The 144,179-nt window shown below is 36.0% G+C and overlaps 1 protein-coding gene across 1 annotated transcript; it reads left to right on the top strand.

Moving 5' to 3' along the window:
* The first annotated feature begins 45,759 nt into the window (after window positions 1-45,759).
* Window positions 45,760-125,605, top strand: LOC134839783 (uncharacterized). Its single transcript, XM_063855405.1, has 4 exons — window positions 45,760-46,753; window positions 55,144-55,280; window positions 124,617-124,770; window positions 125,546-125,605. Exons 1-4 carry the CDS (start codon window positions 46,604-46,606, stop codon window positions 125,603-125,605), a joined length of 501 nt encoding a protein of 166 aa, XP_063711475.1. The 5' UTR covers window positions 45,760-46,603.
* Window positions 125,606-144,179: the final 18,574 nt, after the last annotated feature.

Genomic DNA, 144,179 nt, shown 5'->3' with positions numbered 1-144,179 from the left:
TAAAATATTTCGGATGAAATTTTATCAATCTAGCGTATATATTTGCTACTTGAACTGTGGTACATGTGTCTTCGGGAAACCAAACAATAGTTGCTTCTGTTCGTGTAGTAGGATCGCAATATCCTTGGTCGTCTTTGAAAGTTAATCGGATTCCTTGATAAATTATGGTGTCATCTTTTAAACCTCGTGTTAACTGTACTTTTTCAAGTTGTATTTTTCAATCAAAAAACATTTTTTCTTGATATCTTTTGTTTTTCGTGTCGACTTTACAATTTGAGGGGTTGTTCATACCTATAAGAGGTATCGAATTTTTATCATGGAGATCGTAAGTTGAACTTCCATGTGCGCCGCCGAATAGAAATTTATGTTCTAATTTTATATGTTCTTGGTATCTTTCAAGTTCAGCTTGATGTGCAGAGTCTGGAAAAACTTGAAAACTTACCAATTTTCTATTTGTGCCTTTTTTAATGTGATTAATCGGTCCATGAAATTATCTTCAAAAAGTGAAAATATTAATGAATTTAAAGTGGTTTTTGAAAATCATCTTTCTTTAATATTTTAGATTGTGGGATGAATGTTTTGTAATCTTTTTGTGGCTGATTACGAAGTCGCGATGATCGTCTATGTAGAGATTTTTCTTCTTGATCTTGTGCTATAATTATTTCTTCTAAATTTCAATTTTTTCTTTCTGGTTGAGGTATTCTTTGGTTGTCTTCTTTTTTGATATTTGTTTGGAAAATTCTTTGTCCTTTTTATCTAATTGTTTTGGATGGGTTGCATTTCAGTGCTTTGATTTTGATTTTGTTGTGAACTATTTTGATTAACTTTAAGTCCTGTAAATGAGTATAATTGAGTAAGCTCTTTTGGGTGGAATGCGTACTCTTTTGGGTAAAAAGGTAAAAAAATTGTTTTGATGTTGAACGATTTCTTTTTTGTTTAAGTCTGTAAGTTTGTATGATACATCAGTGGGTCTATCAATTATTTGATACAGTCCTTTAATGCGTGGTTGTAATTTTTTAGAAATTCCTTTTTGTGTTGTGGAGTTTGGAATTAAAACCTATGTTTTGATTTTTAAGTTTGTAGCTGGGGTTAATCGGGAATTTGTTTGGGATTTAATATTTTGTCTTTGTAACAATTTTTTTGTTACTTTCTGGTAAATTTTGTTGTGTTTTTTGTCTCTGTTTAAAATCCATTCGGTGTGTACCGGAAGCTAATTTTAAAATTTGTGGATGATGAAATTGATCTTCATCGTGGGTATTTAGTGGGAGATTGTAACCTGTTGATTCATTAGGGGGTTGACAGCAACCTTGTGCATTTTTTGAAGAGTTTGCTGTGAACATAATTGGTTTCCGTTGCTTTTGGTTGAAAACCATTTCATAGGGTGATAGTCCTAGGATTGCTGTAATCTGTGATTTATAAGATAGTGGGAATAATTTTACATCTGTTGACCATTCAGTATATCGTGTGCCATTCCCGTTAATTATACATCTAAGATATTCTTGTAGTCAACGGTTAATGCCTTTGACTAAACCATTAGTCCAATGTGCGTGATATGTACGTGGTTTGTGTTTAAGGTTATATAAGTGGTATAGTGTAATAATTTCGTTTTTTATAAGTTCAGCCATTGTCTGTAACAAGGATTTCAGGTAAACCGAATTTTGCTATCCAGAGTTCATCAAGTGTTGTATATGCACAATAAGCATTACAAGGAGGTTCTGGGTTAAGTGCTACGTAGTGTGTGAATGCATCTACTTTTACCCTTATTTATGAGTTTCCTTCTGAGGGTGGTGATATTGGTCCTTTTGTATCGAAAGAGATTCTGTGATTGAAATATAAAACTTGTGCTTTAAAATCTTGTTTTTCTGCGATTTGTTTTTGATTTGGGTATGGTTTGTTTAACTGACATTTTATGCAATCATTGCATAATACTTTTATCCACATTATTTCAATTGGGGCATTTAGGAAAAAAATTTGTGTAAAATTTGAGTACGTTTTTTCTGCTCCTGAGTGTCTTTTAGTGTGTAAAGACTGAGAGGTATGAAAAGCTATAAGCATCATACTTAACGGTAAGCAGGGTAATTTGATATCAGGTGTTTGCTATTCTAGGATAACTGTGTTTTCATTGATAGAGGTGTTGTTAAATTTTCTGAAATATCTAAGAAGGGTTTTGTTTCCTAGAATGGTTGTATTGGCTTTAAGTGGCTTGGTTTTATATTTGTGCCAAGATTTCAATTGTCTAATGATTGGGCCAAGGTTTTGATGTTTTTGTAACAGTTCGAGTGTTTTTTTTGTTATTGGTAGAAAAATGTTTTCAATTTCCAATTTTGATAGAGGTATTGTATCTAGTGGGTCATGGAGGCTAAAAACATGGTTATATGTATATTTTGAATCAGTATTTGGTGGGCTTGATAAATTTACATTATCAGTGAGATTTTACTTTTCTATTAAAGGGAATAGATCTTTTTTGTATAATTGTTGTTTGACTGGTTTTTGCTGTGTGTTGTTTTTGATCCATGAAGAAAATGGTATCGGTTTGAATATAGATGTTCCTAGTAAATCTACTTCGTAATGATTGTTTTGGCAATCTAGATGTAGTGGAAAATGTTGTAGATTATTTATTTGTGATTGGTCTACATCAATTTTTACTGCATATTTGCATTGTAATTTTGGTGATGTTTTATCTTTTGCTTGGAAAAGTTTTATATTTTGTGGTATTTCAACTGTTGTTTTTCGTGTTAATAATTCAGGTGGTGTACTTTTACTGAGAGTGTCGGGTAGTGCAAGGTTTTTCCTGCTGTACAAACTATATGTAAATTGGAAATTTCATTAATTTGTTGAAATCTGTAAACTCTATGGTTTGGGTTTGATTTTTGTGTGAAGAGAAAAAATATTGGTTTTTGTTCTGCAAATATAACTGTTGGATGTTTAGATCCAAGTATTAAAAATTCATATTCTGTAAGTGTGTATATTATGGCTGCGCATTCTCTCATAAGGGTAGAGAGTCTAAGTGCAGCCTGTGTGAAGAGCCTAGAGTTTGCTGAAATGAGGTTCTTTTTATTTGTTTGATTTTGAGATTTTAATAATGCTGCACCAATACCGAAATTGGAGGCGTCGCACGTGGCATAAAATGGTTGATCGGGATCTGGCAAAGTGTTTGATAATTGTTCAGTGAGGAGATTTTTTTTTCTTCAAATCATTTCTGATGTTCCGTTGTCCATTCAAAATTATTCTGCTGTCTAAGGATGTTGTAGAATGGTCTTAAGTATAGCTGACTTTTGTATACGTATTCATTTAAGAAATTTAACCTTCCAAGAAGTTCTTGTATTTTTTTTATTGGTTGAAGGTGGTTGGAGTTTTTAAATTGCATCTATGCGAGATTTTAAAAGAGTTCTAGTGTTTTTTTCTAAAATATGTCGAAAGAATTTTACTCGTGTTAGGAAAAAGTGTGATTTATCTGGGTCTGTTTTCATGATTTCTTTTATTAATATTTGATGATATTTTTCTAATACAGTTATTATTTCGTCTTTTGTATGTGATTGCATAAAAACATCGTCTAAATATTTGATTGCGTTTTTATTGATTATTTGTGGTCTGAAAATTTTACTCATAAATGCTGAAAATGGCAATGGTCCTATGGAATTACCATAGAAAAAACTGTTGAATTCGTATTGTTGATTTCAAAACGAATTGTGTTAATCGTCGTGATTGTTCATCTTGCGGTATTTGATTATATGCATCATTCATATCTGCTGTTGTAAGGTAATTACCATTTATTTTTGTGAGAATTACTTGAATTGGTTCAATAGGCCAATTACATTTTGATTCATCAATTAGTGAATTGAGATATCCTATATCTAGAACGAATTTTAATGATTATCCTTTTGCTAAAATGATAACGGGGTTTATGAATGTGTTACCTTTTGGCTGTACTTCTATATTTACTGGCGAAATGATTTCATATTGTTCTAGTATTTCAAGTAATTGGTTAACTTTATCTTGCAAGTGAATTGGGACTTTACTTGCTCGTTGTTTTTTGAAAACTGCGTCAGGTTTTAGGGGTAAATGTAATGGTGATTTTATTTTTCCAACATCAAATTTTGTTGATGTTGCGTAAACTTTTGGGTATTTTAATAGTAAGTCAGCTAGTTGTTCGAATTCTTTTTGTGTTATCTGAGAGTGTTGAAAATTAAACATTGTTAAAAATTTTTGTTGTTCTTACCTGTATTTTGAAATTTGAAATGTTGGTTTGAAATAGGGTGTCTTTGTGAAATAATCTGTATTTCGTTTTTCATTTCTTAAAATATTATTAATTGACAATTCTTTGTCAAGAATTGTTGATTTACAAATTTCTAATAGTTTTAAAATATAATTAACTCTATACGCTATTTCTTTTGTAGGAAAAATTGTTGCGTTAGTTTCACAAAATCGTAAGAGTTCTAGAAGTAATGATATTTTATATGAAGAATTGTTAAATATGTCTAGAGAAATCCTATCAGAGTTTGAGTTTTTTATGTATATGATGGACAAAATGAAGAGATTTTGTTTGTTTTGTTCTTTTTTTTATTGGTGAACTTGTTTGATCGAAAAGTTATACATATTTCACGATAGTGGTTACAGGTGTTTTCGTTCCCGATTGTATATTGGGTAAAATTTAGAGAAAAATGTTGTTGGTTTGCTCATGAGTTTGTTTTGTTCCATTGTTCGAGTGGGAAGAATGTTAAAGCGGTGGTTTGCTCTTTACTATCTAATAAATTAATAGTTGGTATATACTTTGTGATGAATGGAGTTCCAATAATATTCTGTTTTATATCTGTGATATAGAATATTTGTTTAAATGGTTTTTTGAAAAGCTTATTTTGTTCCATTGTTTTTGTGGGAACAAGGAAGAGTTGGATTATTCCATAGTTTGTTAAGGTTGATCCTTATGCTGTTGCTAGTCTATTTGTTGTTTTGAAGGGTATTAATTATGGGTGTAGAATTTTGATTTCATTCCAATTGGGAATGTTTATAATATTTGATTCTGCTTCAGAATCTTTCAAAAAATCTATTTCAAGGTCTGGTGTTTGCAAATGTTTGGTTTTTGGACTTTCTAAAAGAAGTGGGATTGTCCATATTTTTTCTTTTTGTAATTGTGGTTCTTTAGGTATGTTTTGGTAAATGTTATTTGTAATTGAGCATTCTGTGGGTTTTTCTTCTGTTACTTTTTCTACTATTTATTGTCTCTCTTCCTTTGTTGTATTATTAGATATAGGTCTTGTATAATAATTCAAAAGAAATTGATCATGATTTTGTGCCATTCTGCCAGATAGGCACAGCGCAACCTTCCGGCGACACGAAAGAAAACGAATAAAGGCCTTAGTTACGAAAAATTATTGCGAAGGAGGGTAGGAATATTCTAGAATTTTTATTTTTAAAATTTCGATTGAAGAGTGAATATTTCTGAAAAATAGAAAAAGACGGCCATTTTGACTGAAAAGGACGAAAAAACAGAACAACGACAATTATTGTGGAAAACGGTCGCACAAGAGACGAGAAATACGAAGCTTCTTATCTTGGCAACAAGACACGATAAGACTCTTAGCACTGGATATTAGTGGAGAAGGAAGCTACAGTGGGGAAGGAGTATTCCACGGAACCCTCCCGTGCCACAAATTGGGAGAGATAACAGCGTTATCTCGGGAAGATTACGGGAGCGGAGGCTTGGTCCCACAGAGACTGTTGTATGTGAAGGGACTATATAGAACTGACTTTGTAGCTACTTGGATGTCGTGAAACTCTGAATTAACACCGATTTTTTTTTGATATTTTAGAATATGAGTAGCTAGAAAGAGGAAATCTCCAATGGATTTAATATAGAACTGTCACACAAAAACATATTAAAATAGGTTGTTCGAGCCGTGTTTTTAATAGCAATCACGTAGTCTGAGGATCCGAAACTCAGCTATGTGGTTGTGTTCGCATGTAAACGAAAGCTGATCAAAAGTCGTTTGACTGATGGCCTAAAAGTTGTAACTTTTTACTTAGCCCTAAACAGACCAGAAAATCAACTGGCAAGGTCGAGACGGTGAAAAACGAGTAGGATTAAGGTAACTGACGCCTGCCAGTCGTTAATAGGTACTTTTTCTACGCTCCGTCGCTGTGTAGTATTTGGGCGAATGTTACATAGACGTTTTTATGGCGCTCCTGGGTGGGCCTGTCAAAGGCGTAAGACCATCATGATCAGCAAGGGTTTCAGCGACGAACACTCCGCTCCGGGCGTACGCCTGAGTTAGAGGCCTTAATGACCGTTATTGTACTAGGTGGAAGGTGCGTACCCCCCGTCTAGTACTATTTAGCTTTTTAACTTAGCTGACACCAAAAATTCCGGGGGCCGGAGGGTTAGGTGGGAATTCTAGAGCCCGCTTGTCCCAAGGTCCCGGGACTAAAAACAAGTAAAGAGAAATTGTAAAACCAAACAAAAATAGTGCATAACCAAGAAAAAGCCAAAAATAATTTTATTTGAAAACAAAAAAGTACAAAAAACAGTAAAAAATCCAAAAAAGACCAAAAACAGTAAAAAAAACATAAAGTGACAGTTTATATGTTATTTCCGGACGAGATGTGATCTGACCTTCCTATTTGTTGTTGTTTCAGATTGATTTATATCGTTTCTGATAGAAAGATTGTGTGTTTTGGTGAAGGGTTGGATACCCTCCCTTGAGTGTAATTTGAGTATTCAAGCACGTTAATGGTGAATTTGCCGGTGGCCGGAGGGTAGAGTGGCAAGCTGACCGACGTGTTCCACACTCAACAAGGACATCGGGGACAACATCCACAACGACTGTTGGGTATCGTTGAAACAATTTTGGTATCATTCGGGTACCATTTCATCAAAACTTAAGTGGTGGGGGGCACGATTGGCGCGGTCCGATTGTACCCTCCATCGATTACAAATTTCCGAGTTAAGGATCTTAATTCGGGTATTTTGGTGCAAAGGAGGGTATAGTACTTTTCATTTACGACTACTAATAGATTATTATCCTTATTACATATTACTTATCTCCTAACTAGACCCATGAAACACCCAAATTTTGTCCAAAATTATCGATTTTCGACCAAACTGTAGACCCCCTAATTTTTGGATATCCGAGCTTTTCCGAACAGCAAAAAGCTCTTATATAGGGAGTAGCTATGTAGTTCGATCCCCCTAACTAAAGAAACCGCGTGAGAAAAGACTCAGTAAAAGTTGGAAAAAACCAAAGTTTTTCGATCAAAATTTCGATAATTTTCTGAAATTTGTCAATATGTTTTGGGGATCGAGTTTTTGAGTTTTTAGATTTAGAGCAATTCAATTTTTTGTGTTAGGAGCGTGCTAGCATAACGTGCTCGGCTGCCAGAAAAATTCTTGAGTAACCCTCCGATTAGCTCCGTAGATAGAGCTAACGACTTAAGAATTGGAAAAGGAAGGAATCGGAGGGTCCAAATTTGATAGTAATTGGCCAAATTTTTGTCTCCAAACCAATTTTGGTCCGGTTTTTTTGCATAATTCCAGTGCCGTACAGAGCTACTACGCTCGTTTCAATTTTTTTTAGGCACTTTCAATAGGAATTGCGGAAAAAGTTTCTCAGAACCTATATAGGTGGTAAAAAAGGGCCATTTGGACAAACACGTTTTTGGCAATTTCTCAAAGACTAGCCAACCGATCGGGATAATTTTGCTACCATAAGTCGACGTTTTGGATCAGTTTTCTGGACCGCAACCGTTTTTGGGTTGAAAATCTCGGAAAAGAAATTTTTTTTTAGAATTTGTTGGTTCGGAGGGTCCAAATTATAGGTAACCCTCCGGGCGGCAGAAAATTTCATCAAAACAACTTTTATCCTGCTGGGAAGGTTGACCGTGTCAACCAACCTAGTTTTAAGCAAGTTGCACCGCATTCAGAGGCTTTATTGCGCTGAATTGACCTTTTTTTTCTGATTTTTGCGGAACCCTCCGGAGTAACCCTCCGGACTGACTTAAGCCCTTTAGCAACACTCCTTAGTGGAGATTTCCCACGAGACCCTCCAAAGAAGTTAAAAACAACACCCCGTAGTGAATTTAGCTTGTTTTGCCGCTTTCTCAAGCTAGTTGAAGACCCTTCTAAGTGAGGTTAAAAAATTGAAAATTTTGGAAGAACCCTCCGAGGTAACCCTCCGGAGCATATTAAGCCTCTTGCTGACCCTACTTAGTGAGTTAAGGGGGACCCTCCGAAGTCTCTTGGGTGACTAAGGTGCCCTCCGAAGTGACCCTCCGGAGTAGGTTAAATGTCTTAATAACCCTCCGGAGTAACCCTCCGGAGTGACTTAAACCTTCTAACAACCTTCCTTGTTAGAAACTTGAGGAAACCTGTGGCAATTTGGGAAACGGAAAATATCCATTTAATTAAGATCATATTAGGATATTACGCGCGCTTATTAGGATCATAGGAGCCCATTTTCACCCGGAAATTGGTGATCAACTTTGGATTCTAGGTCGGGTGTATCGGAAGTACCCGAACAAAAAAATTTTTATTGTGATTTTGGTTGTGTGGTTGCCTTGAGCTACTTAATAGGAAAGTTCGGGCAATCCGGGAACAAATAAAAGAAGACCTCGATGAGTGTATTAGGCAAATACACACTCATTTGAGAAGAAAAGTTGTTCCCTGCTCTCGTGCACTTGGAGTGTTCCGGGTGTGGGGGAGCTTTTTCATAGACTTTAGAAATTTTCAGTCAGAGGTTGCCTTGAGCTACATAGTAGGACATCTCGGGCAATCGGAGGACACCTAAAAGAAGACCTCGGTGGGTGCATTAGGCAAATACACACTCACTTGGGAAGACTGTGTCCTGGGCTTCGTTCTTTCGGATCGTTCCGATTGAGGGAAGTCTTTTTCTTTAAGACTAAGTTTTATCGATCTGTTTCTGAATCATCACTGCTTTTTACCAAAGATTGTTTGATTTTAACAAAGCAGTGACTATATAAATTGTGTGGCGATAAATTGATACTGAAGAGAGGTCGCTGTCATTTGTAGGATATTCTTATCTGATTATCGATTGTGTTTTGTGTGTTGATTATATCTTGTGAAAATTTTGTGATTTTGTTATACTATACAACAGGGTTGAATTAGCATTATATCAATACTGAGCAGGCCCTGTGTGTAACTTTACCTGAATCGCTAAGATTGTCATTGAGAAGTCTAAGAGACATTTTTGATACCTACGAGATCGAAGAGGCAGCGTTAAGTAATTTAACTTGAACTTGTTGCGGTACGTGTGCATCGCCATTAAATAATAAGAATATTGTTATTTGTCACAAAGTATGCAGCGCAGGGATTCGTTAGGATCGGCTACTAAGATTCCGAGGCTGAGCAAGGGCAGCACGCGAAAATTTAAAACTAGGCGTAGCCAGTCCTCGTTTAGCAGCGCCTCCGACGTGTTTGCCGAAACCGAATCGACTAAAGGTCAACCTGATCTTTCAGTGAGCGAAATGAAACTAAGGAGCGAGAAAAACCTCGGTGGCGATCAAGGGCGGAGCGCCGAGGCCGGACCCGCGAGCGAGACGCTTGTGGACCCCTTTGACGAAGGGGAACGGACGCTTATTCGACCCGACTTTGAGTCGAGCGAGGAGCTCGAGCGGGAGGAAGTTGAGAGGACGGAGGAGACCTCGGAGCGTTCCGAGTTCGAGCCGCGAGAGGAAGTGTTATTCAAGGGAATGTCCAAATTGGAGACCAAGAGTCATAGGTGGAGGAGAGAAAATTCACATTCAGCTAATACCCACTCATCTCTGGCCAAGCAGAGCAACAATGCGATGATGTCGAGTATAAGCCCGAGTGAAGAACAACCGGGTTCGAAGGCCAAGAAGAGCTGGAAGTCTTTGTACGATGAGCGCATGGCGTCACTACGAACTGAAGGTTTATCTTCCAGTTATGACTACCCGGAGATAACCCATCCGGATGTGAACTTCACACCGTGCCCAAGGAACGACATGAGCAGGAAGGCGTCGTCCGCCTCGCCGACCAGGCCCATGTCAGATGGGATAACGATGGGAGCGTCATCAACGTTCGACAGATTGATGACGTCGATGAGCAAGCAAAAAGGCGGTGCGTCATCAAGCACCAGGCTGCAGCCGCAGTTGACCTCATCTTCTTTGGGGCTAACCCCGTCGTTTGGGGCCACTGGCGATATAAGTGACATGTTCGCTGGCGTAATGAATGGTCTGGATAAACTGAGACGGGACATGACCAAGAGAATAGATCAAGTTGATGAGAGAGCTCACCAAGGTCGAGAGAATCTGAGAGATGAACTAACGCACGTGAAGTCGCAGGCGAGGGTTGATCAGGCTCAGTTGATTCGCAACACCGATCAATGCCTGGCGGAGAGCCTGGCACAGGCAAACAAGGAGTCACACGAAAGAGAGGCTAGGATGACGAGAGAGATCGAGCGACTGTTGAACGATCATGATAGTACCTACGCCCACACGATGACTAGCCTGGAGAAAAGGTTAGATGCCAAATCTGACTTAATGATGCGGAAGCTTGACGCGATCCTGAATGGGAGCAATTGGCAGGAGCGTTCCAACCCAAGGAAGCGCTCACGCCATGCGAATGAAGGAGATGGTACGGGCAGCAATGCCAGAGCCCAGTAAAGCTCGAGAACGAACTATGAACCTAGGAACAAGGAGCGGCCAAGGGCAGCCCCGTCGAGGCCTGGCTGGACGAATCCAGTCCCGCCGGAGGCAGATGCTACCCCGGAGACAAGGTTGCCAACTGTGCCACAAGTCAGTTCAGTACCAGATCTGACTACAGTCTCACAGGACACAACGATGTATGCCTCGATGTTTGAGCCCCTGAACAGATCTCTCGAAACATTCATCACCAAACTCTCGAAGTCAACCGAGAGAGGAGAGAGGTCAAGAAGGACACTGAAAAAGCCGAAGTCATACAAAGACGAGTCAGACGGCTGCATTGATACTTGGATAGAAGTGATGAAGTTACACTTTGAGGAAGAGAGTCTCTCCAAGAAACAAGAATGCAGCGCGCTAACGAGCAACCTGGAGGGTACTGCACTAAATTGTGTAATGGCGAAAAGAGCCAATGAGAGAGACAGCGCTCGCAAGATATTCGACATCCTGCTGAATCGTTTCGGCTCTGGAGTACAAGGGTACCAGGCTATGGTGAAGTTCGAAAAGAGGCGTCAAAGAGATGACGAATCCATAGACAAATTTTTGGACGACCTTGAATTGCTTAGGAGGAGAAGCAATCCCGATGAGAGAATATCCGAGCGAGCGAAACTTGGCGATTGCTTCGAAGTTTATGGACGGAGTAAAGAGTGAGGAGTTGAAGACGATGATAGCCACCCACTTCACCCTGTCACTTGACCAGGTACCCACGCCAGGTACCTTTGCGTATGAAGTCACGCGAGTATTTACTCATAAAACCGAGGGCGCAAAACCGTTACAGCAATTATGGTAACTATAGCGGGACAAACATTGGTGCGAACTCCAGTTGGTACAAATCTCGCGATGACATTGATAAGAGGAGGTCGTGTGCGAATTGTGGTTCGATGGACCATCACGTTTCCGCGTGTTATGCATACAAACAGAATATGAAGGCAATAGGCTACTTTCTCGAGGACGTCGACGCGACCGACGAGGATCACGAAGAGTACGTCAGAGGGCTCATCTTGAAATATGGTCCGAGGTGTTTCTTCTGTAATTTGGAGGGACACTTCAAGTCGGATTGTACTCAATTTTGGGATGCAGTGGCGGACGCGAAACATCCCCGCCACGAAGAGGCGCTTTCGGGTGTCAAGGCCAGTCGAGCACGTCTGATGAACGAAGCCGAGTCTCGGAGAAAGGAAACGACACCGAGCACCTTTACGACTAAGAAGGTAAAGACACTGCCTGACGAGGTGGTAGCCTCGAGCCTGGAGGCAGAGTCGGCTAGCCCACTCAAGGTGGTTTACGGTCTGGCGGCAAGGACAGCATTGCAGAATGTCAAACAGGAGCTAGCCACGAAAGAAGTGGAGCAATGGGTAAGGTCGGAGCTGGAGAGCACGGATCTTCGGGAAAGATTCAATATTCTGGGTAAAACGACGAAAATAGAAGACAAAGAGGAACCCAGGAAGCAGGGACTAAAACTGAACGTTATATCTGGGCGAACTTTCGGCATGACGAAGGAGGGGACGAAAATATTGTCCATTATCTCAGTCGCAGGGCACCAGGTGGCCAAGAACTTGAGTGAACCATCCGAGATTACACTAGTCCACCTGGACATCTATGCCGACTACCTGAAGGAGAAAGATCCCAAACTGGACTCCAGGGCGGCGGTGCGAGCGCTGCTCACAACAGGAGGTCCGAGGCTGATGAAAGTGGATGGACATTATATCGATGTCCATGGCCCTTACCCGATTCTAATGAATGTGGATGGCATCAATATCTACACAAAAGCTCACATAACTGATGCGAACGATCAGATTGGACGGATATACATTGGTCAAGAGGAGCTGAAGGTTAGACGAATCGGACACAACGCGATGCTCGAACAAGATGCGGTGCACATAGGTTGCGAGGCCGATCTGGCCGCACACGTGCTGGACGTGCAAGGCAGACAATTTTCAGTAAAGGAACTGCTAGACACAGGAGCAGTGGTTAGTGTCATGCCAGTCAAAACTTGGACCGACATGGGTTTCGAGAGGTCGGATCTCATACCCACAAACATCAGGTTGGCAGCTACCAATCAGGGAGCGATCTATGTGACTGGACGAACCCCGATCATTTCACTGCAGCGCGGAGGAAGACATCTTTGGATGAGCTTCCTAGTAGTGGAGAATTTGGACGAATCCGATCAGTTCATCTTAGGAAGGGATTTCGTGCGCAACTTTGATGTCACGATCGATCTCAATGACGGGTTGATTAGGATCAAGGATCCTGAGAGAAAGTATGAAAAGAGACCCCTTAATAAGATCTTAATTAACCAGGCCAAGGTGCCGATTTTTCTGGATCGAAAAGTTAGATTAAAACCAAACCAAGCCGTAGTAGCGACGTTAAGGATGAGGAACTTGAATGAACTCAGCAATGACAGGCAGGTGTGTCTGGTACCAAATCCAAACAGTAAAAGCTCGGTTTTTTTAGGAAGAAGCTTCTCACTCACTCAGAGCGGACTGTGTGTGAGTGTGTTATTGAACACAGAAGCAACAACAGTGACAAAACAGAGGGGAAAGAAACTTGGCTATGCTTTGCCTCTGAACACAGACTTTCAGAGTGTGGAGAACTTGAAAAAATTTGATGTAACTAAATGTCCATTGCATGCGAACCAAGAATGTATAATGAGGAGAGTCAATGAATTGAAATCTTCTAGGAAATTGTTTTCAATGAAGTCAGAAACAGATGATGGGCTGTCTAGTTGTTCCAACTTTCCTGAGAGGCCGACAGAAACAGAGTTAGCAGCGAATAAACCAGTCCTACCTGAGATAGAACATTTGAAGGGTAAAATATCAGACAAGGAACTAGATTCGCTCAGAGCGGTGCTAAGTCGGAACGCAGACGTTTTTTCGAAACATAAGGCCGACATAGGTTGCTGTAATTTTGTAGAACACGATATTGAGATAGAAGAGGGCTCGGTACCTCATAGGGAAGGGGCGAGAAGAATGACCCCTCACAAGTCAGAAGCGTGTAGGAAGGAAATCGAGATGTTAATGGAGTAAGACTTGATCGAGCCGTCGAAGTCCCCGTGGGCTTGTGGCGTGGTCATGGCGAAAAAGAAAGGGGGACAACTCAGATTTTGTTGTGATTTCCGTTATCTGAACGCAGTGACTATAATGGACGCATACCCGGTTCCCCGCATCGATGAGAATCTATCCAAGCTGGGAGACGCGAAGTGCTTCACGACGTTGGATTTGGGCTCTGCGTTCTGGCAAGTGCCACTCAGAAAGCAAGATCGAGAAAAAACAGGCTTCGCGTGCGAGCTGGGATTGTTCCAGTGGAAGAGGATGCCGTTCGGATTGTGCAACGCAACGGCTACCTTCCAGCGACTGATGGCCCAGGCACTCACGAGCGTCACTAAGAAATACGGGAATCTCATCATGTGTTATGTCGATGATGTCGTGATTGCAACACCAACCTTAGAAGACCACATAGAGAGGTTGGAGGAGGTGTTTTCTTGCTTGAAGCAGGCGGGTCTGAAATGTAAACCCTCTAAGTGTAAAATCCTTAGAGATTCCATAAAGTATCTGGGCCGCCTGGTGGACAAACATGGAGTGAGACCAGATCCTGAAGCGGTTGAAGCGGTGCTGACCTGGAAGGCACCTAAAACAGATACAAAGCTGATGAGTTTTTTGGGATTCGCTAATTATTATCGAGAGTTCATCAAGGGGTATGCTGACAAAATATACCCCATGCAGCGGTTGATGAGAAACAAGGGCAAAAAGTTCACTTGGACTGATGAGGCACAAGTTTCATTTGAAAACATCAAACGTGAACTTTGCGAGGCACCGGTCCTCGGCATGCCAACAGAGAAGGGGCTGGACACGGATGCATCAGTGTTTGCGATATCGGGCATACTTCACCAGGAGCAGGAGTGGAACGGGAGAACGGTTCTTTGTCCGATAGCCTACGGGAGTAAAGTCCTGAGTGATACTGAGATGAAGTACGGCGCACCAAAAGCGGAGATGTTTGCGGTGATCACTTTCGTGGAAAAATACAGGGCATACTTGGGGAGTGCTCCCTTCAAGTTACGTGTGGATAATCGTGCCCTTGCCTGGCTGAAAACCTATTCGATGGACCAAAGTTATATTGGTCGTTCGATCGTGCGCCTGGATGGATACCCCAAGATCATAGAGCACCGTACCCGTGACAAGCGCCAGAACGCAGATAGCCTCAGTAAAAAGACAGAATTTTATGAGCGCCTCGAGGAGATGCAGGCTAACCAATCAGAAATCAAAGACGGGTTTTCATTTCTGGACAAGGAAACCTACGAAAAACTGCCACTTACTGGGTGGTTAGACAAGTCAGGGCATCCTATACCCTGACACCCTGACCTTCCAGTGGAGACGGCCGCGGAGATAAAACTTTTAGCCAGAGGCGAGCCCGTTCCGTTGGATCTGCTAGCCCCATCCAATTTGCTACAGCAGGAACTTACCAGGCTGGGTATAAACAGCATTGCTCTATTGAACAGGACGGTGAACGTGGCGCCGGACGTCATGGGAAAGCTTCGTGACTTGTTGGACAGGGAAGTGGATAGGCATGATCGTGAGTGGGTGGAGACAATGCAGCGGTTGACTGTCACTGAGAGAACAGAGAAGAGGCCAGTGTCCATTCGCAGCCGAGGCGTTGAACGGGATTGCAGGTCGATAGTCAACCAGCTGGTGAGCTCGATGCCGAAGGAGGTCTTGTTGAGAACTTCGTTCACTGAACATGGAACACTGAATCAGACCCAAGCCACTGAGGAAGCCAGGATCAAGTCGAAATCTAGCTTCGCGAGGAGAGTGCAATTCACGGACGCAAGAGAAGAATACGAGCCGAGCCCAGATTATTCGTCCGGGGACGAGACAATGTCCGGGGAGTCTGATACCTTCGAGCCCGTCAAGGACGAATTGTCTGAGGAGTCAGACACTTTTGAGCCCGTGCGGGACGACTCGTCCGGGGAGAGGTTGACGAGACCACCTAGGGGCAGAATTTTGTCCGGGGAGTTGGATTCAAAGCGACCAATGGACAGAGTTTTGTCCGGGGAGTCGAGAAACATCTCACACAACTTAGAATATGATGTTGGGGAATCAGTCGGCTCAAGTGTTGACTCGAGGCCCAGGTCCTGGGACAACACATCTGAAACAACTTCCAATTCCGATATGTCGGAGATCGCAATCCACTCCTTGTTGGTAGACTGGAAGCAGCGAGGGCTGGACCGAGAAACGCATCAGGATCCAGAAAGGGACAGATACACCTCAGATGAAGAGGGCACTGTGGTAGATAACGCCGCAGACGAGCTCGAGCTGATAGCAGTTTTGAAACGCCCAACCAGATTGCTGCCACATGGTACGGTCGTCCGTACCAATCTGGAACCATCTGTGCAGGAAGCGACGCCTTTGAAAAAGATATGGTGTGTCAAGTTGATGGACGATGCTCATGCTCCGGAAATAATGAGTGGGCAAATGAACGTGGTAAAGACGTATTTGAAAGCCAGGTACAGGCTGTCGGATCTCCTAAGGGATCAAAGAAATGATAGAATGACGAGCAGTCTGAAGAGATGGATCGAGAATGGAGCACCTGACAAGGGAGACTTGGAAGAAGACAGCTACAAGATCTTGAAGCAATTCTACCTGAAGAGAAACAACTTGTTGTACCTGAACAAGGACAGAATCGTAGCCTGTAAACGTAAAGAGGAGGACAAGGTCCTTTATAAGTACAATTCAATAGTGTTACCACAGTTGTACCAGACCGAATTGCTCTTTCGATCACATGATCAGATGAGCCATCAAGGCGTGGACAAAGTGTACAACAGGATACAGAAACGATTCGAATGGCCGGGATTGAAGAAGGCTTGTGAGAAGTGGATCGCCGCATGCCTGTCATGTCAGCAGGCGAAGGATCCCAGGAAACTAAGGTTCCCCCTACAGTCAATAGAGTCGTCGGGATTCAACGAAGTGGTGCAAATTGATCATCAGAAAATCTGCATGACAGCAACGGGCTATAACCAGGTGCTGGTATTGATCGACCATTTTACGAAGTATGCGGAGGCGGCAACCTGCATGACAGCATCGGCGGAAGAAACATGCGATCATTTGATAAATGTGTGGATAGCGAGGCATGGCTGCCCCATCACATTCCAATCGGACAATGGCAAAGCATTCGTGGGTGATCTCACGAAGGAGTTAATGAAAAGGTCGCAGGTAGCGCAGGTCCACTCGACCACTTATCACCCGCAAACAAATGGCCTAGTCGAGAGGCAAAATCGCACACTGGTATCCATGCTGAGAGTCTATTGCTCGCGTTACATGGATGACTGGGACAAGCACTTGCCGCAAGTGATGGGTGCTTACAACAGCACGGAGCATTCCACCACGGGAATAAGTCCGCACATGATGCTAACGGGTCACGAAAAAGCGCTTTCGTTGATGTTTTTCTACCCTGAATATGAGGGGAAGAGAACAGCACCGCAAACGTACGTGCGGGATGTTATTAGAAGACAGCAGGACCTCAATGACTTAAGCAGGAGGAACACGCAACAGGCGCAAATTAGACAAAAAAGGAGGTTTGATAAAAGGACAGCCGATGCGAAAGCCTACTCAGTTGGCGACTACGTCTGGGTAATCCAGGAAGTGGTTCCACCAAAAGGAACCAAGAAATTATTTAAAAATTGGCGTGGTCCATTTCAGATAACAGAGGTGCATCAAGGAGGTCGTTTTTATCGACTGAGCACTGGAAGAGCAGCTCATTACGAAAATATCAAACCACACAACGCCTCGTCAGAGGACTGGTGCATCCCAGCGGACATGCAAGCGGGAGAATATTTGATAGTGGATCCTGCTTTTGAAGTGAATGAAAGGGGTACTCGCGACAAAAACGACGGGAATGAGGTGGTGGACGATTGCGACATACCACTGGATCTGGAGTTGACCGAGCGAGTAGAGGTGGACGATGAAACTCTACCTTATGCCGAGGAAGACTGGGACTGCCTGGAACAAATCGAAATTGACAAATGAATACAGCCTGACTTTCCTCTCACCATGGAAACACGCCAGAGCAAGAGAGGAAAAAACAAGAAGAAATACAATCCGTACGGCAAGGATTTCGTTGTAGACAGGATAGTTGTAAGAGATGTCATGGATTCGCTAGTGGGACTGGACGAAGTGGCGGTGCTAGAAGAAATCGACTTGGTGAATGACATGGATCAGGATTGGATCGACGATCGATCAGAACCAGAAGTGGAGTTCGAACCAGAAGCGGAACAGACTCATGAGCAAGAACTAACGAACTTGCGCGTGCTCGAATGGCTCCATGATCTGCCGACTTATCCAAAAGAGACGATCCTGACGATTCAGGACGTCGATAAAGACGGCATCAAATACATCAGTCATGACAATACCGAGTCCAACTGGGTCGCCCCAGATGGTCCTCTACGTGTTCCACAATCCAACCTCGATCTCCTAGACTTTAGGCGATCGACGGGGACGTCGATGGATATTTTTGTCCGGGGAGTGGGGGTAGGACTCACCCACACCGAAAATCTGATAATAAAAAAATTGAAATCGGCAAGAGAAACCGGAGAACTAGAGACAGAGGGCGAGAATGCTAAAAAACCACCTTTTGGACGAATTTTTGAATCGTATTTTGACCTACCGAACCATTATTCAAACAATATCGTCATAACGGACAGCGATTTCATACTCACGGAACGCACGTGCGCTATAGCGATAACCGCGGACGTAAGCTTCAAAACAGCACTAGCGGCTGATTTCAAAAGAGAGTATAAGAACATCGAATTTTTATGGAAACAGAGGCCTGGTGTGGGAGGGATGATAGTGCTGCCCCCTGTTGCATCACAGATACCAGGGAAATATTTGTGTTTCCTGGTTACCAAGGCCACTGATAGGCAACACGTAGATCCAGAGAGCTTGGTATTGGCCTTGACTCGACTTAGGGATTTTTTTGGTTGAGAGAGGAGTGACCTCTCTCTCGTTACCAGTATATGATCCTAATAGGGGGAAGCTACATCCGAGAGAGTTGTACGCACTTGTACATGTGATATTTTCAGAAACTGACATAGAGGTTTACTTACATAAAAAATACTATCTGAGCATATGCTAGGAATTGCATTTGGCGATAAGTGGTTTTTATTAAGTTTACTTGATAAGAATTAGTGTCAAGTTTTAGATTAGGATTAGGTTTTAGGAACAATATTAGGGATTATGTTTTTATGTGATAATATAGATGTGTGATGTTTATGTGTTTATGTGTTATGTTATTGTTATGATATGTTTTATGTTTTGTGTCATAAAAGACCCAGAGTATTCCAGGTCGTCAAGATGACAGCGCTCATTGTGCTACCCTGACGCAGATACAGGTGGACGATCCACCTTGGTGCTAAATTTTTAAATCAGGATTGAGAAGAGAATTTCAATGAGGAGTTTTAAAGAGTTGAATGATGTTTTATCCAGAAATGATGGCTTTAAGTCGCGACTTGTTTTTTAGATCTTGATTGATCAGAAATTGTTTATTGAATTCATTGAATCAAACGAAACAGCAAGAAACTACACGACAACAAGAATCAACACGATATGAAATGGGTGACACGAACGAACTAATGGAATTCCTCTCAGCGAGTCTAGGAGCGACTCTAGACGAGATCTATCAGCGGCTGATCGATTGTGATTTAACACAAGAAGACTCGGGGCTGGCGATGTTTGTGGTCGCGCTCCTCAATGCATTAGGACGAGAGGGTCGAGGGAATCGCCCTACAGAAGTCGTGTTGATGTTGGCCTTCGGTGAGTCCGGGACCGCCGAGAGAGGTCGAAACCGACTGATGAGATGGCGGCGTGGAGAAATGTCTGGCCACGACCTGGCTCGTGAGCCAGGACTAGGTGAACAGAGGGACCACCGGCTAGGTGAGATGCCCTTACCGGTCCAACCTGCGCAGCCGCTCATCGGAGCAAAGAGACAACGTGATGGGCCAGGCCCGTCACATTCGGTCGTCTCTCCAACAGCTGCTCCTCCTCCGAAGAGAGTGAGGGTGAGCGAAATAGAAATCCAGACGTCGGAGACGATTGAGACGTTGGAGAAGAAAGAGAGAGATCAGAGCGAGCTGTGTGCCAAACTCCAGGAGTATAGAGCGATAGCTCGAGAAAGAGACGAATGGAAGAAGAAATATGAAGATCTGCAGGTGGCCTACAAGGAGAATGAAATAAAGCACCTGAAGGAGCTGTATATGGCAAAGGTGAGCCAAGTGTCACAGGAAGTTCTGGCGACAATGAAATCCTCGGAGGGATCCAGTGACACACGCCCTAAGACAAGAGTACAGGAGCTGTGTACATCGAGAGGGCCCGAGGCTCCTCAGCAGACACAACAGTCTGCTCCCAGTCAGAGGAACACGATACCAGACCCTTCTGACACCTGTCTCGCTCCTCAGTTCCAAGAATCTTTCAATCAAGTGGCCAGAGCAACAATGGACGAGATTAACAGGACCACTGGGCGGACATTGGGTAGGATCGTTCCTTCCCAACGTCGTGATCAATCAACCAATAGTTCGGAGCGAGCACCCCGCACGATAGCGTCCTCGGGGACTTTACATGGCGGAATCTTTCAAAAGTCCCGCGTGGTGGACATTAGGAAGAATCTGATGGCACGTCACCAGTTCACGCAAGTGGCCGCGGAGCATCCTCGAGCCTGCCTGAATGACATGAGCTGGAACCCCGCTACGAGCGACCAAGTGATTCCCCCAGGGAGTCGCCACTTGATCATAGGAGACAGTTTGGTGAGGGATCTGAATGAGATCTTCGTCTATGGTCAGACTACCACTCTGTCCTTTGGAGGAGCCTCAATGGCTCAGGTCATCAAGATGATGGAATTCCAGAGCGAAGATCACCTGGATACGCTGGTAATAATGCTGGGAACCAACGACGTCTCGAGAGCCTCAGTGACTCCGGAGAGCAAGTGGGAGCCTCTATTGGTATGCCTCTTGAACGAACTAAAGGAGAAGTACAGGCCCAGGCTTGTAGTGCTGTGCACGATACCACAAAACCCGCTGGTGGGCACCATAGTGGCAGATTTCATGAATGGCAACGTGACACGGTGGAACGAAATGATCCGCAGTCTGGTGAGAAACAACCCTGGCGAGCTGCGACTTCTGGATCTCGAAAACATGCTGCGCATGATTGATCACATCGCGCTTGCCAGAGATGGAATACATTTCAACACCCAACGAGGGAGACACTGGGTCAATGATGTATTTCAGACGCAGTTGAGGGAAGTGGAGCAGGAGTCGAGGGCGACCAGTTCTCTGGCTCGGACCAGCTCGACCGGAGGAAGTAGAATAGGGGCAAGCGTGCCCAAATCCCTCGTCAACCGCCTAGGGCCCTTGGCAATGGAGACGGCTGCAGCTACACCCATCGCTCCGAGCTCAAACGTAAGAGAGAGGCTAGGGACTGCTCCTCCTCCCAGAACACAACCGCTTGAAAGCCGACTCGGGAGATCAGTGGATCAGAACAGGAAAAACTCCCAGACCGTGTCTAGGAGGAACGACCCGCCTGCCACGGCAAACCCTGCTTCAGCAGCAGGACCGTCTACGAGCGCCGTGCCAGCGGAGGGAGTTGAACCAGGCAGCGTGCTGCTTTGGAACCAATCAGACCCTAGTCATTGGGGACAGTACAAGACGGACATGTCAACGAAGTTGAACATGAATACCTTGACGTGTCGGGAGGACGCAATGAAAATGATTGGCGGAGAAAGTCCCACAGTGTCGCGACTATATCGGATACCGGGCGTGGATTGGCTCCTAGCAGAGCAGGAGCAGTTCAGCTCCACGACTACGCTCCGGCACGCAGACTTGAATGGGTTGCCTCAGGACAATACCTATGGACCTTTGAATACCCGGTCTCTTATGGACGTCCGATAGAGAGCCCGGGAACTGACGCCACCTGCTCGCAAGGGCAAGTTTCAGGCGGATAACAAGCCTAATAACAAGCACCACAAGATGTACAGGCAGTTTGCTAAACCACCCGGTCAGACGCCTGGCGAATATTCAGGGGACTACCCCGAACGACCACGGTGGATGGAGATGACAAGAGATATGGGAAACTGAAGGCCCCAGTAGGCGACGGCCTGTTTGCCGCTTTGCCCCGTTCTCTCTTTTGGCCCGACGTGATTTTCTTGACGGCGCCTAAATTGGACTGGGGACAGGCAATAGGCATGATGATAAGTGTGCGAAGGATGGAGCCGCAGGTGATAGTGGTTGCAGGCTCAAAAGATCATCTGCAAAGAAGGGGCTTGTTGACACGTCTGACGGATGGGTCGATCCCGAGCAACGAGGTCATAGGGGAGGTGATAATGACATTGCTATCGGCGATGGCTGAGGTAGAAACAGCAGCAAAACAACGTTTCACCCAAAATGTAGTGAAGGTGGTCTTTGTGTTGTCACCACGGTACGCTGCATTGCCAGAACCCCTTCAGTTTGTGTACACAATGGTCACAACGATAGCAGAGGGACGGTTCAATGTGATAATTCCTGCCCCGAACAGAGTGGTAGACCCCGACAATTACTACCCATACCGATCTGAGCTCCCTGCCGTTTGGGCTGACATTTTCAATGCCATACAGGGACTCAAAGATTGTAGCACAACTCGGTTGGTGCTAGATGAGGTTCTGGGGTTGGAGTTGTCCAACTTCGCCAGATTGCTGAAGTTAAGACCAGGGGTAGAAGACGATCATCTGTTAGTACAACAGGTGGCTGATGATCTCTGGTTCAGACAGATTGATCACGCGGAGAATGAGCAGGGAAGGACAGTCAGGAAAAACATGACATCAGCGGAAGAAGATCTCATGGCAATGGCTTTGCGCACGAAGCCGCACAACAACTTATGGTTGTACTTGTCACCAAGACTGTGCACCCTGGGAGAAGACGCGTTCGAGCATGCGCCGGCAGTGATTAAAGAGATACACGTGTATCTGAAGAACTTGTTTGATGCCCGGGAGTTAGCCGGGGGTATGATGCTGAAATTGATGCAGGAAGTAAACACGATGTCGTTGGACAAGTTCCAAGCTGACGTACTGGCCACGAGGGCACAATATGAACGATCGGATGCCATCTTGGGTGTAATGGAAGTGGGATGGACGCCATCCTTCCTGTCGACGTGCTACCCGAGGGCATCTCGGAACCGGATCGCAAGCTTTGTCAAGGATATCAGGAAGCTGTCGATTGGCCTGATATTAGCCCTGTACGTGACATTTGTTCATGAGATTTTCGTGAAGGGACCGGCGAACCTCTTCACCCAAGCGTTGGCAGATTTGAGATTGGATGGACTCCTGACTCTGATGGCCATGACCTACGGTCGACTGGGTGATTTGCTTGTGCTGTTGCGTTAACCCGAACAACTCCAGGGAACAAGTCGTGAGTTCAACGCGCAGTTGGAAACCGCCTCGCTCAGGAAGATGAAAGACTGGAGGACTCTCTTGCTCCAATATCTCTTGCAACAGAACAGAAGCGTCACGAGAGAAGATAAGGTGGCGACGGATGCGGGTGAGTGTAAGCAGTATTGTGGCATGTCCTTGCTGACAATTTGGCTATCATGATGCGGATCGATCCATTGGCTCTGATTCACGGACTGCGGGAATTCGTCACGGTGGTGTATGGACCGGTGATGTCTTTCGCGTTCCCGGACGTGCAAGTCAAGGCATACAGGAATTCTGTGATGTATGTCAACCTGGTCTCAGTCGTGGATTGTTCCGTGCTGAATTGGGTAGAGCAGAGGGAGCTGAGAGGGCTGGCCAGCGACGATAGGCTTTTCGGAAGAATAGCGGAGCCAGGTTGGGTGTTGATGGATTTCAACAACCACTTCAAGTGCCGAATGGGCCGTGAGGACCTTTCCCACATCCAGTTTAACCCGAAGCTTTGGAATCTGAGACCAGTAGTGAAAGATACAGGAGCGGCAATGAGAGTCCCACTCTTGCCAGAAGCCTACGCACACGCGAAAGAGAACCAGCAAGCGTGGCTTTCCGGGTCCAGGCCGCTGCCGGACCAATGCCCTCAATATCCACCGATAAGGAGGATGTTGTTGGGAGTCACATCTCCCGTCATTGCGCCTCGCATCGGAGCAGCTCGTGATACAGAGAAGAGGATGCTGAAGTGGAGTGAAGGGATGGAACCGCGCTTCATCAGCTGGAATGTTGCAGCCGCGCACACGTTTGACTACTCATTTCCTGATGCTTGGAGTAGGAAAAAGATCAAGGCACTACCTTCCAGGAGACCAGAGGTCTCGGCTGAAATGTGGAACGAGGTGTATACTCCCACAGATGACTTATCAAGACTGAAGTGGTCGGGAGAAGTGAAAGTAGTGATGCTGGAAGTGGCAAAGGAGAGCAGAGGAGGCTCATACATAATGATAGAGGACCTGGCACCACATGGCGAGGAGTCCGTAAAATTCCTGGTGAACGATGAATTGTTTTATCACGCAGGAGACATGACCGTACCGCCTCGCCCGGACTCGGGCACAGACACACGACAAGGCCCTTCAGGGCCCAAGCCGAAACCTGATGCAGATGATGATGAATTGATGGATCAGGAAGATAACGATAACGACATCGAGGGAAAGACGGGAAAACCGGGTGAGACGGATCTAGGAGCGTTGGAGAGAGACTTGCTAGAATACAGGTTCAGTGAAGACGACGATGGGGAAGTCGATGGGAGTCTATTGCTGATGACGCCATCGTCTTTCATGTCCCCTACAAAGGAGGCGTCGGCCGACTTATCCCCGATGGACCCAATAAGTCAGGCGAGAGAGTGCCGAAGCAGGGATCCGCGAAGATTGCTCCATGAGTCACCGAGGAGGAGAAAAATCGAAGAGTCAATGAGGGTATCCTTCCTGAGTACGCTATCGGAAGAGGAATGGGAGAGATATCAAAGTGAACTAGAAGGCAAGACAGGGACAACCTGGAGCCGAGTGAACTTCATGGAAAGGTCATGGGACGTGATACGACGATATGGGACGCAGTCCATAATGAAGATGGGATGGAACCAACCCATCATGCGTGAGGTCCTGGAGAAAATAGTGAACTCCATGGAGTCGGATGTTCTGACCGAGTCAGTTACAGAAGACAGTGCCGATGATCAGCAGGTCACAAAGAAATTACCCGTTAGACGAGCCAGAAAGGGGCTGAAGCGACTAAGAGGGAAGACAGGAAGTCAAGCCGTGAACCCGAGAGTGGTGAAGACAAAAGCCGGCGCAGTGGTGGCCTCTCTGACGAGCGCAGGTCGTTCAGGCGAGAGCGGGCAAGGAGATGGTGCGACACTGACAGGGGGAGAAAAAGAGAATCTGATACCCCCTATGCTCTTGGCAGGTCTGACCACGACAGCCATGAAATCAAAGAAGACAGCACGAACCCTGGCAGACACTAAGCTAGAGATGGAGATCATCAGTCAGTGTGGATCTGGAGGACTTGAAGATTACAGGCCCTCGCGAACCAACATGGCCAAGTTGAAACTGGAAGGACTACTCGACATGGTCGAGTACAGTCGAGTCACTGTGCCGGAATCGGTCCACATGGGAGATCCAGCAGGGGGTTATGTGGAGATGTTGAAAGCGAGGAACTCCGTGAGAGGGCACCTGATGGCTTGGAGCGAGAAGCGAGCCATGCAGGAATATCTGACAGGACTTACGGAGAATTCTAACTTAAATCGGAAAGAGTACGGCACAGTAATGTCCTCTGAAGCGAACGAAATCGGATTGGAAAAACTACTAGAAATTTCTTGGAGGGCGGCCCTCCAGAGATACTTCGACGAGACGATGCATGCACCTGCGACGGTGGCAGCGTACCTGGCTCATCCGTGCACGAGAACTGACCTGCAAGTACGGTTGCCTTGGTGCTTGATAGCATCAAGAAGGCGGAATATGAAGCCAGTAAGGATTCGAAATCACGGGAACAGGAGCTGGAGTTGATGGAAGCCCTGCGAGCGTTGATTTCAAAAGACGATTCTGCGATAGCATGGGCTAAGCGTAAGGATGCCCTTTGCTTTGTCAGGTTCGTGGTGGATCGTATCCCCACTCCTGTTTTGGGAGAATGCATAAAGATCATTCGGCAAAAGGGAGTTGATTGCGAAAGAAACTTCCTCAGGGCACTCCTGGAACTATATCAGGATATGCCGTTGACTGTACCAAATAGGGAGTCGAATGACATGGAGAGCTATCGCAAGTTGGAATAAGTGAGAAGATATTCCAATAAAGAATTGAAAGTGACCGGGAGTTGATTGAAGCAGTCAGGGGACAAAAAGACTTTGCAACACTAGGGAAACTGAAGTCGTTCCAATATGTGTCTGGAATACCGGGGATGGCGTAAAATCCCTTCGTGAATGAAGAAGCCAGGGAAGCGTACTTCGACTATGAGCAAGTCATAGTATTCAATTTCTGGGTTGAACGGATTAAAGAAACTGGAATGCTGATGGTGGAACAACCCAAGCTGGGAATTATTTTGGAAGAACGAGTTGTCGAACCCTCGGTTCCCGAGCTAAAGGGGCAAGTGAGTTTTGATTGTGGTTCTTGGGACGGTCCCTTGAAAACCAGTCTAGTAACGATGTGGGAACTCATGAAGCCTTCTTGGTGTCCTCATCCTAACGCCGGTTTAATCTGGAACATAACGGCGGATATCACGTTAGACCTGGATGATGACGCGAGTCTACATGATCTGGCCATGATACACCATCTGCTGTCCATGAGGTTGACGAAGCGGAAGAGCAACCCATCCACGGAGCTATCCGAGGAAAGTCCATCGAGCATTTGGTTGGAGCAAGGCACATGCTTGGCTCAACATAGTGGGATGGAAGGAAATGTTTGCAACTTGGGACACTGCCTGATTACGCTGAGCGAGCAGCATCGACAACTGGCACGATTGTACGGAAGATTGAGCATGTCGGATAAGAGTGGCATGGAGTTGGTCGCGGACTGTCATGGGGTGACGGATGTAAACTTGACCACAGCCTTGGGATTTTGTAGCATGACAAGTTAGATAGAATCGCTTGAGCGCCTGGAGCGTGCCCATGAGCTAGTGACGTCCCTCAGCGTGGAAGTATTCCCTGGAGCATTGCAGATAGAGCAGAAGATTGGAGGCTGGCGAGAAGCTCTGGAAAAAGAAATGAATCTGAAGGATAGTGAAGCCTATCATAAACCTACTGGTTCAAAATATCTGTGGGATCAAGCTCCGCACCAAAATGCAATAGTAGGTATCCTACACACATGGTGGTGATGGATGCAAGGACGCAGCAGGTGTTGATTGGCCAACTTTTCTCTGTGCCAAAGTGCGTGAGGTTGGCCAGAATGTCGGAGAGGTCGTATAATTTGTTGGCGAAGATCTTTCGGGTAGTCCCGAAGAGATCTGAAGGCGAGTTGCAAGACGTAGTGGGTGAAGAGTTTCTGAGATTGAACGAAGGTAATGTGAGTGAGTTCCAGAAGCAGAAAGCGAGTGGAGCGTTACCCATTGAATTCCCCACCATAGAAGAGAAAGACGATTTACACAGAATTCTGATGGAAGTGGAACCGTTGCTGGGAGCCTCAGGGTATCGGACCCGAAGGAACATAGTGAGAACCCATGGGGAGTATCCTTGCCACTGCTTGGCGCAGACGTTGTGGTACCCCAAACGCGGGAATCTGATGCTAGTATGGGACGTGGAGGAGTTGTACTCTACGGGGTTGCCCGATCAGAATCAACAGGTGTCAATCGTGGTGGTTAGTGCCATGCTGGCAGTGAGATAGTTGGAGGCTAACGCGGACACTAGTGAACAAGAGATGGCCGTGCCGACTCCTGCGCAGCTGAGCAACGTGAAGATGAGCCGTGAATTGGATCTTTTCAGAACCAACTGCAAGGTTCTGAGAATACCCAAAGCCATTGAAAGAATATGGTCAAGGCAAAGATTGATGCCTTGGTTCCGTGCAGTGATGACATCATGGATGTATGAACTCGCGAAGCGTCACATGTCGAGGAACACGGAAGCCTATCAATCTTTCCAGCTAGATATAGGACCGGGAGCCTATAAGAGAGCATTCCTAACGCATAGAAACGCGGTCACCACGGCGGTGAAGCGAGTAGCTGAATCGCCTTGTGCAACTGAAGATGAGAAGAAAGAGGTCTTAAGAGCTGACCTAAAACGAAATTTGAGCCTATGTCTTCACAACAGCTTTTGCAGGAACCGGGAGCAAAAGGTGAATGTGGACCTGCTACCTTGTTGCAAACCGAGGCTGTTGGAACAGGAGACTTGGGGCACGGCCCGCAACTCCATGGACATGCTGGAGAAAGTCCTAGAAGACAGCGAAGCTGAAGATCAGGATGCAGAAGCAATGGAATGAAAATGATGGAACGAAAAGGACAGGTGAAGACGTGAGCAAGAAAAGAAGAGAAGGAGAAAAAAACTTGATTGTCTTTGTGTGTTAAAACTTAAACCAATCAACCAAGTTTGATTATTGAACTTGTTAAACTTTTTGTTTTGATTAAGTTTGGTCAAACCGAACTTTGAAAATTGTTTCAATTGTTAAATTGTTGAAAGAGATATTTAGTTATGCTACTTATGTATATATGGAGAACATAGGTGAGTATATTTACCTATTTAACCATGACTGAAGTTTTTAACCTGTGTAAGACACAATTTCACTGTGTGGTGACATGGTAAGTTTGGGTAAACTCGCTCGAGAAGGGTGAGTAACTCAATAACTTTCCTAGCCACAGAGTTTCTTAGTTTTAATATCGAATAGGACCGCATAAATAACTGATTATACTTGGTGAGTGATGTTAAGTTAATTTTAACGGGTGCGTGGCCGTGCCACGTCCCAACTTTTTAATCACAAAGAGCGAAAAGAAGTTTTATGGCAAGATGACGTAAGTAGTCAGAAAAGAAATTTTATCTAGGACACTCCTCATGGTGCAAATTTTGTGAAAATGTTGAAAGGCAGTGAGATGTAGTATGATGCCATTTGTGAACACGTAGTGAGTTGAGGTGGAGTAGATAAATTTCGTTTTCTTATGCGATTTGTAAGATTGATTACAGAGAACTGGAACACTACTTGACGATAACCCGGTGTTATGCGATCAATAGGGACATTGATGGGGACTTGTCCGGGGAGTATGTGCCATTCTGCCAGATAGGCACACCGCAACCTTCCGGCGACACGAAAGAAAACGAATAAAGGCCTTAGTTACGAAAAATTATTGCGAAGGAGGGTAGGAATATTCTAGAATTTTTATTTTTAAAATTTCGATTGAAGAGTGAATATTTCTGAGAAATAGAAAAAGACGGCCATTTTGACTGAAAAGGACGAAAAAAAAGAACAACGACAAATATTGTGGAAAACGGTCGCACAAGAGACGAGAAATACGAAGCCTCTTATCGTGGCAAAAACACACGATAAGACTCTTAGCAGTAGATATTAGTGGAGAAGGAAGCTACAGTGGGGAAGGAGTATTCCACAGAACCCTCCCGTGCCACAAATTGGGAGAGATAACAGCGTTATCTCGGGAAGATTACGGGAGCGGAGGCTTGGTCCCCCAGAGACTGTTGTATGTGAAGGGACTATATAGAACTGACTTTGTAGCTAATTGGATGTCGTGAAACTCTGAATTAACACCGGTATTATTTGGTATTTTAGAATATGAGTAGCTAGAAAGAGGAAAGGGTCAATCCATCTCCAATGGATTTAATATAGAACTGTCACACAAAAACATATTAAAATAGGTTGTTCGAGCCGTGTTTTTAATAGCAATCACGTAGTCTGAGGATCCGAGACTCAGCTATGTGGTTGTGTTCGCATGTAAGCGAAAGCTGATCAAAAGTCGTTTGACTGATGGCCTAAAAATAGTAACTTTTTACTTAGCCCTAAACAGACCAGAAAATCAACTGGCAAGGTCGAGACGGTAAAAAACGAGTAGGATTAAGGTAACTGACGCCTGCCAGTCGTTAAAAGGTACTTTTTCTACGCTCCGTCGCTGTGTAGTATTTGGGCGAATGTTACATTTTGATATATAAGAGAATATATCGGTTGTTCATATATAGTAGGCTCAAAGTCATTTTCAACGTTTATCATATGAATTGAAAGTGTGTTTTCTGTATCACTTTCGCTATCTGTGAATTCGCAATTGATGTTGTTTAATTGCTATTCTGTGCTTTCGTTATTGTCAATACCGGGGGGTCTGGTTGAGTTTCTTCAGTTGGTTTTACTTGATTTATTTGTCTTTGATGTTTAGGTGTACTACTCCTATAATTTTCTTGTGAGTTTTGATAACGTGTGTTTTTCCTATGTGGTGATTGAGAGTAGTTTCTTTGTCTGTTGTTATAGCTTGAACTTCTGTTTTGTGAATTGTCGTTTGATCTGTTTTGATAGTTATTGTATTTTAACATGTTCTTAGAAAATTCGCGTGATCGATTATTTTGATATCTAGGGTTTCGAATATTTGAATAGTTTCTATTCCTATCGTTGGAAAAATTGCCATATCGAGTGTATGAAGAGCTCTTAGATCGATTATATGAATAAATCCTATTTTTTTAGAATTTGAATAGCATCTGGCATTAAACGAAAATTTGGGTTGGTTTGAATAGTTATTTTGATACTGACTATTTCGACTATGTGATTGACTATATCTGTTTTGTGAGAAATTTTGCGAATTTGTTTTGTATGGTGATTGTCCTCTATCATTTGTATTGTAGGGTGATTGTTGTCTAGAGTAATTGGAGTGTTATTTGGAAGTGGTTTTCTTGAACTATTATTACTATGAATGTTTTTGTTGGGTAAATTTTGATCTTTTTTCATGTATTGATGAAATAATTTGCTGGGTTCCCTATAATTTTGTGAATTATTTTGGTTGTCTTGATGTTTTTTGTCTGCATTCAGCGATACTGTGTCCGTATCGACGACAATAATTACACCATTTTTTGAATGATGGTTTGCCTTTGAAATTTGGGTTCCTCGTAGATGTTCAACATTTCGGTGACTTTTTCAACTAAATCTGTATCAGAGTCGTTGATATTTTTTGTCTGTGAAGAAGTAGTTTGGATGTTGTTTACATATTGTAATTTTAAATTTTCTGTTTCTTCTAGTTTCATACTGATTTCTGCCTGTTCTAGTTTATCAACTAGTTTCCTAAAGTCTAAATCTGGTTCTCGCATTGAGGAAGGATGTGATGCTCTCTTTTTTATTGCTATTTTTGGCAATTGAGGTGTTAGAGTCATCATTAGGATTTCTGTCATCTTTGTATATTTTCATAATCAATAGTATTAAGTGAGTATGCTTTTCGGACTAGTGTTTCCATTCTTACTGCAAGTTGTTTTATTGTTTCCTTTGGTAGTCTACGAATTTCGTTGCATAAAACTCTTTGATGTTGTTTGTTTCTTTCAGAGTCAAACATTTTTGAAAATTCTTGTGTGAATCTTTTCCAGTCTGATTTTATTTCTATGGGTAATACTGAAAACCTTTTTTGAGCTGCGCCATCTAGGGTTGTTTGGATTAGTGCTGTGCGTCTATGTATCCAATTTTGTTGAAGTGGCGTGTTTACTGGTTCAAGTCCTTAATTTAAAACTAAAATTGCTGTGACTGCATTTAGATAATCTTCTACAGAGTATTCAGGATCTGTGCCTGTGAAAACCTTTAGTGGTTTCTTTGATGTTATTGATGATCCACCCATGAGGTCTGGATATATAGTCATTTGTAGTGATTCTGCCGCATGTGGCGTTTGAGAAAAATTTGTTAGTTGGCTTTTTTGGTATTTCGTGTTGTTGTAAAAAATGAGGCATTGGAATTTCAAGGCGTTGGTTGGTATGAATGTGTGTTAACTGGATCTTGTTGTTGAAAATTGTTGTTGTAAGATGTTGGATTATTTCTAGGTTGTCCTATTTGTTCATTTTGTGTGTATGGTTCGAAAATATCTGGTTGATCAATACTGTCAGAATGGGGTCTTTGGTTTGAGGAAAATCTTTGATGATTTTGATTATAGTATTCATCATCATCTGATAGAAAATAGTTTTGTGCGTAATGATGAGGTTGATTTTTGGCATGGTATTTATTTGTATGATTTTTACGTTGATGAAAAAAAAGGTTTGTTTCCAATTTGTTCTTGTGAGGGTCGTGGTTGGTCATGAAAGCTTACTGATTTTAAAATCGGTTGAGGTACATTCTGACTTTAGGCAAATATTTGAGTATTTGTTTTAGTTTTTGTCGTTTTTGGTCCATTTACATAGTTGTAATTGTGTTCTGCAAAATTATTTCTGTGTTGTTTATATGATGATTTTGTTACTAGTCGAAACGTTTGGTAATTCATTTATGAATTTTTTTTGTACAACAGAGGGTTTTACCAAGGATTGTGTGATTGTTTGTTGTAGCAATGGATTTTTTAATTTTGGAGTTGTAAAATTGGATTGATTAGGTGAAATGCTTCGTTGTACTTCTGTTGTTGTTATTGTTTCAACAATTCTTTGTTTACAAAATGTGATCGGGTTTGTATATCATGTTGTGTAACATTTTACGTTCCAATTAAGTTCATTATTCATAAATGTAGAATTTAAACATTCATCTCCAGTTCTTTCAGGGAAGAATGAAACATAGTTTGAAGGTGATGCGTCAACTGTAAGTGGATATACTTTAACATAATCTTTCTTAAAAGAAATAATGCTAATTGCCTGACTTGATATATCTGTTGCTAATTGATAAATGATTCATAAGACCATTCAGGGTGCCATACATAGTCTGATTGTTCTGCTAGTACAGTTTTGTCATCTCTACTTTGTGGTCAAAAATTTTTTTTTTGCTTCTTCAATAAGATCAGTATTGTGACTAAAATAATTGATTATGAACCATGCTAAGATTTTTTGTAAACCGTGTTTAACATTTTGTGTTATTTTGTTAAATTGTCTCGAATTGCATGTAACAATTTTAAAAATATATGTGTTTCCTCTCGTACAATTGTATGTCGAGATGTTTGAGTAGGTGAATCGCCTTGAGGAATATCCAATTCTAATATAGATAAATAGCTAGAGAATAAGTGAGAATACATCGTTTGTAAATATCGAGTTTGCTCTTTGTATGTTTTGGTGCTGTATGTTTTTGATGTATTGTGTAAAAACTTTCAAAATTCAATATCGACATCATCAGTTTGAATGAGATATCTGTCATAAAATGCATTTGGTGATCTGATTTTTTTTGTGTAGATTCCATAGTGTGATGTGAGACTACATGTACCTTTGATATAGTGGCCAAGAAGTTGTCTTTTGATTTTTACATCGAGAAATTTTTTTGTGCACGGGCTTTCTCCTCTTTCGAATAAATTGGCAATTAAATTTTTACAAAACTCTATCTGTCCGGGAGGTTCAGTTAATGGTGATATTAAAAAAGGAAGTACTGAAATTTCTGAGTTATCTTCATTTCGAATCAATTTTTGTCAAGTGTGATTTTCAATGTGTCTTATTGGTTGATTCCAATTGCACAAACGTATTGGTTTGTTTGTGTGGCAATTTTTTTAATATTTTTTGTTTGCATTTTACTGATGCGGGGTATCTGAATCGTTGAAATATAGTTGGTCGTCAATTTGGTGATTGCTGTTTATTGAGTCTTTCAAATTGTGAAGTTCGTGTCTTGCGAATGTATCTGATTCTGAGACTGCGTTTCTTCGTTTTGAAAATCTTTTCCTAATAACTTGCCTGTGTTTGTTAATTATCATCTTTCTTAGTGTTTGTCTTTTTGTTATTTTATATCCTACTGATTGTCTGTGTGGTGTGATTACGAGGTCATATGTTTCATCGTTAATTAAGCAATTGTGTTTTATGATTGTTTGTTTGTTTCCTAAAGTGTCTCTTGACATAAGGTTTATGATGATGGATGCAAAATCTGGATTAGTGATTCTAATGCCTTAAACTGTTAGTTCGTACATTTTTTTGTCGTTAGCTTAACTTGGGTCGTATGTTTGGTTCGGAGAGAAAAGCGTATATCGATTCCGAAGAATGATTTGTACTTTCTCGTGACTAATTCTAAGCTAAGATTTGACCTACTTTTTCTTACTTAGGGGTTGAGATTTGTGATCAAGGGTTGGAGAATAGTAAATTGATCCACAAGATTCAGGTACAATTAGAACGCAAGTAATTCGTTAAATACTATTTTATGACTTACTAAGTTTAAGTGTTTTAGCCTGGGTCATCTACGAGGAGTGGGATCAAGTGCAGGATGAGTAACTGAAGTTCTTCGCTGTTTAGCATAATTAAAATGGTTAGACACTAATTAAATTGGGAGGGGGAGAAAAAAATTGTTTTATTTGATCTAAGGATAGGCCTTGATGATCAGAGTTTTAAATATTTAGAAATTTAAAAATTTAGATACAGTTTAATTGAAAGATCTGATGATCTGTTACTTAAATGAAATTAGTTTAAGTGAAAGTAAGGATAAGCCTTGATATTTTAAAAACAGAGCGTTAAAGTTGGGTGTTAGTTTTGATGATTGTTAGCTTTTGAAATTCGCTGTTATGTTTTAGGTGATAAAGCTGGGATGATGTGATGATTTGTATATACTAACAATTTATGGTTTATACTAACTAACTTTTGTATTTTTTATATTTATTAATTGTTTTTTCAAGATGTTATTTAATTTACAAATGATTTAAGGAAAACGACAAGTGTTGTTTTTTATCAGTCGTTATTGTGCAATTAATAGGTTTTGCGCCATGAAAAATTATTTGAAAATAGGTTTTCAAATATTATGTCAGTAAATATAAATTTAAATTTACTGCTGGTAGTATCCTAAATACAAAAGTTTGATCTCGTTTTTGTCGTTCTATCATGAAATCAATTGGTAGGTTTCTTCGTAGTCATATGTCGTCTCTTGTTCGACGTCTTCTTCCAATGCCAGGTAGTTCTCGTATTGTTCGCAATATTGGGTCTGATCTATTGAGGCGTAGAGAAATATCTACTAAGTTTCTGTTATATAACACTTTCATGAAATGTTGTATTTGTTCAATTCTAATCTAATTTTTGTCTAATTCGAGGTTAGTTAAGGTCTGCTCGAGACTTTTGATCGCACCAGATGAGTTATGTCTTTTGTACTGTACTCATAGAGTAATTTCAGATAAGGTACACCGTCTGCTCGTCACGCTATCTTTTTTTTCGGCCGGATAGATTCGTGCAGCTTCTTAGTCTGAAACCTCTTAATCTTACTCTTATATCTCCTAGTCTCAATAGATCTAGTGTGCACCGGTTTGCGCGAGTTAGTTCCAGAATGAGAACAACTGTTTTCTAAGTTTAATTCAAATTGTTCTGGTGTTGAAACTACAAAGAGTTTCAACACTTTACAAATAAATAGGTTGTTAGTTTGACGGAGTATGATTGGTTAGTATTTAATATTTCATAGAGAGAAAATATCATAATAAGAACCAATGATAAATACTAGTTTAGATCTGGTTCCACATTTTTCATTCCGAGAAGTTCATTTGTGAAAATTTCAGGCTAATTTTAGATAAAAGTTTAAACAATGCTTATAATCGATTATAATGGATTAAAACGGGTTATATTGAACTGTCAAAAAAATAGATTATAATTCACTGGTAATCGATAATCGATTATTATTGGTTATTTTGAATTTGGTGTAGACTGACAATGAATTCCATGAAGCTTCAAAGCGGTTATCAATCGTTTGTAATTTTTTACCATGGATTACTTTACTCTGATGGAAAAAACGAGCCTACTGTATGTAGCAGAATTGATACAGCTCTTTAACTTATGTAATTTGCCAAAAAAAATTCACACTTTGCAAATAAAACTTTAGGCAAATGAAACTGTTTCGATAGAAGAAGAAATGGTGACCCTATTACCTTTTCTGATCGGGCTCTTAGGCATACCGTCTCGTGAGTCATGTTCAACACTTCAACAACCGGTGTTAACAAGTAGGATACTGAAGTTTATGGAACCAGTTTTAAACTAGTATTTATAAACCAATTATATTATTGATAAATTATCACTATAAAATATTACTAACTAACCAATCATATTCTATCTCCAACATTGACACTTATTTGTAAATGCTGAAACTACTTGTAGTTTCAGCACCAGAACAATTCGAATAAAACTTTGAATACAGTTGTTCTCCTTCTGGATAAACTCCAAGAATTAACTCGCATAAACCAGTACTACTAGATCTATTGAGACTAGGAGATATAAGAGTAAGATTAAGATCGGTATTAGACTAAGAAGTTGCACCAATCTATCCGGCCGAAAATAAGAAAGCGTGACGAGCAGACGGTGTACCTCATCTGAAATTACTCTATGAGTTTAACCAATATGTCATAACTCATTTGTATGGACTTATCGGATGAAGAAGGTGATGGAGCTGAAACCTTGTAACTGGACGTTGTTTTATGATTGAACAAACTGCGGAGATGGATGGAAGAAGTTTCCAGTCGCAACAAATTGTGACCAGCTAATTCAGCTTGTTTGAGAAAGCCTTTATCATCAACATCACGATACAAAACTACTTATTGGATAAAACTTAATTGCTTCTTTCAAACTTCTATTATCTCGGTCTGTTTGCAAAGGCGTTTGTGTTGAAATTTCCGAGACATTTTTGCCGGCATTTTTTGAAGCAAAAATGTCCCAGTGTTGATTTTGTAATTTTATTTAAACTTGAGTTAATGTTAAATGGCGAGGCATGTTCACGAAATAATTATCGTAATGAGCTGACAAGAAAACCGCTATTTCAAGTTTATGAAATCTTGCTAAAAATTTTTTGCTAAGTCTTTTGGAGAATTGTATTTCGGCCACAATTATCTGCGACATCAAAGACCGGACACGCCTGTCTGTTATCGTTTTATTAAGGCCAAATTGATTGACTCATTTCAAGGATTGACTTACGAGTTATTAACACAACGTGAACCGCATAATTTTTCCGAAATGGCACAAAGGAAAAATTGCTATTTCGGCTTAAAGTCAAAAAAATATTTACTTGTAAAGTTAAATTCCTATCGCTATTCTTCTCCCTGCGTGCAAATCTAACTTAAAATTGATCACATTTCCTGAAAAAATGCGAAAACTGATGAAAAAAAATGCTTACCTCACTTCAATTTGAAATAGATTTTGACTCCACCTGATTTTCCGCTTAAATTACGCATCAAATGCAACAATTGAAACTGACAGAAGTTTTTCCACACCTAAACCCCAAAACTTTGAAGAAAAAAATTGCAGATAAGATGTCTTTTGATTTTGAGCACGGGGTATTAATACAGTTCAAAATAGTTTAGTAAACTTGTTAATTGAAAAGTCGAACCTTGACTGGAGAAAAAAATCACCAAGATAACAAACAAGAATGCTCGTATCAGAGCGGTGCCCTGAACAATCTGACTGCCTTTTAAGGTCTACGGAGCAGTAATAACCTAAAAAAATTAATTGTAGTAAAATAAAAATCTTTTTTGTTTTAGAATCAAGTGAAACCATCCCTCCACACTTTAAATAACAAGCCATGAATCAAAGTAAATTGATGGTTTATTAATGAATCATGACTGAAGTATAGACGTCTGTTCCTTGATTCATCTTTGAAAATTTAATGCTGAATCATTGATGAGCCGAGAGCTCAAACTGCAATTTAGTTTTTTAGTTTTCTTATCTGAGAAAACGTTTATTTTTGGTGTTTCTGGAAAAACAGACAAAAAAAGCAAAACATACAAAAATAAAAGATTCAATCTATGGGAAATTGCTTGTCATACCTTTCCATTGATGGAAAATTGCTAATCATAGAATTTCATTGATGTTAATAGTGATAGCCACACAATTTCATAAATGAAAAAAAGTCATTCTTCTGCTATGATTCATTTTTGATGCATAATTTCAAAATTCAAGGATAAGTTATTGATGATCTAAGACCAAAAATTACTCGAAAGAATATGTTTTTATCCATTTCAATAGCTTTCACAAAACTATAAAATTGAAATTTCTTGCACTTTTGGAGGCGCAGCAAAATTTACAACAATTTTACGCAAAAGTACAATCCTTCAGTGGTTACAATGAGCAACAATAATTTCAGGAAAGATGTTTACCGCAAACCATAAGTTTCAGTGAATTTCGTTAAGTTTTGCACACATAAGGGCACCCACGGTATGAAAATTAAATTTTCAGAACATTTTCCAAAATACAATGGCAGATTTTTTTTGTTTAGATTGTTGAAAAAACCCTAGCAAAATCTGAAATTCTTTTACAGAAAATTTTTTTTTACAACATTGGATTCCTTCATTAGCTTCTCTCATAGTTTCCATCTGGTATGAGCAAAAAGTTTATCATCACGACGTATCGGGTGAAACTTTTATTGCTGCAATTTTCAAAACGAACCTCAATACCAACAAAACATTGATCGAGCAAACTCATCTATCATTGATACGTTGCTGCCAAAAACTGCAATTTCAAGCACTGATTTATTAAAATTGCATCAGTTTACCACTACTGATCAAAAATACAATGCAAAACTGGTACCTTTATGAAATGCAACTTCAACCCGTTTTTCGAAAAGACGCTTTGTTTCAAAATCTGTTTAAAATTTCTCAAAACGTAGCAGTTGTCAGTAAAAGCGTTTATTTTTTAGGTGTCCAATATTTGTAAACATTTTCTAAAATTTTTGTTCAGAATTCTTGATAACGGAAAAACATTGAAGCTGATGAAACTTTGTGCAGGAAAAACTAACAAAACTCGCAACCTCTCACTCGAGAAAGATCGTCAAAAAATTGACCCTAACTTTTGCAAAAAAAAGAAACCTATAACTGTTATATAACCTACTTTTTGGTCACTTAATAAGATAAAAAAAGATAACTTGATTGAAGTATTTATGCAGTTCAACAGCTTTTTTTTTGTTTCAACCTCCTTCTTGTAGAGCCCTTTTTGTTCCCCATAAAACTCAATAATCGATATCTTGTTCAGAGTTCAGCTCAAAATGAAACAATAAGTACTTCGGTTGTGCGGTCTGTTTCATCAAAGATTTTATCAAGCACTTATTTCATCTACAGAAGTGACAAGCAAGTGGTGATTTATTCTGCAAGCAAAGCCGTTCCGGAGCAAATGAAAGAAACTGTAAGGTCGAACAATTGGTCCTTTTGTAGCCAGACGTTCATTGCTTTATTTCAAAGAAGTTAAGATGAAAAACTTTTATTCTGATGAATTACCCTAAACTGATTAAAAAAATAGCCACGCGCAGTTTTGTTAATACAGGTAAAATCCCTTGCTGTAGCAGCCGCCAGAAAAATAGAGTGGGAAAAACATTCTTCGTCAAAATGATGATAAATTCAGTGCAACAAAAAAACGTAGGTTGCTTCGGTGTGTAGCCAATTCAAATTGTTCCGTTCAGAACCAGAGCGTAAACTAATTTTTTTGTTTCAATCAAATTTTATTTTTATCTCAGCTTAAACAACACACAAAAAATAAGCAAAACACACAGAAGCAAAAGATTCAATCTATGGCAAAAATGCTTTGAGTATACCTTTGGTTTTAGAAAAACAAAACTGCTCGTATCAGGGCGAAGTCCTGAGTGCTCTCATCGCCTTTTCAGGCCTATGGAGCAGTAATAACATGAACAAACTGAATTTAATAAAAAAGAAAATGAATGTTTTTAATTTGTGGTTTTTAAAATCATCCCACCACACGCCATATGAAATTCAAAGTGATGAATTTTGCTGCTAGAAACAAACCAATTATACAAATAAAACAATTTTTCTTCAATCAATTTGGAACGAGTGCTAAGACGGATTGAATCTCCACTTGCGCGTTATTAGCGCAAAGTATATTGCGCGATAATTGTCCCAAATTGGCCAAAATGGCAAACGTTAAAGCCTCATACCTTTGCGAAAAACGAACAGATGAAAATTGTTTTCAAAGTTAAGCTCAAAACTACAATACCTTTTGAATGATGTGTTAAGTTTTGTCAAAAAGGCTAGTTAAAAAATCGAAAATTGTCTGGAGAAAACAAAACATCCCAAGCACAATTAATCCGTTTTTTTACGATAAACGGAAAAATAATCTGTCCTTCTTAAAAGACACAAGATCAGACCAAAATCAATCACAAGTAGACTTCAACGGGACTTCTTATATCAGTGTCAAGCAGTGAATTTTTCGATTGCGTTTTTTTTTCTTTGGAGTTGTTTAAAAAGAATAGATTGATCAAAGGTAAAAAAAATTGAAAAACTTTTTTTTAAATGTTCTATTAGACACAGTTTTATTGCAACTTTGTTGTCGCCTGCCATAACTTAATATGCCATGAACCATAAACTGAGGACCAGACACTGAACTGTGCATGAACCTCCACGATTTTTCGTCTAGGAGGTATAAACGTTCGATCTTAGCAGGCATGGTGTACAGGGATTAACGTTCATGCTCATCCTGGTCCTTGTTTAATGATTGTTTAAACTTAGGAATGTCCATACTTGGAAAAACTCAGTATCCTCCTGCATTTTACAACCCTATTGTTAGAAAAACACTTACCAATATTATTACTGTTGATCATGATAAACTTAAACAGGCTAGTAAATCAAAGAAAAATGATGACGAAGTTTTTGCTTTTAATCAGTATCGTGGTTCCGTTACCGACAGTTTTCTGAAAAAATTCGAACGTTGACACAAGTACAGTTTATTCATCTTACTGAAAAGTTACGTCGATATGGGCAGGAGCTTAAGAGCCTGTTCCTTTATTATTCCGAAATCGTGTTGTGTAAAAAGATACTTGTGTGGGGTGCTACGCCCTATTAATTGGGCAAACTGTACTCTTACGACTCGTCTTCGGCACCATAATTACACGGCTGCTGCAGTTCAACAACATTTAGATGATTGTAATATTCCCAAACAACAATTCCGTCAAGCACAAAGTTTAATGAAAGCAGCAACAGTTTGTCAATTCTTTTATTTTTATAAGCTCAGAGTATTTACCAATTACGACAATCCATCAATACTCGCGACAATATCAAATCGAAAGGCTTGTTGGTGATCTTCCCTTGACTCGCATGGGGTGGGGGTGCGTGGTTTAGTATTGTTGCAATTTCGTTGTCGCCTCCCCATAAATTTTAGAAAATTTGTTTCTGGTGCTACCAGTGTGTGTAATTTTATTGCTCGTTTTACAGTGTTATTTCGTTTTTCAGATATCTCCTGATGATGAGTATTGTTACTCGGTATCCAATGAGATTTTACACTTTTTTATGATTAACTACTGAAGATTTAATTGACTTTTAGGCTATTCGTCATCCTTTCCAATCCTTTACAAAGCATAAGGCCTGTTTACTCAGTACAAGCGAACTTATGAAATTGCGCTTTAAGTGTCCCATATTGGCCAAATTGTCAAATTTTGTCCCCCATAACTTTACAAAAACAGATCACAGCTAAAATATATTTTCGATATTAAGTTTAGGACAGCAATACCTTTTGAATGATATATAAAGTTCCGTCAAAAATGGTTAGTTAAAAAGTCGAAATTTGTCTGAAAACTGGAAAAAAAAACCACCTCGAGTAAAAACAATCCGTTGCTTTCTTTGATTGATAATAAAAATTTAAAATTTTGCTACTTGAAAAGTCGAATTTTATATGGAGAAAACAAACACCCTGAGCACAGTTAAGCCAGATGGGTGAAACAGATATCGAAACCTGACATATAATGCTCGCCTTCTTTAGCTGCCAAGAGATGAAAATTCTGATTATAGATTGGGAACGACGCTATTATGAGGTTTTCAATCAACGAAATTGCGACAGTATATAAAAAAAAGACTCATAGGTTTTTGTTACCTGTTGTAAGAAAAACACTGGATGTGTTAGCTCGGGTAAATTTTTCTTCAAAAACTTCCAATGACCCTTTGGAAAATGTTCCACAGACATGTTTAGCCGATTGAATTTTTTAGGAAGCTGTCCATTTGGCAGATTCTTAAGAATAAATTGGGTTCTATTCTACTTCTCCTATGATTTGAAAATGAGTTTTAAATAACCATAAAGCGTCCTTTGATGCAATGAATTTTGGCATGATGAACCAACAATTTGTTGTGCATTTTTTTCGTGGTACTTATAAGATCACGTTTCATAGTATTTGTGAAAATAGCTTGAAAAACCCACTTTAAATATTTAAGAAAACGAGACTGCGCATATAAGGGTGAAGTCTTGATTGTTCCGACTGCCTTTTAAGGTCTATTGAGCAGTAATAACTTGCAAAATTTAAATGTAAGTAACAAATACAATGATTTTTTTTTAAATTTGAGCTTTTTTATGAAAATCACCCCCCCCCCCCCACGCCATATAAAGCTCAGAGTGATAGCTTTCGCTAAGAGTAACAAATCTATTTTGGCAAATAAGCTTCCTGCAACCAATTGGAACGATTTCTAAGACGGATTAAACGTCCAATCACGCGTTAATAGCGCGAAGTATATCGTGCGTTAATTGTCCCAAATTGGCCAAAATGGCCATTTTTAAACCCAGTACCCTGTACGAAAACTGATCACAGGTGAAATGTCTTTTCAAACCTAAGCTCAGAACAACAAAACGTTTTGAATGATTTAAAAAATTTCTGTCAAAAATGGCTAGTTAAAAATTCGAAATTTGTCTGAAGAAAAAAACCCACCCGAGCTCAAATAATCCGTTACTTTCGTTACAAATGTCGGGACAATTTTAATTTTTGAATGAAGAAAGTGGAAAAAAAGAAAATTGTTTTTCAAAAAGTTCATATCAGCAACAGATTTAATCAATAAAGCATTTTTCATGGCCAATTTATTTAACCTTGAGAGTACTAGGGGATGACTATTGACTGTTTTTCAAAACTCAAAAAATCATCATAATCAGCAACCAGTTTTGTGTTTCGCCAAAAGTAGTTTACATTTAACCAAGTATCTAAAAACCAAGTATCTTAAACTTCTACAAATAAGAAAATTTACAAATTATTCGCAGAAGGTACTAAAACCTAAAATTAAACGAGAGCATTTTTAATTACAAACACGAAATTGAGGTCGTCTACTTTTGCCTAACTGGGTTGTATACCTCTCTTTTTCACTTTATAACTTAAATCAAAGAAACAAATGAAGACAACCCGCATTCGGTAAGAAGCGAAAATAATCGATCATATTAAAAATATAATAGTATTTTTAGCAAACACTTTTCCATGTTTAAACGATTTATAATCCATTATAATGATATCATTTTCGGTGACATTTTAATAGATTATAATCATTTATATTTGATAAAAAATTTTCCGAAAATCTCGTATAATCTCTTATAATAAATTATAATTCATTTTTCTATCAAAATATTATCTCAAAAAAAAAAATCGTTTACAATGGAATATAATTTAGCTATTCTGCACAGTAAAAACCAAAAGTAACTTAATTTTAAGCTATAAGTACAAAATTACAGTTTCTTTCAGTTCGATAACCAACTGAAAAGCACATAAAACAAAACAAAAATAGTACGAAATGAAGCGATGGCGGTTGTTGAATAATATTGGACTCTAATCCATTTTAATGGATTATAATTCAATAAAATTTGAGAAAAAAATTCGAAACTAATCGATTATAATCGATTATAATAATTTTTATTTTTTCGAAAAATGGTAACAATATAATCTATTTTTAATTGATTATAATCAATTCTTTTTGAAATTTATGGAAACTGACCATAAAAATCCATTATAATCAATTTTTTTTATCTTTTTACTGAGTGCGAGAACGGTTCAGTAATCTGATTATAATGCACAACAATTGTTTTTAGAGTTTTCAGAAATGGCTGATTGGATAAAACTGCGCTCGCGGAAGTGACCAGGTTTCCAATAACGCGTATGGTAGATGCTATAAAAATAGAATCAAAAACAGAAAAGATTGAATTGAGGCGCGGTAGGGTGTTTTCGAACAGACAGTGGGTCTACTTAACAATCTATCCCCTATGGTACCTACTTAAGAATCTCCAACCCTATAAATAAATACACTACATTAGCACTAGAGCTTGTATTGAGAATTCTAGTTTTGCTGCATTCTGATTGGTCGAAAAATTGACCATTGTGATCTAATCTACTTAACAATCTCCCCCCTCCTTTCTTATTAGAAACCACTATTTAGAAAAATTGTTGTTTTTGGAAAAATTTAGTTTTAGAAAAACATATTAGCTATAAAAAGTATAATTTCTTAAAGCTAATAAGTACTCTGTAAATGGTGGGTCAACAGTTTTCTTGAGGTTGTGCTGGGTTTTCAGAAAAGGCCAAACTTGTGTCGAATTGTTTTTAAATTTACCAAACCGAATATACGTTGTACTGGGCAGTTTTTGGATAGTTTTTTATTACCATAGAACTACAAAAGTTAGATAAAAAGCCGATTAAACTGATTGTTGGAGATTGCTTATTTTTGGAGATCAAACTTATTTTTGGTTATCAGAGGGAAAGAATTATTCAAAAACCCAACGAGCTGACCTACTTTTAGAAGCGACATTTACGATATTGTCTCCGCAACAAACTAAGCTTTTTTACCTAGGGAACATAATATTGAAAATGTCGGTGAAAATTGCAATATATTTTCCGATCCAGCCTAATATTATAAAAACTGATCTTTTGAAAAACTTTTGATATGACAAAAAAGTTTCTGCTTTTCTATGCACTAAAGGGGAAAGGTGAGGGGGGGGGGGGGGGGAGGTAGTTAAAGCGATCGGATCTATCAATTCTATTTTGGAACATTGGCTATTGAGAGTAATAACTCTTTTTCAGTTAGAAAAAAGCTCCAACTACGCCAACTACGTTGAAATATGCATTGAAATCAAGGAAACAGAGAAGCGGAAACACTTGAAGTGCGCGAAAAGTAAGTAATTTGAAGTTTTCATTTACTTCAGCTTAAGCTTGGCATGAAATGAGATTAGAGAAGAGTTTTTGCAGAGTGATTAGAAATATTAAATTAGCTTCCGCGGTGGCGTGATAGAAAGCCGAATACTCGGAGGGTTGAAAAATTAGCTCAATTCTGAGGCCATTAATTACAAGACACAAACACTTACCATGCCTCTCGTGCCAAATCTAAGGTTAATTAATGGTCTCAGAATTGAGCTAACGTTTCCCTATCCGAGAGCAAAACTAAGTTTCGGCTACCCGGGTGTTCAGCTATGAAGGTGCATGCCGTTTCGAGCTATTTTGGCAACGAAATTAAAAATTCCTTCGAAAAATTAAAGAAGAATCTTGTTTCCTTTTGCTATAGTTGTAAAAGAAAGTTTTTCTAAATTATTGTACTTCACAACTCGAACTAATTTTAACTCAAAAAGTACAGCATATTTGCTTACAACAAAAAGTGAACATAATTTTACTTCAAATATTAAAACAAATTAAAACAAAAATTAAACCCGTTTAATAGTTTTTTTTTCAAGTTTTCGAAGAAAGTGAGAGAGTATTTTGACGGAATGAACGAAAAATAATTTGGATCTACTTAATAATTGCCCTCCCTTTGGTGTCTACTTAAGAATTGTCACCCCTATTAATAAAAGCAGTAAATTAGCGCTAGAGCTTTGTATTAAGAATCCTAATTTTGCTGCAATCTGATTGGTCGAAAATGCGTTATTTTAATCTACTTAACAATTGCCCCCCCCCCCCCTAACAAAGGAGGGGGGGGGGGGCAATTGTTAAGTAGATTAAAATAACGCATTTTCGACTTCTTAATTAAATCTTTGAGGGAAATCTTTTGTAATTTCTTAAAGATATCAATACCCCTTGAGTTCAATTACACTAAGATATTTTACTTTTGTTACAAAAAAATGAAATATGAAATATTTGCGCTCGTTGCGGTTTTTTCCTTAGACAGCTTTCTAATTTTCTTATTTTTAATTTTCCTGAAAAGAATATCAAAGATTTAAGCTAAATTTGCTTCGCAAACCCCTAAAAGACAGTCGGAACATTCAGAGCCTGGTTTTGCTTCGAGCAGTGTTATTTATTATATATGTTTTTAAGTAGTAAAGTCTTGTTTTGTTCCATAGGAAAGGAAACAAACGTTTATTGGTTGAAAAATCTGCAAAATGTAAATATTGGCTCTTGTTGAATTAAAAAACATTAGAGACTGTTTTATTGGAAAAAGAAGTGTTTTTTTTTGCATAGAGCTGTTGTGGTGGCCTTTTCTCGTGAGCTTAGCGACTCAGCGGTTCGTGTTTTTTTTAAGTTTCGTTCATTTCAAAATTAAACGGTTACTTGTTTTGCTTGTAAAAGGCATTTTATCTCTTCTTGCGATAATTGATTTTACCTTCCATATGTCATATTTTAGAAGCCGCATTTTCAGAAGTATCTGCTCAAGTCTAATCTCATCTAATCCATCAAATAATTGATCTGCCAAATGTCTGCTTAGCTGTTTGAACAATTCTTTTCCCTCTTCCTTTGGAACAAAAAAAGTTACACTCCAATATCTCCCGTACCACGAAGTTTTTTTACCCCCATTGAAACATTCAAATTGGGTGAATTTTTTTGAATTATTTGATTCTAATCCATGCGATTTTCAGGAGGCTAGACAAAAATACGCTTTTTAGTGACTATGCGAGCTCCTCTGAAAAAAGTTTTCACATTTATTGCTTTAATCTTGTCTATACTTATTTGAACCTAACTTTTCCCAATCGACAATTGTTGGATAAATTACCCGACTTTAGTTTTTAGAATTATTTTTTACGCTCAAAGTTACCTAAGCTAACGCTATATTCCCTATACAGATTTCAGAAACAGCAGCTCAACAAATGTTTTGGTAGTCTGATTTAGGATATTGTTGCTATTTCACTCCTGTGAAACCTAACCTACAAAAGAACTTCCGCCCTACCTTTGGACGAATTCATTTTAACTCAAATGTGAGTTTTCTTACAGAACATTAAGATCGCTTTATTCCTTCATAGTATTCGATTTGACTCCATTAGCAAGCATTCTTCGATAGTTATAGTATTTGGTTAGAACTCATTATTAATTATCTAAAAATGAACGATTTTGTGTACCCCAAATGTCATGGTTTCTTAATATTGACGAAAAACGCTCAAAGAGCCAAGTACCATTGTTACATTCTAGAAAGAAATATGACTTTATACGAAGCTTGTCTGCAACACATTCTGAAAAACACATCAAGGAAGGTTGGTTATAATCAATTGATGTTTATTTGTGTTCTAAAACTTGTAATTCAACGAGCAACCCGGGCCCAGGTGCTCGATTTATGTTTCGATTTTCTCGACCAAAAGTCGGTATGTTTCGACCGTCTCGACTAAATTTCTGTATATTTTGATTTTCTCGGCCAAGTTTCGCTATGTCTTGACTTTGTCGACCCAATTTTGGCATATTTCGACTTTCTCGACCCAACAAAAAAGTGTTCGACTTTGCTCGACCCAGTTCAGATATGTTTTGAATTTCTCAACCAAAGTTCGATATGTTTAATTTTCTGGACTGTCTTAAAAAAATAATACTTTGATCGACCTTGCATAGATAGCTTTCGACTGTCTCGATCGAAAATAGGTATGTTTCGACTGTCTCGACTTCACGACCAAAAAAAATTCCAAAGTTTTCTTCGATGGCCAGAACAGCAAGGTTTTCTGTATCAGGAAGAAGCCCTGAAACTACCAGGAGTAAGCCTTCCTCGAGGAAACCCTTCAGAAGGAAGACCCTGAATGACTCCAACTAATTTTTGCTTCGGAGAAGTTGCGCATAACTTAGAAAGAAACTACAAGAAAATCACACTTTTGAAAACACCCCGCTACCCGTGTTGATGTTTGCAATTTATTTTCGACCAAAATCATGCATGCTTCATAAACTTTGATATGTGCTGTCAGCCGTCTCCAGTCAGGCTCGATATGTTTTGAACGACTCGACCCAAGTTGCCTATGTTTAGACTATGTTCGATCGAGGAAAAACGTTTCGATCAAGTTCAACTGAGGACAAACTTTTTGACTGAATTTGACGGAGGAGTTTTTTCAATCGAGAAGACTTTTGACCGAAAAAAAGTCTGACTTTGATTGACGGTTTTGCCGCTGCCTAAAAAAAATGCTTTTATATTTTTTGGGGCCATGTGCAGGCCTTCTCATTGCGGTCTTGTATATGATCAGCAAATTTGCTGTTCTAGCTAACTGCACTTTTAAAATACTTTTATGATGGATATTTTGCTAATGGTTGTTTCGACCGACTCATCTCTTTGTTTCGACTTTGATTTCGACTGTGCTGTAAATTTGTGTTCGACTCTTTTTTTTTCGACCAACTCGACTTTTTCTTCGACTGTGCTCGTCCGGTTTTTAAACTTTTTGATCGAAAGTGAGTACGTTTCGATAGTGTTTTAGTTATCTTTCGACAATGCTCGACCTTGTTTTGACTTTTCCCGATGTATGTCTCCTCTTTCTCGAGACCTTTTTGACTTTCTTGACTTAAGTTTTGACTTTGTCGACTAAAATTGGATATGCTTCGACTGTACTCGACACCTGTTTCGACTTTCTTGATTTTTTAATACTATTGAAAGAAATGAGTAAATTGACAAAAAGTGTAATGTATGCTTTTCAGTTGATTTTTGTGATGATGCTTGATATGAAAAAAAACTATAAAATCTTGTAAAATGCCAACTTCCTTCATCTAAATTTTTTTTTTTCATCGAAATCTCCCAGTTTTGCTTTTATTTTTTTCTTACAAATCTGATCTGAAACTGTTGATATGAAAATTGATGTTTGAGGAATTTTTGTAAATTAGATTTCCAAAACTGAAAAGATTCCTTCTGAAGATTCCTTGTTTCGACTTTGAGTTCGACTGTGCTGTAAATTTGTGTTCGACTCTTTATTTCGACCAACTCGACTTTTTCTTCGACTGTGCTCGTCCGATTTTTGAATTTTTTGATCGAAAGTGAGTACGTTTTGATAGTGTATTACTTATCTTTCGACAATGCTCGACCTTGTTTTGACTTTTCCCGATTTATGTCTCCTCTTTCTCGAGACCTTTTTGACTTTCTTGACTTAAGTTTTGACTTTGTCGACTAAACATGGATATGCTTCGACTGTACTCGACACCTGTTTCGAATTTCTTTATTTTTTTATACTATTGAAAGAAATGAGTTAATTGACAAAAAGTATAATGTATGCTTTTCAGGTGATTTTTGTGATGATGCTTGATATGAAAAAAAACTATAAAATCTTGTAAAATGCCAACTTCCCTATCGAAAACTTTTTTTCATCGAAATCTCCCAGTTTTGCTTTTAATTTTTTTTACAAATCTGATCTGAAACTGTTGATGTGAAAATTGATGTTTGAGGAATTTTTTGTTAAAATTATTTTTTTGCAGCATTAGTCCTTAGATTTCCAAAACTGAAAAGATTCCTTCTGAAGATTCCTTGTTTCGACTTTGAGTTCGACTGTGCTGTAAATTTGTGTTCGACTCTTTGTTTCGACCAACTCGACTTTTTCTTCGACTGTGCTCGTCCGATTTTTGAATTTTTTGATCGAAAATGAGTACGTTTTGATAGTGTTTTACTTATCTTTCGACAATGCTCGACCTTGTTTTGACTTTTCCCGTCGTATGTTTTTACTTTCTCGAGACCTTTTTGACTTTCTTGACTTAAGTTTTGACTTGTCGACTAAAACTCGACACCTGTTTCGTCTTTCTTGATCTTTTTATACTATTGAAAGAAATGAGTAAATTGACAAAAAGTATAATGTATGCTTTTCAGTTGATTTTTGTGATGATGCTTGATATGAAAAAAAAACTATAAAATCTTGTAAAATGCCAACTTTCTTCATCGAAAATTTTTTCCATCGAAATCTCCCAGTTTTGCTTTTTTTACAAATCTGATCTGAAACTGTTGATGTGAAAATTGATGTTTGAGGAATTTTTTGTTAAAATTATTTTTTTTTGCAGCATTAGTCCTTAGATTTCCAAAACTGAAAAGATTCCTTCTGAAATCTTTAGTTTTGCGGTAAGCAAATCTTGTCAATTGATTGTTGCGGATCACAACTTTCTGACGGACTTCATGTATGAGCAGTTTGTGTTGCTCAGTTGCCGCTGAGAATTTAACTGAAATTTTTGAAAAAAAATCGAAAACAATGGGTTTTCGGCCTTTCTTTTGATTTTTTTGACCAAAATCAGGTATGTTTCGACTGTCTCGTCCTAGGTTTTGACACTTTCGGGCTACTTTTCAACTTCTTTGACCAAAAATTCGTATGTAATGACTTTAAGTTAGGCTTAAAATTGCTTCTTTACCGAGGAATTTCAGTCGCAAAACTGCACATGCTCGGCTTTCAAATGTTTTCTTCACGGCTTTGTCGTTTTCTCTGTACTCAGTCAAGCGACATGGTTAAAATTTCAACACGGACTAGATGAAACTATCCCGGGTCGAGGTGCTCAACTTTATTTTTGACTCGAAAATTTGAGCTCGTGCAGTTTTAGGGCTAATGTTCCGCGATCGAGAAGTAATTTTAAAACAAGCGAAAAATCGAAAAATACCCGATTTAGCTCAAGAGAGTCGAAACTTAGGTCAAGCGCAGTCAAAACATAGGTGGAGCACAGACCGGAGTTTGGCCGAGATGGTTGAAATGTACAAATTTTTGGTCGAGAAAGTCGAAACGTAAATCGAGCACCTCGACCCGGGATTTAGCAGGAGGCAGCTGGATCAAAATTGGAGAAGCTAGAATTTTTGTTTAGAAGGCCAAAAGTAGCCATTATATCATACTTAGTTTCAGAAGTGTTCTTGCTGTGGAAACTTGAGTCTACGAGAGTTTGAATTTACGGGCACAAATTATTTTTGTGGCAAAGTGATGAGTTAGCCTTACTTTTTATTTTGCGGTAAAACGACAGACAAAAAAAAAATGAATGAAATACTTGATCCGATTTCAACTAACGGTGAAAAATTTTCGAGTTATTTTGCGCTGATGATCGAAACCAGCCGACAGCAAACTGTTCCGTCAAACATTGAATACTATTAGGTATAAGATATTAAGCACTCAAGGCTTTTTTTTGTCCGTATCATCTAAATCCATCTCATCAGTTTCTAGAAAACTTAGTTTTTTCAGCCAATTTCCTTGACTTATTTGCGAAGAAGTTTCCTCAACAAGAAATCTTTCGAGACAAATTATAATGTAATAACCTTCGGCACAGTCAAAAAGTTTTTTCAAATTTTGTAACTGCTTGCTCCTACCGAATAGTTTCATCTATTGCGTTCAAATTTCAACACTGTAGCTTTGAACAGCTGAATGATAAGCAAAAACAAGTCGGACTGAAAATTCTTTCTTTGTGAAGTCAAAAATTTGCTTCTACTAGATTCCGGGACTGTATACCAAACTCAAGTTTTGCCAAAAAATCCTTAGAATTTTCATGATGAAAAGGTTTAGAGAAAAAATATTATGCACCGCAGATAGTTTGCAGTAGAAATTTGCGCTTTCAGCTTTTTTGGAACAGGTTAGACTAAAAGTTAAATTCTTTTTTCTGCGTTATCAAATATTATCTACAAAATTTTTGATTAATGACCCCAGAGGTGTCTTGAGAAAACAATTTGAATGGGTCTACTTAAAATGGATGTTATAAAAGAGACGCTTTTTAAAAAAATTCAATTAAATTGTTTCGATTTTTCAGATAGTGTTTTAAAAACGAATTTCACTATCACTTAATCGTTGTTTTAGTTTTTAAAGGGGCGGCAATTGGTATCTAGTTGCCTCAGGAGCAAACAGTTAAGGAGATCCAAAATAAACAAGACAAGATTATTTGGGAGAAATATCTCCAATAATTTTTGATTTTTTTTCAGATTCTTCAAGGGTCTGCTGTTATCAGTCCAAAATTTTTTTTGAAATTTTGATGAGTTGTGTTCCGAATGACTATTTGAGAGACAAAAAACGCAAAAAAATATGTTAAAAAAGATCAACATGCATTTGCTATTATAAAATCATAAAACTTATATACAAATTTGCTCGTTTAGCACAAGAATTCGTATTTTATATAGAAACTAGCCCAAATTTAAATAGACCCAACCAGAACTCAAACCGCATAAATTATGCATATTTTACCTCAGATGTTTGCAGGCTGGACTGTGCGCTTTTAACATTCTAAACTTTCCGGGTTGACCAAAATTTCTCATCAAACAATTTACAAATATGAAAACTTTCATACAATTCCATGCAAACAGAAAATTGTATGAAATCTCTATGATAAGCAATTTTCCAGATATGAAATAGAACGAAAAAGTTGATTTATTTTCTAAAATTAGTTTCTGCAAAACTTTGGGTTGTGATCGTAACCGAACGCAAGTTACAAACACAATGGTTACTCAAAGCACTAAAGGTTGGACTGGTCGTGCATTTATAATGCATATAAAACAACCTAAATTGTCTTGGAGCTGTTTTTCACGAATGATATAACGTAAACAACAAATTTTAAAATTTTGGCAAATTTTTTATTGATGATTTGTTTTAAAAATTGAATTTTTAAATTGTCAGATATTGATCAAGACATACATAAACCTGCTATACAAAAAAATAGGAGCTTTTAGCGTTTTGAAAAGGCTATTAAGCGAAAAGGAAAAAGTTTTAACATTAGTGTATCCAGGACCTTATGCACACAAAAAACTACATTTTTGTTTGAGTGCAAAATTTCAAAATTTGATTTGAGTTTAAAAAAAACCAAAACAAATTTTGGAGCAATTTCAAAATTACTTGGAAACATTTTTGTGTTGCGATCAAAAAACTGCTAGTCATACAATTTCCGTATATGAAAATTGTATAATGATCATTTTTTTCGAAAACAAACACCTCGGTTTTTTCATCACCAGACTGTTTTGTAAAAATCAAACAGCCGCAGAATTCAGTTTATATCTTTTTTCAACTATTTTTCGCAATTTTACGAAAATTGTATGACAAGCATTGTTCTATGCACTCGATGTATGGAGTTTTTTGATAACCATTTTCGGTGTAAGGAGGTCAACCCGGGTTGTAAAATAGGATCACACGTGGATTTTTTGGGTTTATAAGTGCGAGCGAATTAAGCTGCTGTAGCAATAAACAAACGTGTGGGTAAGCCAAAACACGTAATTTTCATGAAATTTTCACAATAAAAACAAGTTCTTTAGTTTGTCAACATTGATTGTATAACGTAGTAATTAGGAGACGTTTAGAGTTGCTCAGCACATTTTCATCTGTTTGCCTCCAAAATTTTTTGAAAACAATCTGGTTCCTGCTCGAATACCGGGTTGACAAAAAATGCTTGTCATACAATTTTTATATATGAAAAAAATGCTTGTTATACTCCTTCAAACAAAATCATAGACCAAAATTAAGTGTATGAAAATAACAAAATAAGCATTTTACCATACTATGAAATTTTAAAGCTAGCATTTTTTCCATACTCTGAAATTAATATTTAAGCTTTTTCATCAGTCTCTTTATGCCCAAAATTGTATGAAAATAGCATGATAAAAATATTTTCCATTCTATGAAATTGTATGATAAGCGTTTTTCCATAGTATGAAATTGTATGATAATCATTTTTTCTATACTATGAATTTGTATGACAAGCATTTTTCCATACTATGAAATTGTATAATAAGCATTTCTTCCATACTATGAAATTGTATGAAGGAGATTTTTTTCAAATTATAAAACTGGATGGAAAGCTTGTTATATTGTTGAAACCTGGCAAGTAGATTAGAGGCAAGTAGATTTAAGACCCGCTCATGAAGCGTGCCATCTCTGAACAATGGAGAATATCGATAAACATTAAGGTTGGAAACTCGACTTCCACTAATTCTCCGCAAAATTGAGACAGCTTAAACCTTCTAATCTTATCAGGACTACGCCGAGGGGGAGCCTAAAAATTTTTTCTTAAAAAACAACAGAACATGAAATGAAAATCGCTGCCAGACGAGATCAACATTCAATCAGCTGTCGAGACCAGTATCCACATCCAAGTCGTATTTAGCATTCAGAAAGTCTCTGCATTCAGATATTCTATAAAAAATTAATTCAAAACATCTTGAACAACGGATATGGAACATCTCAAAACACTACTTATATATTGTAAATTCTTCGCTCGTCATTAAAACCATCTTTTGAAGCCACCATAGGAATCATATATGAGCCGATCCTGTTGAAAAATAACTAATCGATGGCGCACAGAAACACCATATTAAACAGATTTACAAGGTAAAAACTATGCAAAAATGCGTTCCTGGGCGCCATTGTTTGGTTCATTTTCGACAGGATCTACTCACATATGGTTCTTATGACAACTTTTCGACTTTATGGCTAGCAGTTTTTGACGGATTTGCTTATTACCATCTGAAAAAAATCCAGAAATCAAATTGCAAAATTTTTTCACTTTTTGTCTTTTTTTTTGCGAAAATATACCGGTTTGGTTTTTTTTGCCAGTTGTCTGCTATTGTTAAAATTTGGATAATTAGCGCTCAATATATGTTGTCCTATTTATTTGAAAACGTAAGCGGCGTAAGCGGCGGAACTGAGGCAGGCAATTTGTTTTCATTATTACGCTGGTGTGCTGTTTTGGAGGTATAAAAATAGAAAAGATATAGAAAATAGAAAAGAGTACCAGTCTGTGGAGGATATAAAGTTGAGATAAGTTTTTTTTTAAATGTTGTTTTTTATAAAAACAAAAGAACAAGAGAAGATCAAAAGTTCCAAAAAAAATATTAACAGGCACATGTACGTCTTAGAGTGAGAAGCTTTAAGCGCATCTTTTCAGCTGTTCTGATTTTGAGAAGTAATTATGGGAAACGCAGTTAACAAAAAAATCTAAATTATGAAATTCTCGTGAAAACCCTGAAAGTTCCGAGTGTCTCTAAACTGATATGCAATAATTGTTTGTGAAAAAACCAAAAATTTTGGACAAACGTCAGAAGTGAAAACTTGAGTGGTACAAAAATTATTACAACCGATTAGCTTGCCTCAGTCAAACATGGAGCAGTTTTGCAGTTCGGGAAAATTTGCGACGCATAAATACACAGCGTTTCACTTTCAGCATCATAAAAAAATCTTCACAGTGCGCACATACTTGTACAGAGCTATCTTCCAACCCCCAGAACTGCACAAAAAATTAACCGAAAATATAACATCCTATTAAATTGAACTCAGGGAATCGATATCTTAAATGGAGTAGAAAAAAATTTCTAAAAAAATTGGACTTCGATCGCCTAAATTGGAAAGATCAAAAAATCAACTAAAGGATATGTGTTTGCGTGTTTCTTCGAAAGTCTGAACAATTATTGCGTTAAGTTTCAAATATAAATCTTCGAGAAAATACTAGATCAACAGTTTTCATTAATGAGAAAGATTTTTACACATTTCCATAAGCTTTTAAAATAAAATGAATCAAAATTAAGCTAGCCATCAATCTTTTATGCAATTTTTTCTTTCGAACAATATGACAATATTTTTATTTCATAAATGTCGAAAAATTTATGGAAACAGTCGAAACAGTTTAAAAATTTCTAGAATTGTACTTTGAAAAAAAAACTTTTAAAAAAAAGTCTTTTATTGGGTTTGTGTTTGCTTATTTCCAGATGGACTGTGAACCGTTCCGGGAAGACAGGGTGCCGGACTTCGACAAGCACTGGCTCTACTTGATTATCCTCTTTATCGTGTGCATGAGTGGAATCCTAATGAATCTCCTGGTTTTAATAGTCAGTCTAAGTCCCAGGTCAGTTATAAAAGATAATAACCAACCGGTTAAGAAGCAATAAGTGTGTTGTTTTTTGTAGAATGTTTTTTGTGGGCACTTTGGAATAATTATTTTTGAGAGCATTTTTGAACAATTCTGATGAAATGAGGGCGATCTGACATCGGTTTTAGAAGAGTTTTGAAAGCTTATTTCCAAAAATTTGGTTTGGTTAAACTCCGCAGAAAACTTACCAAGAGTTTTCTTCTTTCAGAAGTTTTTCGAATTGACAATTGAAACTTTTTTTAAAATTAGTTAATAAAACTTCAAGCTTCGCCCATGAGGCACGTAGCATAGTGGTAAGGCGTTCACTTTGTGATCATCAGCTTGCGTGATCAATCCCCTGCCATGGCAATAATAGTAAGGACGATCTCTCACTCTCACGTAACATCTAGATGCAGGTCTATCATAGCCTGACAGATAACGACTGCAAGGTATCACGCGAAAGTTTTAGACGCAAAAACCAGGCTTGAGCCGCAAAAAAGAGCTATGCTGAACATAATACCTCAGACTGGAGTTTGGGAAATAAGAGAAACGGGCTATGCTTAGACATACTGCAAGGTTTTCCCAGATCCTCTACGAATCACAGAGAGGCGTTTTATATTTAAGCTCCTCCCCTTGAAATTGCGGATGCTGCTGTTACATGTTGTTTTTAGACAACAAGATTAGATGCAATTCAGAAGCACTTGGAAAGGATTTGTTTGGCAATTTTTTTCAACTATGATACAATTTCTCGGCAAAAATATCCAATCAAAATTTTAAGAGGCAGCTGTCATATTAACTCAGCAAAGCAAACTTCTCAGATGATGTTACCTTTAAAATAAGTTTTCTCTTATTTATCAATAAATCACCAAAAGATCCTAGAAATAATTTTTCTCTTATTTCCTTCAAAATAGGTATTTTCTTATATTATCAACAAATCACCAGAAAACTCTGGAATTAGTGCAAATCAAAATTTTTAAAAGAATCTGGCTTCTTTTCTACTCTCCCTTTTAAATTCAATTTTGAACAACTTCTTTTACGTCATAATATAATGAAAGTTGGCGAACAGACTGTGAACAGATAGATTTGTTCTTTATACTTCACATAATAACATCACTCGTTTAGCCGTAATAAAATAACTTGGCTAAAAATAATAATTTGAAAGATAAGGGATTTAGAAGAGCCAATTTTGCGATAATTTGTATGAGCCAATATAATTATTTACTTTGTAAGAACGAAAGATCTGGAATTCTGTTTTAATTTTCGGACTTTTTAACTATTTTGCAAATTGGACAAGGTACAAAATTCGCATATGCATAGCTGTTTAATACAATCGGTAAATTTGGTGATTGTTATTAGGTACTATTGGGAGTAGTAAACCAAATCTAAGTTTCTTAAAAAAACGAATTCTGATGCAATAATTTGATAAGAAAGGAAAAATTAGGCTTTTGGTTTTATACAACATTTGATTTTGTGTAATTCATCTAGATGGGGTGGCTACAATTTTGCAGTTGGGGGGACTCTTCTTCATCCCCACATTTGCTTTTTTTTTACTAACTAAAATAATGTTTAAATTTTTTGTCCGATTGTTGTGACAAAAATTATTGTCCGATTGTTATGAAAAAAGACACGAGGACTAAACAAGCCATGACTAACATCATTGGTCTTCATAATTAACCTTGCAATACCAACTGTTATGCAAAAAAAATGATGTTCGTGTGAAGTGAGGGGTGGGGGAGGAAAATATCTAGCAAATTCTACCGGCGATGAAGTTTCATGGATAATACTCGATTATTATAGATTTTCGTGTCTCCATAAAAATATTAAATAGTCGGTTACAATGGACTTTTAAGAGTAAGAGCCTAGGTTTTTTAAATAAAATTTCAAATACTGCAATGGTTAAATTGTGTTTCAAAATTGACTACAGCAAAAATGTGTATTGTTTTCTACTTCTCACTCTCCCCCTAATTACTTACGCTAACTACCACCTTCTACTCCCTTCTTTTACCACCACCTCCCCTCCCCTCCCCCGTCACTTACTCCTCACTTGCTATAACCGTAAAAATACGTAAAAAATAGCGTAAACGCGTGACCGCAACCCCGCACACATACAAACTTACAGGGGTTGTCAAGTCGTTGTGGGAGGAGGGAGGTTCGGTGCGTGTAAGGGTAGGTCTGGGGGTAGGTTTGGTGGGGGTAGGTGGGAAGTTTAGGTGGAGGTGGGAGTAAGTGTGCGGATAGATGCGAGGAGTGGGTGGGTAAAACTTTGTGTATGTTCAACTTGGGTGTTAATATTGAGAAGATCTGAGTTTTAACTGCGAGATACATGATTTTGCAAAAATTAATTATATTCGTATAGGTTTACAAAACAAGTTGGCTGTAATACAGACAAAATTGCAAACTTTGCTGATAACTTGGAAGAACATTATAGAGATTGCAATCTATTATAAACCATTAATTAATGGATTATAATCGAGCGCCTGGTCCCAAAAAGTAATTATAATAGATTAAAATAGCAGCATTCTCAGCAATGCGACTGACCAACCCTAAAGCTTAAGTTTTGGCTGGCTGAACCTCTCAAAAATTTTGTCTGACCGACTCTAAAATATTTCTTAAGGTGGCAATATGAACTTTGGCACCAATATATACTGATTTTGAAGAAGAAACGCACCAAAAAACGCAATTTTTTGGTCAAAGAATTACAAAAAGTGCCTAAAAGTGAAAAATTTTGTCAAAATAGGGTGATTAGATATGTTGATTTGGGAGAGCGCACAAAATCAGTTCGCTCGTTGGTCGATAAATGAAGTAAAAAATGTTTTTTTTTTTTTGAAAAAACGCCCATCAACCTCTCGACAAAATCCTACATCTGCCCCTAACACTAATTATGAATATAAAAGGAAGGGCATAAAATGGCTTGAAATAGCAGCCAGAGTCTTCTCTGGTTTTTATGCCTACTGTTTTTTTAGATAGTTAAATCTAAACTTGTCCGTTATTATCTACCAAAATTTTGAAAAAATGATGTTGTTTTGGGCACCCTTAAAATCAACCTAAATGAAATTTTTTTGTAAATTGATGCTTGTGTCATGCAAAAAAAATATATATTTATATTTTTAGTTTTTGTGGAAAAAAGCAAAAAATTGTTTTCGAGGCCTTTTCTTTTCAAAAATTTTAGAACTTTCAAGTTAAGTTTTTTTCGGAAGTTGTTGCCTGAAGTTTTAAGTAAACTAGGGTTTCCGACATAGGGTAAGAGGCGGGGTTGGACGTTCCTTTCACTGTTATTCACTACCCCTTCACCCCAACCTTTTTTTGCCCTGAATCTGATGTCAAAAAATAATTGACCTTGTGTTTTGTTAAGTTTTGGGAGTTGTAAAACTGCCAAATTGGCGAAGTTGCGATAATGAAAAGTTACCAGCCGCTTTTTTGTCTAATCGTATAGCTTTGGGGTGTGTTTTTTTAAATCTAATTGTAGTTTTGAGGTGTGTTTTTTGTCTAATCGTACGTAGCTTTTAAGAGCTCAGGTATCCTTCCAAATACACTTGAGCTCAGCAAATAGATGCAAATATAGCGTTAATTAACGCAGAACTTATCAATCTTCACTTGACATTTATGGGTAACAATTTTTCAAAATCTTCAACGTTTTTATCAAAAACTACTTCAAGTACAAAAAACGCCAGTGAGAAAAATCAAGACTACGTCATTGAAGGAAAACTTTAAAAATGTATTGGATTTCTCTATAAAAATTAATTTTAACTAGAAAAACTTCTTTTTTAGCACTTCTACTTTCATCGCAAAAAGCTATTACATTTGACAGTTCATGCTCTGAATACTTTTAACAAAAAGAAAACTTTTTTAAAATCGTCATCTTGTTTTTCCCCACCAATGCTATTAAACACCGTCCAATACTCTCGGTTTTTCTTCCTCTTCTCCCACTACCAAATATAAAGGACAAAGGAGTGTGTTTAGCCTCTTGTATCCTTATAGTAAGACAAAAGAAGTTTGCCTCAATTCAATTTGGAACAATTTAATCTGCCGCTTTCACATATATCAAGAACGAAAAACAATGCGTTCTAACATCTCGGTTAGCAATTCAAACCCTCATAATCTTACTCAAAAGGGTCACTGGCGTGTTTGTTCCGACTTTCGTAATGAAAGTAACGGAATATTTATGCTCGGGGTGTTTTTTTCTTCGGATAAATTTCGACTTTTCAACTAGCCAATTTTGCTGGATTTTTTCTAAATGTCATTCAAAGGGTTTTGTTTTCCCGAGCTTGAACTTGAAAAGATATTTCACTTTTGATCTTTTTTCGTGAAATTATGGGGGTTTTAATCTTTCGATTGTGGTCAATTTGGGACAATAAAAGCGCGATATATTTCGCTCTAATAACGCGTAAGCGGAGATTTATTCCGTCTTAGAAACTGTTCCAAATTGGTTGACGGAAGCTTACTTGCCATAATTGCTTTGTTACTAGAAACAAAATCTATTACTTTGGACTTTATATGGCGTGTGGAGGGATGTTTGCTTAAAAAATCTCATATTTAGAAAAACTTCATTTCATTTTATTACCTTCATATTAATACTGCTCCACAGACTTTAACAGGCTGTCGAAGTTCTGATATTTTCTATGGAGCCCAAATGTCAAAAAAAGTGTCAAAAAAACGCCAAAATTTTATTACGAGGCATAATTGCTTTGTTACTAGAAACAAAATCTATTACTTTGGACTTTATATGGCGTGTGGAGGGATGTTTGCTTAAAAAATCTCATATTTAGAAAAACTTCATTTCATTTTATTACCTTCATATTAATGCTGCTCCACAGGCTTTAACAGGCTGTCGAAGTTCTGATATTTTCTATGGAGCCCAAATGTCAAAAAAAGTGTCAAAAAACGCCAAAATTTTATTACGAGGCCAAACTGTGCATTTTGTGTATTGTAAGCGGATTCCGCAACAAGGACGCTCGCTTCGTTCTTCTTTTGTTCTTTCATTTTCTTTGATCGTTCCGGCAAAATTTTAACCTGTTTACTGACTTGTCTATGGAATCCAGGAACATACAGACACAAAACTGTGCGCCAATCCAGTGCCCAGTTTGGTTTCGTAATGTTGACTGAAATAAAGAAAAAAAACTATCTGGGTATAATTATTCTGACCGTTATTCTGACCGTTTTAGAAAATTGCACTTCTACCAAGAATTCACGGCGTCTAAATTGACTTAAATTTGACATTTTGCCATTATCAAACCCTCATAGCTGTACTAAAATGATAGGAGGAAGAAATTAATTTTTCATGGTTGAACGAACTCAAGATTTCAATACCCCAAGATTTCAACAAATAAAAAATGATTAAAAAACAAACAGAGCCCGGGAAAAACACACCCAGCGCAAAGATACCGTCATTTTTTTCAAAAGTAGGAATAACAAAATGTTTTTACTAATATTAATTCTCGGAGTAGGCTCAGATTGTGATATGTCAAAATTTTTCCAGGCCATTCGAATTAAGTCTTTGTGGGTAGCGAAGAGCTTGAGAAAGGCCACGGAGCCTGGTTTATAATTGAAAACTGAAGAAAAAATAGAGAGTGTTAGAAAAAATATGAAACAATAGAACCAGGGGCAAATCTAGATTTTTCTCGAATGGTGGGGGGGGGGGTGGATTTTCAAAACCAAAATAATTTTCCGAGCCCTCCCAAAGCATTCAAAAGACCGCGACAAATTTTGAAAAACAGGCCAAAAAAGGCATTTTTTAGGTTTTTTCTGGAGTATATTTTGGCGCCCAAGGCTCCTTTATGAAAGTTTTAGGGTCCGTCACCAAATATGGATATCTCAAATTAGTACAAAGGGGAATCCCTTTGGGTCGGTAGGGGGTAGAATCCGCCCCTGAATAAAACAACTATTCATGGGCAGATTCCCCGCCCCCCTTAATCCGCCCTGAATAGAACAAATGATACCCTCAGCGCTCGTTATTCAGAATGGTTTGATCTAATCAAAAGAAATACTAATGGAACAATTTTGATGAAGCAGATGACATTTCTCAACCAGATGTTTTTGAACCCAAATCGGACCCTCAAAAAAAATTTAAAAGAAAATTGAATTCTCCATGAAACGAACTTTTAGATCACCAGATTACAATATACAAACACAATACCCTATGCATACTCAAGTTTACCAATCCTAAACAATGAAAAAGGAAATATCATTACCATATTCTATACAACAACATAAAATTAGTCCAAACCACTTCTCTTACTCAAAAACCCACCACAACAGAATCACTCCAAATGATAATGAACCCTTGCCCCATGGGTAAATCATCCATCAAAATAAACAAAATACTAAATACTTTGGCAGTAAAATACCCTGAAAATTCAATTACAGGCTACCTAAATGATGTTTCTGCAAATTTAATTTTAAATATAGGTCCGGAACGTATAAACACAATTCTTCATCAAAATTGGATTCACAGAATCACAGTTTTGATACAAACCACACTCGATGGAGTAGCTCAAAAACGTTTTTCATTTCAACTAAGAGAAATCGAATCAGACTTGAAACGTTTCTTACAAGGATTTTCAGAACGGTTTGACTTTCAAAGAAATACACAATTACCAACTACTTTTATTTAATGATATCCGCAGACCACAACACGAAACTATGAAAAAACTCGCAGTAATAATAGAAAAAGTAGTACACAAAAGATACTTTCTTAAAACACGTAATTATGAAAAACGGAAAAAATAAAGTTTTCAATGATGATTTTCACGCCACTATTAGGAAAAAAATCACTAGAGAAAAAGCGTCACATCCCTCATCAACGCGTGGACCCGATATAGATTTTCAAAAACTTGTAGGCAAATTGAAACAGATAAAAGTTACAAAGATAATTGAAGAGACGAACTTTAAAATTACAATTCGTTTCTCAAACACAAACAACTACCTTACATATAAATAACATACAAGAGTAAGATAATGAATTAGCGGAAAAAATAACAAAGTGTTTAGTATATATGAAAAAACGCATCTTTTTTAAAACAAACGGTTTAGATTTTGTAGAAGATACAGATACAGCGTCGCCGAATGCAGACGATAACAACGAGACAAACAAGCAAATCACTAAAACACAAACAACCAAATAAATTGTCCTATGAATACAAGAAAAAACACCAAAGTTTCCCAAAGAGGAAAACTCCAAATAAGAATAATTCCGGAAAATCACTTCAATCTAACTATAATATCATCAGATTAAAATCAACATGAAATCATTACTTTCAAGGAAGATCTCCAGAAAGAAGAAATTCTCAATATATTAAACAAAAAAGATATAGCCGTTCTAATACTCGTGATAGTCAGTGCAGAAATGACAAGTCAACATCAAACTCCAACAGATATTTTTGTTCTAAAAATAGTAGTATACTCAAACAATCGCAACAGAAACTACTAAAACGACCGGTTGTAAAAATTTTTCAAACAACCGCAGTAGTCATTATTCAAATGACCGTTCAAAAAATTCTTCAAATAAAAATTATAATTACAGAATTTAGAACAACACATCACGAGAAAATTCCAGTTTTTGTAGAAGAAGAAACAATAACTATCAAAATAGACTTGACGAAGTTTTTCTCAATCGCCACATTGAAACAATCACAAAACTCAAATAGGCAATACCAGAATCATAGAAGTAAAACGCCAAAACACCAACGACAATTTAACCGGGTAAAATCTACAGCTGAAGCAACCTCTGACCCACTAGGAATGGAAAAAAATGAAACCTCTGAATTTCAGTTAAGCCATACACACGGAGATAGCACAGAGTGCGACAGCGAAACCGAATACACGCTAACGATTAACTTGTTGAGAATTGAACATGAAACCCCCGTTGATTCAGGTCATTATCAAAATGAACACCCTGAAAAGAATCCTAAAGATTCTATAACAAGTCAAATCACAGACATACGCCCTTCCCACAACGTAAATAAGAAAATATAAATGCAAATAATCTAAATCAAAAGCAGCTATCAAAATACCCCAACCAAAAGAAAAAAATGGACGGTACCACTTTAATTAGAAAATCTAAAAAATCAAAGTTTTTAATATCCAGACTTAGAAACAGATTTTTTAGTCATCTCACGCGCAAAATCAAATGAAATAAGTATAATAACATGAAATGAAACTCACTCACCTCACCCGAACTTCATACTTCAAGGTACATTAAGTAAAGTGGCAACAGTACATAACACAATTTTTTAAAACTATGGAAAAATCAAAAAATCTCCAACCGACCATAAGCACAAAAAAAAAACGATTTTCTAATCAGACACTCTAAAGAATTGTTTCCAATTACAGACGTTGAACATAATAAACTAGGTATACCATTTATTACTAAATATATTTTAACCAACAAAATAAAAAAAATTGCAAATCAAAGATAAACCACACGAAAAAGTAATACTTCATTAATGTTATTCCTAAGGTTGAACAGGCAACCCCTCTTCTATAAAAACTCTTATTAAATCAATAACCAACAAAAAAAACATTTTAGGTCATTACTTATTTACGCATATAACTTTCCCATTGCTTAATTTCAACAATAATAAAAACAAAAGAATTCAAGTTTGCAGTAAGAATTTACACAGACAGCAAATAACTACATAATTTCTCATTTTTTATCATTTTTTATTGATTGTCAAAAAAATCACTATGACATAATTCTAACCTGAAAAAAAATCACCCTTAAACCTATACCATGCTCTCTATGAAAAAAAAACAAAACCCAATTGAAAAAAAAGAACGAACTCCACAAAAGAATAAAACAATTCCATTATTAGAAAAAAAAAAGATTTTAAAGACACAATAAACTTTGCAGGACCATTAGATACGAACAACAAAGCAAATATACAAATAACAAAAATTTTGACCTAAAAAATTTTATTGATAATAATCCCTTAAAAAATAAAAAAAACACTAGCATTTTTGTTACCATTACTGTTCACCTCAGAAGAGAACGACTTTAAAAACATTAAAATTTAGATTCTATTTTTTTTTAGCTAACTAAAAATCTTGGCACTAATAAAAAACTAAAAATAAAAAAAAGCAGATACCACTATTCTAGGAAACAAAAACCCAACTTCGATATCTTCGAAACTTTAATAACACAGCATTAAATGAAAAAAGCGACATCTTACAAAACCTTTAGATTAAAACTACACCACTCTGATTAGTTTCTTTGTAGTACCTTTTTGGAACCTGATCTAAACTACATTTTATGATTGGATAAATTAAATGTTTTACCAATGTAAAGTATTTAATATTAACCAATCATGATCCATCTAACTAACAACCCACTTATTTGTAAGTGCTGAAGTTACTTGTAATTTCAGCACCAGAGAGATTTGAATTTAACTTAGAAATTAGTTGGACTCTCCCGAGCACTTCAGCAGCCGCAATAAACCAGTATACCCTAGATCTATTGAGCCTAGCAGAGACTAGTTAAACAACCTGAGACTAGATAGTATAAGAGTAAGATTAGGATCGGTATTAGACTAAGAAGTTGCACGAATCTATCCGGCCGAAAATAAGATAGCGTGACGAGCAGACGGTGTACCCTATCCGAAATTACTCTATGAGTTAACCACATCGGTCCTAACTCATCTGGTGCGACCATAAGTCTCGAACAAGACCTTAATAGCTTAGAATTAACCAAAATAGATTAGAAATTAGACAAAAACATTTACAAAATGTTATACGACAATAATTTAATCGAAATGTCTCTACGACTCAATAGATCAGAGCCAATATTCCGAACCATAACAGAACTACCCGGAATTGGAAGAAGACCTCGAACCAAAGACGACATACGACAAAGTAGAAACTTGCCGTATAGTTATATGATAGTTCGGCAAAAGCCAGAACAAACTTTTATATTTCGAATACTACTTGCAATGAATTTAGATTTCCATTTGCAAACATAAAACTTTGAAGTTACTCTTCAAAATCATTTCAGGCGCTAAACAAAATTATTAATATACAATAACGATTGATAAAAAGATCTAAGATCGTTCTCCTAAAACTCTGCAGTAATATACAAAATATGTTTGAAAAATATTTATTGAAAAATAAAAATAAAAATTAGTAGCATGACAATAAATGGTTAGTAATCATAAATCATCCTGTTGTTCCAGCTCCATCATCTAAAACATAACAGCAATCATAAACCCACTAATATCATCAAAACACTAAATCTTTCCTTTACACACATTTAAAATTTTATTAAAACTTAAATTCACTTAATTTTAAAACCAGATCATCAAGGCTTATCCTTGGATCTTAAATCATTTTCTACTTAATTAAATTTCAAATTTGATCATCAAGGCTTATCCTTGGATCAAACAGAACAACTTTGTTCTCCCCCACCCACTTAATTAGTGTCTAACGACCTCAAACGTCGATTCACTACCCAACCCTTTCTAAAGACCTAAGACTAATAGAAATTTTTAAACAAAACTAATCATTCAAATTAGGATAAACAGTGAAGAACTTCGGTTATTCATCCTTCACTTGACCCCCCCTCTTACCAGACCCAGGATAAATCTTAGACTTAGTAAGTTTAAAATAGTATCTAACGAACTACTCGCGTTCTAATTATACCTGAACCTTGTGGATCGATTTACTATTCTCCAACCCTTGAACACAATCACTACCCCTAAGTAAGATTAAGTAAGTTAACACCTTAACTTATACTAGCCACGAGAAAGTAAAAAATCATTCTTCGGAATCGATATACTTTTCTCTCCAACCCTGAACAAACAGACCCAGGTTAAGCTAACCAAAAAATCGTAAGAACTAACAGTTTAGGAAAATAGAAATCATTTAACAACCTTTTGCATCCGTCATTCTAAACCTTATGTCATTTAAAAACCTAGGAAATAAACAAACAATCGTTTTACACAATTGTGAAATAGATAACAAAAAATACGACCTTGTAATCACACCTCATACACAAACAGTTGGATACATTCGAACAAAAAGACAAACACTAAAGAGAAAAATAATAACTAAACAAAGACAGATAACACGAAAAAGATTTTCAAAAAATCGAAACGCATTTTCAGAATCAGAAACCAACAGTTTAGACGAACTTTACAAACTAAAAGAATCAATAGATAAAAATTGCCCAATTCACGATCAATTATATTTCTCTGACTCAGAAACAACTTCAAATTCATCACAAAGAGGAAAAAGAAGAATAAAAAAGCAGTACAATCACAAACCAGTACATTTATACAATTGGAATCAACCAATTCGACACATTAATAATTATATATTAACAGTCATCGAACGAAAAAATGAGCTCAACGCACACCCCAGGTGAAGAAAGTCCAGATGATGATGAAATCTTTCCTTTTATAGTAGACGCAGATACTGATAGAGGACAACACATATTTTGTCAAAATTTACTCGTAAATTTATTTGAACCCGGAATCAGTCCATGTAAAACAGAGTTCCCCGATGTAAAAATCAAAAGACAAATCATAGATCACTATCTAAAAGATATATGCAACATAACACAACAGTATGGAATCTACTCCATAGAATTTACCTCACCAAACCATAATAATAGAAAATATACAATTCAAACAGACGATCTTGATTTAGAATTTTCAAAAGTTTTTTCAGAATATATAAAAAACATCCAATATCATAACTCACAAAGAGCAAACTCCATATTCACCAATGAAGTTTTCGCAATAATATATAGTTATATTTCGATATTAGAAAACGAAATCCCAATAACAAATGTCTCACCGACAGAAACATCTAAACATTTGAAAGTACGACATGAAATCACACTACTCTCTAGTTATTTAAACATCATTAAAGAAAATTTCACGAAAGACGACGTTTCACAACATACAAAACACGATCTACAAAAAATTTTGGCATGGTTCATAATAGATTATTTCACACACAATATTGATTTAATTGCACAAGCAAGAAAAAATTTTAGACCCCAAAATTCGAACGATGATACCGCTATCACAGAACAATCAGATTATGTTTGGGACCCCGAATGGTCTCATCCCGCATTTATAAGCTTTCCACAATCAATCTCAAGTCAAGCAATAGGTACAATATCTTACATAAGAGATTATGTAAGAGTAATACCATTAACAATTGATGCAACACCATTAAACTATAATACATTTTTACCCGATACACAAAATAATAGTTTAAACTCTACAGTTATACACAATGAAAACCTCAATGGAACTAGGAATCTTACTCAACAAGATATCCAGACACCATCACACTTCATAAATGAAGAAATTGTACACACAACAACTACACAACAAAGTATTTCACTAATACGCCCAAATTTAACAACACCAAGAAATACAAATCCTTCACAAACACAGGTAACCTTACAATCAACCGTTAAACCTTCGGTTGCCCCTAAATATTCACATATGGATTACCAAACATACAGACCCATGACAATACCATCAAAAACACGCAAAACATTCACTAGAAACAACTTTGCAGACCATAATTATAATTATACACATCCATCAAAAACATATAATCAACCACAAAGAAATTTTAACCAATATACAAGATCTCGAAATTGGGATAACCCAATGGCCCAACCTAATTCAACAAATTTCCAAACAAATCCTCCACGGGATCACAGTGAAAATTACCCATTTTTTCAACAAAATAAAAATAAAAAACAGACATCTTATCAAATGGATTATTTATCCTCAGATGATGATTTCTTACAACCAGATATATTTGCACAAAATACTCAAGAATATCGTAGACAAGGAATACAGAGAACACGTACAAATCATAGAAATTTTTCTCCACAACCAATAGATGCACAAAATCAACAATCAATTCAACAACAAAATCCAATTAATACACAATCTTTTCAACCAATTCAACAACAAAATCCAATGACTGCACACTCGTATCAACCATCACAAATGCAAAATGAAATACCACTCCCATATTATCTCCAACAACATGAAATAACAAGAAACCAACTTTCAAATTTTTCTCAAATGCCAAATGCAGCAGAATCATTACAAATGACAATGAATCCATACCTTATGGGTGGATCATCAATAACATCAAACAAACCTTTAATGGTTTTCACAGGAACAGACCCTGAATACTCTGTAGAAGATTATTTAAATGCAGTAACAGCAAACCTGATTTTAAATATTGGACCTGAACCAATTAATACGCCACTACATCAAAATTGGATACATCGACGCACAGCGTTAATACAAACAACCTTAGATGGCGCAGCCCAAAAATGGTTTTCAGTACTACCTCTAGAAATAAAATCAAACTGGAAAAGGTTTACACAGGAATTTTCAAAAATGTTTGACTCCGAAAGAAACAAACAACAACAAAGAGTTTTATGTAATGAAATTCGCAGATTACCAAACGAAACCATCAAGCAAATAGCAGTACGAATCGAAACACTAGTTCGAAAAGCATATTCATTAAATACACACGACTATAAAAACACAAAAATGACAGAAATCTTAATGATGACCTTAACACCACAATTAAGGAAAATAGCAATAAAAAAGAGAGCATCCCATCCTTCTTCAATTCGAGAACCCGATTTAGATTTTCGAAAACTAGTAGACAAATTAGAACAAGCAGAAATCACGATGAAACTAGAAGAAACGGAAAATCTGAAATTACAATACGTTAACAGAATTGAAACGACTCCCACTAATATTAATAATATACAGGAATCAGAGACAGACCTCGTTGAAAAAATCACTGAAATACTCAATATTTATGAAAAGAACCCAAACTTTAAAGGCAAACCATCTTTCAAAAAATGGTGTAATTATTGCCGACGATACGGACACAGTATTTCCGAATGTAGACAAAAACAGCAAGACAATCAAAATAAACCTCAAAAATATAAAGAACCAAATAAATCATTCTATCAATACATGAAAAAAGATCAAAATCTACCGAACAAAACAGTCCACAGCAACAACAGTTCAGGAAAACCACTCCCGAACAATACAAATTATACAAGAAATCAATCACCATATAACTCAAGTTATAGAGGAAGATCGCCAGAACGAAGAAATACACAAAATTCATCACAAAATCACTACAATAGACCAAATAGTCGAAATAACTACTCCAGATCAAATTCAAATACACAACGATTTGTTTCTAGATCTAATTCCCAATCAAGAAATAACTACTATCCAAACAACCAATCACGAAATTCATCATACAATAGGAATAGAAACTACTCCTATAATCGAAATAGAAGTTATTCAAACAACCGAAACCAGAATTACCCGAACAATCGATCAAGGAATAACTCATATAATAGATCGAACTATAACAGACCAAACAATAATTACCAAAACAGATCGCGAAATAATTCACAAAATCGACACTCAAGTTATAATAATCGTTATAGAAATTATTCCCAATCACCACACCGGAATAATAATAACTATAATAATTCTAATAATCGCCACAGAAGTAGTACACCTAAACATCAAAGACAAATCAATCAAGTACAGTCAAATCCAGAAACAACATCAGACCCTCCAGGTATTGATGACACAGTAACTGATACGTTACAACTCAATCAAATAAACTGTACATCATCAGATTCAGAAAGTGATACTGAAAACACTCTTTCTATCAATATGATAAAAGTCGAAAATGACTATGAATCTGTCATATATGAACAACCCTTTCCATCACACATATATGAAAATCAATCAGAATTTCTTCAAAATTATTACACTACACCCATAAATTCCACACCAACGACGCAAGAAACAAACGAGATTAACACTACAGATCAAACCAATAAAAATACCAAAACAAAATGCTTGAATACAAACCACATTTATCAAAATATACAAAAAGAACAACCCAAAGAAAAAATTTGGACAATACCATTTCTCTTAGAAAGCCCAAGAAATAAAGAATTTCAACCACCAGACCTTGAAATAGATTTTTTAATTGATTCAGGAGCAGAATCAAACATAATAAACATCCCCACATGGAATGAAATAAAAACCTTACACCCAAAGCTAACACCTCTTGAAACCTCCAGCAAACTAGCAACAGCACAAGGATCAACATTGATAAACTACGGAAAAATCCAATTATTTCTCCTCCCCACCAGAACAATGGAACAAAGCAAAATTTTAAATAAGCCATTTAAACAAATATTCCATATCACTGACATTAAATATAATATCATTGGAATACCATTTATTTCGAAATACATACCAACAATTAACATACTTAATAGTAAAATATTAATCAAAGATAAATATACAAAAACAAAAGAAACATCCTTAACATTTTTTCAAAGATTAAATAAACAACCACCATTCTTTTCAAAATTCTACCCGATATTTAACAAACAAAGAAAACACCTAAAACCACTATCAGGAAATATCTATAATTTTTCAATCAAACAAGTTCACCAATATGATAAAGAACAAAACAAACAAAAATTTTATATGTCAGAATTTGAATTCAAACCTATTCACAAATTTTTCAAAATCACAATCTCATCCATAAAATATTTGAAAAATTCGAATTCCGATATCATTTCCTTACATGTCTATAACAACACACCTTACCAAGTAACATTACCTTTAGGACTTTTAGGATACTGTGAAACCAACGCTACAATATCACCAATACACGAAAAAGCCTATCGCGTAAATAATATACTCCAATTACTAGATATTTGCCAATCTACAATTCTTAATGAAGAATTATCTATAAATAATATAATAAGTAACGAAAACAGAAATACGGATTATTTCACAAAAACTCCATATTTCAAACCTAAATTCAACATAAGTAACTACACAGAGGACCAACAGAAATTTTTAACAATGTTTAATTTCCAACATTCACAAATAACACAAGACGAATTCGAAAAGTTAGCCAAACAGCTAATTGAATATTCATCAGTTTATGCAACATCAAAATTCGACGTTGGAAAAATCAGTTCATCATTACATCTCCCGTTAAAACCAGACGCAGTTTTCAAAAAACAGAGAGCAAGTAAAGTACCAATTCATTTACATGATAAAGTAAACAGATTACTCGATATTTTAGAACAATACAACATTATATCACCAGTTAATAAAGAAGAACAACCAAAAGGCAACACATTCATCAACCCCGTTATCATTCTAGCTAAAGGAGAATCATTAAAAATCGTTCTCGATGCTAGATACCTCAATTCACTCATAGATGAATCAAAATGTAATTGGCCCATTGAACCAATACAAGTTATTTTAACAAAAATAAACGGCAAATACTTTACAACCGCCGATATGAATAGTGCATACAATCAAATGCCACTAGATGAACAATCACGACGTTTAACACAATTTGTTATCGGAAACCAACAATATGAATTCAACCGCTTATTCTATGGAATATCCATAGGACCAGCAGCATTTTCAGCTTTTATGAGCAAAATTTTTAGACCACTGATACTCAAGAAAAACGCAATCACCTATTTAGACGATGTTTTTATGCAATCACAAACAAAAGACGAAATGTTCAATGTTTTAGAAAAATATCACCAAATACTTCAGAACGAAAATCTGAAGGCCGCCCCCGATAAATCACACTTCTTTTTGACAAGAGTTAAATTCTTAGGACATAATATAGAAAGAAAAACAATCACTCCATTGAAATCACGCATTGACGCTATTCAAAAACTTCAACCACCAACAAATAAAAAGAAAATCCAAGAATTTCTTGGAATGTTAAACTTTTTAAGTAAATATGTTTATAAAATGCAATTATATCTACGACCATTTTATAACATCCTTAGACAACAAAATAATTTTGAATGGAACACAGAACATCAAACACGATTTGAAGAAATAAAGAAACTTTTAACTGAACAAATTTCAAACACAATTCCAGACCCTAATCAACCATTTTATGCAATGTGCGATGCTTCGAACTTTGGCATCGGTGCAGCACTATTACAATCACATAATGGTACAAATAAAATGAACCTCATATCAGCAAATTCTCGATTATTCACTCAAGCAGAGCTACGACTCTCAACTCTAATGAGAGAATGTACAGCCATAATATATACACTGACAGAATATGAATTTCTGATACTTGGATCAAAACATCCAACAGTTCTATTCACAGACCATAAACCAATCATCTTTCTCTTTACACAAAAATCTAACCCAAACCACCGAGTTTACAGATTTCAACTAATTCTAATGAAATTTCCAAACTTACATATAGTTTGGACTGCAGGAAAAAATCTTGCATTACCAGACACCTTAAGTCGAAATACACCACCTGAATTACTTACACGAAAAACAACAGTTGAAATACCCAAAAACATAAAATTCTACCTTGCAGAAAACGAAACATCACCCCGATTGGAATGCAAATATGCAGTAAAAACTGATATTGAACAATCACAAATAAATAATTTACAACATTTTCCACTTTATTTAGATTGTCAAAATAATCATTATGAAGTTGATCTACTTGGAACATCAACTTTCAAACCAATCCCATATTCTCAATGGATAAAAAATAACACCCAACAAAAACGAACAAAACAACACCCACATAAGAAAGACAATTTTCCACTAATTGAAAAAGAAGATTTAACTGATAAAATAAATTTATCAGGACCACAAACAAATGATTCAAAATACACAATAAATCAAGTTTTTGACCTTCACGACCCACTTGACACAATACCCTTATCTAAATTAGAAATCGAAAACATTTTTCTCCCCCCAACAGAAACAATTACAGTTTCAACACTGAAACAATATCAAAATCTTGACCCGATAATTAGACAACTAAAATCATGGCACAAATATAAAACTAAACCTATCAAAGCAGATTCAACCATTCTAGGAAACAAAACACTCCTCCGATACTTTCGCAAATTTAACAACACAACAATTAACGAAAATACAGACCTTTTAGAGTATAACCTAAATGAATCTACAGTTCCATGTCTTCCTTTAAGTATGATTCTTATAGCTTTTAATATTTCACATACACAAAATATTAAAGGACACTCTGGATCAGAAAAAACATATTCAAATTTTATACAAAATTTTTACTTCCCAAATGCACCAATTTGGATAAAAGTACTATGCAATGACTGTATAGTATGTCAACTAAATAAACCTTACCCAAATCAAAAACAAATAGCACAAAAACAAGATTTTAAAGGACAAAGCTTGTACTTTAACCATCGTATCTCATTTGATACCAAAGGACCAATTTCACCCTCATCAGAAGGAAACTCCTACATCATGGTAATTGTTGACGCATTTACACATTATGTAGCACTTAACCCAGTACCACATTGTAACGCTTATTACGCTTACACAACACTCTATGAACACAATAGCAAAATTCGGACTACCAGAAATTTTAGTCACAGACAACGGTACAGAATTCATAAATAATGAAATTATCACACTATGTCATTTATATAACATTAAACACAAACCACGTACATCTCATGCACCTTGGACAAACGGCCTAGTCGAAGGTATGAACCGTTCATTACAAGAATATCTTAGATGTATCATCAACGGAAATGATACAAAATATACCGAATGGTCAGCAGATGTAAAATTATTTCCCTTAGCATATAATTCACAAATTACGACAACTCTAGGAATGTCACCATACGAAATGGTTTTTAACCAAAAGCCACGCAAACCAATAATGTTTACAGCAAATTCTCATAAAAACGCACAAGGTTATTGTCAACCAAATAAAGACTCAATTTGTTATAACCTACCTTTACATACACACGATGAAGATCATTTTCATCACCCACAAATTCTTAAACTAGCCTCCGGTACACACACCGAATGGATTCTAAATAGAGATAAAAAACACAATGAAATTTATCAAAAAATAACAAAAAAGTTATTACAAAGACAAAACATTAATGAACAAATCAATTCACGTTTTACACCAGCCTCCGATTTAAAAATTGGAACATTTGTTTTAATACCTAATTTTAATACTCAAAAAGGAATTTCTAAAAAATTACAACCCCTTCGAAAAGGACCATACCAAATAATTACAAAACCCACTGATGTCACATATAAAATTACCGACTCAAACAAAAAAGAAATCGTTCAACATCGAAACAACCTATTACCTTATTACCCAAAAGAATACGCACTCCGCGAATTAACTCAATTATATTCTTTCACAGGATTAAAAATCATTCAAAACGAACCACATCTGAAAAACACAGAACAAAATGATAACCCCACCGAAAATCAAAACACAAAACCAATCGCCACCAAAAACAATACACAAAACCATAAAGAATCTTCAAAACAAAGAAAAAATAGAAAAATGACCGAACAAATAATACCCCAAGAACAAATCGACAAATCAGAAAATAGAAAAACAACAAGACTCCGAAATCAACCACGTAAAAACTATAAAATATTCATCCCCCAATCTAAAATTTTAAAGAAAGTAGAATTTCAAAAGTAATTTTAACATTTGCTTCACAATCTTGAAACCTCCGAAACATTTTTCATTTACATTTTTCAAAATAACATGCTGACAAGTACGTAATAATTCTAGTTCAAAATAGACCAATAGGATTCATCCAATCCGTCACTTTCTCTAACTCAAACTAAGACCAATTAGACGAATCATATAGAACTCCAGGCACATCTATAACTATAACTTTACGACCTCCAGGTCAAAAATAAGCAAACCACTCCAACTTGACAACTAAAATAAATATTACCATAATACCGTACCCCTCCCTTATCTAATAACCCAAAGATCAACAATATTTCCCCAACTCAGACCACGAATACCCCCAAAGCAAATTTGTTAACTTAGCCTAAAGTAACAAAATGAACATTTTAATTAGCCTAAAGTATAAAAATCTCACCATACCCCGGATCATTTGACAAACAAAAATAAAGAAAAAGACGACCTCCCAGTCACCATGAAAATTGCCCCCAACAATTTTTTACAAAACTCAACCCACTTGTCAAAAAACTAATAAATAATCCGACCACACTAGAAAATCGCCTCAAACAGCAAAAAATATTCGACCAAGAGATCATTTCTTAAATGCTCTTCTCTCAATCAGTTACTCAAATACTCATAAATCTTAAACATTTTTTTACAATACTTGAAACCTTTATAATATTTCTTTTTGATATACTTGAATCTTTTCTAATAATCCTAATCATTTTTTGTAACATTTTTTAATTTTCTACACTATTCTCGAACTATTCCTCCAACTTTCCAAAACCCTTGATTATATCCACAGGTACGATTTATACAACTTGTCTAAATGATACGAACAATTTTCAGTAGAACCGATATTTTTTTATTGTTTGTAATTTTCATAGCATTCTTATCATCCCTCATTTTGACCATCTGTAAATGTATAAAGAAAGCAATCCTCACATTTGCCCTAGCAACAGTCCTTCTAATTCTTTTTTTGTAAGAATATTATAATAAACACAAAATTTCTCACTAAAGTAATAATTCAAAAACCGTCAAAAATTGCTACCCAACAGTCACAAAGTCAGTCTTCACCGACATCATCCCAAGATAACCCAACACCATCTTCAATTACTCAAAATCCTCAAACATCTACACGAATTTCTTTTCAAGACAATCCATACACTTTTGAAGAACGACATACTCGTTTATCAGAACCACTAGAACCAGTTCAACGACAAGCACCTTTAAGCGAACCAACATATAACCTATATCCAACACTACCACAAGAACTAAGTAGAATAAAAAATTCTAGTCAAAACCAAAATACAGTCGAAATAAATAGACAAATTATACATCCTCGACGAAACAGAAATTTTCAAACTCCCCCAGTTCATTTTGATATACCTCAATCCCCATCACAAAACACTCCAGAAAACCCCATTGGTATATTACCAGAAACCCCTACGCTTCTTTCACAACGTAGCACCTCAAGCCTACCATCAGATTACTTAGGTTCAACACCAACATCTGAGCAAATACGTGAAAATCCCTTTAACCCCCCAAACCAGGCATCACGACTACCATATTGGACTACACATTCATTTACACAAGGTGAACCAAATTTAGTCAATGACCCCATAGATATTTCTACGGATACAACAACATCCTCATCACTACCAGAAACATTATCACTACCATCAACACCATCAATAAGTCAGTTTTCACCACCACCTTTTAACTTAAATTTTCCAAATAATCTCGACGCCAGATATCGAGAACAATCATCAATAAATATTCCTTTAAGACTAGATTGGAATACATTTACAGCACCTCCACCACTATTTGGACAACATCAAGAAAGTAACCGCCTTCATAACTGGGCACTTAATAGATTACAATATCGCCAAGATATTCACAACGATATCCGTGATCACAATATTCAAATACTCCAACAAAACAGTTTACAATTAAAGTTTGAAATCACAGTTAAGTTAAATAATATTACCCAACATCCCTACCCATTAAACCCACCTAACATAACAGCTCAATCACTACCACCACCGTTTATAACTACTGAAGTAATATACAAATACGACAGATATACCAAAAACACAAATGGCTACATTACATTTTATAATCCATACTCAGGATTATCATACACATGTATATTCTAAAATTATTAATTTTTCTCCAACTCCTTTTTCTAGTAATCTCAAATCAAAACATCAACCCTTCTCCTCGTACAGGACCACAAGATTTATTAGTAACACATTACGATTGTGAAGAAAATGAACAAAAAACACTACACAAATATGCAATAAATCAAGTATCACAATGTGAAACAGAACCACAAGCTATAGAAACCACAGATGTAATAGCAACACTCTATTCAAAAGCCCGAGCAACAACAGTTACAGGTTATAAATTCACAGCAACATTTTCCGAAAAGAAAGTACATTGTTCACAAGTCTCGAATGGAAACAAAAACCGACTTGACCATGAATCATTCTATCAAAGTAATATAGAACGTCTTTTACATCTCAATCCCGACGATTGTAAAAATGAATTACTTAGACTAAACATCACACAAAATAAAAACTCCCAAAGAAAATTAGTTAATTTTCAAGTTTTTTCAGACTCTGTACATCAATCACAACTTGAAAGACACCAAGGACATATAAAACTAGACGAAAAATACCCGTATAACGGCGCACACGGACGATTAACCTATGACCTACACGATAAACATTGGATACCACACATTGGTATAAATGACCCATCAAACTGCAAAGCAGACACAAAAAATAAAGGATACCAAGAAATAATGTTTTTCGATTGGAAAATACAACTCGAAAAAATACAACTAACACGAGATTTATCAGATAATACAATGATCTATCAAGGAATCCGATTACCTTGTAAAAATGATCAAGGTTATTGCGACCCTACAACGAGAACACAAGCAACAATTGTTTGGTTCCCCGAAGATACATGTACAACATTTCAAGTAGCAAAAATACACGCTCGTATGATAAAATTTCACGAAAAATATTTTATACAATCAATTCCATATGATCAAGTCCATCCATCACGAAAACTAAGTTCTAATTTTAGAAACATAGACAATATAGAAAACAAATTGACACGTTTTCAAATATATCAAGAAACAGAACTTGCATGTAAATACAGGAATCCACTTCACAGAACACAATACTCTGAAATATTAGTTGAATACGAAAAAGGATTCGACATGACCACTGGAAAAATAAAAATCGACCCATATGCCACAGGTCATCCTTTAAACGAAGGAACATCCTATATACCAGTTAATTTTGAAAAAAGCAACGGACAACCTGGTGGACATCTAAAACCTCAGGACACCAGAAGCACACGCTTACAAGAATTATCACTAATGAATACTACATATTTCGGTAATATCCACTATGATATTCATTTAGATATGAAACTAGATTATACAATTAGCCGAATTTTTCAAGAAATGTCACTCTCAGAATTAGAAACACTACACCAACTATGCGAATTAGAACGAACACAAATATTACAATCACTTGCACTAGCAGTATTAAAAATACCCTATGCAGGATACTTATTATCTGGAAATAGATCAAATTTTTTAGACTATGAAGGAAACATCTTATGGTTTTATACTTGTACTAAAAAAGTATCACCACTATACGTTTTTGAAGATAAACGATGTTATAAAAGAATCCCTATCTTTTATAAGAATAAAGTACATTTCGTGGATACACTTTCACGAAGAACCTATTTCTGGGATACCGCAGTCCCATGTGGATCAGAAAACAGCCACAATGTAGTACAACTAAACCCTGATGAAAATAAATATTATCTTCTCACTCCATATCCCACATTAATGCAATCACTCAAAAAATTTTCACCAGAAAGCATTCGCGCTATTGCTCGAAACCCAAATATAGACTTACAATCAATAGGAATCTATTCAAAATCAGATATTCAACATCACATTAGAACACAACAATTCCAAGAATTATTAACACAAATGGACACTATACAAAGACAATCAATAGACCAAAATTTACGCAAACTTGCAGAAACCGCAGGATTTGCCGATATCTACACGCAAGACTATAGCGGATATTTTAAAGACATTAAAGATTATATATATCTAAACGGTGAAAAATACCGTCCCCAAGATATATCACCAATTAACATTTTTAGCTTTGTTACACTCAAAAATGAGATCCTCGATTTTCTAGGATGGCCCTACTACATCTTAGAAAAATTGACTATTTTATACGCAATGTTTAACTTTATTGGATTTCTTTTCTCACTTTTAAAAGGAATCTACAACACATGTGCTATACACACACAAGTAAACAGACAAGCAAGCGTAGCACGCATACTCTTTGCAGGATTTTTTGGAATCTTTTCTACATCTATGAATTAAATGAATATTACTAACTAATTAAAATATTAAAAAAACTCACCATACTTTATTCATGTTTTCTTTAGATTTTTAGCCTTCATCCGACGATCACCTACAAAAACCACAAAAGACAAATAAAAATCGCAAATTTCATCAAACAGATTTCAAAAATTTTATTAATCTCTTACACTTATAAATTTATAAATTTAATACCAATGCAGTAAATTCATTTCTAAAATTTTCCCCCACAAGCAGTAAATCTAATTATGATGAAAATTTGTATCTTAAAATTCCCCCATGACTAGCAGTAAATTTCTAAATTCTATGTAGTAAATTAATAAAATGCAAATGCAGTACTAACCTTTTGATATTTTCATTCATTCGCACAGAAATTCTATCCACACTCGCACAGCTCGCCCACGAAGAATTGTTTAAAATAATGAATTTCAGTTTCAAGTTTTCACACTCAACAACTCTAACATATAATAACATGTTTCAAACTTTCCTTTAACCCGGTTGGAAAGGAATCATATACTAAACAAAACTAACCAACGCAGCTTACTAAATACCACAAATCATAGAATAACAGCATGACTTAGAAAAGGAAACCAACGGTACCCAAACCGGATTAACCCAGTTTAAAACTGGATAATTTATTCTTTTGAAGACTATTATAAAGTCTAAGAAAGAAATAATAAAACACAAAAAAGTCGAAAGACAAACCCATACCACAAACAATTTGATTTTTGAAAAAAGGACACAACCAACAAAACATAAGTAAGACCACAACAAACCCAACATAAAACGTTGTCACATAACAGGACCCCTCACAAAAACCGCACGAAATCATACTCCCACTCCTGGCCTAACCCACCAGGAAGGACGTCCTGAGCATGCTCTATAGCCGGCCTAACCCACCGCGCTACATCCACGCTTTGTGACCACACCACTATTTTTAATAAGAGCTACTCAAGTGTGAGTAACTCTTCAAAATAACCGAACTAAAACAAAAAGCTTTTGTGAAAACAACTAACTAAAATCATTATTAAAAAATATTAAACTAATAAAAGTTTTATAAAATGTAAATTCACATGATGCAATATATAGATCAGAATACAACACCAAGGACGAACATCAAAAGACAAGACGACCCCACTACACTCGAGAGAGAATGACCAACTACAATCGATATGCCGCTCACAATCACAACTCAAAGGATTTAGAGTACGACTTGACCTCGCAGAAAAGGACTTCATTGAACTAGACCAATGACCACCTCGATGTTCAAGTATACGTACAGATCCGAGTAACCAGGCATCCCCTCCACGCACAATCTCCACGCCATTCCCAAACTAGATCATACACAAAAGAAGTTCTCCACGCAGAACAGAAAAACCTGACATAGCAAACCATTCTGAAATCAGATTTGAGTTTGTTGCGAAGACTTAGTCGTTGTCACTAGAAGACACAACGTCTTATGTCTCTAACTCCAGCTTCCTGGAACTTCTTTAACAAAAAGGAAACAGAAGAAATAAGATGTTCGCCAAACACCAACTTCCATCATCCATCCTTCGAATTGCAAAAGAACTATTCTAAAAAAACTCTGTAAAACCCGGATGGGTGGAACCTGATCTAAACTACATTTTATGATTGGATAAATTAAATGTTTTACCAATGTAAAGTATTTAATATTAACCAATCATGATCCATCTAACTAACAACCCACTTATTTGTAAGTGCTGAAGTTACTTGTAATTTCAGCACCAGAGAGATTTGAATTTAACTTAGAAATTAGTTGGACTCTCCCGAGCACTTCAGCAGCCGCAATAAACCAGTATACCCTAGATCTATTGAGCCTAGCAGAGACTAGTTAAACAACCTGAGACTAGATAGTATAAGAGTAAGATTAGGATCGGTATTAGACTAAGAAGTTGCACGAATCTATCCGGCCGAAAATAAGATAGCGTGACGAGCAGACGGTGTACCCTATCCGAAATTACTCTATGAGTTAACCACATCGGTCCTAACTCATTTTCACACCATTTACTCACCAAACATATTGGCTCAGAAAACGCCGATTTACGCCGATTTACTTTTTTTGGAAGTTTCAGTTTGTTCTTCCTTCCATTCTCAACTGAAACGCTATCTATTTTTCTTTGCTTTCCCTTTTATTTCCTCTTGAAAGAATGGTTTTAATTTTTTATCAGGCTAACAGCATTAGGAATGAACTTTGCCAAGTGATTAATATTACCTAAATTAATATTGCTGAATTGTTTTATCGTTCTCGTTGGATTCAACTACAGAATCGGTATTGGTTTAACGATTTTGAGAATGACTCCAATTTCTGCTAATTATGTTTCAACCAATCAGCCTCATCTTGAAAAAATTCAAAAATTTGTGATTAATAATGAAAAAATCTCTTCGCCCAGATTCTTCATTACTTCTTCGTCTATTTTTTTCATGATCAGTTTCATTGACAATTGATACCACCAGAATGTCTTCCAAAAAACAAAACGTGTTTGGGGCATTCTTATTTACGATTTTGTTCATAACTTTTTAAAATACCGCCGGCAAATCTGCTAGACCGTGGAACCCTGTTAGGAATCCATGAGTTCACGTATTAATTCCCCCATTGGTATTGAAACTCTTTCTTAAAAAGATGTGATAATTGTCTTCGATTGGCTTACGCATATTTCAAATACAGTACTGCAAAAAAAATCATTCATTTTTCTGTTGTTTTCTCTAAGAACTCACCGATGTAGGGCGATTGATGTTCACGCCGTCACAAAGCTCATCAATTGTTCGTTGTTCGTGTTATTTTTAATGAAATCGACGTCTAACACTGTATTTTTAATTGATGCAAAAAAACAATTGCTCGTGCACTCATCCAACTTTGAAATGAGTTCCTTTTAGAGCAATTCTTGAGATTTAGCTCTCTTTTTTCATAAGATCTTCTAATGGGATTCGTCTACCCTTTTCTCGAAATAAACACGAGGGGTATTTAATTTTTAAATACACTACATGGTTCTTTGACTTTCCTTGTCTAACAAATAGTTGATTAACTTCGTTAAAATTTGTTGTTTCCCAAACTTCTCACTACTTGATCATTAGCACATTAAACCTGGACAACGCTTTGGGCGATGTCCTCTGCGTTCAGGTAATCCCGAGTTAACTGTCGAGTCCAGTCCTAATGAACATCTTGCTCACCTCTCGGTTGTAGCTAGATTGGCCCCTTTGATTTGCTAACCCGCTGAGCGCAAATCAGCCTTCAGGGCTCCCAATATGAGTATGGCAGGTTTGTTTGAGTTCACGAGTTGATCTGGAAAAAATTTCGTTTTGCTTGACGCATCCAGAAATTGTTTCATAGTTGCCCAGTTCAGAAAAACACTGGCTTAATTTTATCCACCAATTATGAAATATTTTTTAGTCAATTCTAACCAGTGGTTTAAGGTTTTACATTTGTTGGAGAAAAACTCCTTTGCAGAACAGTTCATTAAACGTCCAACTGTCAAAGATCTACCGCAATACTTGCATGGTTTACGTTCTTAGCTGTTTCTTGTTTTCCTGTTGTTCGTTTGTTTTTAATGATTCCATCATCCCTGAAGCCTCTTATGTTTTGGTTCGTGTTTTTGATTGCAATTAAAAGTTTTTGCTTAATGTTGCAAGCAGAACTTGATGTTGTTGATGCTGCTCTTGCATCCAATGAGTTTATGTTCTGGTATGCCAATATGTTTTGTTTACTGTGTTCGAACTTTATCGCTTTCTCTGTGGCAAACATCTCGAACGCCAGCGTATCATTTAGTATTCATTTTCTCATTTTTGAAATGAATAAATCTCATACTAACTCATCCTTTATTTTTCCCAATTACAACATAGCTGATTTGGCTATTCTGATAGCTGAATTCTTACCTTTCACTTTTTGTTGTTGTGCTCTGTTGAGCAATTAAATTGCTCTTTATTAGAGTTTTGACCTTTTCAAACGCTACTTTCGCCATTTGGATAATCTCATTGTGTCTGCTTATTTTGGCTTAGTTCGAAGGTTCAAACTGAGGATTCTTTTCTTTAAATCCTATTCTTCTGGGTTCTTGATGCCAGAAAAGACGTGACGTCAGTTGATTTTTTACCTCGAAATAAAAACGTTGCGTCCTAGTTTTGGGCTTCTGACTGGCCTTGCTTCTTTTTCTTGAATTGTTCTTTCCGGTTCAAGTTTTTTCTCAGCTCTTTGGCTTCTAATGCAAACGCTTACTCTTCATTTCTCTGAAAACTGGACTTGGTGGACGATGTGAAAAAAAAAACTCCTTGGTTTTTTCAAAAGCAGATCCGGAGTGACATTTTCCCTGTCACCTCCATCAAAAAATGATCAAGCCAAACAGTAACTTACCACGGTAAGTCTGAGTTAGCCGTTTTCCAGAAGAATGGAACTCCAATGTCTGTCCGCGTATCCTGCAGAAAGACTCCTGCTGTTTTCGCCATTTGATACTTTGAAAAATTTAGTAAAGTAAACAAGAATAAGTTGTAGTTAAAATTTCAATTCAAGATCCAAGCTGCTGGGATTTGCTCTTGCTAGATGCAACTCTGAACACAGTTGCAATTCAAACATAAGGTCAAACAAATGCGAGGGCAAAGTAAGAAGATACAATAAATTAACATGCATAACAATATCACCATGGTTACTGCCTGAGCAGTACCACATTTACAATATAAAAGTAATCAAAAATTCAAGTTTGTGTTCGCACAAAAATTGAACAATTTTTTTGCAGTAAAATTTTTACCTGGACTACGTTATAAAGAAAAAGAAGAGTTTTGCTGGCGTTTTTTTTTTGAATAAAGCTCAGTTGAGCATGAAAATGACATTGACACTAAAAATTAAAAAAAAAAAATCCTGAAATCTCCGTCTTTGAATTTGTATGCTAGGCATTTTTCGCACTAAATTGTATGATACGCTTTTTTGTGTATGAAGCTCAACCCGGATAACGACAGTTGTTATTTTCATAAGACAAGAAAAGAAACTGACAACATTTATTTTTGATAGGGTCGCATGGCACTCTTAATGCTAGTTTGATTTGTTTCCCTCTTCTTTGTTTTCCTTGTTCTTATTTGTTTCCTTCTCATTTGTTTTTCTTGTTCTTATTTTGATTTGTTTCATTCTTAGCTAAACCATTTAATCTTTGGAGCAAATTTTTGTAACATTTTGTCAATTTTTTTCCTGTTAATATATCCAAAAAATACTGTTTTTTTAACATATGTTGAAAATTTTTGACGGAACAACCCCGTTTTTTCGGCGCGCGTTTAAATCTCAAAAACCCATTTTATTGCCAGCAAAAGCATCAATACAAATTTTGAAAGTTTTTTGGAAAAGCGGTTCCGAAACTGCTTTGGAAACCAAAATGAGGAGGTTGGAGGGGATGTTGCTTTTCCTTTTCTTTCGACCAGCACACCACTGTAACTAATTGACCTTTCACCAACTCAGATGCATGATTACGTTTCAACCTACTCACTTAGTTATTACACGTTTTCATTTCTAATTTATAACCCATCCTAAAAAGGTACTCTGAGAAGTGAATTTTGAAGAGAGCAAAAGACCGTGTTCAGTCTAGCAATAAATTGGAAGAAGGAATTGGTAGACATCCAACCAACGTCAATAACTGTCACAATGCTGAAGAAAGCGTAATGAAGGCTGACTTCTACCCTAAAAAACTTGATGCCTTTTATTAAACTAGTCTGTTGTCTACTATTGTGTTTTAATTTTCAATGTAAGGTTTCTATTAAAATGTGTCGTGCTGAAGTTTCTGAATTTCAATTTGGTTGAACTTTACTTGACTGAGTATCTGATTTAAAGTTTTCATGATGTTCTTTCTACCAATCCATTGTTTTCGTGTAACTTTTTAAAACAATTTCTGCACATGTTTTCCTTATATTTTTACGTCTGTTTAGCAGAAACTGCTGCTCAAAAACAAAGAAATAAGTTTCCCAAAGAAAACAAATCTAAAAAAGTTGAATAATTCTTATTATTTATTCTGCTACTGCAATAGATTTTTAAATTTTTAAATCAAAAACATGAATTTACATGCTGAAACTTTTATGATAGTTCTGAAAGTGTAAGGCAGCTCTGCGCTTATTAATTAATTGAATAATTTTGAAATCTGATAATAGCTCTTTAAGTTCTTTTTAAAGCTCTTTAAGCTCTTTCAAAGACCTTTTTCAAGCTCTTTAAGCTTTCAATTTTAAGCTCTTTCAAAGAAAAATTTAAGTCGATAATTTCTAAATATTCCCCTCAATAATTGAAATTATGTTTTTTAAATATCTAAAATTAAACCATGATACATATACATGATATATACATAAACTTATATATTCTTCTAAAATCGGAACAAACATAAAATATAATCATTGAAACATCAATCTTACATGAATATTGCATGTGCAGATTCAGAAACTCTTATTACCAGAGTTGGAACCGGGCCTGAATTTGAGACCCGGCCCATTTTTAATGAAAACACGAATTTCCTAACAAAAAGTAAACTGAAATTCATATGTAAATTTTTTTAAAGTCAAAATTTAATAAATCCATTGGCCGCAGCCGATCTAGCAGTTCAACTTGGCTGAATTTTGCCTCACAAATGAGGGCACACTTGGCTGTTCGGATTTGCCCAGCCCTGCTGAAGTCACGCTCCTCTGGGCATTTGTAACTTGAACCGTGAAAGGTGTGAACTCTTATGAAAGTCAGGCTCGGGCCCCGCCTAGTTGTTGATCTTAAAACAGAGACCCGAGACATGTCCGGGCCCGGTTCCAACGTGCTTATTACTGATCACAGTTGAAGCTTTTCAAGATAAGCTAATTTTTCTCTGCAGTTCATTCAGGCTGGGATAACTTCAATGAAAATTTGATGAAGGCAGGCTATTAAAAAATCAGAATTTGTCGAGAACGGCTCCTCCTATTCAAGCAATAGCTCATCCCTTATCTAAATAAAACACTTTCATTTGCTCCCAAGTGCCCAAGTGATGAATATATATTTCCGGCTCCTGGATCTTTTTACATACCCCTTTCCGCCCAAAAGAACTCAACGGCGCAGCCTTTGTTAGATGAAAGCGTTGTTCAAACTCAAACTATATGGTTCGGCAATGCATTTAACTTCAACCAATCAGATTCGAGCTTTTTAATTTTTTTTTTATGATGTGATTTGGATAAATTTTGAGCCCTGGCTCTATTGCTCTGTTACCACCCCACCTCCCGCCGCCGATTTATAACAAGTAAAAAGCTTCCGATTATGGTTATAAAATTTGGCAGACAGACTAATTAGACGACAACAAAGGTGTTGCTCCTTTCATGCTTCACCTGTGAAATCACTTGATAAGCCATAAAATTGATGCTCAAAGTGGTGGAGGAAGGAAAAAGAGCCCGTTTGCCTCATTAGTGGCGCCTTGATTGGGACTAAAAAGTACATTAGGAAAAGTCTAAAGGTTGATTTGCCTCTAACTTAAAGTGTGTTCGTTCAAACAGAACAAACAATTGAAGGGTATGAAATCCTTTGCTTTTGATTTCACGCAATTTAGACGCCAATAGAAGGCCATGGTTCTGCCTTAAATGGTCTAATGGTTTAATGAGAGAGAATGAACAATAAACCCGGATAGAACTGGGCCATATTTTTATTTCACCAAAATTTTAGCCACCAAAATTCCAAATATCACCAGCTGAAGACTGGAAGCTCATATAACTGATCACTGGTTAAAATCAGAAACAAAATAGCTATGCAGCCCCCTGCAAATTCTGCACATAACTTTCATTAAAATCTGAATATGGTCGAACAAATTTTCAGATTGGCCTTCATTAAAAAATAAGATTCCAGGCAAAATGAACCGAAAAAGGCTAGTCTGCTAGCCATGCGTAGCTTGGTTTTGTGTTGCTTCGGTAACAAAATCTACCGCCTCAAAATGAAAATAACAAAAAAAACAAATCATACAATTTTTAATCTAAGAAATTCGTTTTATGAGCCTTGTTGATCTACCATTGCTCCATCCTTAGGCGATCCAACCTACTAGGGCGAATGACTCATGGGCGAAGGACCGAAAACAAAAACAGTCGAAAAACAATTACTAAAATGAATCAATTGCCGTTCAACTAAAAAGAAGTAAATTAAGCAAAATTTGCTTCTTTGATAACGAAACACACATATTATGAAAGTTTTTCTAATTCGCCGGAGGTCAGTAACAATGTCATTAGTTTACATTTTTCTGTCGTTTTTTTATTCGGCCTATATTAAAATTAAGTCCCTGCAAATGCTTACTTTCCTCGAGATTTTCTCGGATTTTGTTTCAAACTTTGGAATATTGAAATTTGATTGGCTGATTTTTATTTTAGCTCATTTTTTTTTTCGCTTATGAGGGTTTCCATAACATTTTTTGTGTCACAATTTTGCTTTCGTGAAAGAAAAAATTGATTTTCGGCTTTGAGCGGACCAAAAATTTTCTGCTGTCCGAAAACAAAAAACGTTTGGCTCCCCGAAAACAAAATTTCATTTCAGCAATCCGAGAATGAATTGATTTTTTGGCTATCCGAATCCATGACACGCCCTCGTTTATAAACAAGAAGAGAGTTTGGATTAAGTAACTTCAATTAATAATATGGAGACGGGTCTGGTCCAGACAACGAACTTAAAAGCAATTATGAGACAGTAAAGCAAACAAAGCAAATACGAGGCACCCAATTAGAACAAATTTATTAGTCGAATATTGAATCTTTAATTTTTTCAGCAGTTTATCTTATTTTCATTCAAACTGAGGGCAAGCAAGTTGTGGACCAATTATTTGCTTATTGTTCCGACTTTCGATACAAAAGTAGCGGAATATTTGTGCTCGGGTGGGTTTTTTTTTCTTCAGACAAATTTCGACCTTTTAACTAGCCGTTTTTGACGCAATTTTTCGTAAAGTTATGGGGGTTTAAAGATTGCCATTTTGGCCAATTTGAAACAATTAACGCGCGATAAATTTCGCGCTATTAACGCGTAAGCGAGATTTAATCCGTCTTAGAAATCGTTCCAAATTGGTTCAAGGAAGCTTATATGCCAAAATTGATTTGTTAATAGGCGCAAAATCTATCCATTTTAACTTAATATGACGTGTGGGAGGATGTTTTTACATAAAATCTCAAATTTTTTCGAAAATTTTTTTAAATTTTTTTATTACAATGAAATTTTTTATCTTATTAATGCTCCATAGACCTTAAAAGGCAGTCGGAACTTTCAGGGCTTCGCCCTGATACGAGCAGTCTTGTTGCCTTTTTCGTTCAATTACCCGCCAAGATGTCTTTATTTTGCTTGATAGACATCTAACACCTAATCGGAGAATTAATCCCCCTTTGAAATCGTTACAATTTGGAGTGACACAAGGCTATTCCGACTTTTTACTACTTTATTTTTTTTCTCTTTGTGATAAATTTCATCATAAATTCTAAAGCAAGCGCTACTTCATAGAATCTAAGGGGCAGTTGGTATGATTAGGGTTTCGCCCTGATGCAAACAGTCATGTTTTAAATTAAGGACAAATTACTCTGTTGAGATAGCGTAGCCTGATAGCAAAAGATTCATATTTAAGTAGTCAAAGGAGCCTCATATTTAAGATTCAGCTGTATATATTAATTTACATTGAAAAAATTATTTGTAGTAAATTTTCAGTAACTTCACTTTTTGTTCCGACTTTCGATACGAAAGTAATGGAAAAATTGTGCTCGGGGTGGGGTTTTTTTTCTTCAGACAAATTTCGACTTTTCAACTAACCATTTTTGACGGAGTTTTTTTACATCATTCGAAAGCTATTGCTGTCTTGAGCTTAAATTTGAAAAGATATTTTATCTGTGATCGTTTTTCGTAAAGTTATGAGGGTTTAAAGAGTGTAATTATGGCCATTTTGGCCAATTTGGGACAATTAACGCGCGACATTTTTTGCGCTATTAAAACGTAAGTGAGATTTAATCCGTTTTAGAAATCGGTCCAAATTGGTTGAAGGAAGCTTATCTGCCATAATTGATTAGTTACTAGGAGCGAAAATTATCACTTTGTACTTTATATGGCGTGTGGGGCGATGATTTCCACAAAAATCCGAAATTAAAAAAAAGTTTCTTTATAAATTATTACATTTAAATTTTCCATGTTATTACTGCTCCATAGACCTTAAAAGGCAGGCGGAACATTCAGGGCTTCGCCCTGATACGAGCAGTATTGTTTTGTTTTCTGTTAACGATCTGTTAACATGGTTTTCTTTTAACATTATTTTCATGGATTTTTGGATTCGTTCATCGGTACTCATTTTTTGCAACCTCATGAAAGAAAAAAACTTTCCGTCTACGTATGACGATCAGCCCGTTGTCATTTTATGCTAAAAATTTAATTTAATGCAGTCTAAATTCGTGTCTCAGTATCTGCAGTACTTTTTTCTGAATCAAAAACTTTTAAGGAAAAGGAGAGAAATATTAGCTATGAATATTGAACCAATTGTTCTGGAAAACATGACGGAATGTCTGTGCTTGGCATTTTTCCGCAGGACATATTTCGACTCGATGCGTTAAAACCAGGCTAAAAATGATCGGGAGTGTGGAATCATAAGTTGAGCACCTCGACCCGTGAAATTTATCATCAAAATTCCTTAATGCTGATACGGATCTCTTTAACTATCCCCTATGAAAACTAATTCAGCGCTGAAGCATAGGGACATTTTGTACCTAGTAACAAGAGGGATTGAAGCAATCGGCTGATAGCTTTTCATAATTTATCATGTTCGAATTTCTCACAAAACTAAACCTGAAAATCTCAATCGTATTTAGTCAACCGAGTAAATGATGAAACCCAAAATTGAATTATGAAAAATAAAAATAAAACTTCGAACCATATCGAAGTAGACATTTATTAAAATGGCATTCCCTGAAGACTACTTTCTTTTCTTACTCTTCTTTTCTATCTCTGGTCCATCTTTGCATTGAATTCTCTGTCGAAAAAATGAAAAAATTTCACAAACTTTTCGTAAATTTTTGGTGAGATCTTGTTTATAAAGTGTAAAACAATAGCGCCGCATTCCCGAATAGCCAAAAAAAATTGAAATTTTCTGGTTTTAAAATTTTCACTCGACGCTTTCAGTTTTATTGTTTTTTTTATCAACTTTCATTTTTTTTGGTAACTTTAATTTTTTTTTGATTTTTTGATAACCTTCATGCTTTTTTTCTGCTTTATTTTATCGAATTCGAAATTGAGCATCAAAACTTTTTGAAAAAAAACTTTCCGTCTAATTATGAAAAACATTCCTGTTTTCCTTTTTTACTAGATGAAAACCAGGATCACTTTAATTATCCCCCTCCCCTTTGCAAAATGGAGGGGGGATTGATTTATAGGTACAAATTTTACATATGCATAGTTTAGTTATTGAATTAGTTCATTACAAGGGTGACAATTTGTTACTATGTACCAAAGGGAGTGTGGAGAATTAGTTATAGGGATCCGAATATTTGGTCAGTTTTTCTTAACATCATGACGGAATTTTTCTGATTGGTGTTTTCTATTCACTATTCTAAGAGTTAACACACTGAATTCATTCTTGTTGCCGCAAAATTTAGAGATGCTGTTGTTCTTGAAATTGAATGCGTCATTAAATATACTGTCAAGATGGTTTTCTATTTGTTAAGATTTTCGTCTATTACAGAGTTTGGTGCTACGTAATCGTTTGTTTCTTTTTTTGTTATTATTTCGATTCAATTTTATACATAAAGAACCACACCTCTACCCCTATTCGAGCGAGCGCAACCATTGTGTTACTAAACCTGAAGTACATGAGGTTGCTGTTTTGCACTGAGAAGATCTTTTTGAGCCATAAATTGAGTAAAAGAGTAAAAACAAGAATGATTTAGAGCTTCGAGGATGTAGCTGACGGAAGATAAATTGAAATTAAGGTAATTAGAGCTGAGAGAGGAGGTAGTTGACGGTAGTTTAGTTGAAAATAAAAAGATTTTTAGTTAGAAGTGAGGGGTAAATTTAACTCGAATGTGTGGGTTCGACCAATCAGAATTGATTTTCTTAGAATTGATTTTCATAGAAGAAAGCATTTGCCGAAAGATAAACTCAGGAATCTTGAAGCATTGAAAATAATTGCAATTAATTGCAGAATATTGATTTTTAACATTCTTTTTTTACAATTAATTGATTTTTGCTCAAACAATTGATTTTCATTGTGCAATCAATTATTGAGAAGTCCTGCAAGTAGTCTCCCCCACACGCCATATAAAGTACAAAGTAATAAATTTCGCTCCTGATAACAAATCATTTATGGCAAATAGGCTTCTTTCAACCTCTGGAACGGTAGACTGATTAAATCTCTGCTTACGCGTTAATAGCGCGAAATATATCGAGCGTTAGTTATATTATTTTAGGCAAAATGGCAATCCTTAAACCCCCATAAATTTTTAGGAAAAGTTATCACAATTGAAAGATCGTTTCAACTTAAGCCTCAGGACAACAATATCTTTTGACTGATGAAAAAACTGTCAAAATGGTTAGTTAAAACGTCGAAATTTGTCTGAAGATAAAAACCCACTCCAAGCACAAACTTTCCCTTACTTTTGTTACGAAAGTCGGAAAAAAAGTGGTGTGAGACTTATTTTTTCAAATAGATACAACGAAAAAAAGACAGTAAAGTTCATACATTCTAGATAATACATCGTGTCAATTCACCGTACAATGACAAATGAAAATTACACAAACCTAAACTTTATTTATGAATCTAAATGTCTCAGGGGTGCGAATTTTAAATAATTCATAAAAAATTGAACAACTGCAAAATGAGAGTTCAATCAAAGAAACTGAGAACCTCTTAAAGAGGAGAATTGTTACTAAGAGTGAGCTTTTGAGCCCCAGATTTGGGCGCCAGGTTGGAAATTAGAAATCAAATTCTAACTCTCAGTTCTGTCCTAGATCCAATTCTCTTTTTTTCACAGTTGTTCATTGGCTTCAATGTTTTATCCAATTCTGTCCGAGAATTGGATTTAGGACAGAACTGAGAGTTAGAATCTAATTTCTAATTTCCAACATGGCGCCCAAACCTGGGGTTCAAAAGCTCACTCTTAGCAACAACTCTCCTCTTTAAGAGGTTCTCAGTTTCTTTGATTGGACTCTCATTTTGCAGTTGTTCAATTTTTTATGAATTATTGAAAATCCGGACCCCTGAGACATTTAGATTCATAAATAAAATTTAGGTTTGTGTAATTTTCATTTGTCATTGTACGGTGAATTGACACGATGTATTATCTAGAATGTATAAACTTTACTGTCTTTTTTTCGTTGTATCTATTTGAAAAAATAAGTCTCACACCACTTTTTTTCCGACTTTCGTAACAAAAGTAAGGGAAAGTTTGTGCTTGGAGTGGGTTTTTATCTTCAGACAAATTTCGACGTTTTAACTAACCATTTTGACAGTTTTTTCATCAGTCAAAAGATATTGTTGTCCTGAGTTTTAAGTTAAATTGATCTTCCACTTGTGATAACGTTTCCTAAATTTTTCTAAACTTTCGAAATGAATTTAGTTCAGATTGATCTGTTTCAATATCCGTTTGCTTCGATATCTGATTCGATGTTTTTTTTTCAATTTTTCTCAACCAAATTAGCTCAATTTGATATTCGATATCTGCTTGATCTCGGAGGAGCTTTCCGGATTTTATGCAAATTAAATGAAGAACTGAAGGCAATTACCAAAATTGGCTCAAGCGAACGTCCTCAATCCAAGCCTGGCTTCGGAAAGTAAAGCCGAATATAATATAAATATGTTTAATATAAATCCATTAATCGCTTATTAAAAAGGCAATTTTTCTTATCTTGACATTCAGGCAGTGATCAAAGCGCATGGGAACAGACAAAAAACATTCTGCTGTGAAATAAACAAAAACAACCCGCATGAAATGCTTGAAAACAACGAAAACCCATTTAAGATACTAACGGAAGTAATTAATGTTGTGATACCCAATATAGACAGGCCACATAACTCTGATAATGAAAATATAGTGTTTCAAATAGGATTTGGACAGTTTTACCGTGAAAACACTGCATATTCATTTGTTTTGGTTATTTTGCTTCACTGCTTCAGAAATAACCACCTAAAACTAAAGCCATGAAAGAAACTTCATGTTGATAATTCATTAGCTTGTTGAATGCGGGGTGAAAGCAAAAAGGTAAGAAGGATGAAAATGAGAGATAAAAGAAAGTCAGCTGCGAAAACTTAGTCGAAAACTGTATCTTGCCGGTACGTGTAAATAACGATTTCGATCGGATAAATTTTTACGGGAAAGTTTCAAAATTGGTTCGAGCCCTCGCCAGCAGAGCTTGATTAGAAACTGGAACTCAGGGCTACACAAAAAACAAGAACGAAAATATGCAAATCAACAAAGAGATACAATTTCATATTTAATTTTCTTTGTTTTTTCAAGATAAAATTTTAAATAGTTTACCCGCAATGAGGTTCCATGGATAATAATCAGTTATCATGGATTTTAGAAGTATTGTAATCTATTTACTTTTCAAAAAAGAATTATCCATGCGGGTTTATTTGTGTGGGTTTATTTGTGTTTTTTTTATAATTTTTGTTTAAAAGCTCAGGCGGGCAATTTTTTTCTTTTTTCATCAACAAAACCGAACAAAGCAGAATATAGATGTTTTGTTCTGCAATCTATTATGGTTTAGATAGATTTGTAATTGTTCCTACAACTTTTCTACTATCAACGCTAATTTAATTTCACTTCCTTATTGCTTACTAAATAGTTTTGATTGGTTGGGGATATTTTTTAGGAAAAAAATTTTCTACGACAAATTTGAGTATATTTCTGAATATGGTATTATGTTCATGAAAACAAATTGTGAGAGCTACGATTAATGATAACATCAATTTATTCTCTCAATTTGGTCTTTCGAATTTTATACTGAAAAAACAGTGGTTTTGAGAATACCTTGGTGAACCCAAGAGTGGAATAGTTAAAATAAGCTAGTCTCCACATACTTTTTAATTAAAAGATTAAAAAATTCAGAAAACAACAACGAAAAAAGTATTCAATTTTAATATTATTATTCCTATTATAAAATCATTGAAATTTTTTATATCTTCAAAAAAAAAAAGTTGGGTTTCCACGCGAAATTTTTCCAAACTTAATAGCCATTTTTTTAAATCTCTGTGACTTTTCTTCTCAATTCCAAAGAAGTGTTAAATGCATGTGCAGAACGCACTCATTTATTGTTCCAGCTCTTGTAGAAAATGACCAATATATATGCTCTGGGTGGTTTTTTTATTCAGTCCAGTTTTACAAAACTCTGGTCCCTCGGGGGATAGATTACTTGAGCTCAATGCGGCCGGCCGTGTATGCACATTAATATAACAATCTGCCACGAATCCGTCGTCCTAAAAATTTCGTTTTATACTTCATAGTTGGCGAGCTATTCCGTACTACAAACTGGTTCCAAATTTACTCGTTCCAACAGTTAATTCGTGTGATTAATTCCATACACGACTCAAACATTAACTTCAAAAACAGGCCTACATTATACAAGATAAGAACATATATTCTTGTAGAGAATGACAATGAGAATCCAATATAATCGATTATTGACCATAAAATTTCTATTTGTCATAATTGCTGCTTTTTGGGCGTGAAATTTAACTCTTTGCGTTTTATATTGCGTGTGGGGATGATTTAAAATAATCTCCCAAAATTCTGTGAGATTGAATTCCATTGTACAATGAACACAGCTCGTTTCCCCTTTTAAGTCGATCGGAACAATCAAACGTTTGCCCCGGAGTAGGAACCAACTTTAGGATCAGCAACCGTGACAGGCCAAGCCCGTAATGACTTTCAAAAGAGTTCACAACTTTAACCGTTCAAGATACAAACGCCCAGAGGGAGTGCCACTTCAGCAGGGCTGGAAAATCCGGATAGACAAACGTGTCCTCCTTTCTTTGGCTAATTTCAGACAAATTGAACTGCTAGGATCGGCCGCGGCCAAAATACTTATTAAATTCTGATTTTCTGAATCTGAGTAAATTCGTGTTTGCATTTAAAATGGGTCTGAGCCGGGCTGGGGCTTGGAATTTTTGTTTCCCAGCCGGGTCGAGCCTCAAATTCAGGCCCGGTTCCAACTCTGCTTTGCCCTGATACGAGCAATCTCATTGTTTTTTAAATAAAAATTAGATTTAAGTTATTTAAAAGTAAGAGCTGTACCATAAGGTTGTTTTGTGAGCAAAAGTCATTATTTATTGCAACGGACCAAACTATCGAGTAACTGCTAAATTTTTTAAATTTGTTTTCCAGTTATAATATCATTACAATTTTTTGTATCTTCAAAAAAATTTGGGTTACCACACGAAATTTTTCCAAACTTAATAGCCATTTTTTTAAAATCTCTATGACTAAAATCTCTATGACTAAAATCTCTATGACTAAATCTCTATGACTAAATTGAACACTTCTCATTTTCATAGAAGTGTTAAATGCTTGTGCAGAACGCACTCAGTTAATGTGCCAACTCTCGTAGAAAATGATCAGTGTATATGCTCGGGGTGGTTTTTTTTATTCAGTCCAGTTTTACAAAACTCTGTTCCCTCGGGGGACAGATTACTTGAGCTCAATGCGGCCGGCCGTGTAAGTACATTACTATAAGAATCTGCCAGGAATCCGTCGTTCTAAAAACTTCGTTTTATACTTCATAGTTGGCGAGCTATTCTGTACTACAAAATCGTTCCAAATTTACTCGTTCCAACAGTTAATTGGTGTGATTAATTCCATACACGACTCAAACATTAACTTCAAAAACAGGCCTACATTATACAAGATAAGAACATATAGTCTTGTAGAGACTGACAATGAGAATCCAATATAATCGATTATTGACCATAAAATTTCTATTTGTCATAATTTCTGCTTTTTGGGCGTGAAACCCAACTCTTTGCGTTTTATATTGCGTGTGGGAATGATTTAATATAGTCTCACAAGTTTCTGTGAGATTGAATTGCATTGCTTAATGAACACAGCTCTTTTGATCTTTAAAGTCAATCGGAACAATCAAACCTTTGCCCCGGAGTAGCAAACAGGCCGGGGCCGGGCTCGGGCCTCATTTTTAGGATCAGCAACCGTGACAGGCCAGGCCCGGGCATGCCTTTCAAAAGAGTTCACAAGTTTAACCGTTCAAAATACAAACGCCCAGAGGGAGAGCCACTTCAGCAGGGCTGCATAAATGCAGACAGACAAGCATGTCCTTCTTTTTTGGCAAATTTCAGACAAATTGAATTGCTAGGATCGGCCGCGGCCAAAATACTTATTAAATTCAGATTTTCTGAATATTCTCATTTGAAATTCAATTTACTTTTTGTTAGTAAATTCGTGTTTGCATTTAAAATGGGTCTGAGCCGAGCCGGGGCTTGGAATTTTTGATTCCCAGCCGGGTCGAGCCTCAAATTCAGGCCCGGTTCCAACTCTGCTTTGCCCTGATACGAGCAATCTCATTGTTTTTTAAATAAAAATTAGATTTAAGTTATTTAAAAGTAAGAGCTGTACCATAAGGTTGTCTTGTGAGCAAAAGTAATTATTTACTGCAACGGACCAAACTATCGAGTAACGGCTAAATTTTTTATTATTATTCCAGTTATAATATCATTACAATTTTTGTATCTTCAAAAAAAGTTGGGTTACCACACGAAATTTTTCCAAACTTAATAGCCATTTTTAAAAATCTTTATGACTTTTCTTCTCAATTTCATAGAAGTGTTAAATGCATGTGCAGAACGCACTCATTTATTGTTCAAACTCTCGTAGAAAATGGCCAATATTTATGCTCGGGTGGTTTTTTTTATTCAGTCCAGTTTTACAAAACTCTGGTCCCTCGCGGGATAGATTACTTGAGCTCAATGCGGCCGGTCGTGTACCACATTACTAATACAATCTGCCACGAATCCATCGTTCTACAAATTCCGTTTTATAGTTCATAGTTGGCGAGTTATTCCGTACTACAAAATGGTTCCAAATTGACTCGTTCCAACAGTTAATTGGTGTGTTTGAGTCATACACGACTCAAACGTTAACTTTAAAATTTTGATATGATCAGCCCAAACTTCATATATTGCCGAAAACTAATTTACCAAAAACTATCCGAGACCAATTATAGGGCAGTCGGAACAATCAGGGTTTTTCTCTGATATGGCAGTCTTTTTGCAATATACTGCTTTTATGTCCATTTTGATGTCCAATATCATGCTCGTTTTGATGTTTTTGCAGGTTTCCATAGTCTTGATGTTTTATTTTATATTAAAAAGTATTCTTGTTTTCATTTCTATCAAGCCGACAAGATTTGAGAATTTGATAGACACGTTTCAAAAAGTCTAGAAAAAAAAACAATGAAACTTAAAAACCGCTGGAGCTGTCCACGCTAGCGGGCTGTATGGGTCGCTAACAGAAGCAACCTTATTACTTGTTTGCTAATTTAGTCATTCCACGAATCACAAACACATTGATTCCAGCTGGAAGATTTTTTTTCAATCTTGAAAAATTAAGTTTATCTTGAATTATGGTTTTCTTGCAAAATCTTGACAAGATATACATGTATCTTGTCAAATATCTTGCAAGATCTTGTAAGATAACCAATGACTATCGACTAGAGCAATAATTCAAGGAAATTGATAAAATTGGTGGATGCAGAAAAAACCGTGTTGAAAGAATTAAAATTCACTTTTTCGATCTGAGTTTGGCCAAAGTTATCTTTGAGAGAATGTCAGAACATTAAATATTAAATTCAATCAAATTTTTGTCCATTGTTTTTCATGATAGGAGAATGAATGTGACCAATTTTAGTGCAATGGGTCCCGGCTGAAAAAAAAACTAAAATTTTGCCACGTTTAAGCCTTTTCAAAAATAATTGGATTGAATCAATCCAGTTATGAAACAATTAAAGCGCAAATATGGACCCAATGTTTTGAAAATTTGGCTTCATTCATTCATTTTTTTAGCCAGTGGGGAAAAATAATTGCAAGGCCCAATGATCGCCCTTTATGATAAAATTAGAGCCCAATTATGTGCTCAGATTTATGAAAAAGTTTTTTCCTTGCTTAATTTTTTGCTTCAAAAACATCCTCAATCTGAGAAATGCATTAGGCAAACATCACTCGTAGAGACTCACGGCAAATTTTGAGTGATCAATTCAAAATGTTAAGATCGAAGCAGTCCCCGAGGTAGACACTAATAGTGAACGTAAAAAGCATACTTACTTCAACTTTAAAACAAAAACCTAGGCAATTGAAAACATTTTCAGTGGTTGTGATATTTTTCGTTTCGATAATGCATTGAAGCACAATGTCACCCAAAAAGCTTAGAATCTTTTGATAGTAAAAACATTGTCAATTTTTGCTAAAAGTTATAGGTGTTGATCTTCATTCGTGGAAAAACCGAACCCAATTGTTGGCCCAAATTTTGAAAATTTGGGCTTGATCATCGTATCGCGTGACAAATTGGAGTTTAATAATGCAGAGCAGCTGCAATTAATTAGACTTATTCACCAGCATCCTTCAGAAAAATCGAAGCAACTTTGGAAACAATTTTTAAGAGAAACTTAGACTTATTCAAGTACAGTGCTAATTTAAATTATCCGGACAAAATGAATAAAACTTGAAATTTACATCAAATTTTTCTCAAATTGGGTTGATTTTAGACAAAAAAATGATGAAGATTAACCTTGCTTAAACTGTTGACAGAAGTAATATCTGCAATTTATTTTGCAAAATTCGGGGCTAAGAGTTTACCACAAAAACTATCATTTTTGGCTTCGTTTAATCAATCAAAAAATTACTCCGAACCTATTTGTTCATTTACTGACATATCACTGCAAGCCTCTTGTGTAGCCCAATAGAATTTAAGAAGGGTATAGTTTTCCCAGCTTTGTTTAAACATTTCATTTTCAATGGATAGCTAAAAATTGTCATTCTTACTATATAATGCAACAATTTATCAAACAAAAACAATTTAAAATCATTTTTCGAAACTATCAAAACTGTCATTCTTCGAAAAACAATTTAAAATCATTTTTCGAACATAGTTTCGAAAAATGATTTTAAATTGTTTTTATTTGATAAATTGTTGCATTATATAGTAAGAATGACAATTTTTAGCTATCCATTGAAAATGAAATGTTTAAACAAAGCTGGGAAAACTATACCCTTCTTAAATTCTATTGGGCTACACAAGAGGCTTGCAGTGATATGTCAGTAAATGATCAAATAGGTTCGGAGTAATTTTTTGATTGATTAAACGAAGCCATTAAACGAAGCCAAAAATTCTTGAAATTTGTTGGGCTACCTAAGAGTCTTGCAGTGATATAGTTTTCCCAGTAAGCGAACAAATAGGTGTGGAGTAGTTTTTGATTGACTAAACAAAGCCACAAATGATCAGTTTTGGGTTAAATTTTTAGCCCCGAATTTTGCAAAACAAAATGCAACATATTAGTTTAGGTTAAAATTTTAAGCAAGATTGGTCTTCATCATTTTTTGTCTTAAAAAACCCAATTTGAGGAAAACACGTTTTAAATTTCAAGTTTCAGTTTTGTCCGGATTGTTTAAATCAGCACTGTACTCTTCATGGCGCAAAAAAAAGAACAAACTTAGCGGCCAATTTGTGTCCATTTTGAAAAAATCAAGAAATAATGAGTAAAGACTTTTTCAAAAAAATGGATTATAATCAGTGCATTACGAGGCCAAACTGTGCATTGGTTGGGCGCACAATTTTGGATCTTTTTGTTTCTGAATTCCGGAGACAAATCTTTAAACATGTTTTAATTTTGACGGAACTATCAAAGAAAACGAAAGAACAACAGAAGATCTAAGAGAGCGTCCTTGTTACGGAATCCGCTTACAATTCGCAAAACACACAGTTTGGCCTCCTAATGGGGTTCTAGTTGTTAGTTTAACTGCCCCCCCCCCAGTTGATACGATAAAGTTAGACACAAAGAAGCCCAAAGTTGATTTCAATTTCTACAGAAGATGGGCGTATTTTTTCATTTTCATGGCTAAACTGAAAACTAAAAAGTAGCTCTCAAAAGTAATCAAAACTAGTTGAATTAATTCAAATTAAGCATTCGCCAACATTTGTTTGTAATAAAAGATTCACAATCTAGCTCTTGTATAAATTGGACTCATTTAGCAAATTTCATGACAAAATTAAAGCTAAATTGGGAACGGACTTTGTGACTCGAGATTTTTTAAATTTAAATTTTTTTGACGATCAAGATTTTTCGCATAATCTGATTGACATTTTATGCAGGTATTGCAGGTATGCACAAAACAAGACTGCTCACAAAGCCCTCTGAAGGATTCAATCAGACCTTTAACAGTCTCCAATCGTTTTCGGTACTGTATTATAAATAAAAACTTCAAACTACTGAACGAACAGTATATGCAGGATCAAAGCCCATGTAGGATCAAACGTAGCAACAGCGTTCAGAAACACATAGAGACCATAGACTCTATCCTCTCTTCGCATCTGTCTTTCATGTTTGGATCTTTTTGAGGAAAACACGTATGCACAAAACGATAAAACGGCCAATCAATACACAAAACGATAAAACGGCTCAGGTCGTAGGGCAGTCGGAACATTCAAAGTTTTTACCAGACACAAGATTTTGTGTTTCATTTTTTGACACATTATTTTAATTTAATTTTTGCAAAACCAAAAAATTTTCCATCGATGTTAATGGACAGTCGGATCATTCATGGCTCTTACAGGATGCGAGCGTTTTTGTTTATTTACAACTGGATTCAAAATCTTCTAATTTATTTTTTATCAATCGTTTTTTTTTGTTTGTTTGATTTTTGGGTAAGTAACAAAATACATGTATGCTCAGGTTGTTAAAAACTCTTGAAATGATATATTTCAATTATATATCTTAGAAATGATATATTATATATCTTAGAAACTCTTAGAAATGATATATTTCAATTTTTCCGTTAAGACCATTTTAAAAACCATCTAAAAGTTTTAATGCTCGGAGCCGGAAAGTGAAAACATTTTATGTCAGTTTGAAAGAGTTGGAAAATTTGACATCAATTTAAAAGGACTGGAAAAAAATATATGAAAATTCTGATGATGTATTCATTACGTTGGTTGTTTTTTTTCTCACACATAACTTTTGATTAATCAATTGGTTTTTGCCCATGAGCATTTTGGTCTGAGTTAACACAATACAAGTGTTGATTAAATTTAACCAGAAAGGGCGAATAAATTGAAAAAGCTTTTCATCTTTTCCTCCAATTGGGCATGTAAGAAAATATGATATTAATGTCGCTGAATTTCAATAAAATAACCTTGCGTCAGAACATAATTGAGTCTCGACATTTAAATTTTCTTGTCTGATCAGCTCTAAGTCAAAGAATAGACAAGAAAAGCACGGTAGAAAAATAGAGTGGGCTGCTGAATTTCATTTGGTGTTTTTTTTTGAGGAAAAGGCCAGTCGTTCAGTTTTCAGGGTCTAGATAGGGGTTTTATTTTGTATCTTTATATTATACTATTGTGGTACCGTGTAGTACTGCTGCCACAGTAACCTCTGAGAATAGTGCTATTAATTATTCTGTTATGTATTGTTATTACTATTCAAGGCCGTTCATGCAGGCCAAGCGCAATAGTCATTTAGGACATTGCTGTTGAGATAGAGACATGAAAAGACAAGCATGATCTCAGATCTAAATTAAGACAAAGTTAGCAGTCTAAATTAAAACGTTTTACTTATTCTGTTTTACAATTACTTGAGTAAATCCAATAGTTATCACATGGCGCAGTCAGCAGGATTTCTGTCCCAAGACAACAGAACGGACATGGGGATTCCAGTATTTTGGACAACCGCGAACTCTGACCCTCCCTGGAATTTTAGGATATGGCTAGATCAATTTTTTTTGGCCGTAACCGTGAAGGAGAGTGTGGACCCGGAACTTTTGTTACAAGAACCAAAAGAAGTTCTGTTAGAACAGTTACAAAGACCCGAAACTCCAAGGGAAAACGAAAATGCACAAGCGATTGCCGATAGAGAAGCCAGAGATCAACTAGCTAGAGATAAAATTAACCTGGAAAATGAAGAAAGAAGAGCTAGAGGTCCAAAGGTTGGTCACAACGTATACTACAACGAGGTACAGAAAAGAGTCGCTTCCAGACTATTCCTGGCGTTGGGTACAGAAGGTAAGAAGAAATTCGTCCAAAAGAACCCCCATGTGGAAGTGTCAAAGTTAGAATTTCGAGAGATGGTGGCCTTGGCGAAAGTGTCATTTGACAAATCACAGAGCGTTACATATGAACGTTATAAACTATTCAATCGATCACAAGAAACTGGAGAAACACTCGAGGCATTTCATGCAGCACTAACTGCACAAGCAGCAAAAGCTGAGCTAGGAACACTGGAGGATCAATTAGTGCGGGACCTATTCATCTCGAAAATGAAGAATGTGGTATTACAAGACACATTGACATTTGAAACATTTTCACCGGAAGAAGTACTGAAACGAGCGTTAAAGTTTGAACAAAGTAAACAGACAACACAGGCGTTTCAGAAAACTAACGCAACAACTGCAAGTACAGTTCAGATAAATGGGGCAGCGAAGATAAAACAAGAACCCATAATGAGTATCGGTAACAAGAATGCTAGCGGAAGAAGACAAGCAAACAGTGGGTATAGAAAGAAATTTGCAGACAGAAAGGAGGGGAGAAGTTTTGCAGATTCAAAGACGTGTACCCGATGTGGTCGAATATTCGGAGAAGGACATCTGAAGAAATGCCCGGCCATGGGTAAAACATGTAAGAATTGTTCTAAACCGAACCATTTCGCTAAAATGTGTAAATCACAACAAGTGAATGAGATTGCAGAAAAACCATCAAGCTCAGATGAAGAGTGTAACCTGATTCAGTCATTCGAATCGTGTGAGGAATTCGAAATTATGTCGGTCGAACCAGAACTATCTTCGCTGGAAGAAATTGATGAATATATAAAAGGGCAATCGAATAAAAACAAAGAATCCGACAAGCACAGAAAGGATGTACAGAAGGTTGACATCAGAAGAAATACCCGATCGAAACAAATAAGGTCACTAAAGGCTCTGGTGAGAATCGATCATCAGATCATAAATATGACCATTGATACGGGTAGTCCAGTATCTTTCTTGAACTGGGCGACTGCAAAGATGATTCTAGAATCTTCGAAAAATACCAAGTTTATTCCACGGGAGAATCTCAATTTGACTACAAAATTTGTAGACTACAACAAGCAGCCGATTAACATACTGGGTGCAATCACCACGAACATCCGTTCGGCGGGGTGGGAAGTGGTGGGAGCATCGTTCTTAATCACAGAAAGACGCACACGGTGTATTTTGGGGCTGGATTTACAGAGCAAAGTGGGAATACACACAACACAGAAGTTGGCACCAAAAGAAAAGACGAGGTTTGATGTCTTACTGTGCGAACAGTCAGAAGGTTGGAAAAACAAATTTTACAGTAAATTTAAGAATCTTTTCGATCGTCAAGGGTGCTCAAAAAATCATGTGGTTAGCACAAAGTTCAAGTACCCACTCTGCCCTTTACAAGAAAAGGGGAGACGCATTCCGATACACATACAAGAGAAAGTGTACGAGGAAATGGAAAAACTGTTAAAAGAAGGGCATATAGAACGATTAGACAAATGCACTAGTGATTGTTTTATAGCACCTATTGTAATAACAGTGAAAAAAGATGATTCCATAAAGTTGGCGCTCGACGCCAAACCTATCAATAGACAATTGTTTAAAAACAAATATCAAATGCCAAATGTGGATGAATTGATAGACGGTGTTAGCCAAATTGTCACAGCGAACACAAACGGGAAACTGTATTTCTCAGTACTAGATTTGAAGTACGCGTACAGTCAATTAAAGTTGACTGCAGAGACAGCGAAACAATGCAATTTCAACATCATAGGTGGGCAAGCCACTGGTACATACAGATTCTTAACAGGGTTTTATGGTTTGGCAGACATGCCAGCAGAGTTTCAAAAAGCTATGGACAGAACATTAAATCATGCGGAAAACACGTTCTGTTTTCTTGATGATATACTTATTGTATCAAAAGGGAGTGAACAAGAACATGAAGAATTGATTATGAATGTCCTAAAAAAAGCTAGATAAAGAGAATTTGGCATTAAAACTGTCGAAATGTGAATTTTTTCAACAGGAAGTGAATTGGTTGGGGCATAAGTTATCGTCGGACGGAATCTCTCCTAAAATCACAAAAACAGAAGCGATCCTAAAACTTAGCCCGCCAACATCACTGAAACAACTTAGATCATTTCTAGGCAGTATAAATCATCTGGCCAAGTTCATCCCAAATGCGGCTACGCTAACAGAAAAATTGAGACCACTATTACGCGAAGAAAATGAGAAAAAGAAACTCAAAAGTGTAAAAATTCAAGTATAAAAATTCGAATGGAAAGAAGAACATTCGGGAATATTCGAGTCAATAAAAACAGCGGTTGCGAATATAACAAAAATTCATTATTATGACCCCAGTTTAGACACTAGGGTGAAATGTGATGCCAGTCACAGTGGGCTGGGCGCATCGCTAGAACAACAAAACGCTGAGGGGGAGTGGATACCAATCGCATTCGCTTCCAGGTACCTAAATACACAAGAAAAAAAATATTCCACAAATGAGCTTGAACTGCTTGCAGTTGTATGGTCGGTTGATCGATTTAAACACTATTTATTAGGCAAGGAATTCGTAATCGCTACAGATCACAAAGCGCTAGTCTCTGCTTTGGATGAAAATAAATCAAATAAAACGTACCAATCTAGATTAACTAGATGGGTAGACAGACTATTACCTTACCAATTTAAGGTTGTTCATTTACCAGGAAAAGATATGGGTATAGTAGATTATCTTTCTCGAAATCCAAAGGGGGAACCCTGGCCGGAGTCAGTATTGGATGAAAAATTCGTAGTTACATCAATCGAAAGTTTCCATAAAGCTCTCGACTGTTTAAACAGTCGGATAAATGATCAGGATAGGCTCGACCGGAACGAAAACGTTCTAGAATATTCTAGAATTGATCAAAATATGTCGATTAAGAACACGTCATCTACCCGTTGCTATAGCAACCAAAACGGTCCAAAATGGACAAAGCACGACCGGAACGAAAGAAATGAAGATTCGCGTTCGTTTCAACGAGAAAAGCGCAAAAATCCAGAAATCAGTATATCTCAAAATCGTCAGCGGATACAGTCGGTTCAGTCATTAGAAAAAACCAGCAAATTCTTAAATCAGAAATCGAGAAAAATGCAATCAGACGAATTGAAAAATAGCGGAAAAGAGAAAAAGAATGTCAGGATCCAGGAGAGAAATAACAACAATACCTTGAGAGAAGAAGTGACAACAACGTTTCACAGGACTAGGATGATACGACCACACATATCAGAATCAGAGGATTCGGACTTGGAACAAACAACACAGGCGAGGTGGTATTTGCCAAACACCCAAAGTGGACAATCAACGTCAACTGCTCAAGCAGTCAGCCCAGGAAAAAGAGGACCATCGACCTCAACTGTTTCAACAGCTCAATCAAAAATAGTCTCATTCTGGGAACTGGTGGGCTCAGGAAGGAGTACAGAACCCCCATTTGTAGCAATGGAGTTAGAGGCTACCTCGGGGATACAAAACCCGAAATCACCAGGTCTGTCCACTTCCGGAGACGAAGCAGAAGTGGGACAAATCGTCGAAGTCGATTTAACTCTGGATAGTGACGACCGGGATTACAGTTCAGGAACGGAGACTTGTGTAATCACACCACAAAAAACAAGACACAATTCACGAAAATCTGAGTACAAACGGGGGGAACAGTTAATGGAGTCAGATAACCCACTTTCACTCGTCAAATTATTTGACAAAAGTCTTCTCGCAGAACTAGTGTCGGAAGATACCTGGATGGACCGGCTAAGAAGAGTAGTGGAACGAAATGACAGACATGGTTTCGAGCTCATGGGACCCTACACAAATCCTCTGTGGCACCAGATGTCGGTGGTAGACGATTGCCTTCTAGTAGACAATCGTTTGGCCGTGCCCGAAAAGTTGAGACAAGCAGTGCTCCGACGACTTCATCAAGGTCATCCTGGACAGGAAGCAATGTTGGAGGTCTCAAACTACCTGTGGTGGCCGCATATGCATAAAGACATAGTCAATATGGCCGAAGAGTGTAGAAGCTGTACTCGTTATGGTAAGAACGCTAAATACTTAATTCCCAAAAATTCGACTAAACCACTCCCACTGTTGTCACAGCCAGCTCAAGAACTACAATTAGGTTATGCGGGCCCACTTGAAGATCATAAGGGGAAGAAGATATACTTATTAGTCGCTATTGATAGATACTCAAAATTTCCATCAGTCAAAGTAACGAAATCTACAGGGGGAAAATCAACAATAAAATTTCTCCGTACTTACATAGACACTCATGGAATACCGGAATCAATTAAAACGGACCAATTTTCGGGGTTCAAATGGAAAGCTATGAAAAAATTTTGCACCGAAAATAACATCGAACAAAAATTCTGTCCAGTCGGGGATCACCGAGGATGCGGCTTGGTCGAACGAACAATACAAACCATTAAAAGAAGATTGGGGGTAATGCTACTCGACGAGAAAGTACAATCGATTAAATTATGTTTGAGTACAATAATTAGGGACCTAAGATGGAATAAACAGAAATCAATAAAAGTGTCCCCGTTCGAAGCACACTTTGGCCGATTACCGAAAACGGAATTTAAGATTGTAAGGGATAAATTTTTGATGGATTCTGATCGTTTAGATAAAGAACACTTGGAGAGAGCGGCACTAACAGCATCACAGCTGAAAAGGCGAATAGATCAGTCGAGGGAGAATGTTAAAATCATTCGCAAAGGACGAAATAGCAGGGATATAAGCCCTTTGTTTCGACACGACACGGCGATTGCAAAAGAGAGGGCCAGAGCTAAAGAACTCAAACAACTTCTAGAGGCAAACGCTAAGTGGAATGCCACCAGACGGGACCTCTCAGACAGCGAATTACGCCGGGTCGTAGATGAAACCAGTACGATAAATCCCGAACTGAGGAAAGAACTTCTATACTCATGGGAACGTGGATTCATTGAAGACAAACAAACCAAATCAAAGGAGGATTTGTCTGGAAGTTTCCTTCGGAAACACGAACAAAGGAAGAGCGGGAAGGCCCTGACAATACCCTTAAAATCCAAGATAGTATCAGCGACACCATCGACCATCAAAACGGCTGCGGGTGCAGTATATAGAAAAAGCGACATTGCGCGATCTAAACTGTCCACACAGCCCAAAGCCTATAGTGCAGAGAAGAAAAGGAGCCCAACCGGAGAGGAACCGAGAAGTAAACAACAAAAAACAGGAACACTCCCAGTACAGGAAGACAGCGATTCTGCCGAAGAACATGACGCGAAAGACCGGGGGCTGCAAGACGAAAATCTAGAAGATAGTCAGCTAAAAGAAAAGTTCCAAAACTCACCGAGCGTAGTCACATCAAGAGACACAAGAACCGGGGGAGGCCTTAACTTAGGAGGTAAACGGGAAAAACCGAACAGAGCAGGACCGATAGTCCAGAACAAAAAACCGACAAGGGGCAAAACACAAGAATCAGGAACGACGAAAGCTGCCAAAACAGTTACTAAACAACGTGATACGAGTAACGAGGCAGTATACATACCGTCGTCGACACCAAAGGAAGCTCCTACTACCAAGAAGATCACAAAACAGACAAGTGAAAAAGAAATTCTGGACACATTTCAAAACAATAACATGACATCTCAAGAATGGGAAGATGTAACAAATCAAGTGTTGACTCGCGGAGTCCAAAAAGAAGCTGAGAAACTAATGTCACGACAAATGGACCCAGTAGATTATTCCACACCAGGATTTGCGGACGAATCCGATAAGGAGGAAGACACCACGACAGTCAGACGGAGTAATAGACAAACTAAAAACCAGGGACCGAAGAGGTATGGCAGTCCCGTATCACACTCGATAAAACTGATTGGTTGTGAGGACGATGTCACCGAGTTGAACCTGGCAGCACTTGAGGCCTACAGATTGCGACTAGCGAAGTTGAACATAAACACCAAGGAAGCGTCGGAAACTAACACGTTTGACAGGCTAGAGAGACACCTTTTCAAGAGAAAGTTTGGTGCTACGTCACTGGACGAGGCGGGATCATGGAACGTCGCAAGAAACAAAGAAGAAGTTTTAAAGAAAATAACAAAAGACTAAGGAAAAGGAGAACAATTTTCTGTAAACTTTGAACAACTCGTATTATTTATAAAATTTCATAAAGTATTATATAAAATTTTGTTGTTGTCAGGGGAATGTGGTACCGTGTAGTACTGCTGCCACAGTAACCTCTGAGAATAGTGCTATTAATTATTCTGTTATGTATTGTTATTACTATTCAAGGCCGTTCATGCAGGCCAAGCGCAATAGTCATTTAGGACATTGCTGTTGAGATAGAGACATGAAAAGACAAGCATGATCTCAGATCTAAATTAAGACAAAGTTAGCAGTCTAAATTAAAACGTTTTACTTATTCTGTTTTACAATTACTTGAGTAAATCCAATAGTTATCACAACTATCCACGAAAACACTAAACTATTTCGTAAATTATTCTGAACGACAATTATTAGAGAATGAAAAAGCAAAATTATCATTCGATCAAATGTGCAATAAAATTACAAGTTAAAAAATGATTTTACTTTAAGCTTTTCCGCCTGGGCAACCACATGGGGTCAATCAATAGTTATCAAACAGTTTTGAAAATCCAGGAAAACATTTTTCCGAGCTATCGAAACCAACATGAACCATATTATTAAATCTAGCAAGCTAAAACTCAGTTGTTTGTGCTAGCAAAAGTAAGTTTTCTTGTCTACCGACTCTAAATGTTAAGGCAGACCTACAAAATCCTTTTGGGTTTTCCAGTAGTTTCCTCTTTGAGTAGCAGTTTGCAAGCGAAATCACTGAACAATTTTGATTGATTCTTGACAATTTTAGATAAAAAATTAAGATTTCATGAACGATAAACAGTTTGACAGAGCCAGAAAACAGACCGAAATCACTATTCGACCAAATAACTTTTGTTATCAGCAATCAGAGTGCCTTGTTGGCTTGTCTACTAGTCACGAATCCTTCAACATCATCTAGTACAGAAGGTCAGCGAAGCCTCAAGTAACCCTCCGGACAAATAAGTCGACATTTAGAAGCGACAATAGATTCTCTTTACTTCAATCGCACAACCAAAATTGCTGTTCTTGAACGTTTGCAGTGGAAAAACCAAAAAAAAAAAATTTATTCAAAAGTTACAGGTTTGGTAGTTAACCGGTGGCATCCCATTTCACAGATTAGAAGGGCAGCTTGGCTGAAACGCGTTTTTCAAGAACGATTGGACAGATTGGAGATGGAGTTGCTTGATACTGGATTGCTAATTGCTGAAGACTCAATGGACATGCCAGCCCTTTCCAGCGTTGTGCGGCCCAGTCTGTAAACACGCTTGTGATCAGTCCCAACAGTGCAGCAAACAGTGAGAAATTCACGGGATCCAGATCAAAAATCAGACAACAAAAGACTTGAGGAAATCCAGTTCGAAGGACATTACTCCCCAGTCGGAGAACAAGCCTAACCAATCAGACCTTAAGAAGACACTGAGAACATAAGAAACTTTTGAGACGTGATTGAAGCAATCAGACAGTTCAGTATTACAGGGTAACAGCAAGTAATTTGAAACAAGTTTTTTATCGTCGTGGACATTTTCCGAAATTCCGGAGACTTTTGTCCAAGGTCTAGAAAATTACTCTTGAAACCATCCCAGAAGTAGAAAGAGAGAGGACAAAATCATGCAATTAAAAACGACATGATGGCAGAAGTAGAAAACTGTTGACGCTGGACAAATTGGATGCCAAATAGCACGATAGTCCTGAGTTTTTGAAACTGAACACTGACAACCGAAGCTATCTTCGAAAATTAGATTTTATTTACAGGAACAACCATTCAGCGTGAAATTAGAAATTACTGACTGTCTGAAACAAAAGGTGATTATCTGGACAGTTTTGGTTGAAAACACTCATTTCTGAGCTCATCAGAATCACCTTTGCCGATTTCTGAATGGTTTTAATGCCATAGACACTCACAAAAATAGCAATTCTGGATCATAAGAGTCAACAAGACTGCTCGTATCAGGGCGAGGCCCTGAATGTTCCGACTACCGTTTAATGTCTATGGGGCAGTAATGACAGGAAAAATTAAATGTAAAAATATATAAAGAAAATTTTTTTAATATCGGATTTTTGTGAAAATCATCGCCCCACACGCCATATAAAGTACAAAGTGATAATTTTTGCTCCTAGTAACTAATCAATTATGGCATATAAGCTTCCTTCAACCAATTTGGACTGATTTCTAAAACGGATTAAATCTCCGCTTACGCGTTAATAGCGCGAAATATATTTAATCCCGAGCACAAATGTTCCGTGTTTTTCGTTACAAAAGTCGGAACAAAAAATTGGCGGGAGCAATGATAAGCATTTGTTTTCTCTTGTTTTTAATTTACAACAGAGCCATTGGTCAGCTAAAAGTTCATTGTCCGAGCTAAAGAGTCACCCAATATCCGTCAGCCAATGAACTTTGAGAATTAGAGCAAATACTTATAATATTATTCATTGGTTTTTCTATGAAAACAACGCATTTGGATATCAAAAAAAAACTGAAAACCGAAGAATTCTTGAAGAGGATCTTTTCAGTCTCCTTGCTTCCTTGCTTGTCGAGTTTGCTGAAAGCAGATCTTCCAAATAATGAAACGAAATATATCGCACTTTCATATGAGCTGCTTCGAGTGAATGACGACCACTATGATATATACAGCTAGCCTTTCTGATTAGGTTTGAAACGTCTTGCTCGAGAGATTTTTTTAAGTTAGATCTCAAGGCAAAATTAGTGTTCGGTCATATATGACTTTTTGGTTAAATCGTCAACAATTGTCCTTAGAAAAACCTTTCCGATCGCAAAAATTTTGTCACTGTTCTTGAAAGCAGGACCAAAAAATTCACTTTGATCGGCTTTCCGATCTAATTTGAGCGGCCTTTTTGATAAAAACTTGCACGCTTTCAGTTTCAAGCGTTAATAATTAATTATAATATGATTTTACTATCAATCTTACAAAAATTGAGAAAAAATTGATTTTAATGAATTAATAATCGATTATAACTTCTCTTTTCGAAATCAAATATAATCAATTGTAATATATTATAATCGATTATAATCAATTATTTTTATCCGAATTTCTAATTTATTTGTTTTCAAGAAAAACCGTAGACGTTGGTTTTTGTGAGAAAGGGGAAAAATTGCTCTCACAGTTTTCAAATAAATTCAAACTTAGAAAGTTTTTTTTTAAAATTGCTTCTTGATTATAGTTGTTTTATGATGCATATTTTAAATTTTTTGACCACCAAGACATCAGCATACTGCTTTAATTTCATATTTTATAAAGAAGAATTATATTTCACCTACTAGGATTCTTTCAACTAATATGAAGGTATCTCTATGAAACTTTTGTTTCGTGGTTTTCAGGTGAACCAAAGAGTTACATGACATCTCACTTTTAGAGATTTTTGACAAAAAAAAGAATTATAATCTATTATAAGAGAATATAAGAGATTATAATAGATTTTCGGAAAACTTATAATCAATTATAATTGGTTATGATTATAATTTTTTTCAAGTTATTGTGATATGCGTACCCAAGTATATGATAAACATTTGTTTGTACGGATGTCAAGCCTTTTTTCTAACCATTATGAAGGTGCTCAATCAATTTCACGGCCTTTCTTTCTTTAATATTCATTTTCTTTTCAAGACAAGCTGCCATAGATAGAATTAGTTGACATTTTAAAAGCCATTTGAGGGGATGCTTGAGCTCAGCTTACTTACTGAATCGCAGAAACTTGGGCTCCGGGGTCTGTTAGGTTCAACAAATTATAGTGATACATTTAGTGGTGCTCTTTGTGCTATTCATTATGTCCAGTTTGTGGCCCATTTTGAATTAGTTTTGTGAAAAGGAAACATAAAATACCTTCAACATTTTATAAAAAAAAAACGCTCAACAAATGTTCAAACCGCTTGTTCTCAAGCCCACTTTTGAGCGTATCTGGTCTAGCCAACCGTTCAGTTTGGGCTTCAAAAGGGACGCAGGATCTTGTCTCGTCGCGTCTTAATTTTTCAATAATAAAATGGGAATGATTAAAATGATGACGGAAACTAATTCAAAATTGTCACAGACAATTTTCATGGAACTTTGGCTTTCATTTGCCTCGTTAACTAGAACATCTAACCTGGTTTCAAAAACAGTGCGCACAGGAAACCGATTGGTGCAAAAATACCATATAAACAAAATTCATATTTTCAAAGACTCTTTTCATACAATTTTTTGATATCCATGTTGTTGAAAAAATTTCAAAAAGTTTTTTTTTGATGGCTATTGACTTCGATTTTTCACGGACATTTGATGATTTTTGATTTTGATGTGCTGGGTGTTATTTTTGTTCTCCAAATTTTAAAAAAAAATTATCATCAATTAAAAAAAATTTTGAGAAGAAAGTATGAGCAATCTTGTGATGGTTATGCCGCTGATTATTCGTATTTTTATTTTAACACGATTTTTAGCCGCATTAGTTAACAACACGAAGTTTTTTGGTTAAGCGAAAGAAGTCACATTAATACGCAACCTTTTTTTCAGTTCTTTTTCTCTGAAAGTCCTACTTTTGACCATTCAACTTTGAATTTTTGCCTGCATATTTTTGAAACATTTTATACAAAATTGTTACAGTACGTGTGTTTTCACGCAAATATACAAGAAACAATACAAAAAACATCATTTTATGTAAATTTTTTCGAATTTTTTAAATGAAAATTTAAATGAAAAAATTAATTTGAATGTCACTGCTACTTTGAAGACCAGTAAGTTAGTTACAGCTCATTTTCAAAACCATGAAAGCAAATAAAAAATGCTCGTCCACATTTTTCATAAAAATATCGTTTTTGCTTGCATTTTTTAAATTTTCTTGTGTAATTTTCTTGTTAATAATACTTGGTAAATTTGAAAATGTTTTTGCTTCAGAATGTAAGCAGTTAGTGATTTTTTATGGGTGCTGTTTGATTTTTTTGGTTTGTGCTCCCCAATAAAAAGGAATTTGTGGCATTATTAATTGAGATAGAAGCTTTTGCTTTTTTGAATCAACTCTTTTGTCTAAAACAGTATATAACAATATTTGCCAATCCAACAACTCCGATATCGAAACACCCGAAGAAATTGCCAACTCCGAACCCAGTCCATCTACATTTTCCCAACCTCCCTTTCAAGCTATCCATTCCCAAGTCAAAATTGAACCCCCTTCCCCTTCCTCTCCCATTTCATAAGTTACACCCATATATTCCCCTCTAACCAGCGAGCCATCCGATAACAACGACCAAGATCACACACAATATCACATGAACTTGATATTTTCATAACACTACAACAACAACTACAACACCCTCAAACACTAACTATTCACCAACTCTCATGATCTTTAACATCATCTAACCCATCAACCCCAACTCCCTCTTCAAATTATACACATTCCAAAACCCGATTTCCTCATCAACCCCATCCTCTAGTACCATCCGCACTTACCGAACAATTAAAAAAAATTCCATAATTCTCCATTCCCATCTAACCCAGGAACATCCACCACATTTGTCAATCATCCACTTCACACTAACACAAAAGAATTTCTGCAAATATGTCTACCTTTTTCCCACAATACACATACTTCCATTCAGACCCCAATGATGAAAAACCCAATTAAGTAAACGATTATGTATTATACACTACACTTTCATGGACATCGAATTAACACTTTACTAATCCACTATCATAAACTATATATAACACCGTTTATGATAATGAAGTATGCAGCACCCAACTCTATCTTCTAACAACAGCACTAAACCCAACAAAATTTAAGCAAATAGGATACAGACAAACACTAACCAAATTCACTGCACCCAAAGCTAATGATTACGCCATCGATTATTACAATCATAACATCATACGACCAAATGAAGACATTTTTCTAAACAACGACCCATTTGCTATCCCCCAACTAACTGAAAAATTTTTCATCAAGACCTCATATACCTTCACTCTCAACATCTTAAATAAAAAATACGACAACTTCATCTCCTCAGCACTACGTAATATTCATGCTGATTATTCATACTTTAACAAATTTAACCACTTTTCACTAACGTTTTATTTGCTCACACCCAAAGAACGTGATTTGCACTGTTCACACGAAGTCATATTACGAACTAAACATACACACACATACACTTATTACAAATTCATTCAACACCATTACACTCTCAATACACCAGCACGACAACCTCACCATAGATATCAATACTTTAAATCTAATTAAACATCACCATTTTTTCTTAACTTCACCTATTGTATTAAAGACACGATTTTACAATGCACCCTCCGAAATTACGATCCCATCACCCAGATGTATATTTTCTGTCCCCTAACCAAACTCCTCATTGTGGACGACTCCCGCCCACTAATTGTCCCTCAAGAATTCCTTCAGCCATTGAAGTCCCAATGCTAGAATTCATATATAACACTCGCTACAATCACAAATTATATAACCTTATTCAAAATACACCGTATGAACAATCACCTAACACTGAAAAGCACAACATCATTGAAGAACTCGGATTGCTTCGGCCACTTCTGCAAACTAAACACATCTTTCGTTTGATAGCTAAACTACTAACCTCATCTGATATCATCCACGATGTTTTTCCCCATGGCTTCTTCACCGATGATTAGGAATTCAATGTTTTACTAATGATTTCAACACTTACCATTCTTAATCAATGTTTTCTCTTTTTCTTCATAGGCACAATCATCAATCATTTACAAAACAAAAAGCAAAACAAAAAACAGAAACTTTTTATCAAGTCATTAAATTCTATTAACCTATCCAATAATTGAAGCAATAAAATTATCCCGTACAAAGCATTAAATTAATATATACATTTTTCCAGCTTTAAATATTCATACAATTGACAATAAATTAATAATTTCAACCCGCCAAATCAAGCAGTAAAATTCATAATTTTAAAATAGTAAATTAATAAAAATTGTTCATAAATTGCAGAAAGCAGTACTAACATTTTCCAAGACGCTTCTTTATATTCTCTCGCCCACAAATTCAATCCAAATTTGCACTGCTCGCTCACAAAGAATTGTTTAAAATAAATAATTCAAGTTTCAACTTTCACTGATAACAACTCTAACAAGCTTTAACACGTTTCAAACTTTCCTTTAACCCGGTTGGAAAGGAATTATATAAAAACCCACAAACGCAAGCTTCCCAAACACCCTAAACCACTTCCTAACAGCATGACTGAGAAAAGAAAACCCACGGTACACAAACTGGATCAACACCAGCTTAAAACTAGATAATTTATTCTTTTGATGACTATTTTCAAGTCTGAACACAAAAGAACAAAACACCAAAAAATCGAAAAACAAACACAAAATAAACAATTTGATTTTTGAGAAAAAGACAAAACTAAGACAACAAAAGAAAACACTAGTATGAAAATTAGCACGAAAGGTTGAACTAACCCAGGACCCTCCAAAAGGAGAGCATGAAATTATACCCTCACTTTTGGCCTTACCCACGAGAAGAGGACGTCCTCAGCATGCTCTATAACACCGGCCTCACCCACCGTGCTACATCCACGCTTTGTGACATCCACGACACTATTTTTGACGGTAGCTACTCAAGTGTGAGTAGCTCTTAAAAATAACCGAACTAAATAGTAACGCTTTTGCGATAAAAACTAATACAAGATCATGACTAAAAAATAAGACAAACAAAGATTTGTATATGTATATGATATAATGCGGTATATAGATTACATATAGCCCAAAGACGAGCTGCAAGGAACCCAATCACACTCCAACTACGGAATGGCAAAACCCACTCGACATGCTGCCTACAATTACTACACTCAATGGATTTAGAGTACGACTTGGCAACGCAGAAAAGGTAATCCATTGCAACAGAACAATGGCCATCTCGATGTTCAAGTATATGTACTGATCCAAGTCACCAGGCACTGCATCCAAAGTCGAACTACCTGCCGTTCCCAGACGAGATTGAGAATAGCAATGTTCCTATCAACAAGACCAACACTCATCACAACCAAACACAAATAATGATACGATCTCCCGAAACGATCGTGATCAACAACCATTGTTTAAGAACAATTCCTTATCTAGGATTCCAGCTTCCTGGAGCAACTGATACCGATCCTTCTTCCTAATCGGAAAAAGAATATGCTCGCAAATTCTCAAAAAGAATACCATCATCCATCCTCCACTACAATAAGAATATTGAAAAACTGAAACTCTCTAAACCCCGGATGGGTGGAACCAGATCTAAACTAGTATTTGTCATTGGTTATTATTATGATATTTTATCTCTATAAAATATAAAATACTAACCAATCATACTCCATCAAACTAACAACCTATTTAATTGTAAAGTGTTGAAACTCTTTGTAGTTTCAACACCAGAACAATTTGAATTAAACTTAGAATACAGTTGTTCTCATTCTGGAACTAACTCGCGCAAACCAGTGTACACTAGATCTATTGAGAATAGGAGATATAAGAGTAAGAATAAGATTGGTATTAGACTAAGAAGTTGCACGAATCTATCCAACCGAAAATAAGATAGCGTGACGCGCAGACGGTGTGCGCTATCTGAAAGTACTCTATGAGTACAGTACTTCATACATAACTCATTAAGATTTTAAAAATAAAAATGACGAAATTATCCGTTTTTTTCTTTCTTATTTTAATGCTTCAAACAAAATTTGGTCTTTTCATAAAACGGGCAAAATTTTCACGAGTTGTCCTACAAGGAGCAGTCCTTATTTTTTGAGCTCGGAGAAATAACATTTGTGCTCGGTGTGGCTTATAGTCCAGATAACTTAATCTCGTAAATTTTTCTTTCTTTACTTCAATCATTGATTGTATGTTACATCCAACCAGCTACCCGTCTTAGCTAAATTTTCTAACAGCAAATTTTTTTGTATTGCAATAGTAGCGTTTGCGGTAATAAATTCCTGATTAAAAATTGCTAGTGGGCCGAAAAATTGAAAAAAAAATGGCCATTTTAAGGATTAGCTGTCGTAAAAGATTACAAAAAACAGAATAAAATATAAAAAAGATTACACAAGAGAGATTACAGCCGACATTTTAAGGATGTCAATGAGCGCGCTTCACGGCGTTAACTAGCTAGCTGGAAACTTCTTTCGGAGTTCCACGTTTCTAACTGTTATTAAGTTAAGTAATTCTGAGGTTTTTCCATATTTCGTTATAATGGTTTATTTGAACAATTGTCGGTAAATAATGTCATATGACATGCGAAGAAATTTCAAAAAAAATTTTTGTTATTCCGACTTTCGAAGAAAACGGATTATTCGTGCTCGTTGTGGTTTTTTTTATTCAGTCAATTTTCAGCGATCGAAATAATTTTTTTAAACAAAAACTTTCTATACCCCATTGAAGATATTGACTTCCTGAGTTTCAATATAACTATGTATTTCAACTCCGATAACTTTTTGTAAAGTTCTGGAGGTTTGAAAAATGCTTTGAAGTGTTTATTCATAATGCTGAGAGCGTAACGCGAATCATTTGTCCGTGGCGAATTATCAGGCTCAACAAAATCGTTCCAAAAAATATAGGCTAGCTAATTGGTCATATTAATTTCGTACAGGTCAAAATTTTACACATTGATTTCGTCCAAACTGTATAGTTTTTCATCTTTTTCTTTTCACAAAAACTATTCGATATAAATAAAGGGATAGTCGGAACGTTCAGGGCTTTGCCATGACATAGGAGCAGTCTTGTTAAAATTCAATGGCGTTTTCGACTTACGACTTGAAAACATAAAAAGGTTGTCAGAAACTTCTGGATTTTTGCCTTAATACCAGCTGTTTGTTTTGGTTTTTCTGTTTGTCTTGTTATTCATCAAAAGGTCATTATTAAAACGGCATAGCAGTTTGCTGAACGCGACATTTCCTCGATAGTAATTGTCCAAAAAATTGTTTTCGGTTCAGCCTTTCGTAACGAAAGTAATGGAAAATTTGTGCTCGGGAAGGGTTTTTTTCTTCAGACAAATTTCGAATTTTTAACTAGCCATTTTTCACCGAGCTTAAATTTTGTCCTGAGCTTAAATTTGAAAAAATATTTCACCTGTGATTATCTTTCGTAAAGTTATGCGAATTTCAATATTGTGATTCTGGCCAATTTAAGACAATTAACGCGCGATATCTTTCGCGCTAATATCGCGTAAGCGGAGATTTAACCCGTATTAGAAATTGTTCCAAATTGGTTGAATGAATTTAAATGCCATAATTGAGTTGTTACTAGGAGCAAAATTTTTCAATTTGTGCTTCTTTTGTAAAAATCATCTCCCCACACGCCATACAATCTCAAATTTCGAAAAAAAAAATGTTTGTCATTTTATTTTTCATACATTTAATTTTTTCATGCTATTACTGCTCAACAGACATTAAAATGCAGTCGGAACTTTCAGAGCTTTGCCCTGATACGAGCAGTCTTTTTTAATTCAATCGAGATGTTCCGTTCTTTATTACTTTGTTCAAACAATTGTGATTTTTAGTTGCAGCTACAGTCACGCGAGAGAGAAGTTGCCATTTTGCGATTTCAACGAGCAATGACCGAACTTGTCTTCGTGTTTCTATGGTTCTGCGTCAAAAAAAGGTTATATCTTGCGTTATAGTCTTTCGACTCATATTCATGGACGAAATTCAGAGACAGATGTTAATGGATCGGAGCCAAGGGCGGATTAAGGGGGGCGGGGGCGGATGCCCTTTCCTCTTCAGGGATTCGACCCCCTTCCGACACAAAGGGGCCCCCCTTTGGTACTATTTAAGAAATCTATTTTGGGCCGAACGACCCTACAATTTTTCCAAAAGCGCCTTCGGCGCCAATATATACTAATTTTGAGGGGGGGGGGGGGGGGTTGCACGCGCCGAAAAAACGCAATTTTTTTGGTCAAAGTTTTCCAAAAAGTGCCTAAAACGCCTTTTCTGGACTATTTTTTCAAAATTTTGCCTGCCGCGCAGAAAAATTGGCCAAAACAGGGAATAAACCGTGCTCGAAAAATCAATTCGGTCGACCTAAATTTTTTTTTGAAAATCCGCCCCCCTCGAGAAAATACTTGATCCGCCCCATTTGTGGCCCGGTACTTCATCTCGTAAATCATATTGGGTGGAAGTTTCAGTAACATTGATTACATAAAGCTTCAATTGAAATTAGAAGTAAATCAATGAGTTCAAAACGACGCGTGCTCTTTAATCTAAACATTTTTGAATGTGAACATTAAAACAATACGTAGAAGTCACATAAGTACACTTTTCTCCCTTTTTGATGCCTTTTTTAAAGGAAGTCGGGAAAAAAATAAAAGACCAAATAGTCCTTAGAACTTGTTGCATTCATAAGCACATACATGTGAAATTTTATGGTCGTGCGATTATTTTCCTCAAAAAAGTAGTTCAGTCACAGACAAACACACACACCACTACCATACACACACATGCAAATTTCTTTCTTTTATTATAAATTATAAGTTAGGAAAAGCGAAAGCTTGTCTGTAAAATACAATTAAGCATCCATAACTTTCAATGTTTCATTTTTTGTCAGGAAGGTTGCCCTTGATATGAAGCTAATAGTCGATGGCCAGGCTTCTCTTGTAAGATTCTTGTAGCTAAATAAAAAACTTTTATTTTGCCAGCTCTTCAACATAATTTTAAAATAATTTCTTTACAAAATGTTTACTTAACAATCTCTGCTTTTGAAAGAAAGAGTTAGAAATTTTTAGGACAGTTTATGAAAATAAAGAACTTTTTTCCACCTCAGTACCGATGTCAGTTAGGGTCAGGCGCTATGGTTAGGGCTAGAATGTTTTGTAGATAGCAAAAAGGGTTGTGATTAATGCGTGTTTTTTGTTACAATAATTAACAGGTAGGAAAACTTTTGGCCGCTGATATGGGAAACTGCAGATCCCAGTCGGTTAATAAGAAGATGAGTTAGAAAAAAAAGTCGATCAATGATCAATCACAATAAGTTTTTATGAAATCATCACAAATTATCAGACAGCGGCCGACAAGGGAAGAAGTAATTAATTTACCTTGGATGGCTTTTGGGGGCTTAGGTTTTTTCCTTTTATTTGGATTTTTAACAGCTTTTGACGTTAAAAAGGTTAAGGAACTTCAAAACAATGTTAGAAGTTAAAATGAGTTCAAAAAGTAGGTCAATGAATTATGTTATCAGAAATAGTTTGTGAGCTGTTTTTTCATGGCCCAGATTTTCACAGTGCAGACAGCAGACAGAACAGACAGAGAAAAAAAGAGTTCAACCTGTTCGGCCGTTCAAAAAATGGCCAATCTGACTATTACAGCAAAAAAAGTGTAACTTTAAAAAAAATAAAATTAGGTATATAATCAATTATATTTCTGTTGTCTGCTCAAATTCTTTGCAATTTTATACCTAAGTTGCTTAAATTTCATGTTCTCCCTAGTCGCTTTCGCATCTAGAACTAAGGAAAACTATTTTATCGGGTTTCAAATCATTTCAAGTTTTTTTTTTAATTTATCTCAATTAAGTTTTCTTAATGACGCCGTATTGTTGTTTTTTTTTGCCACATTTGAGTATAATGTTTTAGTTTGACGACAAAATTCTATGATAACAAAATTCTATGATGACAAAGTTCTTTTTCGAGGTAAAATTTTGTGTTCAGAGGAGCTAAAATGTGACAAGACATTTAATGTTTGAGGGTTTTGTTATTAACAGCAATATTATATGCTGCAAAAAACTTTTTATTCGAATATTTTTTATGATCAGTTTCAAAAATTAGAGATTTTTGTAAAGAACTACATCCAATTATACAAGAAATTGTAGTCTCTTGATATATCTCACATTAATAATCAATGTTATATTTTTTGCTCCGACCATTGAAAATGAAAAGATTTTTGTATTCGGTTCTGTCTTGATTTTCAATCCGACCATTGGAAAAATGTAGAGGAACTTTTTTTTCGGTTGTGTTTCGATTTTTTTTGAATTCCACTCAAAATTAGGTACCACAAGTAATCATCAGACTAAGTTGAGTGATATATCATATCAAAACCCTTTTAGTCGTTATTCAAACTACATTTAAAAAATTCCAAAAAAACTGAAAAATAGAAAAATAGTTTAAAATTTTTGACTTTTCATCTTATTTCGAGCAAATAAAGCGAGCGAGCAGTTTTTTTTTAATTGCTTAAGAGCTTACAATAGCTTAATTTAGAATGTTAAGAAAAACCAAGTTTTTACTTGGGTAACTTTAAGGTACCATGAGTAATTTAGCGCCTCTTTGGAATCAAAATTTTCAAGTTTTCAAAAAATTGGAAAAAAAACTTGATATACTGTGAAAAAATGTTTATAAGACTTTGGTATAAGACTGTATAAGAATATGCTACTTACACATAAACCAGCTATTCTTGTGTATATAAACTTTTTATTGCTACTTAACCGGTTTGAGTGAACTTAAATATTACATAATTGTCCGTTATACCCAATAACTTGAGCTTAAACTTAGATGGGGCGTTTATTCTCTTACACTCTAAACTGGGTTATTTTGTAGAAGTTCTTTTGTGGACTATCGCTTCAAGTTTTTTTGAAGTCTTTTCTGCAACCCATAATCAAGTTTTTTGCGTGAAAGTTTTCATGTGACACCAGCAGCAATTGAACATGAGCTAAGGTTTTGAATCGTTTACTAAAGAACAAAACTCAGAGAATAACTGAGATCAAAGCAATAGTTTTCAATACAAGCCAAAAATAACTTTCAATTTAACGATGCCAAGTGTTGACAAAATATAAGTTTACAGAGCTATGATTTTAAGACTTTGTAATTCATTGTACTTTCGATAAGCAATTACGATAAGCAATTTTGATAAGAAATTTCGATAAGCAATACAATAGATTCTTTGAATTTTGCTTCGTCAAAACTAGATTTACTGGATTTTTTCCAGGAACAATTGCTAATTGTTGGTTTCAACTGGATCAGCGATAAATTTGCAATGTTTTAGCGCTGAAAATAAACATATTTTGTAAGCAATAAATCATCGTTTTTTTATCGACGACTCAGTGTTTCTCTGTTATATGAGCAGTTCAATACATTTAGTAAATATTTTCTACTAAAGTACTTTTTTTTTGCGCGCGAGCCCACAACTATCTGAATCTTAAGGAAACCCTTCTAACCCAAGCTCTACGAATCACTTTGAAGTTTTTCTTCCGTTGGTGATCTCATCACGAATTCTTCGCTAAATCAAAGCTATTTTGAAATTGATGTTCGCCGTTAAGGTAGAAATTGAAAAATCATCGCTAACCCATTGATTTCTTTCCTCTGCATCAGTACAAGTTCAGCACAGAATGTTTAAATTCGCGAAGAATGGAGAAGTTGTTAGCTTCCATTGTAAATTCGATCCAAGCGCTTTTTAATAATGGATTAAAATGCGGCTGGATTGAATTTACAATTTTTAAAATTCATCTATCTAAACATTCTTTGCTGAACTAGCACTGATTCAAAATGAAAAAAAAAACCCAACGAATTAGCGATGATTTTTCAACATCTACACTAACAGCAAAATTAATTTTTAAAATATCTTTGACTTAGCTTTTTTTTGAGTTTGTGGTTTTTCTGACGGTCTTTGTGAGTTCGTTTGAAAACTCTCGGTTTGATCTCTGTACACAAAATAGGCTTGTCATATAATTCTAGCCGAAAAATGCAAGTATTTTAATTCCATGCATTTAGTGTAAAGAGAAAAAGCTTATCATATAAATTTATCTAACGAAAATTGTATGATAAGCATTTTTCACCTAGATAGCAAGTTTTTCCAAAAATAAAAACAAAATTTTTTTTGCTGGAAAATCACTTTTTTGGTCAAGCAAATTTTTTGCAGGCAAATTTTTTTGTTTCAACCTTTGAAAATGCGGAGGAACTTCGGATTTGGGTGTATTTTAGTTTTTTCTCCACGCAAAATCAGCTACCACAAATCATCATTGGACAAAGTTGAGTGATATATCATATTAAAGCCCTTCACATCGTGATTCGATTGAATTTTAAAATTTTCAGTGTGGAGAAAAAACGTTTTGAAAAATTTAATTTTTGGTCGAATTGCGAGCTAATTAGTAAGATAGTTACTAATTGCAATAGTTTGTTTAATCTTAATTTAAGCAGTGATCGCTTAGTTTTTCTCAGGTAAAGGTAGTTTATGGAGTTTTTTAGCGCAATTTTGGGAATCAAAAACTTGAAAAATTAAACAATTATCCGCGTTTTTTTGTCATTTTTCCTCAAAAACTGTTTTTCAATTGACTTATTTTACTATGACTCCCAAATATGCCTAAGTTCTATTTCTCCGCTCAGATTTGTTTAATCACAACATGCAGAAAAAAAACGACATCTATTTGAGAAAACATTTTTGTATTTCTTTAAGATTGTGGTCGGAGCATTCTGTGTTACTTGCACAGTAACCGGCTATCCTTGTTGTATTTTGTCTATAAGGTATTGTGAGTATAACATTGGACTGTCTGGCAAGTAATGATAAGACTTATGTATCTTTTCAGCGTCAATATTAATTAATTTCATGTTTTTAAACTGTTAAAGACTTTATAATGATCATGTATCGAAAACAAACTTGCTTATATCAAAAGCACTCTTAACATAGTTTTTTGCCTAACTTGTTGATGAACTAAAGACCTTCAAGTCGTCTCTTTGTTTCTTTTTTTTAATCAATTTTACACCCGAGAGAGTTCTTTTTGCTCCAATTTTCAAAACGAATTATAGACCTTAATCAAGTCTTTTTATTTCAATATTCTAATGAGCAGTAAGTAGACCTTAGAGAATTCCTTTTGTTTGAAAATAATAATTGAACTTAAGACCTTAAACACTTCTTTTTATTTGTTCCAAAATGATGACAAAAATTAATAATGGAAAAAAGCGGTTGGATTGAAATTACAATAGAAAGTTTACAACTCCTTCAAAATTCACCAATCTAAACATTCCTTGCTGAACTACCACTGGTTCAGAGTGAAAAAAGTCAATAAATTCTTCTTGTTTGTTCCAAAATGATTGACAAATTCATTTTCTTTGTTTAGTATTTGGAAGAGTAAAGCGACCACTTTGGTGGCTAGTCTGGCGTCTGCTGATCTGCTCCACATGCTGGTCAACATCCCCGCCAACATGTACCTCCTTCTTAACTACGGGTGGGGACTGGGAGCACTCTTCTGCAAAGTAAAACATTTCTTTCAGGCAAGTCTTCAAAATTAAAAAAAGATACATTTCAAAAAATTTTTAAGCTCCCCACTGCAATATGAAGATTCTAAATTTTCTGCACTGTTGAAAAATTTTGAAAAACAGGCCCAAAAAGGCGTTTTTGGGCACTTTTTGGAAAATTTTGACCAAAAATCGCATTTTTTCGGCGCACTGCCCCCTCAAAGTTAGTATATATTGGCGCCAAAGGGTTCCGCCACCAAAAATGGATAACTCAATATAGTTCAACGGTTGGGCCTTTTCGGTCGGCAGGGGGTCAAATCCCTGAGGGAGGGGGCGTCCGCCCCCGTCCTAAATCCGCCCCTGATCATAGTTCAGTATATTTATCCCCTGATCTAGAATATTTGAGCTTTAAAGCGTTCGGCGTAGCAAATTGTTGAGAAGTTTATTTTTTTGATGTGGTTTTGCGTGCGAGTCTTATTCGTAATTTTCGGTGTAATTTTCTTATCAAATCCTATAAACTGATTTTGGCAGTGGTTCCCGCTATCAGCGTTGTCGCAAAGATTTTGGTTGTATGACGAGCCTTTTCTGTTCTGTGGATAACTATACTAATAGAAACTTCACTTATGATTGCATCTTTCTCGCTCGTTCAGCTTTTCGATTTGCTGATTGGCAGTTTTGTTTTCCCACTGCCGCTTAAAGACAACATGCTGAGTATACGCATAGCAGGGAATCAATTTAGACTAGTACGTTCTTTGCTATTGCTGGAATCGAGGTAGCGGCCTTCAATGAAAGTGACATTGGGCATCTTCAGATTACCGGTCGTAATTGGCGCATGAAGAACACATTACGCGGCCAAGCTGTGGAGTTGTGAATTGTAAGCGGATTCCGCAACAGGCCAAAAACAGAATTGTTGCTATTTTTCCTAATTTTCTTTACTGTTTTGGATTCCAAGGACGAATAGCTAAAACACTGTATTGCTCAAAATTGCTCCAAAAACTAGAAATTTTGCGTAATTTGCAACAAAGTTTGCGGGATCCAGAATGGTTTGTGGAATCCACAAATAAATAATAATATATTTGTTTAGTAAACTTAAGCTGTCGTGGAATCCGCAGCTGTAAGTGGAATTGGCATATTTTAAACTGAATCCGTCAATTATAAGCGGAATCCGCATAAATTTGCGGAATCCACTTGCATTTGCGGAAATTGCTTTACGGAATCCGGAACAATTACCAATATTCGCTCGTTGCGGAATCCGCAACAAAACTAATGTACCGACAAAATTTACCTTACAGATATTTGTACAAGTAATCCACGGAAATTTTGTGAACGGAATCCACTTGCATTTCGGAACCTGTTTTAAGACTTGTCTATGGAAGCCTTGGACCATACAGATACCAAACTTTGCACCTATCCAGTGCACAGTTTGACCTCGTAACGCAAAACTGAACAAAATTTTATTCAGTTGGATCGAAGATCAGTTTACAAAAATCAGAAACTCCCATTTTTCTACTTCCCAAGTTTCCTCTTGTCTATGGATTAGTGTTTGATTTTTAAAAAATGACAAAAATTTCCAAAATTGGGAAGTTTTTGTCATTTTTTAAAAATCAAACTCTTATCCATAGACAGAAGGGCAGTCGAAACATCCAGGGCGTTTTCCAGATGCGAGAAATCTTAGTTTTACCCGAAAAAAGTGTGTATATCTGTGCGTAATATAACAACAAGTGGGAAAGAAGGAAAATTTAAACGAAAATGTTTTTTCTTTCAAACCAAACGTAATCAAGTCAAATAAGTTTTCATTTAAGTGTCATTTTTGTGTTTTAACACGTTTTCAACCAGACACTAAAACATTAAAAGGTAATGTTAAGCGTGTGAAGAAAAAATTTTCACCAAAACTTGAAGAAAATACACATTTTTACTTTTTTCAGGCTGTCAAGTTCTCAATTTTACTTAAAAACGTTTATTCAGCACTACGTCTTACTTTTAAAAAGCGGACAGAACAATCAGCGCTTCACCATGATACGAGCAGTTCTGCTTTTATGTTTTTAAGACTAATCAAATACTGCTCGTATCACAGCAAACCTTGAATATTCCGATTGATCTTTCACATCTATCTTTTATAGAGTACTGTTACCTGAATAAAATTTTGGAAAAAAAAGAAAACATCCAATTTTTTCTTGTAACTTTTTTTACCCTACTCGTAGATATAATAAGCACAAAGTGGTCTTTTATTCTATTATTAACGTATAACTGAAGCCAATTAATTTGCATCAATTCATTTTGAAAAAACTTGTTAAGCAGCTTAGTTAGCCGCTTACGAATTACAAGAGCGCAATAAATTGCACCATAATTTACTCAAACTGGCCATTTTATCAGTTTTTTTAATTCACATAACTTTCTCAATGCTTATTTCGACTAGTTGAAGTTTTATTTATTTTGCCTCAATTCATTTCAAAACAACTCGTGAAAGAGATTAATTTACTGCTTAGGCATTACACGAACACAATAAATTGCACTATAGTTTACTCAAACTGGCCAATTTTTTAGTTTTTATAATCCACATAGAAAAGTCAAAATGCTTATGGCAAAAAAACGCCCGCCTACAAATTTTCTGTAATTTTCTTCGAATGTTGAATTAATTATTGAACCTGTCATTTTGCAATTTGCTTTTATATGGCATCAACTTAAAGTTATTTGTAAATTTTTTCTTTTTTTTCATGTTCAAATTTTTTACAGGTTCTTCAAAAAAGTTAAATAATCAAAGTTGATTTTAAGTTTTTTTAAGTTTAACAACATTCATTATATAAATTTTTTTCTCAATACAGCTGCACTTAGCTACTTTATCGAAAGTCTTTTGTTCACTTAATTATTATCTTCTAAAAATCTGGTGATTATCACCAAATAATTTTCTGCTGCAAGAAAAACTGAATAAGTGTTTTTTTTGAAATTCTGATATGGTTTTTTGACTTCTCCATTTCTTTTGATCTCATGATTCAATCAATTTTTTAGTTGACATTATTTGAGATTAAGATGATAGAAGAACATTTTCCTAAAAATTTAATGGAATTATTTATTGACATTTTGATCAAATTCCTAAAAAAGGGTTGTTTTTCCATCAAAAGTATCTCAAGTAGTTCACGTTTTTCGAATGTCAAGCCTTTTTTTGTAACAAGTATGATGCTGAAGTTCTTTGTTTCATCTACCCTTCAAAAAAAAATTTTTTGATTGAATCAGCTTATCTCTTTGTTTAATTGTGTAGTTTATCAGACTTTTTAGGTTTTGAAATTCAAATTAAATCGACTTCAGATTCTTTAGCTTTGATTTTAGATTTATAATTGGCTTTGAAAAACGCGTGTTAAAAATGACAATTCTTTTTTCTTGCAGCACTCTTGTTTTACTCCAACAACGAACAGCAAGGGTACAAAAAAACAGAAGCTGACGTTTATTGATATTTGTCAGAAACTAAGGTAATTCCTTGCCCCAAATTGTCTCTTTTTTTCTACTTCTTTTTTTACGAAACATGTTTTTTTGTTTTTAAACTTGCAAATGTAATTGTTTTGCATGTGAATCATTAGAGTTTGCAATAAAAAACACTAAAGACCCCGGCTCATGCAAGTTTCCAAGCTTCTGAAAACATACGTAAAATTTTATCCCATGAACAAAATTAAAGCTAAACAAATTTTTTTTTTATAAAATGGTAGATTTTGGAATGAAACCATGATAAAGCGACTGCTTTTCAACGTGCGTAAAGTAAATAAAAGAGATTAATTTTACCAAAAAAATAATTTCATCAAAAATGAAACGAATTTTTATTACAATTAGTCACTGTAATGCAAGGTCAGGTCGCGTCTTGTACTGCTTTTTGCAAAAAAATCGATATCTCAATTCAGTTTGGAAGGATTCGCTACACTTTGGACGACAAAATTGGTGTCAATAACGAAATCTCTCAGCCTGAGATTACTTATCAACAACCAGTTTGGTAAAAGACTCTAGCTGTACAATTTTATTAGCTTTTCAAACGTTCAGAAAATTATATGATAACTCTACGACGAGCATTCTTTGCAGTGCGAAGTTGTGTGTCTAGCTTTTTTTTGCAGTATGAAACTGTTTGAGTAAAATTTCTTTGTTGTTTGAAGATGCTCTCCTCACATGAAAGTTCAAACAAAATATCTTCAGTTTCGCTTTAATTTCTTTTATTTAGTCTTACACATAACAATCAAAAATTTTGGCATTGAAAAAAAAACAAGTTTACTATCAAGAATCCAAAAGTTAAACTGCTAGTAAAATTTCGCCATATTTGTAATTTGACTGACGAAAATGTCAAAAACTTGTAACTTTTGTGTACAGCTATAAGGCTTCTTTTTCGAAAAATTGATTGTTTGTAAATCGGTTTTTCGAAAGAGTTTAAGTTAATCTTAATATATTAAATCAACTCAACGCAATGAGTCACAAAAAAAATAACTTACTCAAATTAAGATGAAAAACTTAGCATGTTCAACATAACAAAATCAAGAAAAAATGAAGAAAAAAAAGCGTTTCTTGTTTTAACCATTTTCAAAACTGCTGGAAAGGTATTTCTCACCAATTTAAATAGGCGACTTCTACAAAAAACTTAGATATTGGCAAACTTGAAGCAAGTTTGAAGTAAAATTGGGCAATCAATATCATCAGTTAATTCAATTATATTTCATAAGAGAAAAATGAAAACCAGACAAAAAATTATCAATTACAATCGCCTCAAACTGTTCCAAAAATTTATGAAACAATAATCGGTTATGAAATAATAACAAGACTGCTCGTATCAGAGCAAAGCCCTGAAGGTTCTGACTGCCTTTTAAGGTTTATGGAGCAGTAGTAACAAACAAAATTAAATGTAATAAAATAGAATGAAAAAAAAATCTAAAATTCGAAATTTTTCAAATGAAGTCATCCTCCCACACGCCATATAAAGTACAAAAGAATAGATTTCGCTCCTTGTAACAAACCAATTATGGCAAATAGGCTTCTTTCAACCAAATTGGAACGATTTCTAAGACGGATAAATCGCCACTTACGCATTAATAGCGCAAATTACATCGAGCGTTAATTGTCCCAAATTGTCCAAAATGGCAGTCTTCAAACCCCCATAACTTTACAAAAACTGATCACAGATAAAATATCTTTTCAAATTTAAGCTCAGGAAAACAATACCTTTTGAATGTTAGAAAAAACTTTCGTCAAAAATGGCTAGTTGAAAAGTCGAAATTTGTCTGAAGACATAAAACCACCCCGGGCCCAAATTTTCAAACCCCCAAAACTTTACAAAAACTGATCACAGATAAAATATCTTTTCAAATTTAAGCTCAGGAAAACAATACCTTTTGAATGATAAAAATTTTTTTGTCAAAAATGGCTAGTTAAAAAGTCGAATTTTGTCTAAAGAAAAAACCCACCCCGAGCACAAATATTGCGTTACTTTCGTTACGAAAGTCGGAACAATAAGTTCATTTAAAAAAATTATCCGCGAAACAATCAAAACTAGTCAATCAGCGGAAAGTTTAAGTTAAATGCGATTAATATTCAGGCTTTCAGACTATAGTTAATTGCTGAAAGCTTGAAATTGAATCGCATATATCTCACAAATAGTCATTAAAAAATAGAAATTTGTCACGATTGTACAAAAATTATTTACTTTAATCAATATAGTCCCAAAATAGTCGCAAAACTATAATAATAAGACTGAAAATTAGACTCGAGAGTAATGAATATGAAACAGATGCTTAATCTAAAAACAAGACTGCTCGTATCAGGGTGAAGCATGAATATTCCGATTGGACTAATTTATCTTTTAAAACAATGATAACATTAGAAAAAAGTTAGATCTAGGTCAAAATCATACACCAACACGTAAAGTACAAAGTGATATGCTTGGCGTTAAGCAAAGTATTAAATAGATCAAACATCACGCCTCAATTCAATTTGCAACGACTTGTAAGGCAGATTAAATCTCCACTTATGCGTTAATAGCACGAAATATATCGCACAATAATTGTCCCAGCTCACAATAATCGCACAATAATTGTCAAAACTTGTCTGGAGAAAAAAAACACTCCCAGCACGATTGTTTCGTCACTTTCATCGAAAGTCGGAACTAAAATTATTCGCCAATTTTCACAAATTAGTCGCAATTGCCTCACATTTAGTTGCAAAAAATTGATATATGGCGTGATGTCCAACAATTCGTTACAATGCCTAGTCTTGTTTTGCAGCTTTTAGCTGAAACGTAGCTTAAAAATTCTTTTACTCCCACTGTTCAAACCCCCAAAACTTTACAAAAACTGATCACAGATAAAATATCTTTTCAAATTTAAGCTCAGGAAAACAATACCTTTTGAATGATAAAAATTTTTTTGTCAAAAATGGCTAGTTAAAAAGTCGAATTTTGTCTGAAGAAAAAACCCACCCCGAGCACAAATATTGCGTTACTTTCGTTACGAAAGTCGGAACAATAAGTTCATATAAAAAAATTATCCGCGAAACAATCAAAACTAGTCAATCAGCGGAAAGTTTAAGTTAAATGCGATTAAAATTCAGGCTTTCAGACTATAGTCAATTGCTGAAAGCTTGAAATTGAATCGCATTCATCTCACAAGTAGTCATTAAAAAATAGAAATTTGTCACGATTGTACAAAAATTATTTACTTTAATCAATATAGTCCCAAAATAGTCGCAAAACTATAATAATAAGACTGAAAACTAGACTCGAGAGTGATGAATATGAAACAGATGCTTAATCTAAAAACAAGACTGCTCGTATCAGGGTGAAGCCATGAATATTCCGATTGGACTAATTTTCCTTTTAAAACAATGATAACATTAGAAAAAAGTTAGATCTAGGTCGAAATCATACACCAACACGTAAAGTACAAAATGATATGCTTGGCGTTAAGCAAAGTATTAAATAGATCAAATATCACGCCTCAATTCAATTTGGAACGACTTTTAAGGCAGATTAAATCTCCACTTATGCGTTAACAGCACGAAATATATCGCACAATAATTGTCCTAGCTCGGCGTTTTTGACAATATTTCTAACCTCTATAACTTGAAAAAAAGATCACAGGTAAAACTACTTTTACATGTAAAACAACCTAGGACAACACAACCTTCAGGATGATAGGAAAAAATACGTCAAAATTTGCCTGGAGAAAAAAAAACACTCCCATCACGATTGTTTCGTCACTTTCATCGAAAGTCGGAACAAAAATTATTCGCCAATTTTCACAAATTAGTCGCAATTGCCTCACATTTAGTTGCAAAAAATTGATATATGGCGTGATGTCCAACAATTCGTTACAATGCCTAGTCTTGTTTTGAAGCTTTTAGCTGAAACGTAGCTTAAAAACTCTTTTACTCCCACTGTTTTAATTTGTTGAGGTTTCATTAATTTTTCGAGGTAGTTGTTGAAAAACATATCAAATTTAATTGATATTTGTTGAAGTACTTATTAAATTTTTTTGGCTTAATTTTTTTGGTCGAGCACTTATCAAATTTTCACAATAGTTTTTTTGATTATTTGGCGATACAACATAATTGACAAAAATGCCAACGTCTTTCAGTTTTCTATGTCGCAAAACCAAATTCATAAGCTTTGAAGAAACATCAAGAAACAGAAATTGATTCATTTGTCATCTTGAGGCTTGTTTTTGTATTGTTGGAAACAAAGTTAATTACGTGGTTTTCAAGTAATTTCGCGCTAAGCAAAATGATTGATTTTCGTGTAAACGCACCTTAAAATGCCAATGATGGTGTGTGAAATCGAGCTTTCACTTTACTTCTCGCTTCATATCTGCCACTGCCTGACCAATGTCGGCTGCAAAAGAAGTGAACCACGTGAAAACTTTTGACGCAAGAAAACGACTTTGAGTAACAAAAAAAGAGCTTCTGTCAACAAAACAACTATAAGAACAAGACTGCTCGTATCAAGTTTAAGCCTTGAATGTTCCAACTGCTTTTTAATAATAAATGGAGCAGTAATAACATGAGAAATTTAAATGTATTAAAAAAAAATTTTAATTTGAGATTTTTTATAAAAACATCCCCTCACACGCCATATTAAGTACAAAGCGATAGATGTAGATTCTATTAACAAGCTTGAATTAATTTGGAACGATTTTTAAGACGGATTAAATCTCCGCTTACCCGTTAATATCGCGCGTTAACTGTCCCAAATTGGCCAAAATGGCATTATTTAAACCCCCAACACCTTCTAAAAAATGATCACAGGTGACATATTTCTTCGAATTTAAGCTAAGAACAACAATAGCTTTCGAATGATTTTACAAAAATTCGTTAGAAATGGCTGGTTAAAATGTCGAAATTTGTCTGAAGAAAAAAAACCCACCCGAACACAAATATTCCGCAGCCCGCGTTCATATGACTACATGCATTTGGTCTTCGAAGTCTGAAATACTGCTTTTCGGTCAAATTTTGGTCAGAAATAATGAAAAACGATAACGGTCAATAGACTCTGAGTGTGAGGTGATTATTTAGTTATTTTTGGCAATTGATTGCTTAAAAAAATTTTAGACATTTTTGAATATTTTTGACAGTTTTACTTTTTGAAATTTTCTCTTTTCAATTTTTTGACTATTTTCTTTTTGCAAAACAAAAATAAGTATTATTAAGTTCACTGCAATAATATTAATGGTGAAATAAACTAATTTGTTATTGTTTCAAACCGTCCTTAAGAACAAGTTTTATGACTATTATTATTATTATGATTAATATTGTGATTATTATGAATATTAATATTATTGTGATTATTATGATTATTATAATTTGATTATTTTTATTAATATTATGAATATAATCACTATTGCTATTATTATTATTGTTTTAGTTATGATTATTATAATTATTAATACGATTATTATGATTATCATTATGATTATTATTATTATGATTATTATGATTATTATGATTATTATTATCATTACTATGATTATTATTTGATTATTATGATTATTATTTTTATTATTATTATGATTATTATGATTATTATGATTATTATTATCATTACTATGATTATTATTTGATTATTATGATTATTATTTTTATTATTATTATGATTATTATGATTATTATGATTATTGTGATTATTATGATTATTATGATTATTATGATTTGATTATTTTTTTAAAATATTATGATTATTATCATTATTATTAGTATTGTTTTAATTATGATTATTATGATTAGTATGATTATTATGATTATTATGATTACTATTATCAATATTATGATTATTATTATCATTTTTATTAGGCAAAAAGGTCATGCCCTCGGCCGAAGTGTGTGATCACATATAATCAATAGCTGCTTTATGTTTTCAGGTGTTTTTCCTTGTGTTCACAACGGGTATTCTGACAGTTCTCTCCTACGACAGGTGCAGTGCAATCACAGACCCTTTCAGTCGCTATTCCGTCACCCACTCCGTCAACTCGGGATTCCTGGTGCTCCTTGTCGCAGTCCTATCTGTTGTGCTCTCCTCCCCCGACATTTTCAACTCCCACGTGACTGACGCAATCACTGAGGTAAATACCCCTCAGTTTGCGTAATTACATGCATTTGCTCTTCGAAAGTCTGAAATAGTGCATTTCGGCCAAGTTTTGGTTAAAAGTATAACCGAAATATAAGTTTGAAAAGGCGGTTCACTTCAAAAAAAATTTTTAGACGTTTTTTTTTTAAGTTTTCCCTCCTGAAATTGTCTCTCAAAGGGCGCCCTGAGCGGAGTCTTCAGGAATGGATCCGCAGGGATTCGAAACCCTGGTCGCTTTGGTACTTTTTATAAAATACATTTTTGGACGTCCAGCACTTAACCTTTACCTAATACCCCCTAGCACTTTAAACATTAATTTTGATTGGGAAGCGTGCGCCAAACTTTTTGCCAAAATATTTTTTAAAAAAAACACTGAAATATCACTTTTAGTATGTTTTTTTAAATATTTAAATATAGGAGATTTTGAAATTTTTGAGGTCGTGATAGAAAAAATATATTGCTTTATATGGCAACATAGCGCAAGTTTAACCTCTAAGAAGTTTTGTATCACAAATTTATCAAATGCTCATTTAAAATGGTCGCAAAAATCGCTGACCTGAACTCGGGATTGGATTCATTCCCATGCTTTCAAACGACGCTAAGAATCAGATTCTCTTGCGGAAAAACCTTGTCAGAGATTTTAATGAAATTAAAAAGTACTGTTCTCTAACAAATTATGTCAATTACGTCAGCAATATAACCAACCACTTAAATAATTATCTTAGTTATCCAAACAAATAATCTGAAATCAAAGAATATATTCAATTAACTCAAAAGTCAAAAAAAAACTAGCTCGAGATAAAAAAAAATACGGTAAAATTGTTCAGACATGGGTGCGGTGGTGTTGCGTAAGTTCACTGCAATTTACTGAAATTAAGAACGTGGCATAGATTTTGTGACAAAATTTAACAAGTAGCAAAAAACTGTTCCGATCATAGTCCTCAAATTACGACTGAAAGGATTTTAATTATGATAAATCACTCGAAACTTTCCGATGATTATTTGTGATACCTGATTGTGCGTGGAAAACAAAAAAAACTAAAACACATCCGAATACAATGGTCCAAAGCTCCTAATGTATTTAAAATGGTCGATACAACAACATGGAGTTAGCGCAGATAGTTAGCAACCACCTGCGTAAAAGAACACTGAATTTAGGCACAAAAACTTTGAGATAAATTATATTCAAACACAGGATGGAAAGTTGTGCTCAGCACGTTTTTTTTCTTATCACAAATTTCGATTTTTTAGCTAGCCAGTTTTGAGCGCACTTCTTTAAGCCATATATCTGAAAGGTAGGTATGGCAGCCTGGGCTCAAACTGAAAAAGAAAAATCACTTGTGACCAATTTTTTGTATGTCTGTTTGAATCTGTCATTTCGGCTGTTTTGGCAGGTTAGGGTTGTTTAGCTATTTTAGCTAAATTGCATTTAAGCTATTGGATGGATATTGAAACTGCGTTTTAGCTATTGGATGGATAGATATGGCGGTTTTAAAATGATTAGCTTGAGTAATTTGGACAATTAACGCGCAATATATTTTGTTCTATTGACGTGTGAGGTGCTGTTTAATCCAGATCGAAGTTTTGAATAGTTTTTGGGGAAAAAATTGAAATCTATAGATGTGGACAAAATCAAAGTGTAATATTTTGAGTCGTACGAAATCAATACGACCATTTAGCTAGCCTCAATTCAATTTGGAACAATTTTGATGTGCGGGATCATTCGCCACGCTTAAATAATTCGCATTACGCTTTCAGCGTTTTGAATAAACTTTTCAAAGCGCGCATAATTTAGTCCAGAACATAGCCAATTTGGCAATTTTCAAACCCCCAGAACTTTACAAAAAACAATTGTAGGTGAAATATCTTTTTACATTTGAACTCAAGAAGTCAATATCTTCAATGGGGTATAAAAAATTTGTTGAAAAGTATTATTTCGATTGGTGAAAATTGACTAAACAAAAAACCACACCGAGCATAAATGTTCCGTTTTTTTTCGAATGTCTGAACAATAATAAATTTTGGGCAAAAACATGAGTGCTATTATTCAATGCGACCGATTAGCTTGTATCAATTCAAGCTGGAACATTTTTGTTGTGCGGGATGATTCGCCGCGCATAAAAAAATCGCATTTAAGTTCCGACATCACAATTGAAATCTTTAAAGTGCGCATAATCAGTTCAGAACGTGGCCAAATTTTATACCCCCAGAACTTAACAAAAAGTGATCGGAAGAAGTTTACAAAAACTATCATTACGATCAACGAACATTGACCAACCAAACTTGTTCTGCATTTCGAAAGTTTGTACAAAAAAATCACTTTTTACTTTGCATAGCGTGCGAGGAAAAATAAAAAAAAAACATTTATAAAAAAAATTCAATTCTTTTTGTGAGATTACATCACTCGTTAAAATATTATTTATTTCCTAATCCTTAAGAGTCAGTTGGAATTTTTAAGGTTTTGCTATGATATGAGCAATCTTGGCAATGTTCCTTCAACATAAAAAACTTTGTCATGCTTATTTCAGTTTGAAATTCTATGAAAAGTTTAGAAAAATATTGCAAAATTAATCATACTAATTTCAAAAATCAAAATCTTGCGCTAATTTTTTGTCAGGGGTCTTAAATAAACACACGCTCCAATTTTTTTAGACAGACATTTATGCAGGTACTTTTCGATTTTCCTGAAACACGTTTTCAAATCACTTTTGAACTTTTTTTCACTTGTAATAATTTATGGCAATTTTGGCTAAAATCACTTAAATTTTTCCAAAGTCAATTTAAATTTTTTAAAAATCATATTTTTTCAAAGAGACGGAGAGGTGTGAAAGAAGGGCTCGAAATTTCTGCAGTCTTTTTGGAAATATCAAAAAGTCGGCATTATTTTCAAAAAGTTTTTGTAACTTAAGCGTTTGCTTACATTCAGGGGCGGATCTAGGATTTTCTCGAGGGGGCGCATTTTTAAAAAATTTTCAAAGGCTTTCAATTTTTTTCTAATTTTGGATAAATTGATTTTCCTAGCTTTCCCAAATCCATAAAAAGACCCTGTTTTGGTCAAATTTCTTGCGCCACAGGCAAGTTTTAAAAACAACAGGCAAAAAAGCGTTCTTAGTCACTTTTTTAACAGTTTTGACCGAAAAATTGTTTTTTTTTTGGCGCGCTACCCCCTCAAAAATAGTACTATTGGCGCCTTTAGAAAAAATTTAAGGCCAGCCAGCGAAATTATGTTAAGGTCTTATAATTGCTTTGGGTAGTTAGGGGGTCGAATCCTTGAGGGGGAGTCCATTCCCCCCTTTCCCCTCAAGTAATCCCCCATCCCTAAATCGGCTACTGCTTACACTGAAACACATGCCACAATAAGATGCATCACTATAGTTTTCAGATCTTTCTTTATCCCGGAAAACACATTTGAAAATGATTTACTTCAACTTAGAAAACCGGGTAGAGTTTCTTTGAATGATACGACTCGAACTAAAATTATAAACGCCATGTTAAAATTAAACTTGACGTTTTAACAATGATTCGTAAAATCTTTGAGGTGGCCCAATCATGGGTACGAATTCTCATTTATTTTTTCATATTCCGAGATTAAAGATTTTGGACCTAATAACTAAATGCCCTATTTTGACCAGAAAAGACGCGATTCATGCAGGAGGGAAAAAAACTGAGATACGAGCAGGTCAAATCTTTTCGGGAACCGCTGCTGTGTCTCTCATTACAAAATACATGCGTTTTTAAACTTTTTTTAGTAAGTTGGGTGATTTTTCCTCACCCTCAAGCAACGGTAGCAGCGAAATTGCAATTGGTTTTTTTCCAGGTTGGATACAGATTGCAACTCTGCTCCCTTGAAGCAAACTTCCTCTTTTTTATACCCTCTTTTGTCTACGTCATTGCAATGGTGTCAGTGTCTATCAGCTATTTCAAACTAGCGCGCCATTTGTCTCGTCAAGCGACATTTGTCATCGCTACTGTCGCAAACCCTCAGCAGACCCAAGTCCTACAATCTCGGAGGATTCGAGTGGCCAAAATGGTCCTTCTACTTGTTCTGCTATTTTTCTTGTGCGCTACTCCTGCAAATGTCTACGACACTTTTTTATTCTTCAAGCCGACAAAAGTCGACAGCCGAATTCGATACGCAACCAAGTTTCTCGTCTTTTTTCATTCGACTGTGAACCCAGTCGCTGTTTTTGTGCTCAGTGGTGCACATCGAAAGGCTTTCATGGAACTCCAGGGTATGATCCGAGGATTTCACTGGCATCAGTTTAAAAATCAGTACATCGAACGGCGTCCAGAGCCGGTCTACAGAAGAGTACAAGTTGCTGTCAAACCAGGCGATCAAAATGGAATCCATCTTATTCCTCACAGGGGTTTGAACCCCGATTCGGCCGACAAAAACGTTACGGGCTCTTTTTCTGAGAAAAAGCGGCGAATCAGCAGAAGTCTAACATTAGGTGCAGATCTAGATATGTATTTCGATCAGTCTTTAAAGTCGACCTACAGACAAAACAATGCAGTGCGCAGACGATCCGACAGTCATATTGCTACGACATCCAATGATTGCTTAATATAAATCATTTCAAAATCAGAAGCTATCAAAGAAAATCTATATTTTGTTTCAAAAACCATTTTTGAATCTTGATTTTGCTTGTTTTTTTTTGTTATTGATTTCACTTTTAGCATTTCGGTTCTTTCTCAAAAGACAATTTCAGGACAATTTAGTGATCATTAATAGCATGACTTGAGAAAAATCATTACTTCCGAAGTTAACAAAGATGTAATCATTTTCATTATCCATTTTCAGTAGTGTGTTTTAAATTCCATGTTAATGTCTAATGGACGAATAATTAGAATTGTATTTTTTTAAATTAAATATCATTTTGAAAAAATTTTGATGTATATTTCGTTTTGAAAACACTAACGTGGCAGATTTCCGCGAAACTATGAAAACCTTTCATACGATTGTGGTTTTTAGCATGATAGATTTGGCAATCAAAGTACTGAGTTTAAGCCAGAGGTAGCTTTCCCCTAGAGTAATTTCAGATAAGGTACACCGTCTGTTCGTCATACTAACCCATTTTCGGCCGGATAGATTCCTGCAACTTCTGAGTCTAATACCAACGCTAATCTTACTCTTATATTTCCTAGTATCGATAGATCTAGTATATACTAGTATTCTTTCGAGGTCAGAGGAGAGAAGAAGGCACCTGTTTTCAATCTGTTTTCTATTTTCTCAGGCTGAAACTATGAATAGTTTCAGCTTTACAATTTATTGATGAATCATGATTGATTAGATACAAAAATTTCACAGTGATAAATATCAATTTGTATGAAGATTAATTGTTTTGAACTGTTTCCAGAACACTAATCAAATTTTTTAGAAAAAAAATAATTTTTGTTCCGGCTTTTGAACAAAAAAAATTACATTTGTACATGGTGTGACTTTTGCACCCCTCCCAAAAAAAATAACTTCAAAAAACTTTCTAAGAAAAATATTTCTTAGAAACAGCAAGTTTTTTAAATAAAGTTATGACAATTCAAAAATGGCCAATTTGCGATAGTTACTTTTTGCAAACCCGCCATTTTTTATGTTATGACATAGTCTGGACGGCGATTACTCGAGCTTAAAAATCAATCAATCATCATTTTGATGTATGTTTTTTGATTCAGATAATGAGCAATTGTTTTGCACAGACGTCTCAACTCAGGTACTTTTAAAACGATAGAAGATCTCGAAACATTTCAAGGCCAGAAAAGAAAACTATTTTTATCCTTGTTATAAAAAAGACTCGGCTCAAGAACGAAGACGCGAGAGTAAAAAAAATCTAGCCGACAGCCAAAAAAAAAGTCTTTTTTGCAATTTTTAATATTTCACAAAAATCTATGAAAAAATCAAGATGCATTGAATTTGAAAAAATTACAGTTCAAAATGATTAATAAACGTTTTTTTGCCAAACCACGAACTAGAGCCTATATGGAGTTCAAAAAACACTTTAGCCGCACTGAAAATACACAGAACCATCAGATCTGCTCAGAGTTTAATCACTGATTCTATGTGTCTGCGCCAAACGACAGCATGTCTGAATTTAGTCTGATCAGTTCTGATGCAGTACTGCATCAGCTTTGATAATCTTTTTTAAAGCAGATATGAGCAGATCTGAACCAGGTCTTAATCAGTTCTGTTCAGACAAGAATCAGATGTGACTCAACTCTGCAGCAGATCCTTTCAGTCCTGAAACACCTCTGCACCAGGGCCGCTCGGCTCTCAGCACCCGTACTAGATCAGGATTTGTTCTCCATATATCAAGTTTGTCAATAAAAATTTTCATCAATATCTCCAACTGAAATTATGATAAAAAATATCTTAAATTGTTTGAGGAGATGTCGTTAAGAAAGGTTGTTATATCTGTTTTACCTCAAAAATGGGGGACTTTTGAAAGTTTTTTCTCATCACCTTTTCAAGTTTTTTTCTTTATTTTATTTCTAGGTTTCAGCAAATCATCCGTTTCTGTGGGTCTAAGCACAGTAAATGAACACTTTTTCAGGTGTTTTCAAATAAAAACAAGCCGTAATTGTTTAAAATGACACTGAATTACAATGAAATTTTCTCAATTGGGTATTCATTGGAAACAGAAAAATGAAAAAAAAAAACTTAAAAAAATTTGCTTTCTTCTGCAACAAAATGTTAATTGCTTGAGAATTTTATTGTGGGCATAATATTTCAATATTTCACCTGACTGAAAGAAACCGAGGATTTCGACAATGATATACATTTTTTTGATTGTTAGTTGAAGGTTTTTGAGCAATTGATAACCGGGTCGAAGTGGCTACTTTATGCTTGGTTCATCTCGAGTGAAATTAGGTATAATTCTACAGTCTCGACCAATTTTGGCTTCATTTTGACCGTCTTGACCTAACTTGGATAAGATTCGATTATGCTCAAACTATCAACCTAAAAAGTCTCAACCGTTCTCGACCCAAGCGACATCTGCTTCAACCGTGCTCAACCGAGAAAAATGTGCTCAACCCAAGCGAGATGATTTGACCGTCTCGACTGTTCTCGGCCCATGCATGTATCTTTATTCCTTTGTCATCACATTTTGCATGTTTCAACTAATTTGACCAAAATTCCTTATTTGTCAAATTTTTCAAAATTATTCGTGATTGAGAAATGAAAAGTAGACAAATTAGAATAACGGAAAAAAATAACGGATCCTTTCTAAAAAAATAATCCAATTTTTCTTTTTGTTTTGTTTGTTGAGGGATGATTTTTGAACAGCCGTTTTCTTCAGTAGGACGGATGAAGAAAAAGGCTGAAGAAAAAGTTGTTAGTTAAAAACTCATGTAACTTCCTTTTATTCTATTGAAAAACCTTACAATTGAGCTATATTGAAACAAGGAATGAGGGCAATTAAGAAACGGCAACTTTGAAGTAGAAAACGGAAGATTTCAAGCATTGTTCTTTTTCCATGGGTTGTTTTCAATGATGAATTAAATTTTGTTTGCTACTTTTCAATTTCGAAACCATTGTTCTAAATCAAAAAAACTTTTGTCTTCGTGTTTTTTATTCCGATATTCGAATAAATGACGGAATCTGTAGGCTTGAGGTGGTTTTTTATTCAGACCAGCTTTGTTTTCTTAATTAACGTTTTTTCACTTTTTTAAGTTTAAACAGTGTGGATGCTAAATGTTTCACTTCTGATACGTTTTGGGGGTTTCACAAATTTCGGACAAATGGAATAAGAACTACATGCTAAGAGGCAGTTTTCTGTCAACGAGTAGCGTGTGAAAGAATTCAAATTATTCAAAATTATTAGAGGCCATTTTTGGGCCCAGCTAGATATATATGGCATTTTGTACTTGATATTGCGTGTGGGGTAAGTATTTAAGTTTAAAAAACAGGAAAAAGTTAAGAATTTTCAAAGATTTTTCCATTTATCGTGTTTATGTTTAATTACGACTAGATGTAAGGACATTTGTGGCGCGGTCCTGAACTCGTAAAATAGCTTCCAGATCTAACTTTTTACCTTTTACTTCGCCTAAAAAAAATTTTGAGCACCAAGAAAAAACTTCAGAATTTAACTACAGTTGCATGTCATCTAAAAAATTGGAGCGAGACTGATTTCCAACTATGCGGTGAAAAAAGTGAAATATTAATAACAACCAGTAGGACCAAGTACCGGTTATAGAAGTAGAAGATGAGGATCAACCGTACAGTCTCCTCGACCCCCCACCCCCTCCCCCAACAACGGCACACATAAAGTTGGTTGCCACAATTTTTGTGTGGGATTGCGTGCTGTTACAAATCTAAACTAACGTATTTTTAATCATCTTTCGCGATATAAATTGTATTTTCTCCCCCCCCCCCCCCTAAATCAAGTTGATAAATAAAAAACACTACTGCAGATACCTCAAATGGCAGTTAAAACAAACGGTAATTTGCCAAGATACATGCAAAACTGTCATGTTTATTATTTTTGAGGTGCATCAGAGCAAAACTGAACAAGGATCCTCTCTCAGTTCAAAAGCACAAAAGTTTCCATTGCGCTTCGACTTCTTCTATGAAATGAAATAGCTTGAAACTTGAGCTAAAAAAATGTGTGAGAAATGTTGTTTGTTGACTCTGACCTCTAAAAGAGTGTGAGTGACTTTCACAAGTCTAAAGACAAAACCAGAGAATCATAACGTGAAATCAAACGTTACGGAGAAATGGACTTTTATTTATAATTCCAACAGTATCAGTTTAGTTTCTTTTAAGGTTGTCGACCCGCCCTATCATGGTAGCAGGAGGTAGTTTGTGTCTTAATAGCGAAGACAACTAACCAAAGAAAAAGAAGCATGAACCTAAAAGACGAACCTCTAGTCATTAACGAGTTTTAAAAAATCGAAACAAGTTGAGCAGATAAGAGAAGCAAAAAGTAATTGTGAGATATTGAAGGAATTTATTTTCATTGATTTCGAAAAGTTTACAAAAGGTTGTAAGAACTATCCACATAATTGTGAAAAAGCACGGACAAAGTTTCATCTGAATAAATTAGGCTTGCGATTTTATCTACTTATAAAATGAAAACTCCTTTTTTGTTTGAATATATAAAGAAAAAACACCTTTGCGATCAACACCAGAACCAAAGAGAGATAGTAAGAGCACAGTGAATCAGGAAGCCAGAAACAAAGAAGACAAAATGAAATATCAGAGACACAGATGGAAAAGATGACAACACAACTTGAAAGTTTAACTCAACTAAACGAAACATTGGAAGAACTGCAACCGCAATATGCCTCAATAATCAGTATACGAAGAGTGAACAAAAGGAAGGACAAACAAATACCGTTGTTAAAAAACTTTGTTAATGAAGTAAGAACAAGCAAGTGCCGTTGAGTGGATGTGAAAAACGATAAAACAATGGTTGGAATCAATACATCATAAATATACAGAAAAACGAAAAAGAAATGGATGAACTGAAAACGGTGATTCCGAATGTCATATACTGTGTCGCACTCTTGGCATGTTCCAATCTTGATGAAGGTACAAAGATGATCATAGAAAGTGTCACCAAAACTAGTTCCGGAGATGATCAAAATGACCGTACCGTCCTAGAACACACGATGAGAAAATTCGAACTCTCCAGCGACTAGATACCAGACGATTTCATGTACATTCGTGGATCTAATAGAAGATGAGGAGATGGAAGTTCAAGGGAGAGAATCAACAGAAATACACTTCAAGGTTACAATTGTGGAATACAAGGACACTTTGCCAAAGACGGCAGAGAACTTAAACAATAGCGAGGATATTTGAGAGTTAGACAATGGCCTAACAGCAACCACTATAACGGCAGATACACGACTGACTGATAATACAACACATTCG

This window comes from Symsagittifera roscoffensis, chromosome 2 (genome assembly GCF_963678635.1).
Source record: "Symsagittifera roscoffensis chromosome 2, txSymRosc1.1, whole genome shotgun sequence".
Lineage (NCBI taxonomy): Eukaryota > Metazoa > Xenacoelomorpha > Acoela > Convolutidae > Symsagittifera > Symsagittifera roscoffensis.
The sequence above is the reverse complement of the archived record's forward strand: the minus strand, read 5'-3'. Positions and strand labels throughout refer to the sequence as shown.

What these genes read in the sequence shown, in the direction of transcription:
- LOC134839783 (XM_063855405.1), top strand. Translation starts at nt 46,604, where the DNA reads ATGAACGATTTTGTGTACCCCAAATGTCATGGTTTCTTAATATTGACG. An exon ending in ATAGTCAGTCTAAGTCCCAG is followed by an intron (nt 55,281 to 124,616) that starts GTCAGTTATAAA and finishes TTCTTTGTTTAG; the next exon opens with TATTTGGAAGAGTAAAGCGA. An exon ending in AAGTAAAACATTTCTTTCAG is followed by an intron (nt 124,771 to 125,545) that starts GCAAGTCTTCAA and finishes GGGCATCTTCAG; the next exon opens with ATTACCGGTCGTAATTGGCG.